At 49.7% G+C, this 144,179-nt stretch overlaps 1 protein-coding gene across 1 annotated transcript; it reads left to right on the top strand.

Annotated features, from left to right (window-relative positions):
• Window positions 1-40,137: 40,137 nt before the first annotated feature.
• Window positions 40,138-143,064, top strand: CCDC60 (coiled-coil domain containing 60; the record flags this gene model as incomplete). Its single annotated transcript, XM_080649957.1, has 14 exons — window positions 40,138-40,227; window positions 87,035-87,114; window positions 104,400-104,570; window positions 112,563-112,670; window positions 118,643-118,750; window positions 126,945-127,035; window positions 129,794-130,025; window positions 130,538-130,622; window positions 133,808-133,879; window positions 136,914-136,976; window positions 137,623-137,745; window positions 139,653-139,784; window positions 141,395-141,584; window positions 142,963-143,064. 14 exons carry the CDS (start codon window positions 40,138-40,140, stop codon window positions 143,062-143,064), a joined length of 1,647 nt encoding a protein of 548 aa, XP_080506083.1.
• Window positions 143,065-144,179: the final 1,115 nt, after the last annotated feature.

The following is a 144,179-nucleotide window of genomic DNA, read 5'->3' as shown; positions in this document are numbered from 1 at the left end:
GAAGTGCTGCTCAGCCAGAAGCCCTGAGCCAGGCTCACAGCTGGCAAGCTCCGTGGCGGTGGCGGGAGCCTCTCCCACCTCCACGGCAGTCGGACATCCCCCGAGGGCTCCCGGACTGTGAGAGGGCGCAGGCTGGGCTGAGGGACCCCCGAGTGCACGAATGTCATGCACCAGGCCTCTAGTTTATCATGAAATTTCAGCAGTCCCTCTACTTCCTCCAAGAACACCACTCCTCAGTCCTGTTCCACCAAGGTAACTACATTCAATACTTGGGGCTGTCTTTTCTGGTCTTTAGCTCCATATCCTTTATAATAAAAGGCCAGCAACTGTAACGGCATAACGACCAGAACGACCGATCGACCAGTCACTATGAGGTGCATTGACCACTTCTCAGTCCCGCAGGCTCCGATCATGACGAATGGGAAATCGTGAAGAAGTGGGGTGGGTGGCAGTGGGGCGGGACTGGGGACTGGCAAGCAGGCAGAAGGCAGACCTCTTGGTCCCTCCCACCAGCCCGCAGGCTCCGATCATGGCGAACGGGAAACCATGGAATCTTAGGAATTCCAGCTTAGACTTTCCAACCCGCTAACAGCTTCTAATCCAAGTACTTCTCAAATTATCGTGCAAAACCAATTCTTCCCCTTCCCATCCTTCATAAGCCAATATTTGTGATCTATACTCTGGTCAACAAGATGAGTCTCCTTACCACACACTTGGATGCTGTAGAAATGTTAATCACTCTATAAGTTTGCAAATGCCTACCTTGATTCCTATGCTTATCTCATCAGGGCAAACAACAAACATCTGTTGTTTCCTCCCCTAACTACTTCCCAACAACAGCTTTTTTTCATTTTAAATTGACGTCAGAGAGAGGAAGGGAGGGAGGGAGAGGGGGAGGAGAAGAGAGAGATAGAAACTTCAATGATAAGACTGCCTCCTGCAAGACCCTCACTAGAAATTGAGCCCACAACCCGGGCATGTGTGCCCTGACGGGGAATCAAACTATGATTTCCTGGTTCATGGGTCAACTCTTAACCACTGAGCCACACGGGCTGGCACCAACAGCTCTTAATTCCCACCTGGGGACCCACATTGCTCTGGGGAAGAGGACACCAGCCCTGGCTGCAGGCATGGAGCACGTGACCTCGGAGCAGCCAATGAGTGCATTCATTCCTCAAACTTCAGTGGTTGATTGGAGGAGGGATTGGCATGTGACTCAAAGTGGTCCAATTGGCCAATTGGAGTGAATCTCAAAACGTTTCCTTGAACTGTGGGGGAAAGCGACTCTCTTCCCCTGGATTGGTGGTGTGTGTGTGTGGGCCTGGTTCTGTAGCAGTGAATTTTGCCACCAGGAGGCAGATGGCAGATCTGAGAAAATGGTAGTGGAATGAAATCATAACCCAGTCCACATCATGAACCTCTGAACCAAAACATGCCACAACCACCTTATTTCTTCCTCCTCCACCTCCACCTCCTCCTCCTCCTCCTCCTCCTTGTTTTTGTTTTTGTTAATCCTCACCTGAAGATATTTTTCCCATTAATTTTTTAGTGAAAATGGAAGGGAGGAAGGGGGAGGAGAGGAAAATTAGGGTGCAAGAAATGTTTTTGGAAACAATCCCAGGAGGTATGGTGAGGGAATGGGGATCAGAGACAGGAAAGGGGAGACAGCAAAGCAGGAGACCCTAAGGAGCTGAGTACCTGGGCTCCTGGGGTTCAGCCCCATTGGTGACTTCCAGGGGACACCACAGAACATGCTTCAGAATTATCCCACTGAGCCCTGGCCGGGTAGCTCAGTTAATCAGAGCGTCATCCCAACACACCAAGGTTGTGGGTTCGGGTTCGGTCCCCAGTCAGGGGACATACAAGAATCAACCAATAAATGCATAAATAAGTGGCACAATAAATCAATGTTTCTCTCTCTCTCTCTCTCTCTCTCTCTCTCTCTCTCTCTCACACACACACACACACACACACACACACACACACACATTCCTGCCCCCTTCCTCTCTCTCTCTAAAATCAAAAAATAAAAATTGCAGCGGGGGCATTTAGCCACCTATTCTTGCCCCTCACTGGTTAAAGGACACCCTGAGGCTGAGAGATACGGGAAGTGGTCAGAGCGCACAGGAAGCCACCGGAGCCACACCAACAGCCTGCGGACAATCTAAGGGGTGGCCGAGGCCAGGGGACAGGGGGTCCCAACAGCGTCTGCCCAGAGGAAGCTCAGAGGCTGCGAAAGCCTGGAGGAGCTCCCTGCACCGGCACCGGCACCGCGCCGGCCCGCCCGGCCTCCGGGATTGCTGTAACGACCTCCTCGTCCTCCTGCATCCGTTTGTCCCCTGGCCACCTGGTAGCCAGAGTCTTCATAAAACACACATCCAGCGACTTCACTCGCTCCTCCTAAAACTCGGCTGGGCCTTTAAGATGGAGCCCACACCTTTCAAGAATCCAATATCACTTACATCTGTGGGTTTATTCTCAGCACTCCCACACCTTCCTCATGGAGCTCCTGGAAGTCCTCACACAGAGCCCCCACTCATGCCCAGCTAAGTGCCGCGGATGGAGAAGCCTGGGAGATGGTCTCCGTGGTCTGTGGCACCGTCTCCCCGAGTGGAGGGAGGACCAGGGGGACCAGATGAAAACAGGAAGGTCACCCACAAACACAGATGCGCTATTTTAGGAAGAACCCTTTCTCCTCTGAGCTACCTAACAGCAAATCGGGGGGGGGGGGGAGGGGGACACAGGGCTGTCCCTTTGGAAAGAGAGTCTCTCCTGATGGGAGAGGGGGGAGGGGGGTGGGGGAGGAGGTAGCACCTGAGAAATGGGATGTAGCAGGGAAACAGGGGGGGCAGCGTCTTCTCCTCTCCCAGCAGCCCCCAGGGCCCCGGATGACAGCCTCCCCGGTGTCTGCCACCCCAGTTCAGTCTCTTGGGATCTTCTAAGCTCCGCAGGCACCTAGACCTTCGGCCGGTTACCACTGGGCTCCCCTGGGGGAGAGGAAACGCGGGGAATGGAGGGTGGGCGGGTCTACTTATATGCAGAAGACATCTTCTGTTTACATCAAAACATCTCGAGTAATCAGCAGTGATGAGCGAGAGGAGGGAAGAGCCTGCCTGAGAGGCTGAGCAGTTATGATCAATTAAAGACCATCCTTCCAAGCGTTCGCAGAGGGGAATTTTAAGGTGAAATTGACTTTAATTTGGCAAAGGAAAGATGAAGTGCTTTTCCTCAGGGTGCCAATACACATGTAAACCTGCCCAGCCGTGTCACCAGCTTCACGCGGGGCGTCTAGTCCCTGCGTATTATCGCCTCTATATTTTTAGAATGAATAAAAAAAAGTCTCCAAACGATGAGGGCCTACTCTGTGCCAGGCATTTTGCAAATATTACTTGCAACCTGGTAAAACCCATGAGGATGGGCATCTCTAACTCCACTGCACAGGTAAGCAAACGAAGGTTTGAGAGGCACCGCGTGGAGAGTCTGTTTTCACGCTGCGCACGGACCTATTGTTAGGTTTGACGGAGCAGTTGAGTTGATACCCTTCCCCCAGGAACTGGCTTTTCAGGTCATTTCACTATGGACATTCCCTTTGCTGCAGACCACTTTTCACTTGCAGTGACCACATTCCATCCTCTCCCCTCCAGGTATGCATAAAGAGGTCTCCGCCCAGAAAAATCCCGCCAGAAGTCCTTTAAGCCACTGACTCCCCTCACTGGTGTGTGATGATCAAATAAATCGTAATCCCTCACCACTCTGGCCTCGTGCGTTCCTTCGGCGACCTAACACGCAGTAGTGCCAAGTCTCAGGGCCAAAGTCAGAGACGGGGCTGGGGAGCTGCCAGCCCACCCTCCCCAGAGGACAGAGCTGGCTGAGGACAGGCGCCTACGGCCCAGCCTTTCTCCCCTCCAGTCTCACGGGAAGGCCAGGCCGAGGCCTTGTGCGGAGAAGCAGATATTCTGAGCAAGAGGACAAGGTGGAAATATGTGGCGCCAGACAAACTCCACTTACAAGCTGGGTGGCCCGGAGCAACTCATTCAGCCTCTCTGAGCTCCCATTTTCACATATTGGAGCTGGAGGCGGGTTTACGCGGCACCACGGGGCAAGGGTCAGTGTGAGGCTGTGTATTAGGTGCCCGGCACACAGCGGGTACTTTTCAAGGTGAGGCGCCTCCCTGCCCCTTTCCTATTCTTCCCAGGCCAGCCCTGCCCGGGGCCCCGCCCCCTTCATGCAGTACTAGTGGCCTCATGGGGCCATGCTGCGTTCAAAATGGGTCAGGTCTGTGAGCTTAGCACAGCCACACACAGGTCTCATAGTAAAACACAATGAGAATTACCATCATCTCATAAGCACCTATAAGAATTACTCTAATTATTATTGCCTGAAAATATGTGCCTCTCCTCCAAAGATAACACCTTTCTCACATGTGTCCTTACAGACACATGGAGTAACAGACAGAGGTCATGTTCCGCATGTCCAACTCGCTGCATCGTCCGCCTGATTTCCACGTGTGAACCTCGTCCTGGGCCCATAAACATCCTTCCGTTTCGTTTTTTTAAAAAACCACAGTTCTTGTGCATTTGCACACCAGGCCTTTGGTGTTGGGCAGTTCAGGTTACAATTTTTTTGCCTTTTAAAGCAGGCTGCAGTGAAAACCACTGTGGCTAAGCCGCCGGGCCCCTTCTGACTTTGCTCACCAAACACGCCGTTGTAAAGCCCAGGAGACAGGCATGCCGTCATGTGCATATCCACTCGCCTCTAAACCAATGTCCACTCCTGGATATTTCAGTTCACATGACTCTTTTGGCTCCTACAGAGAATGTTGATATGAACGTCTAAATGTCATACCTTCATATCTTATCTGCGTATTTCCCTGCGGTAAATTCGTAACAAGGGAAATAAATGGAAATTTGTATTTTTTTAAATATTCGCCCGAGGATATGTTTTTATTGATTTTAGAGAGAGGGGAAGGTAGAGAGAGAGAAACATCGATCGGTTGCCTCCTGTATGCACCCTGACTGAAACCGAACCCACAGCCTTTTGGTGTACAGGACGATGCTTCAACCCACTGAGCCACCCAGGCCAGGACAGAAATTTGTATTTTTAAGGCTTTTGACACACTCAGCAAACTTGTTCCTGGAAAGGGTTATGGGAGTTGCTTCACCCGCCATCTTACTCCGTCACTTGCATTCACTCAGCAAACATTTCCTTTGTGAGAAAAGACTCCTAAACTACCCTTTCCTTCTCAGCACGACAGTGCAGCAATGCCCCGGGACTCGGCCAGCTGTGCGCTGGAGACCAGCCCTGGTAGGCTGGGTGACTGGGCGAACCGCGTCCCTCCCCTGATCCTCCGGGTCCATCATCTCACCCACCTCCAGGTTCACTGGGACAACCACAGGAGAAATGAGATTCGAAAAAGCTTTGAGGGCCCAACAAATAGATGGGACTTAGCGCCAACACGAAGGGGACGTCTCAGGCAGCATCCTCATTATTTTGTTTTTTGGCAAACACTTGAAGTTTGCCTTGAGACTCCTAATTAGGTTTGCTTTACTCTCCCCTGCTGAGTTACCAAGACACAGATCGGATGTAATTCCTCAGGGAGGAAACAGGCCCTGAGACTCCGTGGCTGTCTCTGGACCCTATCAGTCTCGGGACGGCTACCGAACTCATCCTCAGCCTGCTCTCTGAGCCGTATTTCCGTGCTGAGATTAGCAGCATAAAAATGGCTGTTACCCCCAAAAGATGCACTTGTATTCATAGTGAATCTGATGGTGCCAGCAATTCAAACCGTGAAGGCAATTTACCATTTCGTGCTTTGTAGCCAAATAATATGCAGTGATCATTTCTTTTGCTTTTCAGAATGTTTGGACTTCTGAGAGGTGAGGGGCGGAGAAGTGAGTGAGACTGCAGGTGCCTTGAGCATCGAGAGGGTACGTGTTTCCGTATTCACCACGACACCCAGCACAGCTCTGGGCTTGCATCAGAGGCTGCTATTGTGCCGAGGATGAAGCCTTAGTCTCAAAGCCTAAACCTATAGCCCAATGGCTCCCTAGCTGATCAATCAACATCTACCTCTCAGTTACCGACAAGATGTCAGGCACTGCACTAAGTGCTGGGCCACTTTGAGCGAGTTAGTTCACCTCCCTGAATCTTCGTTCCCTCTTGTACATCATTGTTAGAAGCTGCCCACTGTCCTCACCAGCAGAGAGGTGTGGACAAGGAACCCGGAAGGCTGGTCAGCCTTGAAGCTCTGAGAGGTCAGAGCCAACCACCCACTGTTTAGTTGAGACAATGGTAGCTAAAGCAACTTCCACCTTTTAGTTTTAGGAAAATCCTTGCTGATTGGCTATTATTGGAATTGCCTGCCTAAAGGCTGTGGGTGTATCCCATAGTCTTAATAAAAGGGATGGCAAGGCCAGAGCGGGGTGGAGTCCTTCCTCCTGAGCTGGGCTCCCGCCTGGCCCCCAATATTTCCAAATTAATATTTTCTAGTCTCTTTCACTTGCGTGCGGCCTCCTCCAGAGCCCGAACCCTGAACCTGAACCCTGAACCATGCGGGACGTGGGGGGGACACTCACACATAATGAAAATAATTCCTACTCAATGAGAGGATGAAGGGAAACGATGTAAAGAAAGGTTTGGTCACATGGTGGAGGTTCAATGACAAATCTGCATGTGGGTAAGACACATAAAATGATCATTCAAATGACACAGCAACATCTCTTAGTGCCGATATGTAATTGGGCATGCTCTGTGGAGGCACCCATGAGGTGCACCCCAAAACTTGGACAAAGGGAGCGTGACTACTTGCTTAGAGTACCACTTCAAAGCATGTAAACAATACAGGGCCAGTGACACGCCATGCATGCCTATATGAGCTTCCTTAGCCCACGGCAGACACTGCTAACCAAACACAGTGATCTTTGCCGAAATCCTTTTCGATCTAGATTTCCAGCCACAGCCCTGGCCAGAGAGCTCGGTTGGAGTACTGTCCTGCTACGCCAAGGTTGCAGGTTGGATCCCCGGTCAGGGCACATACTGGTACAAAAATCAACCAATGAATGCATCAATAAGTAGAACAATAGTAGAATCTCTCTCTCTCCCTCTCTCTCTCTCTCTCTCTCTCTCTCTCTCTCTCTCTCTCTCCCTCTCTCTCTCTCTCAAAATATTTTTAAATAAAAAACGTTTCCAGCCACAACCAACCAACAGAACAGGGTTCATGAGTGTGATGAACCCTCACCAGCAGCAGATTTAACTGATAAGAGCACAGTTATCTTAAATAATCCTGTGTGAACCATGCCAGAGACCCTGACAGTCAAGGCCTTGTTGTTAGTACACCGGAATGGCCAAGGCCACTCTGAACATAGGAATCTTAATCAGCATGTTCAAAACTAAGATACCATAGCAGGTGCAAGGCCGCAGCGATCTCACAGTATACTCACACGTGCCCTTCTATAACCCAAATGACTGATGCCATTGTTGGCTAGAGGCCTCTTTTGTCGAATGGTATAATACCTGGTGCTGATCAGCTGAGTGTGCTGGAGAAGCTGAGGCAGGCACAGGCGATGTAGCTACTATGAGAGGCTGGAGAAGCTGCCGAGGCAGAGAGCTCAGGTGCCACTACTATGTGAGATGGCGAGTCCAGGAGCCTCGTGCGGCTCTCAGATAACATCTGTACAGAGGCCCATGCTGCTTTGCGGAAAAGATGTATTTTGTTCACCAGCTGGTGTGCGGCTACCTGTATGGCACTTTGCAGTAAAGAACTGTGTTGTCTGATGGCTATATGGCCACTGGTTTCTGCAATAAAGACTCTTATACACCCACAACTTCTATGGCTTCTCCGTCTACCACCCGGCATCCAAGAAGGCCCAGCTCTGGCAGAGGGGTTCGGCCCCAACCGTGAGTGCAACGGCAGGGTTGGAAAAGAAGACTGCGCTGACAGGCGGCGAAGTCGCTGGCAGAATTCAGATGAAGGTGTGAGCTCAGAGCAGCAGCGCTGTGCGGTGCTGTTTCTGACAACCTCCTTGGAGGACTTCCTTCCCGCCGCTGCTGAAACACAATGCCCTTTAAAACAGCGCTGAAGCCGGCCATCTCCTCTGCATTGAAGATCATAAAAGCTGCCTTTCAAGAGGGACCTGTCAACCAACGGGCTGCAAGGGGAGCTCCCTGCAAGTGCCAGGGAGCGCCAGAAAGTCCTCCCGCCTGAAGCCACCCAGCCCAGGCTGCGAAAGACCGGGTGTGGTCCCGGCTCAAAGTGGCCCTCTGTGCTGCCTTCCTCCAGAGAATGTGTCAGTCCAAAGAGACTAGCCTTTCTAATAGACATCTGATCTTGGACAAGGTGCTTAACCTCTCTGTCCCTCAGTTTCCTGAGCTGTAAAATGGGACAGTAACAGTATCCACTCTCAGACTATTAAATGAGATATTGCATCAAAAGCCCTGGAACATGGGACTTGCTCAGCAAGCTTTACCTATCACCAGCTATTATTATTAAGTGCTACCACGTGCTAGGCATCGCGGAGCTCTTATCATCATTGTCTTAAATTCAATCATGAGGCGGGTTTCGTGCTGTTAAATTTGTTACTCGTTGTTGTTGATTTGCACATGCATATGGCGTTTGTGGCTACAGACATTTCACTGGGAGTCTCTCTGGTTCCCGTGCGCACGCTTTGCTGGCAGCCTCGCCCAGTGCCACAGGAACTGGGGAAGACACAACGACCTGGGATTCACGTGGCTTTGAACAAGTGGGACAGCGAGTCTGTGGTGGAGTCATAACTGGACCCACGGAGTTTTGGTTCTGTGGTACCAGGAGGCTGCCTCTGCGCCTCCACCATCCCCCCTCTTCACAAACACCAGCGGAAAGCAAAGACACAAACAAAAACGAAAACAAAAGCAACGAGGAAACCTAGCATTGGTGTTTACGTACCAAGTCATTTCCTAGGTGCTTGTTCTCTCGGCTTACGTACCTGTCACAGCAGCCCCACGTGGAAGCTACTAACTAGTAGGAACCCCGTTTCCCAGGAATGCCAGAGACGGCGGAGCACGAAAGGAGGCCATGGCCCCTCGAAGTAGCGCTTCTGGCTCAGCCCCGTCCCCGCTCACTAGTTGTGGGAACTGTGGTCAGTTAAGGCTCCTCCATTTCTTGGTCTTAAAGACGGGAATAGCAACCTCTACCCCACAGGACTGTCACTCGGTCATACGTTCACTACACGCTGATTGAACATCGAACAGTAGGAACTGTGCTACGTGCTTGATATACACTGGAAAACAAATGAGCTTAAATGAGATTACTTATATAAAACTCTTAGCACAAAGCCTGGCAAATAAAACATGCTTAGTAATAGTTAATGTCATTATGATTACTATTATCATGGCTCAGTCAGGGTTGGAATAAAAGTCTTTTTAAAAAAATATGTTTTTATTGATTTTGAGAGAGAGAGGAAAGGAGAGGGATAGAGACCTAGAAACATCAGTTGGCTGCCTCCTGCTTGCCCCCTACTGGGAAGCAAGCCTGCAGCCCAGGCATATGCCCTGACCAGGAATCGAACCAGCAACCTTTGGTGCATGGGACAACGCCCAATTAACTGCGCCACACTGGCCAGGGCAAGGTCTCTTTGACTCTCAAATCCTCTCCATAAAGATGAGGGTTTGTGGGGGACCAGCATGAGATAAGAAGAGAAGGGAACTTGGGGTTGTCCAGAGAAGATGTCAAATGCTAGATTTTTATTATGTGCCATAGCAAGCTGTGTGATTCATTTTACTTCCAAAGCATTAGGTCTTCTCATTCCCTGTCATCACCCCTGTCTGATGTACACATGTCTTTCAATTTCCATAAACATCCGCCTCTCTGTGGGAATAAATGCATGTCCCCTTGAAAGTGAACCCCGTGTGTTTGATTCTCCAGAAAGGTGTAGAAACCACCCAGACACGGTGCTAATGGGATGTGACAGAACTCACAGCTTCTCCGGGCCTGGAAGGAAAAATGTTGACAAAAGGGAAGCTTAATGAGCTTCCACCCACATTTCAATTATCCTAACAAGCTGCCAAAGGAAGCCCTGTTTGCGGGGCGTAATCTGGAAAGTTTTGACAAGCCTGGGAGGAATCTCTCTGGTGGCAGCTGAGATGCTTACGGAGGGAAAACAGCCTTCCTCCAGGAGAGACGTATACAATGACAAGGCCACGCCGCAGCCAGCTCTGTCACCTGGAACTGGAGGGCCCTCTGCTCAAAGCACCTCCCTCCTCAGCGGCCCATTCAATGGTATCAGCTATCACCTGCCACCATAATGCTGTGTAACAAGCACAAACCTCCGTGGCATACAGTAATTATTTGTAATCTCAAGCCAATGGCCTCTCATATCATACAGGGACTGTTGATCCCAGGCTCAGAAAATGTATATTACTTCTGCTGCATTCTATTGGTCACGAAGGTAAGGTAAGCTGAAATCCAAGGTCTGGGAAATAGACTCCATCCTTTGATGGGAGGGACTACAGAGTCACATGGCAAAGAGCATGGAGACAGGAAGACCACTGACTGAGCCCATCAGTATAGTCAATCTCTCACAACAATCCTATATAATAAAGAGGTAATATGCAAATTGACCTCACACCCTCGCATCACAAGATGGCCAGCAGGGGAGGGCAGTTGGGGGTGACCAGACCTGCAGGGCAGGGCAGTTTGGGGGACCAGGCCGGCAGGGCAGTTGGGGGTGATTGGGCCAGCAGGGGAGCAGTTAGGCGTCAATCAGACCGGCAGGGGAGCGGTTAGCGGGCTATCAGGCTAGCAGGCAGAAGTGGTTAGGGACAATCAGGCAGGCAGGCAGGCAGGCGAGTTGTTAGGAGCCAGCAGTCCTGGATTGTGAGAGGGATGTCCAACTGCGGGATCGGGCCTAAACCAGCAGTCAGACATCCCCCGAGGGGTCCCAGATTGGAGAGGGTGCAGGTGGGCTGAGGGACAACCCCCACCCCCCGGTGTATGAATTTCGTGCACCGGGCCTCTAGTATAAACATAACACCCACCATTACTGAACAGCAATGACATGCCTATGCTATGTCACAGTGAGAGGCTCTGAGTCTTGGCTTCAGCTGAGACATTCAAACCCTTGATGTTCCTAACCAAGAAGCCGGCCTTGCAGAGGCTCCAGGAGAAAATAGTTCTGTGCCCTTCGGTCCAACACCCACACCCAGGATGTGAGAAGGCTGAAGTGGGAAACTGGGGGGAGAAACTTTTTTGGAGGAAGGAGTCCACCATGAAATGAGCCTCAGTCCCTCTTGGGGAGGAGGACAATGACTCCTGGCCACAGCCTTGTATGAGGAGCTTCAAGGAGACACCTATAGTTTGCTGTGTGTTCTCTGGGACCTGACTCAGACCTGACAAATATATAGACTAACTGACTGTGGCTGGAGGCTGTCAAGACCAGAGGATGAGGATGGAGGTTAGAAGTGGAAGAAGATGCCATGTACATCTTGGGGTACCAAGGAAGCCCGAGTTTCCCATGAGTTGAGGAGATGTGCAGAACCTGGGAAGGAGACATCTTAAAAAATATCCCACCTGAAATAAATAGAAAAGGGCACTGACCTCTACTCCCTGGCCCCCCCATGTCCCACCATGTCCAGGGACTGAGCCCTGTGGAAGCCACTAGAAGGGGCCCCAAAGAACACAAAGCACACCTCAAAAAAAAAAAAAAAGTCTCAGCTTGGAACACCTGCCAACCCCAGAGGAACGTTAAATACCTGCCAAGCAGAGAGTGCCAGGACCATTCCTGCCCTCGTCATTCTCCCTCTGTTCCCTCAGGCCTTTGGGGACATAGGGAAGCCAACCACAACCCCTGTCCCAAAGCTTGAGCGAAGACAGGGGCAAAGCAGGCTACCATTATCCACACAAATACTCACCTTTGTTGGAACATGAAAAAGGTGCCCCCCTGCAAGAAACTTTACTTCCATCTGTTTGATGTTTGTCCTAATACTAGTATACTGTATGAGTTATCTATTGCTACATAACAAATTTCCCCAAAACTTAGTCGTTTAAAACAACAGCATTGATTACCTCCCAGTTTCTATGGGTTGGGAATCTAGGCACAGCTTAACTTGCCCTCTGGCTCAGGGCTTCTTACCAAGTTACAATCAAGATAACAGTTGGATTATGGTCTCAATGGAAGGCTTGACTGGGGAAGGATCCACTTTTAAGCTCATTCACATGGTTGTTGGAAAGCTATTGGTCTGAGGCCACATTCTTTGTTCCTGGCCTTATGGGCTTCTCCAGAGAGTAATTCAATCTGGCAGCTTGCTTCATCAGAACAAGCACAAAAGAAGAGTAGAGAGGAGAGTACCAGCCAGATGGAAGACAGTCTTTTACCATCTCATCTCAGAAGTGACATTAATCTCAGAAGTGACATTAATCTCAGAAGTAACATTCCATCGCTTTTAATGTTTTCTATTAGTTAGAAGCAAGTCACTAGGTCTAGCCCTAAAGGCTAGGGATCACACAGGGCATAAAACCAGGAGGAGGAGATAATTGGATGGCTCATTGTAGAAGCTTGCCTACTTCATATACTGATTCTATTAGAGCAACACATCACTTCTATCGGCCAAAGATTTGCTATACTAACTACACAGATCTGTCCTGCCTATGACGTGAACAATGCCCTCTAGTCTTATGTGCTGTACAACCTGCCAGTCCCATGTGGCTGCCTGGAGGAGCTGCTTTAACATCCTTTTCAAATGTTTCGCTGTAGAAGTTTCCAAGCATTTATAAAAGCAGGGGAAATAATAAAAGAAACATGGCTATTCTTGTTTCCCTTACGCCCAACCTTTCTCTGCAAGCCACCAGTTACTGGAAAGCAAATCTCAGACATCGGTTATCTCATCGCTAGCTCCCCATCCCTATTAACCATCACACAAGGAGCAAGAATGCCTTCATTTCACCTCCTCTCCAGCCAGGGCTCCCATTTCTCAGACCAGTTCAGAAAGGTCTCTTTCACAGCTGGTTTGTTTGAAAGAACCTTTAGCTTAACTGAAGCCCCGAGTTTTAATCAGTCCTTCAGAGTCGGCATTTTAATTGCTGAGATGGAACTATTCTGTGAGTAGAAATGACCGTAGGATGTTTTATTATCCAGCAAGGACCAGCAAAGTGACGGAAGTGGCTCGGGACTTTACCCAGGGGCAGAGCCTCAGCTCCCCGCAGCTGTGCCCATGGGCAGTGGAGAAATGAATGAGCTGCCTTCTTGCCGGCTCCTCAGGATGGCGACTCACAGGCTCTCTCTAATCCTCCTCCCGCCCTTCGAGGTCGGGTGCTATAATCCTCATTTTCACCGATGAGAAAATGTAGATGTGGGAGAATTTTGTCTAACGTCACAGCAATTGCTTGATACAGCCGATATCCAACTCACGTCTGTTTCACCTTCCCAAGGGACTCCGGGGGCAAGCTAAAAACTGACACTCCTAGGACATGACAATACTCTGAATGCCTTTTTTAGTTGTTTTTTAAGATTTGTCATTGCTTTTTAGAAAGAGAGAAAGGTAGAAGTGGGGAGAGAGAAACATGGGTTGGCTGCCTCCTGCACGGCCCCTATGGGGGATCGAGCCTGCCACCTGGGCATGTGCCCTGACGGGGAATGGAACTGGCAGCCTGTTGGGGCTCGGGACGACGCCCAACCAACTTCCTCATCTCTCCTTGTGAAAGCCTTTTACTTGACAGCGGCAAAACCTGAACCATATCTGCTATTGACTCTGGCTTCCTAGTGCTCGGCACAGAACAGGGTACACAGCAGGTGCCTAATAAATGCCGCCTATGAAAAGCCTGGCTGGCCAGCACTAGCCCTGAAGTTGCCGTCACACAGAACCCCGTACAAAGAAACCCCAGTTCTAACAGCCAGACAACCCGTCTGAAGAGCAGTTTTACTCCACAACCCAGCCACCCTCCCCTTTACCTCAGCGCTCACCCCCTGGACCACGGTGGTGGCAGCAGAGGGCGCAGTGGAGGAGGTGAGCCAGGCCGATCCACGCCCACGCTTTCCAATTCTGAGAACCCTCGATTTTACTTGCTTTCTGGAAACTAGGTCTCAGGAAGAGTCTGGGGGAGGAGGTCCCAGAATTATTTCTTTTAATGGGGCAGCTATGGCCCAGGGAACTACATTCTTCCATTCCATGAAGCTTCTCCAAAGCCGTCTGAAAGCTGCCCTGCACCCCACCCCTTCGCTTTGCCAAGGACTCCTAATCCTCTGGGACTCAGCATAACTCTCATCTGCTCAGTGACGCCTTCTCTCTCCCCGTGAACTTCCATTCCTCTACATCCCCATCACCTGCTCCATCTGGCTTTCCCTCAGAACCGTCAGCCCAAAGAGGCGAAGCGGGCATCTGTCTTGCACTGGAACAGAGCAGGCACTCAATAAACACTCATTCCTGACTGATTCTTTTTAAAAAATAAAGCCATATTAAAACTGCCTTTTCTGAAGTCTCTTAAAAATACAGAGCCCAGAGGCATTCCATTCACAAAATAGAACAAAACTTGAAATTCATCTTTTTCTCCCCATTACTGGTCCCACGCCCACACCAACCAAATTCCTTTCCTCTATTTTGTAAACTCGCTGCATCTCCAAACCTAACTATGCCAGCTGTTTTGTGCTCTCTCTCCTCCTATAATCTCTCTTATAATCCTTTCTGTCTACTTTGGATTGTCACATCCATCCATTACAGATTCCAGAAAGCAAGGAAGGGCTAGGCTAGACACAACTCAATAATCCTTGGAACGTGGGGCAGGACTGTAACCCTCTGCAGGCTGTGCTGTTTGCCCATTTTATTCCCTTCTGTGTTCTCAGTTCTTAGGATAGCACCTGGCACCTGGTTGGTAATCAGTCAACATTTATTGGTTGCGCCCTAGCCGGTGTTGCTCAGTGGATAGAGCGTCGGCCTGCAGACTGAAGGGTACTGGGTTCGATTCCGGACAAGGGCACATACCTTGGTTGCAGGCTCTTCCCTGGCCCTGGTCCTGGACGGGGCATGTGCAGAAGGCAACCAATCGATGTGTTTCTCTCACATCGATGTTTCTCTCTGTCTTTCCCTCTTGCTTCCACTCTCTCTAAAAATCAATGGAAAAATATCCTCAGGTAAAGGATATAAAAAAGATTTATTGGTTGAATAATATATATTCTTTAAAATTTGTCACATATTTTTGTAGTTGTTAAATGAACGGATGGACAAGTAACAGAGGTGTTTCGGGAGAAAAAAGAAGGAAACGATGAACAAAGCCATATTAAAACTGCCTTTTCTGAAGTCTCTTAAAACAGTCACAGAGATGGGGAGTCTGGCTGCAGAAGCAGAGGTTCATACCAAGCGAGCACAGCCTGGTCGTCCTCAGACTAGAGGTTGCTGTCGGCTGCTGACTCAGCACTGGGGACCGGGCGAGGGGCGGCTGGCAGAGTGGCAGCAGTTTGGCTGACAATTTCCTCCTATGCTTCAGCATAATTGAATTAGCATCCATGGAGACCTTCTCCCAGACATCCGCAAATGCAATGCTGAGAGGCAGGCGCCGCAATTCATCTGGCATTACGAGGCGCTGAATTGCCATCCAGTCCCGCGCCTCGCCTCGCTGCCGTGTGCGAGCTCGTTAGAGGAAATGAGGTGGATGCGACGAGCCTGGGAACAATTAAAATCTCCCTCTTAGCCGATTCCCACAGCAGCACCCACGTCCTCCGATAAGCACTCTGGTTTGCTCGTGTACACCATGTTCGGGGGGGTGGGGGTGGGGGTTCAAATTCTGAGCAGTGGCTACCAATTCATCTTGCTGCATCCAAGGATATTAGGATGGTGGTCAGGGGAGAGGGAAAGGGGACAGCCGTGATATGAACCCACCTGAACAACATCCATGACAGACAGTGCCACGGGAAAGAGTATTTCTCAAGATGCGTCTCAGCAGCACGGCTGGATGGCGGGCCAAGGTCAAGAGCCAGGAAGACAGGACCCAGCCTTAAGTCCAGAGGGTGCATTAAGATGAGGATTGGGAGGATTTTGAGCAGGAGGAAGTGGGGGCAGAACATGGCACTGGGCAGATGATTCAGAGCATGAGAGTGCTAGACTGGACTTGCTTGGAGGCTGGGGTGGCCACTTCAAGGGCTGTTTTGCTGGCTGCAGGGAATGGCCTACGGCTGCTGGGCTGCAAGGTCATATGGGAGGAAAGCAGGCTCTGGGCGAGGTGTGGATCTGAGATTGAATCCCAGTCCTACCATGCTCGATGGTTAACCACTTCAACCCTTGGACCTCTGCCTCCTCGATGGAGGAAAGAAGACACCAGACACCAATAGGAGAGGATCCCGGTTGTGGGAAGGACCAGAGGCCTTGCATGTGCAACAGGACTTTGTCTTGGTTTGGGCTCCCCCAGAAAGGGACGTGAGATAAGGGTTTGCGTGCAAGTAGTTTATTCGGGAGATGATGGGGGGGAGGGGGGAAATGGGCAGAGAAGAGAATGAAGACAATGAAGGGGTTATCACACCAAAGACCACTCTGGGCACTGGAAATCAACCCCTGGGGAACTCTGGGAAACCACGCAGAACCCGTAACTCAGTTTTCCCAATATGTGGGGGGTGGGGGGTCTAGGAACTGATACAGAGCGGACCAGGTGCCACTGTCATTGGCTGGGGCTGCCCCTGGGGGCTGGCCCCTCCCTGGCACGTCTGGTCTGCCTTGGAAGTGGGCAGGCAGGTCTTCCTCGTCCTCAGAGCGCACCGCAGGCACCGGGTGCCGATATGGCAGGTGACAGCTGCACTTAGGCTCTGACGTGGTGCCTTCTGAGGGGCACTGACAACTCCTGACAGGGACACACTGTCCCACCGAACTGGGTCCCCTAAGCAGGCCAAGAACAAAACCTCTTTCCATGTTCCAAAGGGGCGCAAGGCCCCACAGGACTGGCCATGGAGGCTGTCAGGACCGGTTCTGTGACCCTGAGCCTCTCCCTTAACACGTTAAGCGCCATGTCACTCACTGGTGATGGACACTGTACTTTCCGTCGTGTGGTTGGGCGCTTAACGTGTTAATTCAAGGTCCAAGAGAGTTCAAGTTGAAGTGTGGGGAAGCAGAGGGGACCGACCAGAAGGAGGGTTTCTGTAGAGAGAGCTGGGGGAGTGCTGTGACATTTTTTTCTCCCCAAACCCCTGGAGGAGAAAGGCTGGGCTCTCCTCCTCTGGAGCCCAGTGGGCGGAGCTTGGAGAAGAACGCGGGAGAGCATGATCTGTGTCCCCTGAAGATCGGAGGGCCCCGTGGACTAGGGAAACCTAAGGGAGAGACCTAAGGGCTGGAGTCTGGCAAGCAACCATACTCCCACCAAAGGCCAGTGTTTTCCTTGGGGGAGGGAAGGGCGAAGAAGAGGGAGAAAGAGAGGGAGAAGGGAGAGATGGTGGGGTGGGGGAGGGAGAGCAGCTAGCTGACCTGCAGGTAAATGAAAGATGCTTTGCCCAAGAAGGCCTCCAGGAGGGATGCTGAGACCACAGTCTGGGGTGGCGGACCACCGAGAACCAAGGTCGGAGGGAACATCCGTCCTGGACAATTGGAGAGTGCATCTCGAGTGCCCGCGAACTGCAGGTGCGGGGTGCCACCGAGTCGCTGCAGACAGGTGTGCACTCCATGCGCTGAACAAAGGCGCTGCCTCAGGAGGGTGTGGGCTGCACAGTCAGCCCCTGCTGCTCTCAGGTGTGCACACTCACACCCCCGGGGTCGGGGGGCGGGGGGGGCTGACACTGGGGTTACCTCTAGGTTTGTTGTCCGGGGGGGCGAGGGACTCCACCTTGGGCCTGTTTCTTTTTCTTAACCATCATCATCATTTTCCTTTGACATCTTCTCATTTCCTCCCAGTTATGTTCAGGCAGTTGTGGTTCTCGCACAGAATTTAGTACAGAAATGGCCAGATCATTTATTGACTGAAGACACTTCGCGTTGAGGGTACAAATCCTCAGGATAGCCACACAGTCTGTAGATATTGCCGGGGCCGGAAATAACCTGTTCATGACCAGATCTGTCCCTTTGGCAGTCTCCTCAGGCTCTCGTTCTCCTCCCAGCAGGTCCTGGGGAAAGGAACCTGGCAGGAGACCTCAGCTTTCAAGCCAAAATTACGTTTAGCATTCCAGTTCCCAGTGTGGGAAACCTGACGTTTTCAGACATTTCCAAAATGCCAAAGGGAAGAGCTGCATCTTTTGTTTCAAGCCAGTGTCTTCCAAGTCAGTTTTCTACTGAGTGATTTGTCTGAGTCTTGATTGTTCCATCTGTAAAATGGAGCCAATGATAACCATCCTCTCTCACAGGGTTGCTCTGAGGATGGATGAGTGACCGGAGAACTTGAGTTATTCCCACTGTTGCTTCCATCCTCCCCTACGAGTCAGGGGAGGAAATCAGTGGGTCTGGTCCACGACAGCTGGTGGCCAACATTGCATCCAGGCTGAATTGATCAAATTCGCTGTATTGAGCAAAACGGACTGACTGCGACCCTTTGAGTGAGTTCTGATCAAGTAGCACCCACTGGTACGACGGCCAGGTTCTGTTTTGTTTCGGCTGTTCAACCCTTTCCGAGCTCTGAGAGCTACAGAAAGAAGAGGAGCTCTGAGAGCTACAGAAAGAGGAAAGGGAGCTGTGCTGTAGGGGAGAGGAGGGGCCAGGCCAGGGTTTGTGGGAGAGAGTGGTCACGGACAAAGCTAAAAGGCAGCAGGACGGGCCCTGAAGGTGAAGAGTGGCTGCCCGGCGGAGGGGTCCAGCTATTCTCCCCTGAGCATCAGGGACTGGGGAGAGAAATCAGACCAGAAAGGGGTGCCTTTCCTCTGAGGGACTCAACGCAGGGACCACACGAGGAAAAGGGCGCATCTCTGCTATGAAAAGTCCCTAAAGAAAGAAAAAGGGGAGGTGAGAAAACTTCACCTGCTGGAGCCTTAGTGTCCCCATCTGTAGAATGGGAACTAGACCACAGAGTGCTGGTGAGGACCTCACACAGGGCCTCATACACAGGTGCACGCTGCTCCCACTCCTCCCCTCTGGGGGTCTCCACCCCATCCTCACTGCTCTGTGGAAAAGCAAAGCCCCAGCAGGCCCTGGAAGGAAAGGCTGTAGCTCCTGCGGCCGCAGCGCTGTGGGACCCAGAGGCAGAGCTGGGTCTCATTCACCTCTTTTCCCCACAGGCTGCTCCCAGGACAGCAGCCAACCAATGGTTCTTCTTAAAACACACACGCACACACGCCACGAGGAAAGGAAGGAAATACACCGCACGTTCCCGTTCTCTCAGTTGTGGCTCTCTCTCTCCTTTTCGCTTATCTGCGTTTTCTGGCTTTCCTAGGACGCACATGTGTTTTTCGTGGCATCATCCCTGATATTGAAAAACACCCCCCCCCCCCCACTGGTACTAGAGGTTACCTCTGGGAAATGGGACGGGAAAAGTAGTTAATTAAGGTAGGTTTTGTTTGCTTTGTTTCACATTATGTCCATCCTTACTTTTGTAATATTTTAAAAAGAAAAACATAGGCCCTGTGCACAGGTAGCATCAGAGTTGGCATGTGAAAGACTTGATTCCAAATCCTGGTTCGTCCACATAGTAATCTCTCTAGACCTCAGTTTCTTCATCTGTAAAATGGGGGCAAAAACGCTCCATCTTACTACGGTGGAAACACATTAAAAACTTAAGGTGCGTTTGAAAGAAATGCCAGCCACCAGACTTCTCCAAGGTGGGCAAAAATACCGGGGGTGTTTTTTGTTTTGGTCACATTCATCTATTTCCATTTCTATCCCACTACAAAGCTTCCTCTGGCAAATTCATCAAGACCCTCTCCCCCATCCCCAGGAAGTGAGTTTTATCCCGGATACGATGGCAGCGCTGAGCTGATCTTCTCTATTGTCTGTGGGAATTGGCTTGCCTGTGCACCTAGGTGCCCCACACATGCTCACTAAAGCCTTCTGCCAAACTCCATGAGCCGTTTAGGCTTCTGTGATGCTGTTCCGAGTCTCTTATTTTCTGGCAGTAATTTAAAGCAACGTTTTTTCACCTCTGTCGGCAGGCCTCCATGGGTTGCAGGCTTACAAAAAGAACTGCAACAGATTTTGTCACAAATTGCCCAAAATAAAAATGTTTGGTTTCATTTCCTGTTTCATTTCCAAATGATTAAGCCGTAGCTGCCTGTCACACCTGTTAGGAAGGACTCTAAGACCATTCCCAGGCTAAACAAAAACAAAATAAACCAAACAGCAACCCAAGAACACCACAGCCTTGTTAATTCGTGTTTTCCACTAATGAGTGACTGACGTCTGCCCGGGGCTGGTGACACAGCTAACATCCCAAATCTAATAAAAGCGTTTTCTCTTTCACTGCAGAGAAGAGAACTGGTGGGTGTTTCAGGTGCTACAATATGGCAGTAACAACAGCTACTGTTTATGCGGTGCCCTCAGAGTTAGGGGTTCCCATAATAATGCTGCACATTAACCCCTTTATCAGGATAGTTTTGGTTACAAGTGTCAGACAATCAATTCACACTAACTTAAGCAAAAAGGGAACCAATTGGGCTCATGTAACTAAGAGAACTGAGTTAGTGCTTAAAATCACAGGAAGGGTTTCAGAAACCAACCTCTGTGACTAGCTACAGAAACTTCCTCTGCCCATCTCTCATTTTTAATTCTCTCTCTTGCCTTTGCCTGTCCCTCACCTGGCCTGCTATAAACAAGCCCATTCCTTCTGAAGAGGAATATGGCTACCATTCTCCCAACGGGTAGAAAGTGCTGCCTTCTCCCAACATGTGTATATCAGTCCCAGGATAAAATGCTGATTGGGTCACATGTCCATTCCTTGCACCAATCGCAGTTTGTTGACAGATGATTGGTCAGAACTGGGTTATAGTCTCATCCTTTTGGCCAAGGGCTCTGTGTGTTCCTAGGAGAGGGTTTAAAAGCTAATAGGCAGGTAAAAACAAGGTCACCGTGAATAGGAGTGCGGGTTGCATGCTGCCCAAGGTGCCAGCGGAGGGGCTCACCAGGGAAAATCCTGCCTCTGATCTGCGCAGCAGCCATGCACCCTGGCCCAGACACATCTGCTGGAAGGGATGCCATCTTCCAGTTCATACCACGATGTCGTCTAGGCCAGCAGCGGCCCTGAGCAAAAGCAACAGCAACTTCGGGCCACCACAGTCTCCAGGAAGCCAGTAATGATTATCCCATTTTCAAGATGAGAAACCAGAGGTCCACAGAGGCCAAGTGACTCGTCCGAGGCTATACAGCAGGAAGCAGGAGAGCCAGGACTGGACCCATATCCACCTGGCTCCAAAGCCCGTGTTCCTCCCATCATAACCCACTCAGCCACCCCTGGGGAGTAAGAAAAGTGGATTATGTGAGTCTCTCTCCCTGAAAACCCAACTCACCGCGTGCGGACAATCTAACCAAGAAGGCCAACCCCAAGACAAGACGCTTCACAAGCCTGTGTTTGCAAGCAGCTTGCAGGTCCCGGCGTTTCCCTTAAAAAGGGACTCTCTTGCTTGGAACAGTAAGAAATGAGATGCAATCTGTTCTGATTTCTTCCCAATTTAGGACACGCTGTAGTGCCCCATCTGAAGGCATGCCAGCACCCTTCTGTCTGGAGGATATGTTCGCTTGGTTTATGTCTGCGCTCATCAAGGGCACCTAAATCATCCCACAGGAGAAGAGCCCGGCACTGACACAGCAGGCGTGGAGACAGGCTGCGCTGCCTCTTCCTGGGTAATAACAATAACAATAACAATAATTACCGTTCACTGGGCGTTTACACCCATCACCACGCTGCTCTATTAGACAGTTTGGGCAGGGAATGGATCGGGGATTTGGGCTATTCAGCATTTGAACCCTCTTCCTGTTGGAAAACCCTTTATTGGGAGAGTCTTTTAAAAAATATTTTATTTTATTGATTTGAGAGAGAGGAAGGGAGATGGATAGAGAGAAACATCAATGAGAAACATCCATCCGCTGCCTCCTGCACGCCCCCTACTGGGGATCGAGCCTGTAACCTGGGCATGTGCCCTGACCAGGAATTGAACCAGGTACGAGAGGCACAATGCAGTCAACGCAGGCACCGCCGTGTAGTCAGGTTGACTTGGCGGATGTCAGCGTCACCAATGCCACAGGACCTCCCAGCGAGTGAGTTAGCCTCTCTGAGCGACTCCATGTCTTCATCCAAAAAGCATGCAACTGACTGTCAGCAGCATGGGATTCTTGAGAGCATGAAAAGAAATCACGTATGTATTGCTCACAACACAGTGTCTAGGACACATAAGGCACTTGACACGTGTTAGCTATCGTATCTGTTATTGCTGTTGCAGGGTGGGGCAGAGTAGGTGTCCGGTGTGAGTATGAGAACCGCAGTGGATCCCTGTATTGTTATCTTCCATATGAACAACTCTGACCTGCTTCTGCCCCACCCTGCACGTGTCCGTTAATCCCTTTCTATCGCGTCCTGTTAGAAGTGGGTTATCCGGCGGTCTGGAGGGGTTGTCCGATTTATTTCCGTCATCCCGCCCCCCTCCTGGAGACAGGGATGAAGGAAAGCAGAGGCGAGGCAGGCTTCCACTGGGGGTAATAGTCCATGTCGGACACGAGGGATTCTGAGGCCAGATGGCACTCTGGCTCTCTTGGGGCCTCAGGAGGACCCGGCAGAGAGGTTGGGCCCGAGCTCATCAATCACACTAATGACGATGGATGGCCAGCCCTTTGCCTCCATCACCAGCTGCCCAGGGTTTGATCACCATTTCCCAGGGCAAAGCAGGCCACCCCCAACTCCTGCCCAAGAGGGTTGTTTTTTTTCTTACTCCCTGTCACCCAGAACAGTGGGCGGCAAACTGCGGCTCTAGAGCCGCAGTTTGCCGCTCTGTTGACTAATGAGTTTGCCGACCACTGACCCAGAACAGAGCCAATTAAAGTGCTCATTCATTTCTCCCCGCTCCGCCCTTTTAATTGCAAACAGTGCTGAGGGTTGAATAACACAGAACAAAGGGCAGATTTATTTACCCCAGGATTAAACACGATTATCAGAAACAAGCATGCAGAGCCCTTCGATCCTGGGAGAATTTTAATTTGCTGACCCCTGCCTTACAGAAATCGCAGGTCTTTTCCAGTGATTATAAAACCCCAAGAGTTTCGTCGGCTTGCGCTATTGGTTGGCACACTGGCATCACCCTGGCCCCTGTTCTCATGGGCCAACGCTGAGCCTCTGCACTGGGGCTTTGCACCAAACTCTCTGAACAATGCGGGAAGCCTGAAAGGAACTGTCTTCCCCACCGACTTTCTCCTACCACAGCCACCTGGAACGACCGAGGCAGAATTACACTGGTGAGCTGGCATGCTTTGGTTACAAATCATTTAACCTCCCAGCAAAAGGACATTAAGCCAAAAAGGGACACTTTATCAGCTCCTGTGACTGAAAAGTTGACCATTAATGCCACCTTCAGGAATGATCAGCTCAGGCTCTAAGCAGGTCACTGGGCTCAGTCTCCCCCCCGCCCCGCCCCCCCCCCCCCCCCACGCTGGCTCCTCTCACATGGGGCATGGGGCTATGGCTACCTCACTGGACAGCCTACGTCTAGAACAAGCATGTCAAACGCACGGCCAGTGAATGCAGCCCACTGGCCATGAGTCTAGAACAGCCTTGGGCAAACTACGGCCCGCGGGCCGGATCCGGCTGTTCTATCCGGTTCTCTTGCTCTCCCCTCCGCTCCTTTACTTTGAATTTATATTAGTTCACACAAACACTCCATCCATGCTTTTGTTCCGGCCCTCCGGTCCAGTTTAAGAACCCATTGTGGCCCTCGAGTCAAAATGTTTGCCCACCCCTGGTCTAGAAGATCTTCCAGATCTAGCCATCCCACCAGAGGAGGAAAATGGACCTTGAGAAAACTCCTGTCCAGATTGTCTGGTATGAGCACAGTCCTGAAGGTGCACGTGGGCCTGCGTGTGGGAATGCCACCCGACCCCTGTCTCATGTCTAGGAAAAAGGTACAATAACATACAAGCTTCCAGATCCTGATCTCCTGTAGTTTAACCATTTCCCCACCATGTCCTTTTCCTATATCATTGCCATTCCTCTCCTCAACTCAATGACGTGTTATCATTATCCCCATTTTGCAGATGTGAAAACCGAGGCTGTGCAGGACTTCCTAATAGCAAATAACCAGCTGTTATTGTTCTGTTTCTCTGAATAATACAGAGGGCCAAGGGTGACATCGTCTCCCTGAGGACAGGGCCAGATTTTCCCTGAAGGGAGTGGACAGACACCCTGAAATGAGGTCAGACAATGGAGACACAGTCAGGCTGGGCAGGAGGCGGGGCCAGCGCCCAGGCAGGCCATGCCCCCAGCACTGCGGGCGGGCGCTGCCAGGATGGGGGCAGCTCTGTCAGTGTTGGGTCCCTGGGCTCCCAGCACACTACCTGCCATCGCAGGCAGAAGCCACACTGTACGTCTGCTTCCCTCTGACCGTCCTGGAACATTCAGATAAGTCAGTGTAAAGCTGCAGCCTGCTCTCTGATGCCGGCTGGGCAGCGAGGTCTGTCCTGCGCTGGAGGGGAGGTGCGCAGGGCAGGGCGGCAGCTGGAGCGGGAGGGAGGGAGGGAGGGAAGCAGAGAGGCACCCCAAGGCGGGGAGGGGCTCCAGAGACCCTCGCTGGCTGAAGTGACAAGCAAGATGGATCTGTGAAACATGCACAGGTTCCCGGTGGGGGAAACCTGGCATCATGAAGGAAAATAAAAAGAAAAGGAGGGGAAAAACAGAAACAGAGAAAGAAAGGGGGAGGGAGAGAAGCTTCTAGAAACTGAATGGGATGGAGCTTGAACATCACAATTAAGCCTTTAAAGGGAAAGCAGCACCACAGACTGGTAAAGTCTGAGGCCTACTGGTGAGTGAATGAATGAATGAAAAAATCCATGTGCCCAGCTGCTGGGCTGAGCCCTTTCCATGGCCCATTTAATTTACTCCTCACAACAGCACTGAACCATCCCATTCGGTATGGATGAGGATACCGAGGCTCAGAGAAGTTAAAGAAATGAATCAAGCCCTGGCCGGTTTGGTTCAGTGGATAGAGTGTCAGCCTGCTGACTGAAGGGGCCAGTTCAATTCTGGTCAAGGGCACATGCCCAGGTTGCGGCTCAATCCCCAATGGGGGCTTGCAGGAAGCAGCCTATCAATGATTCTCTCTCATCTATACTAATAAAAGGGTAATATGCTAATTAGACTGAACATCTTCTGGACAAAGCCATATTGGCAGGGCCAAGGCAAAGGAGGTTAGAGGCGATCAGGCAGGCAGGGGAGAGCAGTTAGGGGGATCAGGCCAGCAGGGGAGAGCAGTTAGGGGGATCAGGCCAGCAGGCAAGTAAGCGGTTAGGAGTCAGAGGTCCTGAGGGGTCCCAGATTGGAGAGAGTGCAGGCCAAGCTGAGGGGACCCCCTTCCTATGCACAAATTTCGTGCACTGGGCCTCTAGTAATTAATGTCTCTCTCTCTCTCTCCCTCTCTCTCCCTCCCCCCCTTCCCCCCCCTCCCTCCCTCTCCAAAATCAATAAAATATATAAATTAAAAAAAAGAAGTGAATCAACGACACACAGCTAGGAACTAGAACTAGTATAGTTAAGAATTGAATGTGACTCTGCCTGACTCCAAATCAGAGGCTCTTAACCGCTACACTCGGGCTTCTTACTAGTAAGAACACCATACCCAGAAGGTCTCTGTTTAAGCAGGAGGGGGGGGGGGGGGGACCAAACACAATTAGAAAATATTGCCACCCACTGGGAAGGTCGCAGCACACAGCAGCACGCTGTGAGAGGTGTTTCCCTTGGTCTGTGTAACAAACCAGCCCGCGATGGTTCCCTGTATGTGCCCACTTGGCTAGTCCATGGTACCCAGATATTTGGTCGAACATTAGTCTACATGTGACTGGGAAGGTGTTTTTAGATGAGGTGAACAGGTCAGTAGACCTTTAGTAAAGGAAATGCCCCTCTGCAGTGCAGGTGGGCCTCATCCAATCAGCTGAAGGCCTTAAGAGAAAAAAGGCTGATGTCCCCTGGGAAAGAGGGCGTTCTGCCTGCACACAGCTTCAGACTTGAGTGACAGCGCCCCCTCTCCCCTGGCTCTCCCCTGCAGACTCTGAACTTGCTTGCCAGCCTCCACAACCACAGGATCCAATTCCTATGTGTCTTACTGGTTCTGTTTCTCCGGGGACCCAGTCGAATACGCAGGCTAAACCTATGATGCCCCTGAAGCTCAGGATCCAGACAGGGCACAGCGCTATGGCTGGGATTGCAACTGGAACCCTCTAACAGCTGGGACTGAACAGTGGGGGCGGGAGGGTGCATCCCAGGTGGCCTTCCCCACCTGTCGGGCTCTTTGGCAGGATGATGGGCGGGCTGGGCTCAGCTGGGACTGCTGGCCAGAGGGTATATACACCATGCCTCTCCGAGGGCGGCCACCTGGTGCTCCAACTTCGGACATGGTGACCCAACATTCCAGCCTCGGAGTCACGTAGTCATTCCCACGATCTATCTGTCTCAGATTCCAGGGAGGGGACAGAGGCCCCACCTCTAATGGGAGGGGTGTGAGAGATTTCACAGCAAGGTTATGCTAGTAAAACCACCATGCTGGCCTGAGGTAAACCCATGTGTCTCATTTTGCTTAGCCCAGCTTTTCTCCATCTTCTAATCGCGTCTTCCCAGAGTCCGAAGTTGAAGTCTTAACCCCCAGGACCTCAGCATGTGACCTTAGTTGGAAATAGGGTTGCAGCAGGTGCAATCAGTTAAGATGAGGTCGTGCTGGAGTCGGGCGCGCCCCTCATCCAGCGATTGAGTCCTTTTTATAAACGGGGGGAATTTGGACACAGACACACACAGGCAGAATGGCGTGGGAAGATGACGGCCACTAGAAAGGTTTTGCATTTATAAACCAAGGAACATCAAAGATTGCCCGCAAACCTTCGGGTGCTGGGAGAGAGAGGCATGGGACAGATTCTCCCAGCCCTCAGAAGGAGCCAACGTGCCAACACCTTGATCTTGGACTTCGAGCCTCCAGAACCACGAAACCAATTTCCATTGTTGAAGCCACCCAGTTCATGATACTTTGTTACTGTAGCCCTAGGAAACGAATACATGTTCATTCACTCACTCACTCACTCACTCCGCTGAATCCCAGGCCCTTCACAGCCGGGCCCCTAATGACCGCCACTCCCTTCTCTTCATTTTCTGTTTTCTAAAAATGATATACTCAAAAGACCTGGTAAACAGGATGCACAAAAACTCACCGGCCCCCTTCTTCAGCTGTTTGTCCTGCCTCGGTCACTCCTGCTTGTTCCGCTGACCCTCTTCTGGGTTTGCTCCGCCTCCCGGGCCTCCTCCAGACACACCTGAGCTTCCAGGTTCCTGCAGAGGCTGGAGACTGGCTCCTCCCTCCCAAGCCAGCTCCTCCTTCTTGCTCTAAGCCGAGCCCCCAGGCCGCCCCAAGGACTGGGCAGGGGCTCACAACAAGCTGTGGGAAGGCTGGGGGAGGGGAGCGGTGGCTGAACAAGCTTTTGGGACTTTTCTGGGTCTGGTGGAAGCAGCAAAAAAGAGGGAATGCTGCAGGAGCCAAGGGGGGCGGGGGGGGGGGGCACCGCGGAGCCCTGGTAGGCGATGGTGCCCAATCCAGTCCCCAGTAAAAATTAGCTGTGTGGCTTCGGCAGGTCTCTGGACCTCTCTGGGCCTCAATTTCCCCATTTATGGAAGCCAATATCCGCGGGATCCTCTTTCCTTTAAAGTCCAGACGAGATCGATACAGGTACCTTTGGTACAAATTGTAGAAAATCTGGTGCCCTCCCACGTTTTCTGTGAATTCCTGGGGTGGGGTGGGGGGGCTTTCCTTGTGTTGTTAGTTCTATTTGGGATCATCACTAATGGGGTCCCTTTCAACTGTGGGGCAGGCAGGTGAGGAATTCAGCTCCTTCCTCAACCTCCACCAAGCTAACCACTCACATGAGGTTTCACGTGAATAAACAGGTCTATTGTGTTTGCTGCCCACCACCGTCTCCAATGTGAACCCCATATTCCAGAAAAACCTCTCCTCTCCTCCGTCTCAAACCATGTCAGTGTGAATGTGATGCCACCTCTGGGTCCAAGGGTGAGCACGTGACCCAGTCCTGGCCAATCAGAGCATTCCATCCCTCCAGCCACAGTGATTGGTTCAAAGAAGTCATATGATCCCAGTCAATCAAATGAGAATTCATCCTGAGTCTTTTTTTGGAAAAACTATTGAGAATCAATACATAAGAATGAACCAAAAAAAAGAAAAGGTATAAAGTGTTAATGACATCATTTAAGGCCCTGGGACCCAGTCATGCCTGGTGTATTTAATTTCATAAGCAAATAAACACTCCTAACTTATTTTTTCTTAATCCAATTTGAGTTTTATTTCTATCACTTGCTCTTGAAAGAGACCTAATAATAAACCTTGAGAGGCTAGATGAATTTACAGCATAGCAACACAAACAATATAAATTCAACATTAGATATGCTTGTTTCTAGAAGTTCTGTTTCATTAACTCAGGTCCTGCCTCCTCTGCCACGTGGCTCATGTGCTCCGTTCCAAATTCCTATTTATTCCTTGGGCAGAGTGGTTCAGCTACACCCACTGCAGCACCCAAACCCCACAGCAGTTATGAAGATACTAGAGGCCCAGTGCACGAAATTCTTGCATGGGGGGTGTCCCTCAGTCCAGCCAACACCTTCTCCAATCTGGGACCCCTTGAGGGATGGCAAATCCCAGTGGGATCGGGCCTAAACGGGAGGTCGGACATCCCTCTCATAATCCAACTGCCCTCCCCTGCAGGCCTGGTCCCCCCCAACTGCCCTCCATTGCAGGCCTGGGTTCCCCCAAACTGCCCTCCTCTGCCGACCACAGTCACCCCTAACTGCCCTCCCTGCTTGCCTGATTGCCCACAACTGCCCTCCCCTGCAGGCCTGGTCCCCCCCAACTGCCCTCCACTGCAGGCCTGGGTCCCCCCAAACTGCCCTTCCCTGCAGGCCTGGTCCCCCCCAACTACACTCCCCTGCAGGCCTGGGTCCCCCCAAACTGCCCTTCCCTGCAGGCCTTGGTCCCCCCCCAACTGCCCTTCCCTGCAGGCCTGGTCCCCCCCAACTGCCCTCCACTGCAGGCCTGGGTCCCCCCAAACTGCCCTTCCCTGCAGGCCTGGTCCCCCCAAACTGCCCTTCCCTTGCTGGCCTGGTCTCCCCCAAATGCCCTCCTCTGCTGGTCTGATCACCCCTAACTGCCCACAACTGCCCTCCCCTGCTGGCCATCTTGTGGTGGCCATCTTGTGTCCACATGGGGGCAGCCATCTTTGACCACATGGGGGCGGCCATCTTGTGTCTTGGTATGACGGTCAATTTGCATATTACTCTTTTATTAGATAGGATTTTCGCAGCCCTGACTGGTTTGGCTCAGTGGATAGAGCGTTGGCCTGCGGACTGAAGGGTCCCAGGTTCGATTCCGGTCAAGGGCATGTACCTTGGTTGCGGGCACATCCCCAGTGGGAGGTGTGCAGGAGGCAGCTGATCGATGTTTCTCTCTAGCCCTCTCCCTTCCTCTCTGTAAAAAAAAAATCAATAAAATATATTTAAAATATATATATATTTTCCCAAAGGAAATCCCCTTCCTTCCCGAGGGGAGTTCTTGTACCAGCTATTGACAAAACACAATCTTCTCTCCTCTGCATATGAAACGGAGAGGCTGGGCTATGGTTCTGCCGCCTTAAAGCTCTGGAGTTCAAAATACAATAAAGCCATTAAAATCGTGGCCTAGGAGACTGTTTTTCAAAATGCAAGTCACAACCCATTAGTGGGCCTGGAAATCAATTTATGTAGTCATAACCAGCGTTTTTAAAAAATGAAAGCGAACAAAACAGAAAATAACAGAGTACATCATTCATAATAGAGGTGAGTAGTGGCTCATGAAACTTTCATTTCAATTATAAATAGAGAAGTACTGCACGTACGCTGTACTGGATCAGAGTTTAAAATATATTTTTCACTGTGGGATCAAAAATGTGAACGCTCAGGTGAAAATCAGCACTCGCTAACAGGGAGAGATGTCAATAAGTTAAAAATTAGTATATTTTTTTGTGATCTAATTTTTGTCAAATCACAGAAAGGATAAGCTATTGTTGTATCTGGAAAAATTATGAAATTGTGTATACCAAAAGGCTAAATTATTATCCCTGGGTGGAGAGATTGTGATGTTTTTTATTTTCATGTGTCTACATTTTGTGTTATCTAATTTTTAAAAACAGATGTGTCACTTCTACAAAGATTTCTTCCAGCTTATTTTTATTTGGAAAGGTAAGTATACTCCTAAAAACCCTCTAAAAATATCTTTAAAAAATATACCCAAATATAGGAATATATGCTGTTTCGGCTGGTTTTAATTTCCTGATTCTGCAGTGGGAGAAAGAAGTTTGCAAACAAAACTTGGAAAATCAGAAATCATAGTGAGGGGGTGGGGCTGTGGGGGCGCGGGTTGGCAGGATATGCTAATTCTCTGAGTGGATTTTCCACGTCAGTGAGCTGCTTCCTTCTCTTAGCCGCTGCCTTAGGCAGGTATCTGCCAGAATGTGGCTGTTATATATTCCACATGTCATGTACCGCAACACCTGTTTGAAAGAGTGTCTGTGATGGAGAAAGAAGTGTCACTGGAGCTAAAGGAAGGAAAGACAGTTTCTAGCAAAGTGCAGGAGGCGGGTAACTGTAGGCAGGATCCATGTGCTTCCTGAGGCTGTCCTTGAACAGGATGCAGAGGACAAAACCAAGGAGAGGAGGCCGTGAGTCTCTTCAAGGGAGATATTGTCAGAAAATGGAAAAACTGGGCCACCCCATCCAGACCGTCTGAACAATGATGCCTGAGAGAAGGCAACTGTGGGAAGACTGCCTCCCAAATGGTTAGCTGAATGGTGGTTGAAAATGGTAAGTTACACAAAGAAATTACAGGGGGGACGGGTGGGGGTGGTAGGAGAGAAAGGAGGGAGAGAAAGAGGAGACAATAGTGGTGAACTAAATTCTCAGCTGTCACTTTTCAGAAGAGCAGGGAGACACGCAGGCTGGGGAAGATATGCTTTTGGGGTCAGATAAACACAAATAAATGCACATTTCAACCTTGTCTCGGCAATGATCTAGTAGCCCCATGGAGAACGCTCAAGCTTTGTTCTTTTCAGAGGAAAACACTTTTCTCTTTGCTTCTATGTGCAAAATGGGGAAAGAACTGACATTGACTTCTGTTTGTGTATTCTTAAAGTAATACATGCACATGAGTTAGAAAAAAATTCACACAGTACAAAAGGCTATCCAGGGAAAAGTAAGTTACACCTGATGCTAGAGATCTGCTTGCCACCTCCTCCTATCCACTTTCCACCTCTATGGCACCAACAGGCCCCATGGCTCTGGCCTGGAGGTGGGTTGAGCCAATGGGAGGCGTTGGCAGAGCAAAGAACCAGGTGTGTTTGGGGCATCCTTCCTGCCAGGTTGCCTCAGACAGGCTGCATCTCTCAACTACAAATCCCTGGTCCTCTCACGGACATCATCTTTGTCCTTAAGGGGTGGCGCCCGCTCCCTCCCCTCAGTCCATAGACATGGTCACAGCCCTTGGTTACCGCGCATTCTCCTCTGTCCCACCCTACCCACACCTGTGTAACGGCCCCTTTGTAAATAAGCCCTCCTCCTATCACCGTGATCTGAGCCTGCCACCTGTGTCCTGCTGGGCCCTGGCTCATATACTCTCCTGTGCTAATTCCCCACTGCTACTGGTCCCCCACTGCAAGGTGGCCGCTGGCACCATTTCCTTCGCGGCTCTCTCTCTCTCTCTCTCTCTCTCTCTCTCTCTCTCTCTCTCTCTTTCTCTTCCTTCCCCGCTCTCTTTCCCTTTAATAAACAGCACATGATGTACCTTGTTTTCATCTCTGCTGTGTTTTAACTTCATCTATGTTGAAGATGTGCTGGGTGCTCTCTATTTGCACAACCTCTGTCCAATCCATTCCCCACCCCTTTCCACATGCTCCGTGCTCCTAGGGTGGCCTGTGTGGGCTGCACCCTCGGGCTCCCTGGCCCCGGGGCCTCGAGTGGGGCCTTGCCCAAGGGCCGGGAGGCACTGGCAATGGGAAGGCAGGCGAGGAAGTGGGACCTACCCCTCCCGCCCTCCAGGTTGGCTGCTTCCCTGTTCGGGAGGGTACCGCTCTGTTGTAGGGCGGCCCTTTGTACAGGCTCTTCTCATTCTGCTAGCTGCACCCCCTTTGCCCCTCCAGGTCTAGAGCTGGCACCAGCTCCCACTCTTGCCTGCCTCACTGTGTCTCACACCCCGTGGGTTCCATGGATTTGCCTCCACCTGTAACTAAACTCTCCTCAGTGACCCCCTGGGACGTCTCCTTGTTCTTCCCGTGGTGACATCCCAGCACAGTGCTTATGAACCACCTCATTCTTTTTTTTCTTTTTAACGACAGACACAGTAACATCGTTTATTTCACCAACTCCCGGTTAATTGATTTAAAAAATATCTTTATTGGTTTCAGAGAGGAAGGGAGAGGGAGAGAGCTAGAAACATCAATGGTGAGAGAGAATCATTGATTGCTGCCTCCTGCATGCCCCTTGCTTGGGATCCAACCCACAACCCGGGCATGTGCCCTGACCAGGAATCAAACTGTGACCTCCTGGTTCACAGGTCAACGCTCAACCACTGAGCCACGCCAGCCAGGCCCGATTAATCACTATCTGATTTGAAGGTAAGACTTATTTACAACCTATTTCTGCCCCTATTCCCCACTGCCTCTCAGCTGAATTCACCCCCAAGTCCAAGTCTCATGATCCTGCTGTCAAGAATGGCCCCCCTCTTGTGTGAGGGAATATTTTGGGAGACTGGGACAGGAAATAATCCTTCCGGTAGAAAAGAATGAAACTAGTCACTCTTTTCAATGCAGGTGACAAAATATGAACTCAAATCAACTTCCAACAGTAACAACGACCACAGCCACAGCAACACACTGTTACTCGCGGGCTCACCTAAATGGATTTTGGATGGTGCTAGCCTCAAGCCCACCTGGGTCCAGGCACACAAGCACATTCCATCAGACCCCAATCTCTCCCTTATTCTGCTTCTCTGCGTGACCTCATTTTCTTCTCTTACAGGAAGACTTTTCCTTCTGGCACAAAATAGTGTCCCAGGACAGAGCCCGATTCGCACTCTTCTGGCGCCAGGACCTGAAAGGAGGACCCCTTTCCTTGAAACCATTCTGATTGGCTTAATTTGGCTGACATCCTTACCTCTGGGCCAGTCGCTGAGACCAGGTGGAATGGGGTTCTCTCTTGGCCGGGCACGGTGATAAGCTCACCCCTGTGATCCGAGCTGGTTAGGACTCCTTCCCCAATGGAAGTGCAGATTCCGGACAGCCAATGTCCTCAGGGTCCACTCATGAGGCCTTGGCTGTGTGTCCTGACACCAGGTGGAGAGGTGGGTAATCAGCTAATTTGATTTCAGGTCTTTGCAACCAACAAAACATCCTCCCACCCAAATGAAACCACCGATTGCAGACCCAGGATTAGGCTACACAGGTTTCTGTTCAAAACAAAGTTATTGGTTGGACCAACTACTGGAGAGCCATGAAACTGGGACTTCTTTTTAGCGAGCACTCATTTAAAAACCATGTTTAAACATATGCATCTATAGAAGCGGAAGGATGTTTATAGCTCATTATGTGAAAACGCCCCTTACAAGCAGGTGTGTGGCAGGGGTCCCTACCTGTGTTAGAGTCACCTGGGAACTTGACTTTTACTTAACTGAAAATTCACTGATGCCTGATGTTTAGTTTTAAGCTGCCGACCCTGCAGAGGTGTGCTGCCTTAGGATCCCAGTTGTGTGAAGAGGGAAATGGAGCTGGAGCAAGATGGGTGGGGTGTTTGTTTCCTGGGGCTCCTGTAACAAATTACCACCGACTGAGGGCGGGGAGGGGGAGGGAAGGATGAAAACAACAGACATCTATTTCCTTATAGTTCTGGAGCTAGAAGGCCAACATTGTCAAGACCCTGCTCGCTTGGAAGGCCCTGGGGGCGGACCCTTCCTTGCCTCTCTCCTGCTTCCGGTTGTTGCTGGCAATCCCTGGCATTCCTTGGCATGTAGCTGCATCACGCCAATCCCTTCCTCTGTTGTCACACAGCGTTCTCTTTGTGTGTTCTGTCTCTGTTTCCAAATGTCAATCATCTTGTAAGGACAGCAGTCATGGGACGAGGGCCCGCCCTAATCCAGGATGACTTCACCCTAACTTGAGTATAGCTGCAAAAACTCTGCCCAGATGAGGTCACATTCACAGGCACCAGAGTTTAGGACTTGAACGTATCTTTTGAGGAGACATGATTCTACCTGGTGGGAAGCAGGCTAGAGCGTGTGCTGAGTAGGAAATGATGAGCAAGTTGGAAATCCATGGGAATACCTGGCAGGGACGTGTTTTCCTACCTGTGATGGGGATTGAGATGGTTTAGGTGGATGTTCAAGCAAGTGCTCCCCCACCCCACCCCTCCAACGGCTGGAGAAGTCCACATCTCCCAGGTAGCTTGGAAATCCCAATGGTCTCAGCAGGGTTTGCAGAGATAACCCCAGGTCGTTCTGCTTAACTGAGCGCACACACACACCTTTAAGTGAAAGACCGTCAGGACAGCGTGACAGAGCTGAAATAAATCGCTCCCTTTGGACAGTGTGACAGAGTGCTGAGATAAATCGCTCACTTTGGAATCATAAAGCCTGGGTTCGCGGACAAGCTCCACCACTAACAAAGCACTAAACCCAAGAGCTCCAATTTCCACCTTTGTAAAATGGGATGAACAATTCCACATCCCAGTCCGTCCCGCCGCTCAGCATGCTGTGACATTAAGCACGTGACAACGGAAAGCACCATCGATGAAAATTGCTTGGGCCACATTCTAGGTTTCCAGTGGGGGGAATTCACTAAGAACATTCCTGGAAGCCCCATTCCTTCCTGGACCCCAGTCAAGAGGGAGAGAGGAGGAGCAGGAGGTTAACATTACGTGTTCCTTTGTTTACAGAAATCCAAACGCACCTCCCGCTCTGGGGTGTGGTTTGGAGGATGGGGTAGGAATGTGAGATGGAACCACAGAGCCCCCAAGAGGCAAGGAAGCACGCAGTAAGCCTCCTTTCAGTGGAGGAGGTACAGGTGCCGTGCAGGTGGTGCCAACACACACTGCCCAGCGTCACTTTATCTGGGCAGCAGTTCCTCAGCGGACTGCCAGCTACCAGGGGCCAGGGAGCCCCGAGCTTTACTCTTGCCCCGGGCTCCGTAATTTCTAAACCCAATGCTGACATCTCAGTAAAAATACCCAGAAGGCGTGCTCTGGGGGCTAGATGCCACACAGAAAAGTACTTTAAAGATATTTTTTAAAATGATGACTTTTCCAATAGGTTTTTAATGCCAAACATATGTATTATTGACTGAAACTCGAGTGCTGAGCAGATTTTGATATTTCACTTCAGCTACCACATTCCAAACATGTTCTTCTACTCGACACATCTCTTCCTCACGCCTTGCCTTTTGGCGAACTGGGAGGAGAGGATGCCTGTCACTTCATGTCGCTCAGTCTATATTTTGCATAAATCAGCCGGGAATTAAGAATTAAACAATCACGTCATCTCTTAGTTGTCAAATATTTCGCTGCGGGGATGTGTTTGCACAGCGGAAGACGTGCTGTGCTTTCAGTGCGGAGGGACGTGGAGAGTACCAGGCACCTCCTCCAGACAGCCCTGAGAGCAACGGCAACGGGGGCTCGGTCACCAAGGAGGTGGCAAGTTCATGCAGCAGCTGAGGGAAGGGGAAACTTCAGGGCCTGCCTCAGGCCTGGCCGCCCTAGTTATCCCACGCAGCACTGGTCTCGGGGTCTCCCCAGAAGCAGACCCAGGAACCAGATTTTGGACGTAAGTGGTTTCTTTGGGAGCCCAGTGGGGAGGTGAAACAGGAAAAGGGAAGAAGCCAAAGCTGGGTCATTGGTGAGCAGGCACTAGGGCTGCCCCTAAGTCAGTCCTGAAGGGGATGGAGAACAGATCACGCTCCAGAAATGTGCTACCTGACAGGTGAGGAGGTGAGAAATCTATAGGCACCCCACCCCGCCCCAATTCGTCTCTACCTCATGTCTACTCCTGGGGGTTTTAACTTCTTGCACATCCAGGCGGCTCAGCTCAAAGACAGAAAACATTCTTATAGCCCCGTGGTTCCCAAACTCTGCATCAGGGTACCCCATAATGCCACAGAAAATTCACAGAAGATTGGGGACGTCTGAAATCTCTGAGGGACACGTAGCAACATCTATCCAACACTGTGTGTCATTAGCTCAGTGTTATGGGTTGGTCTGTGTCCCTCCCAAATTCATAGGTTGAGGTCCTAACTCCCCAGAGGTCAGAATGTGACCTCATTTGGTGGAATACCTCTAGGCTGGGGAGCTCATTTTCTCCCTATGGAACAGGTCCCTTCGTGAACAGAGATGGGAAACAGCATGCCTTGAGCCCTCACTGGTTGCTGTGCTGTATACACTCATCATTTCACCTAGTCCTCCCAACTCTGTAAGGCAGGCATAACCATCACTACTTATCTATCTAATAAAGAGGGAATATGCTAATTGACCAGCACTCCATCACAAAGATGCTTCACCCACAGCTGAGGCCAAGTTCCCATAAGGAGCCTTAACGAGCAATCAGCAGGGACCTGAGGCTATGGCCTCCCCCACCCCCATGGGGCTTGACAGGGGACCTCAGGCTGCGCACCCCACCCTGGCATCAGGCTGGGGGACCTCAGGCCGCACCCCCCGCCTGCTGGGGCTTGATGGGGGACCTCAAGGTGCACCCCCAGTGCTGGGTCGGGGGAACTCAGGCCGCACCCCTACCCAGCAGGGCTTGATGGGGGACCTGAGGCTGTGACCCCTTCTGGTGCTGGGCTGGGGTACCTGAGGCTGTGGTCTCCCCCCCCCCCGCCTGGTGGGGCTTGACAGGGGACCTCAGGCCATGCCCCCCACCCTGGTCTGAGCTGGGGGACCTCAGGCCACGCCCCCCATCCTGGCGCCAGGCCAGGGGACCTGAGGCTATGCCCCCTGCCTGGCAGGGCTTGACAAGGGTGGGACTGGCCAGGTCTGGATCTAGCCCAATGGGGGGGGGCAGCCAGGTCTGGGTCTCACGTGATTTTGAGGTGCATGTGGGTGGGCGGGGACTTGACTCTGGGTCCCGTGGTGTGCCCCAGACTCTGACAGGAGGAAGGTTTTCATATACATTTTACTAATTTTCTTTCATCTCTGACACTTCTATTATAGAGAAAGGGCAAATAGCAATATTAAATTATTTCCTCTCATTAATCCCCTTTTAATGTGCATGAACTTCATGCACCGGGTCACTAGTCTATATATATAAAAGCCTAAGCGACCATTACGTTGGAATGGCTGGTATGACTGGTTGCTATGATGTGCACTGACCACCAGGGGGCAGATGCTCAACCCAGGAGTTGCCCGCATTGCTGATGGGGCCTGCTGGCCAACCCCCTGGTCCCTCCCCCCGGCCGGCAGGTCCCAATTGCCCGATTGGGGCTGGGCTTCCGGGCTGGAATGGGGAACTGGGGGTGAGTGGCAGTGGATGGGGCCCCTTTCCCAGGGGGGCCAAGGGCCGGCTCCCTCCTCAGGGCTGGCGGCCAACCTCCCACATCCCTCCCTCCCTCCTTCCCCCTGAATAGGGAACTGGGGGTGGGTGGGGAAGGAAGGAGTAGGCAGGGAACCTGATTGGCCCTGATCACCGGCCAGGCCTAGGAACCCCACCTGTGCACGAATTTCGTGCACCGGGCCTCTAGTATTCATGATAACATTGAGGCTTGGAGAGGTGACGTGACTTGGCCAAGATCTCATTACCAATAAGTGGCAGAGCCAGGATTTGAACACAGGTCTTTTTTATTCCAGAGCCCTTTCTACTTCCAGTTCTCACCTGGCTCCGACAGGTGGGTATTAATAACAAAAAAATAAGTTACATTTATTGTGGGCTTCCTTTTTGTTAGGCATGACTGGATTATCCATTTTAGTCCTCTGAGATTATCACTGAGACTGCTCCGTGGCCAAGTCAGTCTGACTCCAGAGCTCATGCCTTTGAAAACAGAGCTCTGCTGTGGATTTCCTCATCTTGAGCTAAAACCCTCTTCCTATTCTTGGGGCTCCTGTGGAACTAGATGAGTCTTTCTTCCCCAAGCCTGTCCCTTAAAGCCATGTGAATACAGCCCTTTGTCCGTTCTGCTGGGGCTAAACAGGTCTCATTCTTTCTTGTTTTTCTTATCCTTTCTCGCCCCAGCCCCGTCTTCTGAACATGATCCAGTTTACCTGCACCCTTCTGAAAGCACCTGCTGGTTGCTAACGCTGCCCAAGAAGGAAGCAGGAAGGAGCAAAACTTCCCGGGAAAAGAGGGTCAGACTCAGTCTTCAGACAAAGGCAAGAAAACAATGACTTCCAAGCGTTCGCCTCTGGAGCTGTGTGGATCAGTGTTTTGTATTCCGTGGAGGGTCATCTCGCAGTAGACGGCCTTCTAACGGGAAGGTGAAGTCACTGTGTAGCCATGATGACATCATAATTTTTCAGCAGTTCAAGGCTGAGAGATAAAATACGGGTCAGATTGATCCAGTGTGAAATAATGTCAAGGATAAAGCATGCAAATCAGAGCACATGCAATAAATCTCCTGCAAGCTGGCAACATACCCCACAGGGTTATTGGAAGGATTAAATAAATTAATGTACGTAAAGCGCTTAGTAGAGCGCCTGGCACAGAGTGAGTGATCAATAAATATTAGTATTAATATCTGCTGTGAAATGAACACTGCACTGTAAAAATGACGGATTCTTCCTGGGGAGGGGTGTCAGAAGATAATGATAGCTGCCACTTAACTAGGACTCCCCGTGTGATCAGCCTCTGCATACATTATCTGTTTTAATCCTCGCCAGCCTGGGGTAAAGTCATTTTCCCTATTTAAAGCTATGGAAGCCAAGCCTCGGTAAAATTAGGCATCTTATCTGGAGTCCTGCAGTTAGGCAGTTAAGAGCTTGGGTTTTAGAAATCAAACAGTCTGGCTTTGAATCCCAGCTCAGGCACTTTGTTTGAGACCCTCAGCACATCATTCAATCTCCCTGTGCCTCAGTTTCCTCGTCTATACAACAGAATCATACATCACCTTCCTTAAAGACGTTTTGTGAGGATGAGTTAATATATGTAAAACAGAGCAGTGTCTAGTACATTCTAAGCACTCAATAAATGCCATGCACCCATACTGTGTGTATGTGTGTGTGTGTAGGCTTTGAAAGATGAGTAGGAGTTTGTCGGGTGAATAAAGAAGAGAAATAGGCCCCTCCGGTTAAGGTAATTGCGAGGCTAAAGGCACACACTGAGCTACCCAACCCAAGACACAAGGAATCACTAATGGGTTAGTGGCAGGTGAGAACAGCGTTGGAAAGGAATAAGTCCTTGTAGTTAGAGAGAAAGGGTCGAGGTCCTCAGGCCTAAAAGGAGAAACCAGAGTTTGGAAAATGTGGCTCCCTGGTCAGGCACCCGCTCCCAGCCATCATCCCAGCAGCCAGAGTGCAAAACCACGCCCCCACCAATCCCAGCCAATGAGGAAGCCCTTAAACGGCGTCTCGTTGCTAGGCAACCGAGAGGCCCAGCCCGGCGGTTTTCAGCCGTTTTCTCTCCCTGTAACGGGAACCTGAGCCGCACATGGAGCCGCCTTAAAATAGGGCCCCTCCATGGGCCCCACTCAGACTTATCAGTGGAGTTTTATTTTTTTAGTTCATGTTTTATTTTTGTTTATAAGAGAAAGATACCCCTTTTCAAGGAGGGTGGAAAGCTCCGAAAAGTTTGTAACTTTCTAAAAAGTGAATAATTCCAGACTTTCCTTATCTGCTCCATCTGGACTTCCTTATCCTGTTGGTGGGAAACCCACATGACTTGCTTTGCATTAGTCATGGGTCCGAAACCTCTTTGGAGCCTCTAATTGGCACTTGGGAGTCAGAGTGAAATTGCTGGAGCTTCTCACACTGGTGGCTGCTGAGGTAGAAGATTCTGGAAAATCTCTCCCCTTGGGGACACAGGCTAAGCCTGAAGGATTTCCAAGATGACCAAGACACCAGCCCCCAAGAAGATGCAGAGTTCCCCCAACTCAGGGGCCCTCCGGGCCTTTAATGCCTCAGATCCCCCATCACAGGTAAGTCTCCGCTCTCTACCAAAACCAACATGTTTTCAATACCAAGTGAGATAGGAATTAGCCTTCAACCAACAAGGGACAGGGAAGAGAGGAGACTCCTGGTGTGACTGAAGGGTCGAGACACATCCCTGTTGCTATCATTGGTTGGTTTCTCATACAGAATGAAAATGGCAGCCAGAATGGTGAGCTAGGCCATCCCATTAGCCAGTAATTCCAAAATGACGGGAGAAATCTGCAGTGACACTGTAGAACGTAAGAAAACAGTAAGACGAATTGTAGGTCTGCCGTTGCTGAAAGTATTCTCAGCGCTGCTGGCTCCAGGTCATGGAACATCCTCTCTTACGGGCTGAGCGCGGAATGCCCGTTTTGAAGCCTGACTTTGCTCTTCACCTGTCATTGACATTAGACAACTTGGTTAGCATCCCTGAGCCGTTGTTTCTGTGTTTGTGAAGTGAGTACAGGAGCATCAACGCGGCAGAAACAGTGTGAGGATTAAGTGAAGATATGGGAAGGTTTAGCATGATACTGTCACTTGATAATGTGTATAAGTGACATGAAATGCTGGTGTTGACTTAATGCCCAGAGTCAATTGTTTCTGTTTTTAAATGATCCTAACCAGATAGACCAGTTATGTATTCATTAAGTGTGTTTTGTTATTGTATCCACAAACCCTGGTATCACCATTGATTGGCCAAGGAAGGTGAACAGTAGGGGAGAGGGTCAAAGGCCACTCTGGCCCACGGTGGTTCACCCACAGTCCTGGGGGGGAGTCAGAGCACAAAAGAACGCTTGAAATTCAGCCAGGCTTACAGGGGCGGCCCAGGTGTTCCCGGGCCTCTGGTTCCTAAGGATTGATAGCGAGCTCTCTCTGCAGGATGTGGTCTTCCTGTGTCTCCTCTCACCCTAAAGTGCTGCACAGGAGTGGGTTTCATCCAGAGCAGCCCCCGCTGGGACTGAATTCCCCGCTCAGCGGTGGGGAGAGGGGAACAAGGAGAGGCTGGGGGCAGGGTGAGTGTGAGAGCATGGGCAGTCGGCCCAGAGAGCCTGGCTTTGAAGCCTGGACCTGCTTCTTAGCAGCCCTGTGGCCTCGGGCAAGTTGCAGCTCTTCTCTGCTTGCGTGTTGCCATCTGTACAATGGGGATATCCTGGTGCTTCCTCACGGGATTGCTGTGAGCATGAACTGACGCGCCCAAGCTCCTAGAACAGCTCCCTGAGCATAGCAAGCACGCCCTAGATGTCAGTCACATCGCTCTTTCATTCATTTAGCCAACATTTATGAACCCTTGCTACGTGCTCTTGTAACAAATGAGATCTGCCTTTTAAAATTTCATAATCTATAGTGTGCATGTTTGGGATGGGGAGTAAAAGAGGTAATAAAGCAGGTAATTATAATGTCGGCTGATTAATGATGTGCTGGGGATGTATCATTGGGTGCTGTGGGAACTCAGAGGACAGCTAACTCAGACTCGTGTGTGTGTGCGTGTGTGTGCGCGTGTGTGTGTGTGTGTGCGTGTGTGTGCGTGTGTGTGTGTGTGTGTGTGTGTGTATGTGTGCTCGCGCCCGAGTGAGATAGAGAGAGAGATATGAGAAAGGAAGAAGCCATGTATTCAGGTAAGTGCAATAGTTGTCCGTCTGAGAAGAAGAAAGTAGAGTGTGTTTTGTTATTGTATCCACAAATACAATAGAGGTCGGAATGATATCTTTCTCTTGGGATGAGGGCTGGTGGGACGAGGGGGGAGGTCAGGGCGGGGAGAAGGCTCCGAAGGAACTGTTGGATAAACTAGGACCTCAGACACAAATGACTCATTGAAATCCTGCTGCCTCCGCACCACGTTCTAGGGACCTGTGAAGACCTCCAGGTGTCCCCGTGCACATCTGAAGGCTCGTGCCCTTAAAATTTTCAACTTTTTGAGCTACTATAAAGCACTGGTTAACCAAAACCAGGCTAACTAGGAACTGACAAGCCACGGGAAAATATGTAAGAGATTAGGATCGACTTCTGGTGCAAATCAAACCAGGAATTGTAGTGGTGGTGATAACGAGGATGACAGGTGGTGTGTACTGAGTGTTCACCACGTGCCAGGCTCTGAGCAAAAGTCTTCACGTATGATATTTCAGAACCATCTACAATGCTTAACCTGTGAACTGTCACCTCCGAATGAGAGCAATGGCAACACCGGGTTCAGGGGGACAGGTCCCTGACCCAAGCTCACCCTGCCGGCAAGGGGCAGGGCAGGGACTTGAGCTTCATTCTGTCTGGCTCCAGAACTCAAACCCTCCCTGCCTCACCGTGCTACTCCGTGACAGTGAGCATGCGCCACGGGGGATACAGAAAGAAGGCGTGAGGCACAATCACTGCTTCACGTGGTTTTTATGTTTGTGGGGGAGGGGGTAACAAATAAAAGGTGAATAACACATGCCAGGCAGCCAGGTAACTGTCCAGTGAGGATTGTTTGGGGACGATCTGGCTTCTCGGGGAGGAATGTCACTTACTATGAGTCCGCCACGCATGAGCATAACGGGTGCCACTTGGGAAACGCCGGAATGGGTCCTGACGCCCTCTGAAGCCAGCCACTCCCTTCCTCCAGAGGTGGAAGTCGTGACATCGTAACTACTGTAAACAATGGCACCCTGCCTTGGACAACATCTATCTGTAGTTTTTTCAATGAAAGGGATATGGATGCAAATGCTCTGCTCGAATGCCTTCTCCTGCTGGGACCGTCTGTGGGGCTCCGGCTCCCCAACCGGATACCGGGCTCCCTCTCCCTTTGTTTCCCAGGGGGCATCAGAGACGCCTAATGGGGTTGCCGTGGGGAGGGAGGGTACAGGGCCCACATTTTCCTTCTTGGAGGAGCACTTAGAACACCCCATCCTAGCATGGAAATGCAGAAACGAGATTTGGCAAAAACTGTAGAAAGGTGTGGAATCCTTTATACAAGCACCGTCTCTTGGTACCTGAAGTTTCTATCTCGCTGTCATTAAAAACCCAACAGAAAGGAGCTGCCTGTCCTGGACGGGGGCTGGCCATCGTCCCATGCACCAAAGGGTCATGGGTTCGGTTCCCGGTCAGGGCACATACCCAGGTTTCGGGTTCGATCCCTGGTCAGGGCATGTGCGAGAGGCAGCCAATCAATGAAGAGTAAAAGCTATGTTTGTCCCTTTTGCAAAGCAAACAGAGGCATCAGAGGAACCTTTGCAGCACATTTCCTATGATGTCTCATTTGCCAGAATAGTGCCATCTCCCTCTTCCAACGGCAAGAATGGCGGGACAGTGGGTACGTGACATGACTGTGGACAGCCGTGGCAAGGGGAGGTGTGGAGAGCGGCTACCGTGTTGGGACAGGTTCAAGCCCGGGACTAACGAGAGGACACGATCCTCTTGTGGCAAAGCCACGTGCAAGTCCAGCACAGTTACAGCCAAGGCTATGGTTGTAAGCTTGACCTTATGGTCCGAACCTGTGGTCCCACGTGGCTGAGTGATATGGGCTGCGGGAGGGGCAGCAAGGAAACAAAGCTTATCAGGTGCCTGTAAGTGAGTAGATTCGAATCCCACAAGAACGTTGTGAACATCTTGACTATGCCCTTACTGTGCCTTGTGGAATCTGGCTATAAAATAAAGAGTAAGCGCTGTTTGTATACACACAACTGTAAACCTTTTGCCACACCCTGAATTTATTGAGCTCCGGGAACATGCCAAGCATGACTTTAGGTATTAGGGATACTGCAGTGAAAAGAGACAACCCCACAGAACCCACTTCTGCAAGCTATGAAACATATATACTTACAGGAAATAACATGAAGAAAGAGCTGAGACCGTGGGAGGGGCCCCCCTTTGTCCTATGACCTCCATCTGTTTGCACTGCTGGAGGGGGGCGGCGCTTGAAGAAATTCGGGACAGACAAGCTTCTGCACAACTATAGGAAGAGACCTATACTTGACCCGCGCTCAGCATTTCCACAGCCCGCAAAGACTCAGCTGTCAGCTGTTATATTCAAAAGCTGCAGAATCCATGTGGGGTTCAGTGGCAAGTAGCACTTTCATAAAACCTGACAGAAGCCAATTAAACCCTTCTTAGACGGAATAAGCCAGCGTATTTCTCTCAGAGATCTTTCCGACAGCTAAATTCACAGCCATCATCGCTGGTAATGGGATACCTTCGATCATGACGTGGTGGCATTTTCCCTTCTCAATTCCTGTTTTCAGACTGCTGAGAAAATTTCTTATGGGGCTCAATTTTGATCTACTGCATTTCTGCCTGAATTGGAATGTATGCAATCGGTAGTCTGTTCTAATAACTTGAAGATTAGCCACGCCCAGGGATCTGCAAGGCTGGAAGGGCCTTGGGGTTTCTGGGTTTCACAGAGTGGGAAGGTAACACAGCTACGGTGGTCTCTGGAATGCGGATTCACAGGGTCCACGGTGGGCTGTAGCTCAGTGGCAGAAATCACAGAAAATAATGCCCATGGTAGCCTGGTACATGGTCAGGGTCACTTCTGAGGTCCATATTGAACAGCTACCATGATGGATGTCTGGGGTCTCCTCCCAAGGAACCCACAATTCCATTGGAGAGAAAATTCATAAATAACCACGGATTAAAATAGCAAATAGGAAGCACCAAAAAGAAAGGCGAAAAATATACAGGAGTTACATATGTTCCATCCTTCCTATATAATAAAAGGGTAATATGCAAATTGTCCCCTCAGCCAGGAGTTCGAAAAGTTCAACCAGCGAGCGGGGCTGGCCTGCCAACCGCCCACAGCCCCTCCCCCCGGCCGCCTGGCCTGATGGCCCCGATGGGGCGGGCCGGCTGGACCCCACCCGTGCACAAATTTGTGCACCAGGCCTCTAGTTGTATATAATAGGTGACACTATTCTGTCAAATGAGACATAACAGGAAATATATGTTATATAATTTCTACCCTGGGAAGAAATGTTGCATCGGGGATAGGTGTATATTACCATTCTCCCACAAGAAACTTCTTTCTTGGTACCATGTCTGACAAAACACTCCCCCACAGAGCTCCAGGTCAACCTTTTAATACTTTCTCTCCATACACAAAGTTGCCAAACTTTACCTATTCTGTGGGGTTGTCAAATGAGGGAGGCCTTTCCTCCATGAATTCCCACTAAAGTGTTCAATAACCAGTAAGGTCTAATGTGTTACTTCTCTCAAAGGCACTGCATTTTGCATTTCTTTCTTTCTTCCTGTCTTTCTTCGTCTTCCTTCCTTCCTTCCTTCCTTCCTTCCTTCCTTCCTTCCTTCCTTTTTTTTTTGTTAATCCTCACCCGAGGATATTTTTCCAAGGACTTTTAGGGAGAGTGGAAGAGAAAGGAAAAGACAGAGAGAAACATTGATGTGAGAGAAACACATCGATTGGTTGCCTCCTGCAGGAGCCCCGACCAGGGCCCCGGCCTGGGAGGAGCCTGCAACCAGGGTACATGCCCCCAACCAGAATCAAACCCTGGACCCTTCGGTCCGCAGGCCAACGCTCTATCCACTGAGCCACACTGGCGAAGGCAAAGTTTCGCCTTTCCGCAGAGCAGGGGTTCTGAGCCTTGGCACAGCTGACATTTGGGGCCAAAAGGCTGTCCTGTCCATTGTAGGTGTCAAGCAGCATGCCAGGCCTATGTCCACTAGATGTCAGTAGCATCTCCAGCAGTGACTGGACACAAGGAACCCACAATTTTTCACTGCAATGTCCAGATATTGCCAAATGTCCCCTGCGGGCAAAAGCATCCCCGTGGAGAACCACAGCAGTAGATGATGACTAACACCCTGAATCCCTTCCCCTCGTGGAATGCTGACTGGATGGTGAGACGGTCCCCATATCTATGTATATAAAAGCCTAAGCGACCATTACAACCGAATGACCAGAACGACCAGAACGACCGAATGACTGGTCGCTATGACGGCACTGACCACCAGGGGGCAGACACTCAATGCAGGAGCTGCCCCCTGGTGATTAGTGAGCTCCCACAGCCAACCTCCCCCGGCTGGCCAACCTCCCTTGGTCCCTCCCCCTGGCTGGCAGGTCCTGATCCCCTGTTGGGATGGGGAACTCGGGGGGGGGGGGTGGCAGCAGACGTGGCCCCTTTCCCAGGGGGGCCGAGAGCCAGCTCCCTCCTCGGGGCCAGCAGCCGACCTCCCTCCCTCTGGCCGGCAGGCCCCCATTGGCCCGCCACCCACCTGCCACAATGGCGGCACAGCGGCGAGGGAAATAAGAGAGGGAGAGGCAGGGAACCATGCAGTGGCAGGGTGCCGACGATGGCGCCGTTGGCATCCAGCATTCATTCCTTCCACACCCGGCCGAGTGACCATTGCCTCCTCTCCCAACCCCGCCGAGGCCTTCGGGCCCCCATCGGCCCGGCCCCGATCAGCCTGGCCCTGATCAGCCCTGATCATCGGCCAGGCCTAGGGACCCGACCTGTGCAGGAATTTCGTGCACTGGGCCTCTAGTAAATAAATAATGCAATTGTGCACCCAGATGTTCAGAAACCTGAGCTTCCTCTTGACCACTTCTCCATCACCCCTCAGGGTAGCTGTTGGATGGACAGGGCCCTCGCCAGCCTAACCCCAGTCCTCTCGCTAACTAGCTGTGTGACTGTGGACAAGTCACTTAACTTCCTCCTTCCCCAAGTTCAACTACCTGGTCCCAGGCACATCGTCTCTAGCCTGGACTATTCCACCTGCCCCCTCACTGCCCTATTTACCTTCATTCTGACCTTCTTCCAACCCATTGTCTTTCAATGCAAGCTTGATATTGTCTTTCCCCTGCTTTGCATATATTATTAAAATCAACTCCCTGATCCTGTGGGGCAGGTGTTATCATTGCCCCTATTTATAGAGAGAAGGAAACTGAGTCTTAGAGAGGTTGTGGTGTTTTTTTTTTAACTTGCCCTGAGAAACCCAAACAAGTAGGTTGTGGAGATAGGATTTGAATCCAGGGCCAACTAACTAGACAGAGCCTCGGTGCTCTTGAGTTCAGCCTGGCTTGCTGCAGTAAGAAGGGGCAATAGACAAGTCTCTCTCTCGAGGGGCACCCCTGGGTGATATTTTGAAGTGTACATCTGAGAGTCTCTGGCGGAAAGAAGAAAGTGGCAATTTTAGCTGTAGGCGATGCAAACAAGGAAGTGACTGTGTCCATGACCACAGACAAGGACATCTGGATTTTCCTGAGCTCTTGGTAAAATATGCTTGCGGGCTTTTTCTGAAAGAAAAACACAGCTAAGGATGGGGTGGGGGTGGGGGTGGGGGAAACTCTATACACGGCTTAGACTCATCTTTCTAAATTATGCTCATTTCAGTGAAGATTTATAAGCCATTTCTAATCAAAGTCACATTTCTAAGAAAAGCATATTTTGATCACGGGTCAGTACACTGCCAAGACCTGCTGGATGAAACAGAGAGGAAGACAGGCCAGCTAATGAGGAATGAGTTTCTGGCTGAGATGCGGATCGCCGAAAACAGCTTAATTGGGTTGAGTAATTTGGGCAAATATCTAGTTAAATGGATTCAGTCGGAACCCAAGTTCTAAACAGATTTTCTAAACACACACACACACACACACACACACACACACACACACACATATTACCCTGCATCGTAGTCACCTACTTCTTTATCTGACCCCACCTCTACACTTGGAGCTCCTTGAGGGAGAGGACCATCATGCCTTGCTCATGATTCTATCCCCAGAGCCTAGCACAGTGCCTGGCACCAGGTAGAAGCTCAATGTTCTCGAGGACATCTCTACATATAGAGTGAGGCAACAACGCCTCCCTTAGTTAACTGTAAATTCCATTTGGACAAGAGCCACAAATGTTTTAATCCCAGGTATACCCCCCAAACATCTGGGTGCTCCATAACGATGGATACCATCCCAATACTTGCTATGTCTGTGACCTCGGGCAAGTGGCTCTCCGTGCCTCAGCTTCCTTATCTTCTATATGGAAATAATGAGTTCCTGTTCCAAAGGGTTGTTGGGAGGATCATTGATTAATGTCAAGTACAGCCCCTGGCACATAGTACGTGCTCATTAAATGTTATCTCTCCACAGTTCCACTAGGGAGGGAAGCCATTGGCTCCTAAATATCAAGATTGCAACATTTAAATACTGACATTTCCAGAGATGATGACTCTCATGCGGATCATTTTTTATGCATTCAGGAAAAGGCAGCCAAAAGGGTAGCATGACTAAAACATTACATTTCCAAGAGCCCTTGAAGAAAATGCCCCAATGGCAATTAGCACATGACTGTCGCCTCTGTTGCCATCGCTTATGCGCTGATTTTATCCTCTGCTAATCAGACTGCTTCTCTGATATTTTTAGACCTTTCAAATGAGGCCTTTCAGAACACAGGAAGCAATGCTTATTGACAGGTAGCAAGGAATCTGAGAGAACGAGAACCTGCCATCCTCAGAGGGGAAAGAAAAATGACAGGACGGGGGAGCATGCTGCAAGGTCCATGGAACCAGGGTCTGAAGCCCGGACCATTCTGTAACCCCAAATAACCTCTTCACCTTTTCCCTTCTTCCCCAAACCAATAAATAGCCCATTTTCTTGCAGCTCCAGGGTGTGAGATTGAAACTGTCTCAGTAAAAGATAATTCTTGAGTTTCCCTGGCTGACCAGACAGACTCACGCCAGGACTGACTGGCAGCGCCTGGGCTGTGGCTCGTTCGGGGCCCTGTTGCTGCCTGCCTGCTCGGTGACCTCCGTGTCTCTGCTTCACTTTGCTGATGCTTAGTTTTCTCACTGTAATTGAATCTTGTGAAGATTCAAGATAATATCCGGAAAGACTGGATTCAGAATAATAACTAAGGTGGATTTATGATTGTTACTCCACCTCTTAGTGTTTTATGGACATCCTCACAGCACCCTCCCCCCACATTCTGTCATGTGTAATGCCAACATTCACGGGGGGGGGGGGGTTAATATATATATATTAGAGGCCCAGTGGGGTCCCTTGGTCTGGCCTGCAGGGATTGGGCCAAAACCAGCTCTCCGACATCCCCTGAGGGGTCCCAGATTGTGAAAGGCACAGGCCAAGCTGAGGGACCCCACCGGTGGACCCCACCAGCACACAATCGGGACTGGGGAGAGACTGTGGGAGGGCTCCAGGGCATGTCCACCCAGTCCCAATCAGCCAGACCCCAGCAGCAAGTTAACCTACCAGTTGACCATCTGGCCCCTGGTGGTCAGTGCGTGTCATAGCAAATGGTTGAACAGTCGGAGAGACAATTAGGCTTTTATATATAGACTAGAGGCCCAGTGCATGAAAATTTATGCACTGGAGGGGAGGTCCCTCAGCCTGGCCTGCCCCCTCTCACAGTCTGGGAGCCTTCAGGGGCCAGAGGTGACCCGGCAATCAGGGGAAGGCGACGCCCCATCACCTCTGCTGCTGCCACTGCCGGCAGCGCAAGCCTTGGCTGTCACTGGTTACCATTCAAGGCTTGCCTGCACCTCAGGCCGGCCCTGGGCAGCTGGGCAGCCACCATGCGAGGCTTGCCTGTGCCTCGGGCCAGCCCTGGGCGGTTGGGCAGCCCACATCTGAGGCTTGCCTGTGCCTCGGGCCAGCCCTGGGCAGTTGGGCAGCCCACATCTGAGGCTTGCCTGCGCCTCGGGCGTTGACTGGGCAGCCACCATCCAAGGCTTGCCTGAGCTTTGGGCCGACCCTGGGTGGCTGGAGGGGCTGAGGGGACTGGGGTACTCCGGAAGCAGGTGCACAGAGTGGCTGGGCCCGCCCACACCTGCCACCCAGCAGGGCTGAGGGGACTGGGCACCGCCATCTTGTGGCTGTGGGCACCGCCATCTTTGAGGGCGTGGCAGTCAATTAGCATATCCCCTCCTTATTGGCTGTGGGTGCTGCCATATTTGATGGTGTGGCAGTCAATTAGCATATTCCCTCCTTATTGGCTGTGGGTGCTGCCATATTTGATGGCGTGACAGTCAATTAGCATATTCCCTCCTTATTGGCTGTGGGCACTGCCATCTTTGCGATAGTGTGAGGGTCAATTAGCATATTCCCTCTTTATTAGATAGGATTCAGGGATAGGCAAAAGTAGGTTTACAGTTTATTCTTGTATTATGTATTTATTAATTATTGTATTATTTATATTATTTGTCCTTTTCCATATGAATAATTGTAGATTCTTAAAGTGGTAAGAGTTGGGGGGAGGGGGCATTCTTGTAGAGCTACCTGGAGTTCAATGCCTGCAGAATCTTGGCTGCTTGGTCTAGGACAGTGGTCAGCAAACTCATGAGTCAACAGAGCCAAATATCAACAGCACAATGATTGAAATTTCTTTTGAGAGCCGAAAACTGACTTCTGCGCATGGGCCACAAAGTTTCAATCACACTGTACATGCACGCCTGCACGTGGTATTTTGTGGAAGAGCCACACTCAAGGGGCCAAAGAGCCGCATGTGGCTTGCGAGCCGCCGTTTGCCGACCACTGGTCTATGCTATCCTACCTGTCTTGTCACCCTACCACTAACTGAGGCTCAGTGCCCCAGGTGACTTACAAACACCACCCTGAGGCCTACGACAACCCTGTGAAGAAGGGAGACCTCCATTTTGCAGAGAAGAAAACTGAGGCTCAGAGACCAAAATGACGTGTGTGATGGAGAAGCCAAGCCCCAAAGACCTATTTTCTGCCTCCCCTCCCCCCATGATACCCAGAGTGGCAATATTTGCCAGGATGGAGGCCTGGCTTCCCTCCCAAGCATCCAAATTCCGTTGTAGACGATGCTCCCACGGCCGGACCTGCTCAGCGCCCACGCCTTCTGAGCTCACCAGCAGCTAGGCGCACTGTGGGAGGACACCACACCGTCCACAGACGTCGCATCAAATCAGCCCTCTCGTGGCTACTCACCAAGCAAAGTGTCCCTTTCCTCCTCTGTGATACTAGAGCACAGGCCTACTGCAGATTGACTTGAAAGGATGCCAAACCCCAATGCCCCTTGTCCGCCCGTGATGGAAGACAGCCACTTCTGGCCCGGAAAAGACCTGTGTTTAATCCATGGTAGGGGCCTTAATGAGAGGGGGTGGGGGCGTGGGTCAGAGGTCAGACACCCTCTAGGCAGCCAGCCCTGATTCAGGAAAAATAAAAAACTCTCTCTCTCTAAATTCCTATCTCTCTCTTCTTACTCTCCCTTCTCCCTCCGCCTCCTCCCTGTCTCTCGCCACCCCTTCCCCTTTGTATAAATGTACTTGATATTTGTTAGCTCTTTCTATACTTCCTTTCGGTTTCTCTAATTATTGTAAAAATTCCATCTGTTTCAAAAGAGAAAGCAAACACCCCAGAGACAGCCTGGCCACTTGGACACCAAGGAGGCAGCCTTTCAGGCCAACTGCTCGGCCATCCCATCCCGAAGACTCAGAATCATCACTGTTCTCTCGTCCGTCCTGGATGGAAACAGAGCCTGCTCTGTAATTTCGGACTTTAGGTAAATAGATGGTTAGACAAGATTGATAATGGAGTGGCCCGGGGAATGTTTTAAACAAAAGCAGGTGAGAGTGAGGGTGTTTCCAGCTGTAAATGGCAGGACTGACCACAATTCCCGCAGTTTCTGGTCAGGGGGTGCGGGGTTTTTCAGCATAAATTGCCATTTTTCTGAAGACTGGCATTTCAGCTTTAACAAAGAAAAGGGAGGCTTTCTTTCAAGCTAGACACAGAGCTTAGGGTTTCAGGCAAAGGGGGGTTTGTTTTGATAATGAACTTGATATCGGGTTATAATTGGTTAATATAGACCAGGCCATGGCGTTGCAGCTAATTCCTTCATTTTACAAAGCCTGGTTCTCAACAAAGCGTAGTATTGGCTTCAAATGGATAAAAAAGGAAAAGAGGGGATGCCACAAAGGCCCGGGGGTGCAAGGCAGCAGTGGCACAGCTGTGTGGAAAGCGTGAATGAGCAGCGTGCTGTTGCTGCTGATTCAACCTGCATCACAAACACCCAGGCACCAGCTGTTTGCACGTGGAGGTGGGTTTCAGGCTAATGGAGCCCCAGCCCAAGAATCCTCTGTAGGGCTCAGGAGGCAGAGCAATGCAGACCAACAGAGCCTCCGGTTCTGAGGAGGAGGACGCGTCACCCAGAGTCACAGGGAAGCCTGTAAACGGAATCAGACGGGCCCGCTCTCCTGTCTCTGCTTCTTCCACTCCACGTGTCTTTGAGACTCATCGTGTTGTGGATAGCCAGCCATTTGTTCCCTTTCATGTGGAATTGTGTCCCATCGTCTGAACACATCGAAGTTTACCCATGCAGCTGCTGATGGGCATTGGGGTTGGTTCCAGGTTTTCTTCCTTTTAATATCTGAACTGCTCTGCGACTTTGCTGGTGCGTCTTGTACTTGACACATCCTGGTTGTCAGAGCACAGCCCCGCCCTTGCGTGAGCCCTGGAGGGGGAGTCGTGTCCGACAAGCAATCTCAAGCAGGAGGAGGGTTGCAGAAAGGCAGGCACAGGCTGTCACGGGAGGGGCGGCAGGTGCATCTGGTTTAGTCGGGGGCTTCGGGAAAAGCTCCCTGGAGAGGAATTCGAGTGAGAGTCAGGGAGGACCGGGTGTGAGCAAAGTGAAGACAGGCCGGCTCTGGGGGACAACGGAACACTCGGCGGACATGGAAGGCAGACAAAGCTAGGACCCCGCGGAACCTCTCCACAGTGAGAGAGGCACTGTGATGGACACTCAGAAACAATATTTCCCATGATCCTCGGGACAACCGTGACAAGCATACTGAGCCCCATTTAACCAACGGGGAGCCTGAGACTCAGGGGTGCGGTAACTGTCCTGGGCGACACCATTACTGATAAACTGAGATCTGACCCAGCATTTCTGTCTGGGGCCAAGGCTCATGCTCCTTCCTGGCCCCAGGCCACCCCTGGTTAGGCGACTTCAGGGGGGTGGAGAGGAAGCAACAGATGAGAGAAGGGTCCACATGTCCCTGGCACGAATGGGCATTTGAAAAGATATTCCTATTTATTAAACGGATAAATGTCTGAGAAAAGGAAACACTAGCAATTGTTTGTATTTCCTCACTTGTATTTACTTAATCGCTTATAAATGCAAGTAAAGAGATATCATTTCCAAACGGATCAAATCCCACCCATTTTGCCCTCACTATGTCACATGATACAAAGGTAGACTGTGTGTGTGTGTGTGTGTGTGGTTTGTGGTCAGAGGCAAGCACTAGCAAAAAGTGGGATCACAGAAATGCCGAAAGATGTTTGCAAATTAAAGGGCAGAGGGGATCTACAGGTTAACCCAAGTAAGATAAACAGCTCTGCCAATTAACTTCCTGTTCTCAGAAGCGGCGAGCAGAGAACGCTGCCTGAACATTGAAAGCGTGCGGGGAGCTTTCATAGTGGATGCTGTCTGCGTGTCATTTGTTCCCCTTCACACAGAAATACGAGGTTCTAACTGGGGGATGTGATTAGGATGCTGGCAGAGGCTCACTTTGATGGGCAACACACAGGCAGGCGCCCAACAGCCATGGAGATCAGAGCCGGTCTCCCTCCAGTAATCACACAAATTGCAGGCCCCCTAGTCCTCCTGCTCAGGGAAGGGCACTGGGGCTGCGATCACAACGTTTAAAAGACCCAGGCCTCCCGCTGCGTGTCCGGGCCTCACAGGAACTGTAACAGCGAAGACGCACCCACCGAGCTTAGAGGCTCACTGCTGTTCGTGAACTTGCTCATTTTATCCTCCAACCTATTATCCCCCTTACAGGATAAGAAAACTGGGTGAAGAGGTTCCATGGCTTGATCCAGGAAGCCCTTGGCTTTAACCTTGCTCTATCCTGCACCCACACCTCGTAGGGCAGTGAAGGGTGGGGCACAGGGTGACAAACCCCCGTTCGCCCCCAACAGAGGTCCTGAGACAGGGAAACTGTGCTGAGGATGGGGGTGTGGGGGGAGCCCTCCATGAAGAAATGTAAGCAGTCAGAGAGAATCCTAACATCCCCATAAAAGGGAACAAATGACATGCAGACAGCACCCAGTACGGAGGCTCCCAGTGACGCCTTCATCGCTCAGCAGCGTCTCTGCTCCCTGCCCTGGAGAACCTGAAGTCCCCTAGCGGGGAATGAGTCCGTTCGCCTAATTTTATCTACAGGAACACGGAGGTCCACAGCGAGGACCGTGAGGCAGTGAGGGGGTACCTGTGGGACCAAGGTTAGCCACCCCGGGAGACGTCCCCGGTGATGACGGAAGTGGCAGCAGACACTCCCACTGCACTCACAGTGAGCCAGGCACTAGCCAACCAGGAGTGCAAAAGTGAACTCATTCAGCCTCCAAACAACCCTGCGTGTGAGCGCTGTTGTCATCTCCCTGTTACGGAAGAGGAAACGCACAGAGAGGCTCACGGTCCCACCCTCTGCAGTCAGCCCACCCCCCACCTTTCGCACAAGAGCCTTCCACCTCAAGTCTCTCCTCTCCCAGGTCCCTCCACGCTGGCTCCCGCTTTCCTTTCCTGCGCGGTGATCCCACATCCCACACCCCCAGGGACCCCACACTCTGAGTTTGCCGTGCAAGAGTGTCACATCTTTTCTCAGCAATATGGAACCAGAGATCCATCTCAGTGTCTTGCGCATGAGCTGAGGAAACAGACCTGGGTCTGAGTCCCGAGTTTGCCCTTGACTGTGACCTTCAGTAAGCTTATCCTCTGAGGAGGTCAACCTGTGGGCTCTGTCCATCAGCTGACAAATGGATAAACAAGATGTGACACATCCATGTGGTGGAATATTACTTGACTGTGAAAAAGAACGGAGTCCTGACACCTGCTACAACATGGATGAACTTTGAAAACAGTCTGCTCGGCGAAGGAAACCAGACACGACAGGACACACATTGTGTTGTGTTTATATGAAATGCCCAGCATAGGAACATCTATAGAGACAGAAAGACTGGGAGAGTCCAGGGGCTGGGGGACTGTAGGATAATGGGTTGATATCTGAAGAGGGTTTTGGTTTTGTGTGTTTTTTTTTTTTTTGAGCAAGAGAACATGTTTTCAAATGGACTGTGGTGATGGTGGCACATATCTGTGAATATACTAAACACCACTGACCTGTACATCTTAAATGGATGAGTCATATGGTGTGTGAATCGCATGGTACTTCACAATGAAGATGCTGAAGAAGGAGAAAGGGGAGGAGGAGGAGGAGAAGGAGGAGGAGGAGGAGGAGGAGGAGGAGGAGGAGGAGGAGGAGGAGGAGAAGGGAGGGGAAAGACGGGGGAGAGGAGGGAGCTCTAGAGCAAGACTGCCTGGGTTCCAACCCCAGATCTGCCACTTCCTAGCCTGGAGCATTTCCCTGAGCCTCCCCGTTCCCATCTAGTAACAGCTGAGGATGAGGAAAGGATATTCAAATATCTGGCAACCACTGTGGTGGGGACTCTGGCCATCTGTTAACCCTTTTGCGGCTGGGTCCTGTGGCGGTCCAGGGGGACTGAGAGGACAGGCCAGGTGGCCGGGGAAGAGGCACAGGGCATACCTCTTGCCAACCACTAAAGAATTACACCTTCAGACTCCTGAGCTTAGACGTTTGCAGCCAGACAGGAGCCACCTGAAGTTCGGTGTGTCAGCAGCAGTGACCGGAGCACCGTTTCCCAGGGCGGAGATTTCTGTGTAATTAACACGAGTTCATAAATGGACCCAACTTGGGTTTCCATGGAGACGCCCTGCGCTTAGTTAACGAGGCTGGGGCTGCACCTGTTCTCCGCCCGGCTAACGCACCCACTCGCCATCTTATTTTTCCTACCCCGTGTTACCCCGATCGCCCTGCCGTTCTTTTGTTCTTTTTCCTCTTCTTTTTTCATGTTTCCTCATGAACATCCTGAGAGGAGAAAGAAGAGAGGGAGGGAGAAAAAGACAAAACCTGCTCTTTTCGGAGACAGAGGAAGAAGCGGGGAGAGGTGAAGTGCCAGCCTCCCAGCACGTATGACTTATCAGCCGGAAGAACTCGCCTCGGCTGCAGAATTCAGGCGCGTCTGACAAGGAGATGAAAACCACAGGACCGTGGCCTTATATGGGGCCTTTCTTGCCTCGGCTGGAGGAACAGACACTAAATCCAGGCCTGAGAAGTCGCCATATTTGGGAAGACACTGGGAAGGTGCTAAAGAGATTTACAATGCGCAGCCGAACAGTCAGTCTCCCTTTCAGTCCAGCAAGGGGTAAAAATTACAGTCCGGGCTGACAAGTGGCATCCCTCAGTGGGCGGGAGGCGCTGTCCAGTCTCGCTGGAGTAAGAAACACTTGCATCTCACTGTGTTTCTCGAACCTGCGGAGCAGCTGAGGTTCAGAGGCAGGAAGAGTGTAAAGCCAGCGCGTCCTTGAAAGCTGACGTGAGCGCCCCCAGGAGTCGGTCTTGCCAGAGGAAAGTGACGTGTGGTGGTTAAGAACACGGACGCCCCAGCTGCGCACCCACAGGCAGGTTACTTTGCCTCTGAGCCTCCGAGTCCCCCTCCATAAGAAGGGGGACAGCACCAGTATTTACTTAGGGGATCGTAATGAGGATAAGTGGGTCAGTGTTGAAGCAAGTAGTAACCATCACCGAGTGTTAATTACTATTGTCCTCTCCCTCCCCAGCACCCAGCACCAGGGCGTAGAGTAGATGCTAGTAAATGGTTATCGAGTGAGTGAATGAATGAATGAATGAATGGCATCCAGAGGTCAGCCAAGGGCATGCATAAGTGCTGCTGCTGTTGTGCAAATGTTTGTCTCTTGATCCACTTCCTGAAAGCAAGGATTTCAAATTTACATGCCTTCTAGGTCCAGGCAGGAAGTACAAATGAGTCGAGTCGGCTTGGGGACTCCTACACTTTACCCACCCCTCTCTATCGAACACCAGGCAAGTCCAGGCCAGACCCAGCCTTGAGACCCCATCAGAAAGCCTGGTCACTCCACCTGTGCGAACCTGCCCGAACCTGCGGAAATCTGCCCAACCTCTCCCTGGTCCCACGCCCACCCCTGCACTTAGTTCCAAACAACATAATCCATTTTTGAAGTTCAGTTTCTCTCTAACCCACAGTGTCCATAAGGAACTGAGGAAAGCATATAAAATACGAGCATTGCTGCGAAGCTCTTGGCGAAGCTGGCCTGTGGCACCCTCCTCGTCTGGGACCACGGTTTAAGTTGTCATGATAATGAACTGCCAAGGTCACTTAGGTTTGGGGATGGATCCAGGATGTCGCCGTGGGTTGTGAAAAGAAGTCCGCCGCAAAGGTGACACCTTGTACCTCATTTACAAGACAGCAATCCCGACACGAATCACAGTGGGATGGGTCACAGAAGGTTCCTTTCAGCACGGCTCTTTAAAAATGGTACTTGAGGGTTCTGAAATCTACTTAAAGGGGCCTCGTGGGTGGAGCATTCTGTCCTCCCTGCCCATCTCAGCAACGTCTGTGACATCCCGCCATCAGCCTGGACTGGAAAGCTGACATGCAGATGTGGGGGTGGGGGGACGGGGCGCGCAAACACTGGCATTCCACCTGTTTGGTTTCAAGCGCGTGGGCAGCTCTGTAATCAGCCAGAGCCTAACAGCCTGAGGCTGGGCGCCTTGGCCTCCCTACCTGACTCCATTTCTTGAAACATCCTCATATTTCTTCATTAAGCAGCTGTCACTAGAGAATTGATTCCTTCTCTAGGAGAACAAGATTGTGAGGTTGTGTCTATAAATCAGCAAAATAGGTACTTGAGATAATTAACAAAAAATGCAAGACTCCCCCACCCCCCCGCCCAGGGATGTCTGTAGTCAGTGGGGCTTAAATCAAGAAAATTGCAGGGATTTATCTACAGAGCCCAAAACGCAAATACCACAATAGATTTTGATGGTTGTATGTGAACTTGGGAAAATTTGGAATCAGGCAGAGAGGCAAATGTCAGGTTTAAGTTGCAGAGTGGGTGCTGGTGTCTTTACAAAATACTGAAATGCGAGCAAGGTGACCGACCTTGACCCAACCCCAGAGCAACCTTTACTCCCCAATGCTAAATGGGGAGCTCAGACTACGCCTCCGGTCTGTTCCAGTCATGAAATGCCTGGCACAGCCCTGGCCGAGTGGCTCAGTTGGTTGGAGTGTCATCCCGTCCACCAAAAGGCTGCGATTCAGTTCCCGGTCAGGGCACATATCTAGGTTGTGGGTTTGACCCCCCCAAGTCAAAGCACATATGGGAGGCAACCAATCCAGTGTTTCACTCTCACATCGATGTTTCTCTCTCTCCCTAAAAGAAAAAAATTAAAATTACAAAACATAGCCTCAGGTGAGGATTTTTTTTTTTTAATGCCTAGCACATAATCTGCAAACAATTGTGGTTCTTCTCCTGGTGCTTAAGAGGAGGAGGTGGTTGTGGCCAACTGACCTAACGCAAAGCTGGGTTCCAATCCCCTTCAACTCCACCAGCTGTTTTGTGATCCTGAGCAAGTTTCTTAACCTCCTGAGCCTCCGTTCCCTCGTCAGCAGATGAGGGTTTTCATCAGACCAGCCCTGCTTATCAGAGTCATGAGAAGCGTGCTCCCAAACCACTCAAACATGCTTACTCATGTGGGACCATGTGCCTCGCACCATATTAAGCCATTTCTGCGTAAGTCAAAGCAGTGTGTTGTGAAAAGAAGCTTGAAACCACACTCATAAGAGTTTACTGTCAACCAATGGTTGTTGGTGCCAATTGCACACCAACAAGACTCCCCAGTTTGGGGTGCAGTGAAGAAGGAAACTCGATTCAGCTCAATGGTGACTGAGCGTGGCTGTGAACACAGCCTGGTTGTAGAACAGCTCTGGGGCCTGGCAGCCTGGGAGGACGCCCCCCTGGCTAGGCGGCTCTGCTCTGCTGGGTCTGCTTTGTGCTCTGTCCTTGGTGTTTCCGCTCAGATGGCGAGATGCAGTTTTCATTCTTTGGTGGAAAGGAAGAGTGCTCCTGGAGCCAGAGCGAAGCTAGGCTATATGGGCACAAGTCCCCGCCCCTGGTCCCTGATTGGTCCATTCTCATGCAAATGAAGACTCTGAATCCCCACAGTGTGAATGATCCAAAGGCACTGTTCTGATTGGTCAGTATAGAGCCACTCTGATTGGTTGGAGATGCCCAGCTCTAACTGGATGGGGAAAGTCTCAATCCTATTGGTCCAGGAACTCCTTTATCAGGGCTGGGTCAGGTGGTAGAAACCCAGACAGGCAGCAGTTTGGCACAGAAGCAGGCAGTTTAGTGTAGAAGCGTCTCTATGAAGTGCCAGTTAGCGCGAGCGGCCCCTGTGCAGAAATGGCTGTAGGCTCTGCTTTTTTATTTGAGCCCCGTTAGCGACTAGGAGCCCTTCTTAGTAGGTGTCTTTTTTTTAAATCTTTTTTTCTCAATGTCCACAAGACCGCAGCTCTGCAACCCAAAATCCATATAACCTTAGACAAAGTTGCAGGGCGGGGGGAGTCTCGGTTTGCTCATCTGTAAAATGGAGGGGGTCCCCCTTCCTTTCCATAAATTCTCATTAAGAAAAGCTTGGCTTGGCCCCTTTTCAGATGTTTCTAAAACAGACCCGTTATGACATCGCAGAGACCAAATGTGGGTGATGGGGTACATTTTCCTTCCACATTGCATTTGTCACCTAGACAGGTGTCAAGGGCGTGGATAATGAACTCGGAATTCCAAATGAACTTAAACCAGTTCCTTTCTTGCTCTCTCTTTGAGGCAAGAAACGTTTCTTCGAAGGAAATGAAGAAAACTTCATCTTTGTCTGCTCCTGGCACAATACCTGCGCTTGCCCAGGGCTGAGCAGTGGGAAGCTGACTTGCCAGAGGGAGAAGACGGATGCTGCAGAGGGAGTTAGACACAGGCCCTGGAGTCCCAAAAAGCCCTGAGTTCAAGTCCTGCCTCTGCCACTTTCTGGCCGTGACACTCTCATCCAGTCACTTAAAATCTTGGGGGCTCCCCTTCATCATGTGGATCACAATACCTATGTCCCTGGGTTACTGTAGACGAGTTATATTAAGACATTAAACACAATATATTTCACCACTCCTCCATGGCAACCACGAAGCAACTACCCTGTAAGATTTGAGGCTCTTCTTGTCCCCATTTTATAGATGAGAAAACTGAGGCACGGAGAGATTAACCCATTTGCCCAACTTCAGAAGCAGTACGTGGCGGTGCTAGGAAAGGAGACATTGCAGAAATAATAAATACAGGGTGAGGCAAAAGTAGGTTTACAGTTATTGGTATGGAAAACAATACAATAATTAATAAATAGTAATATAAGAATAAACTATGTTTCACATACAACTGTAAACCTACTTTTGCCCACCCTGCACATAGATGATTACAATTTTGGAAGGAAAGGGTGTGATGAGAAATGCTATTAAGGGATGGCAGGGCTTATGAATACCGTAATGTGTCTCAGGAACGGGTTTATACAGACAGAAATCTTTCCCCCAAAACCTGAGTTTGTAGTGCTTGCCAATTTCTGTGGTACAAATACTCCCACTGTGACTATTTCCACGCCCAGTGTGACCTCACCGAGCACAGGGCGGGAAGGAGAGGGCACCGTCAGCTCGCACCGTCTCTGTCTCTCTCCCAAGCTCACACACCATGATTCTGTCCCCACCTGACTCCCACGGGCTCCCCTGAAAGAACCCTTGGCCTTCTTTCCTGGGCCACGCCCACCTCAGCAGCTGCAAACAGACGTGTCCACGAGGCTCTGAGTGAGCGCTCTGGGCAGCTCACTGAGGGCTGGGTTTGACTTAATCAGTCAGAATCATGGGGTGTGGGCTCAGAGGCGGGACAGTGTCCTCCCTGACCCGAACAGCTCCCTGCGCACGACAAAGACAATTTTCAGTAGAGTGGACAGCAGTGGAGCTGTGCAGGGAAGTAGCTCTGATGTCATTTGAACCTCATGTGCTCCTGATGCACGCAGAGTGTGGGGTGTCGGGGGGGAGGGGCTGCCCAAAAGGCCAGGGGCCAGTTTTCAAAATGAATCAAGTCCCCAGCTCCTTGCTGCACTGGCCACCCCCGCCCTCAGAGCTCTTCATGTAAGGTCTGGCGAAGGGAGAGCGGCCTAATTACCTTGCCTATTGTCTCCTAAAAATACCTCTCTCCTGGCTTTCCTTCGGCAAAAAGAGCAAAGCGGTGATCAGGCAGGAAGATCACATTGAACCAAGAAATGTGACTGTGTCGGAAGAGGACCCGACACCGCCTCCCCTGCCAGATCCACGCGTTGGACACACGTCCTCTCTGTATTTCATGACCACCTCCTCCACAGACGCCCATGTGCTGATTCCCCGGTGAAGCGGAGGCAAGGGATCCCTCTCAAGCTGAAGACTAGGATTTCCCAAGCTGCCTTACTGCACAGAGGCTCTTCCTCAACCACTTTGCTTCCTCCTGGCCCGCCTTTCCGGAATACCTGCAGGCATCCAGCACAGCAGAATGAAGGCACTGGCTCACTGTGGCCGGAGGAACGGGTCGCCATGTCCACTGGGGTCCTTTGGGAACGTTGAGACCGTTGTACAAGGGCAAGAGATCTGCTGGTTACTGCGCATGATAGGTTAAAGGGGGAGGGTATTGAGCAGGGCAAGCCTTGAGACCATGCGTGATGAGGTCGGACACCTGGGAAAGGGGAGGAAGGGGACTGAGTGTCCGGCTGCAGTGCAGCTCTGAGAAGGTCTCGGCCAGCCCGATGGAGAGCTCCCGAGCAAAGGCTGCCCCTGGCGGAGTCCCACGTTGGGCAGAAACGGCCAGGCCCCGGAGCCTCACCCAGCTCTGTCACCGGCTGGGCTGTCCAGGCAGTGAGTGTCCTCAGCTCCAAGGCTCTGCCCTCAAATAACTCAGGGGACTGGCCTAAGCCCGAGGCAGACGTCAGCGCAGGATGCTGGCTTTGCTGGGCCCGTTCTCAATCCTCCTTTGGTTCCTATCCTTCAAGCAACTTACCCTGTGTACTCCCCAAAGGGGCCACTCTGTAGGCAGTGGGGTTCCCCTGGCGGGGGCTAGGGGTGCCCTCCCCATTTCAGAATAGGGGGGTGTTCTGTAGCTTCAAGGACTTGGGGCGAGAGAAAGACTTTACTGTGCTCTGGTCCCAAGAGTATCTGCAGGCTGCCACCAGATTAGCTGGAGGGAGACCGTCCCCTCAATATTCCACCCAAGTCACAAGAGACAGAGACGGAGAAGCAGCATGATTTCCCAAATATCATAAAGCCTCGTCTGTGTGGCCCACGAAAATCTGGGAAACTCAAGTAACCAGTTCCGTTTCCTTTTTATTCTCAGTGTCTTACATGCACAAATTATAACATAAACACACACACCTTGTAAACAGTCACAATATTACAAATAAGATTAGAATATCTTTGAACACCACCCCAGACCAGTTCTTACCCCAGAAGTAGGAGTCATTAGCTATTTAGTGTGATTCCTTCCGAAGTCCCGCCTTTATATGCACAGCTAGTAAATGGGAAAACTCGGAATCAAACCCAGGCAATGTGGTTCCAAAGTCTTTCCATTCTACCTCTACACATTTCTCCTCCGTCAACGGTAACGAACTGTGAACACAGGCTCTCAAATGCTTTGCCAAGGAGCATAAAGAAGTGCTTACTGTCTGCCAGCCACTGTGCTGAGTATCTCGATTAATCTTTATAACAGGTTAAATAACTGGCCATGGAGCTAATAAGTGTCAGAGATGGGATTTGAACCCAGGTCTGTCCCCGCTCATAACAAATACTGCACCTGCCTCCCAGGACATGGCTGAAATGTTCTCTCCCTCCAACCTGTGACACTGCATTGCTGAAATTGATTTCTTCCGCCAAACTCCCAAGGCACAGGCCTGGACAACATCACAGGCAAAGCCCTATGCACGGTTAAGCCTGACACGGGCTTGTCAAGCAGCAGGCGGTGGGCTCGCTGGACAGCACAGAGAGCCGGGCCCAGGGATGACATCCTGCCTCTGCACTCAATGACAAGCCACTAACCTAAGATGTCGGTGACAGTTAATGCTCAGCCCAGAGCCAACACGTCCTGGTGGCCCAGGACCACAGGGGCACAGCCATCCGTCGACGGGCTTTATCCAGCCGTTCTCCATTCATTCTGGAAACCCCCAGCTTGGCCTGGCGAGGTCATACCAGATAGTGGCCAATCAGGCAATGAAGGGGAGGAAAATAAAACCTAACAGGAGCCGGTCCAAACCTTTGCTAGGAAACTAAAAATAGCTGTGCCTGCGGAGGCCACAGATCATGAAGCGCATATGCCAACCTAACAGGCCGGTGTAAAAGCACCCCGTGCGGGGCGTCCTCCAGGCCTCTTGCAATTAAGCTTAAGTGGTGATATATAGGGCATCATTTTCCAGGTGGAGCACGCCCAAATGCTTCGTGGCCCGGTACCCAGGGAGGCAGTGGGAGGCCTGGGCTTGACTGAGGAATGGCGAGGGCTTGCATCTGGAGCCACTGGCAGCCCCGCTGCCATCAGTGAGCGTTGCCTGAGGGCCCACAGGACCCATAGCACTGCTCCTGGCTTTGCTGATGACAGTATTAAAGAGAATGCACAGGACAGCGTGGGAGGGGTGAGTCAGCATCTTATTTCATCCCCACCGCAAGTCTGAGACCAGACACACTAATAACCACATAATGTCTGGCACATAGTGGGCCCTCAACAAAATGTGATGTAGACCAGGTCTCCCTTGAAAGTAGTATTTACAGTGAAGTGTGTGAACGATCAGAGGAAGATTTAATTGCCATAGTAATGCACAGTGACTCACCTGCGTCCAGATGCAGATGGCGATTGACGTGCGGGAGAGGCTAGGGACCTTGGAAGGGGAGGCCTGGTGTGAACTGACCCAGGGAGCTACTGGAGGGGGTAATGACTTAAAAGTTAAGCAGGCAGGAGTCTGAATGCCTAGCATGACTACAAAGCACAGCTGCAGTTGCGAATGTACAGGAGATGAAGTGCAGGTGTGAATTACATACAGATGTGCAAAAAGCGGACGAAGAGAAAGTCACACCCACTCTGGTGGCTGCTCGGACGTGTGTACGGGGAGGCAGGCAGGCAGGCAGGCACCTCAGAAACAGGCCTGAGTGCACTCGGATTGTGGAGTGGGGCAACAGGAAGTCTCCTAGTTTCTCTCTCTCACATACACGTGCTCTAGGAGGTGGCCAAGTATCTCACAGGCATTTTGCAAACTTCCGAGTATTGGATCTAAATCTCTTGGACGCTTACCACGGTGAAGGTGGTGACAGAGGAAGAGGGCGGAGTTCTCGGGGAGCACCTACCTGGTGAAGGGTGGCGGGAAAGGTATTCCTGCAGGGGACTAGTGTCTGTGAGCTCAAAGAGGTCCAGGGTGGCCCCTACTCCAGGGATGGCCCACAGGTGGCATCCAGTAGGTGTGAGTGAATGAATGAATGAATGGGCAGAGAGTATAAGAGAGAGCAGAAGATGAGGATAGAGATGTATACTTGGGCTAACCATGAGGTCTTTGAAGTCTGCTACCAAGAATTTTGACCTTGATCATGACTTCAAGGAGAAGCCATGGAAACATCCTAAACAACAGTGATGTGACTATATCTGTGCTTCTCCAGAAATACTGGGCCACTGAGCTGTGACGCTTCACCACCCTCCTATCCTGACACCCTCCAATGTCAATAAGAAGCTCTATTTCTCCCCTGTGCCACGAGGAGCTAAAAATGCCCCAGACCCTTGGCATTTGTCTCTCCTTCCCTACCAGCCTTCTGGGAAACCACCGCAGAATGGCAAGCTGGAGGGTTCATCCTCCACTGGCTGGGGTTGCTGTGGAGGTGTTAGCTCCATCTCACCTGCGTGCTGTGCCTGCTCTGGGGGCCTGCTGGGCCCATAGGCAGGAGCAGGTGCAGGTGCTGGAGGTTGGGTACTGCCACAGTGCATGGGCACTGTCCCCACCGCAGCAGCTGAAGTTGGAAGTTGGCCAGAGGATGGAGTTGTATGCCATTTACTGGGCATTTACCATGTGCCAGACACCTTCACCCACATTTAGACATGCGTCAACCCATTCAACCAACCCTGAAACACCACCTCCTTGTGCCCAATGAAGACACCAAGGCTTAGAGAAATGAACTAATTTATGCAAGGGCACAGATATGGAAGGGGTTGGGTGGAGAGGGGTTGAAGTCCAGATCTGCTTTTGCCACCAAAGCATCCCTTTCTGGAAGTTCTCAAGGTGTCATTCTGGACCCAGCCACACATTCCCAGTTTCTGAGCTGGGAAACTCTACAGCCAGAGTCCCACCCTCCAAGTCACACGATTGGACAGAGGAAAGCACCCAATCCAGGCTGCACCAATCAGAGTCTCTTATCTAGGAATTTGGACTCCGGGCACTGATCCAGATAGCCACCGAGTATCTGATGATCCCCACGGTTGGGAGCACCATGTCGGCACAGCTTTTTTAGGCTCTGTCAGGGAACAGAAGGAGCCAGGATGCAGAGCGGGAGAATAAAGAACCAGAAATGAAGGAACAGCAGCTCTGAGCACCCATGTCTTTCTGAAGAGCCCTGAGACAGGGCAGGCAGCTGAGCTTCCCTGCCATTAGATTCCTTCCTTTCTTTTTCACTGGAGCTGGATGACTACATTTCTATTTCTGCTGACCTCGGATCCCTTAATAAACACAACCTAAAAACGCCAAGAGCCGTACGAGAGGGCCCGTGCATGAGATGGGTGACTGTTTTGTAGGCAGATGAGAGATCTGGGGTGTCTGGGTTTCTCTGTCATCTCTCTGCCTGGCTGCTTTAAAGAGACATCTTTAAAGAGATGACACGCAGACGAGGGAGAGGGAGAGAAAGGTGTCGCATGCCTGGCTGCAAAATGAAAGATACTTCATTAGGGGTTCGGCATCTGCTTCATAAAAAAATAAAGAAAGAACAGGGGCACAGCCCGGCCTCATCTCTCACCACAGCGCTGCGCTAAGAAGCAGCCAGGAGATGGGTTTCTGTATCCAGTGGTTCCCACTCCATTTGTTGCCCCTCTGCGGGCTGTAACGTAAGCCAGCTCGGAAATTAACACTCGGGGAGTCACAGACAGCCAATCAAGGCTGAAGACACATTGCTCATTACAGTTCAGGGAGCCGGAGCCAGGAGAAGACAGCGTGCCCTCCCGGCCAACACCAGCGACTTAACTTCATCCAGGACCCGCCCTGGCTTCTGCTGCCTGTGGGGTGGGAGGGGGGCTCCAGAGGGGCTGGTTCTGGGCTACAGCCAGTTTGGACCTACTCAGGGCCCGTGTAGGCCTGTTTGTATCATGTCGTTGGTGTAGCCGAGCCTAAAGGTTTGGAAAAGCAGCGTGTGTGGGTCCCCTGTCACCTGCTCATCCGTGGTCATCTCTGCCACTGGTTGCCCAGCTTGGGATACTTGGCTTCATTCCCTGTGGTATCCCCAAACAACCCCCTGTATTTGTTGGGTGAGTGGGTTCTGACCCCCAAGGTAGGGACAAGCCCTCGGTTCCTTGGTGCTTTGCCGAAGGCGGACCGGCATCCTCTGTGCAGCCACAGCCTGGCGGCTGGACACTGGTCACGGGGACCAGCGCTCCCACCTCACCTTTGTGTGGCCGCAGCCCCCGAATCGCCCTGCTCGAAGCCATTTACTTCAGGTGACGGTTAGGCCCCATCTGGGCAGGTTCTGCTGCTCTCCTGCGGGAGAGTAAACAGAACAGGCGATACTCTTAGAGAAGCATCCTTTCTGGTTGTCAGGAAACGGTTTCCTCTTCTCTACCATTCTCCTTTCCTTCCCCCGTTCTCCAGACCCCTTCTCCTAACGCGTGCCGGCGGGGCTACCTCCGCGGGACGAGCTCGCTCTGAGGAAGGGGGCCACACAGCGCAGGGCGCTTGGTCTGGGAGACACCACAGTGCAGCTGCTTAAGGCGTGCGTCTTCCCGGCAGCCACTGAGGGCTGTTGGGCACAAGGACCGGGTGACGACATTCCAGTCCCGGAGACTGTGCCTTGTCTCCCGCCAGGTCTGGCAGAAATGGCAGGATAAGAGAAAACATGACTTACTGGCCGCACGCACGACAGGAGCCTTGAGGTGAATGGTACCCAACCCAGGAATGAGACCGGCAAATGCCGGCAACAACAGGAAGGCCATCACAACGCAGCCCGTGCCCCCCTCTCTGCCATGGCTGTCCGTCCAGCATTCAGACACCTCTCCCTCCGGAGGGTCCAATCTGTATGCTGCCAGATAGTTTGGGGTGGAGTTGGGGGGAGAGAAAGCTGGTGTTGGGAGACACAGGGAAGATCTTTCTATACAGAATTCTCCAGAATCACCCCATCCACCTGCTCGCTCTTGTGTTCTCTCTCCTCTCTCTCTCTCTCTCTCTCTCTCTCTCTCTCTCTCTCTCTCTCTCTTTCTCTCTCTCTCTCTCTCTCATTCAAATGATACAGCCCTTTCACTTTGCACAGCCACTTCCCACAAAGCTTTGTGTAGGCAGGTTAGGGAAAACGACATTGTCTACCAGACAAGCAGCTTTTGATGAAAAACACTGAACTCTGCCGCCGTAATTGCGCCACACACAAGGCAGGCGTTTGAGGACCCGGGAGAAGCTTCCCGTTATTTCCAGGAACCCTGAAAGAGCGGCTAAAAATAAACAGAAGACCTCTGGCTCGCATAGTTTGAAACTTACAATCGAGCACTTGCTAGATTTTTCTATAATGAGCATGTGGGATGTTTACTGTCCATTATTTTTAATGACTAAAGTTGTCAGCGAAATCTGTTTGACAAAAGGGCAACTGCTATACATGCATTAAAGAAAGCAGGGTCCTCTTTGACTGTCACTTCCCGCCCATCTCCCATCTCTACAGGTAATCTTCTTATGTGGCTCCTGCCATACCCTTTCTCTATGGGGATGAATGCATATATATGAGTCTTTACACATACTTTATTTTGAGGATAATTTTGTTTGGCATAAATGGGGTTCTACCACAGGTAGAACTTTTTTAAACTTAAGAATACGCCATGGAGGTCTTTGCCTGGTGGGATCAGTGCATAAAACTTGATGTATTATTTATAATGGCTGCCCAGTATTCAGTAGTGTTACCGAACCATGGTTCATGTCACTGGGTCCCTACCGACGCATGTTCAGGTGACTCCTCACGTCTCGTTATTACATGCGATGCTGTGATGAAATATGTGTATGTTATTTACTTTGGCAGTGATAGTGTCTTAAATGCACCCAGCACGTTCCCCCCTCCAGACATTTGCACAAGCTGCTCCCGCTTCCAAAAGACTAAAGGCATGGATGTCATTATCCGGGTCCCCGTTTAGAAATCACTTCTCTAAAGAAACCCCCCTAACCCTCCCTCCAAGTGCCATCAGCAGGCCAGGTCCCTCGGTAACACTGCACTTCCTAGACTTTTCCACTGTGCTACTTGCCATAATAACAAAACGCATGTTTGTTTAATATCTTCCTCTCCCACAAGACATGAGCCTGGGAGCTTCTTTGGGGTATGTACCAGAGGTGGTCCTGCAGGATCACCTGGTCATCCTAGTTCCAATTTTTTTAAGGAGCCATCATGCCGTTTCCACAGCCGCTGTGTCATTTTCACATCCTGCGCCTCTTCTCTTAAATGCCGTCACCATCGGGGTGCCTTCAGGATTTACAGGTATTCTGAGCTATTGGCCGAGGCCTTGGTTACTAGCCATCAGTGACTGGAAGAATGGACTGTGGCTCAATGGTTCAGGCACGGGAATCAATGTTAGAGCTTGGACCTAGCCTCAGCCTGACCTGGACAGGAATGCCAACTCCCACGCTTCGCAGCTGGGTGTCTCAGCCATTCTGAGCCTCAGCTTCTGCTTCTGCGCAATGACAGCGATGATGAAGGGCTGCTCCGCCGCCATTGCTCACTTCACAGCTCCTGCTGCCATTCCCTGTCTTGCGAGTGATTCCTTGTCCTGCTCTCACTATCCCTACGTCGTGTTCATGTTGTCTGAGTCCCCACCGACACCGCAGGTTCGGAAATGCACCTCCTGGGGCTGTGTACCTGCAGAAATGGGAATATGTCTATGTTTTTCAAATGTGCTGCAGTAAGCGGCTTTTGGAATGTGCCCGGAACACAGGACCAACGTGATAGATCAGCTCGGCCATGGAGGGCACGTTCCAGGGAAGTTCTGCAAGTGGCACCTTCTCCCAGGGGTTTAGAAGAGAGCCTCGGATGTGGGACTGTGTCCACACCTAGGCAGGGGTCCGGAGGAGAGAGATGCCAGTCTGTGGCTTCCTGCTCCTGTGTGACACGTTCAGCGAAGGCATCCAGCAAGGAAGACGGGACTCATGTCGTGGAACTGCCCTCGGAGGGAGGTGTGGGCAGGTAAGGAAAGGTCAGCGGTCTCTTCTGGTCCAGCCGGAGTACACGCAGCCGTCAGGCACTAATGAGCAGCTTAGGAAGAGAGCACCTGCACACACCTTCTCTGTCTCACAAACAGTGTTCAATGGCCCTAAGCACCTTGGGCTTAAACATTTTTGAGCCCCAAGACCTCAGCACAATGGCACATCCCTCATAGGCCCGCAGAAGATATGTGTTGAATTATAATATTCCCATTACACACACACACACACACACACACACACACACACACACACACACCATTTACTGACAGCTTGCTATGTGCCAGGTACTTTACATACAGCGTCTAATGGTCACAACCACACTGCAAGGCAGGTGCTAAGAGCATCCTCACCTTTTGACAGGTGAGAACAAAGAGGCTCAGAGAGGATGACGGGCTCATCCAAGGCGACTCCGCCAGGAAGCAGGAGACTGAGGATTTGAGACCCATGTCTGTGTGACACTCAAGTCCATACTCTCTCCTCGTGTCCCCTCCATACCTCCCTTTAGCTTCTTCCATGCATTCCCTCTGTTTCTTTCTTCCTGTCATGAAGGAAGCATGGACAGCGGCCATTGTATTGAGGGCTCACCCCAACCTCCTCTTAACTCATTGCATGTGCAAAGGCCCTATTTCCAAAAGGTCCCATTCAGAGGCTCATGAATTTTGAGGGGGACATGAATTTTGGGGAGGACACTATGCAGCCTGTTCTAGATTGTGAAGTGACAACTGTGAGTGGGAATCCAGCCAGGAAGCTGGTCCCACCGAGGGAATGAGGCCTGATGTTGCCATAAAAGGAGGACCCATCGCCACAGCAATGACTTGTCTGTGTCGGTCTCTTCTCAAGGGGGAGGGGAGGTAATGACACAGGGACTCCTGTCGGAAGGGACCTTAAAGATCAAACCATCCCCCTTTCCTCTGTTTACAGAGGGCGTGGTGGGACCAGGGTCTTACGGCCGCGTCCTCTGTCGTGAGGGTCCCTTCCTGTGTGAAACTGCTCTGCTGCACGCTGCCTCCCAGCAGGTTCCATGCAGGCGGGGCCTCCAGGGGCTGAGGAGCTCATTGGCAGAGCTCAGAACTGTCTCTGTCGCCAACGTGCATTAGGCACGCACCGGCGCCAGGTGCTGTGGGAGAGGCCTCGAGTTCCTCGGCTGTGGTCCCCACGGCGTCTGTGACGCAGGAAAGCCCATTGGGAACGGCTCGTTTTACAGGGAGGCACTCGGTGCTCAGTGCGGCTGCAACCTGCCCAGGTCTCACGGCGGAAGCTGCACTGGGACCCAGGGCCAGGTGATGCCAAAGGCAGTTTTAAAATGATGGTGATGACGATGACATTAATAAAGATATATAGGGGGACGGGTTATGAACATTTGATCATTTCAAGTGGCCCTAATTTGTCTTGATCCCAAAGAGGACGTCTCCATGTCCCCAGTTTGGGATTAAGAACCAGCCCCGGAGCGTGGAGGACTCACTACTCTCACCCGCCCCCCTCTTGTCTGTGGGTGACTCCAAAGGAGAGGCACAGGGGCCCAGAAGGTCACCCTCCCGTCTCATCAGGGGCCAGGGCCCCAACTTAATTAACCCCCGTCTCCCTGCCAACATCTCCCTCGCTCTCCCAACTGTGCAAAAGAAGCCTTTTCCTTCTCCGGGATTAAGGGACCTTTTCAGGTCTCACTTGTTCAGAATCACGTTCCTTCAAACGAGTGGCCAAGTTCTCTTTTTTCCTTTGAGCCCAATGTGCCGAGCCAGCTGCTGGATCGGGAAACCGCTGCCTGTCATGCCCAGAGCTCAGGTGGTGTCTGCTTGAGTGGTTTTTTTCTCCCTTTTAGTTATTATTTTTCTTCAAAGGGTTCTGGACTGGCAAATCCTAAGATCAAAGCCCCAAGAGGCGCCATGTACCTCCCTAATGGCCCCAGCAAGGCTGAAGACACGGGGTGGGCGGGGCAGAGGGTGACCCCATCAGCCCTAGTGACTCAGCCCTGCCTCGTCCCACAGCTGCCTCTGCCCATGACACTGCCTCTGGCCATCCTGCTCAGTCTACCCGTGCCCTCGGTGCCTCGGTGCGGCCAGAGGAGGAGGTTACCTGTGGGGTGGGATTTGAGGATAGAGCCAGCGTGGCCTCACCCTAAAACACTCCCCAACACACAAACCCCGGGCGTACCTGAAACTGCACCGTTCACCAAGCATCCCATTTAGCCTTGCCTACTGCCTGCACGCCCATGTCCAGGGTGGAAATGGCCTGAGTGACAGCCCATGTCACTCCCACCTTAGTATAAATTAGTCTACAGGTGGTTTCCAGAGGTCAGAGCAGCATAAGGATATTTGGCACCTTGAGGTGGGCGGTGGGGGCGGGGGGGGAGAACAATGTGGAAAAGTAAATATTTAGACATCACTAGAGACGGAAAGAAAAGAAGGAAGCCAAAAGTTGTTACGCACCTACTGCGTGCCAGCCCTTGACATCTATATTAGTTCTATTTTCATAACCACCCTCCAAGGTTGGCATTCTCACCACATTTTGGAGTTGACTCAGCAAAGTCCATCCCAGCTAAGTCATCTAACCCAGTGGCTTCTGGACTTGAGCGGGCACAGGAACCACCTGGGAGCCTGGCAGAGATTCCTGGCCCCACCCCCCGAGGTCCCGGTCTTGTATGGGACCCAGGAATTCGTAGGTATAATAAACTCCTAAGTCAGTGGTCAGCAAACTGCGGCTCGCGAGCCACATGCGGCTCTTTGGCCCCTTAAGTGTGGCTCTTCCACAAAATACCACGGCCTGGGCGAGTCTATTTTGAAGAAGTGGCGTTAGAAGAAGTTTAAGTTTAAAAAATTTGGCTCTCAAAAGAAATTTCAATCGTTGTACTGTTGAGTTGGCTCTGTTGACTAATGCGTTTGCCGACCACTGTCCTAAGTGATGCTGATGGTGTTGGTCCAGGGGCCATAATTTGAGAAGCACGTGTCTAGTCATGGCAATCTTACTCACCTGGCTAATTACGGTTCAGAGGACGGGCTATTTGGGCCCGTGCGACATGAAAGGAGACTTGCCAGGGGCCTCGGAGAAGGAAGCCTGGACCCTGAGAGCTGCCACAGCTATTTACAGACATGAGAGGAGGACGTCCGAGCGCAAAGCTGACCTGTGGAGACCTGACTGCGGGCAGGTCCGTGACACGGCGCAACCTCTAAGCCAATCCTACTCTGGACTCCCTCTGACACGAAGCAATAAACCTCCTTGGAGTTTAAGCAGCAGTGGCTGAAGTTTCCTGTTACTTTCAGCTCAAAGCAGCCAGACATAAATATCATTTTCAAATGAAGAAAGTTTCAGTCCAAGCCCAAGGTCACACAGCTGGTAGCCCAAGTCTGCCCAATGCCAAGTGTGTTTCCAATTTGCCACCCTGCCTAAGTGGCTTTTTCTCCAATACCTGAGGTGACTCCCCATCTACTGTGGCTCAAGTACTTGGGGTCTTAACCATCTAATCTCCTATCACCAAGAGGTTAACAATTCCATCCATCCATCCATCTGTCCATCCATCCATTCATCCACCTGTCCATCCATCAATCCATCCACCCATCCATCCATCCTTCACCCATCATCCACCCACCCATCCAGCCATCGTCCACCCATCCTTCCCTTCATCAAGCATTTATCCTGTGCTTGCTCTGTGTCAAGCATTGTGCTCCTTGCTGGTGGTGACTGGAGTTAAGCCCTGAAGCACCTCCTCTACATTCCCAAGGCTTTGGCATTGCATTCAGCCCACTGACACCCTGACGCCCAGTCCTGTTGAGGTGGCAGACAATAAAAGCCCAATCTTCTTTTATTCAACTCAGGTTTATACACCTTTGGAAAGTTGGAATTTTTAATGTCAGTAAAGCAATTCAAGATCTTCAGTAATAGGGATTATATAAATATTCAACCATCACATTTCCATGTTTATAGAGCATCAAAGTGCACTGCACATTATAAAACTTCTAATTAATCCTTGTAATGCTCTAGTGTCACGATTAAAGGGCGGATAATAACCCTGTTTTACTGACGGGACCACGGCCATGGTAATTCAGCGACTGGCCCGTGGTTGTGTGGCAGATCACCTGCATTTTACACCTTCATTAACAGCACAGCTCGTTAATTATAACAATTACATCAACCACTAGTATTTACCGAGAACCCCATAAACCAGCTCCATCCTGAGACCCGACCCTCGTTAGCATGTCGAATCTCCATCACAACCCCAGGAAGTAGGGTCTGTGCCTGAGGACGCTGAAGCTCAAAGAGGTGTTGTATTTGCCAAAGACCCTGGCCAGTGAACGCAGGTCTGTGTGGCTCCAAATCCCACCCCGGCCTTTGCTTTGCTGTACCTGCTGTGGCAGGCTGGGGAGTGAGGACCTGTGTGTGTGTGTCCTGACCCTCCCGCTGCTTTACTCTGTGACCTTAGGAACACCCACAGCCTCCCTGGTGTCTGAGTTGCTCATCTGTCTGTGGAGCAGGGAGGGCACGGACTTTGAAGCCGAACTGTCCCTCCACCTCTGCCCCCTGCTTACTATGCAACTGGGGGAATGCAACTGGCGCCCGGTAACCCCACTTCCTCTCCATGACCTGCAGTCAGTAACGGTGCTGCCTGCCAGATGTGCCGCAAGAGTGAGTGAAACGGGTTCACACGTGTAAAACGCCTGCAGCAGCACCCGGCGCCCGGAGGCCCTCCGTGAACAGGACCGTTTTCGTGTTCCTATCCTGGGATGGAGGGTTGTGCTGGGCAATCGCCCAACTCTGATGCTCTCTGGTGACTCTGACATTAATGACCTGCCCTGGATTTCCGTCCAGCCACAAGGGAATGGCAGAACTCCCCTGGGGTATAGTTTGGGGTCCTCTAGACAAAACACTTGCAATGCACTAACAACATCACCATCGAGACCCTTTTCGCTGCCAATGATAGAAAACCCCAATCCGGCGTGGCCTAACCTCCGCAGAAGAGAAACGGCCTCGGGTAGACAAGCATCCAGAGGCCCATCTACCAGCAGCTTCAGCCCATGGCACCTGCCTGCCTTCCTCTCCACTGCCCCACCCTGCCCCTCTGTATGCTCCCCTGGGACTGAGCCATTCTCAGTCACAAGTTCACGACACCTCCAGGCCTTTGCATGTGCCCTTACTTCTGCCTGCAACACCATCCTCTTTCCTCAGCTTTTAGACCAGGGTTGCCTAAGACCATCGGAAAACACAGATATTTACATTACGATTCATAACAGTAGCAAAATTACAGTTATGAAGTAGCAACGAAAATCATTTTATGGTTGGGGGTCACCACAACATGAGGAACTGTATTAAAGGGCTGCGGCATTAGAAAGGTTGAGAACCACTGTTTTAGACCCTCCTAGTCCTTCCAGACTCTGCGTGGTCAGAGACCTCACTTCCTTCGTCCCTGAGCCCCTCTGCCCTGGCTTGGTTACAAGTGTCCCCAGCCCCCAAGCCCACTCCCACCACAGCCTCTGGAACATGTCTGGTAATTTGCTTAATTGTCTGACTGCCCCATGAGACTCTGAGAGGGAGCGTTGGAAGGGGTGGGTATCCGGGCGCTGGGCTGGCACCCTCAGGGGGCTCAGGAAGCCTTTCTTGAATGAAAGAACACCCGATATGCCCTGGACAGCGGGGAGGGGTCGCTGACAAGTCCAAGGGCAGGAGAACCAGGAGCAAGGCACAGAGTGGGAGAGGGAAGTGAGAAGACCCCAACACTGGTGGAGTCGGGCAGGTCGGTCTGCACAAGGCTAGGCAGATGGGGCACACCTGAATCCCAGCTCTAGATAGGATCTTAACCTATCCCAAGTACCGGGTCTCAGAAAGATCTAGAAGGTGTGCCCAGCAAGGACCCTTTGGGACAAGGATCCTCCCCACCTAAGGCACATCCAAGGTGGTTTTACAGAAACCTTGCAGTTCCTGCACAGAGTCCTGTGCTCCGCAAACACAAACGCTCGCTCCCCTGCCTCTGCGGTGTTCGGCTCCCTCCCTCCTCTCTGCTGGCTCTCCCACGCTTGGCCCCAGGACAACATGAACATGAGCATTTGACACCATCCAGGGCATGGACCCCTGCTTTCCTGGAAGAAGGGCTCTCTGTTCAGGCTGGCTGTCACATTAAACAATAATAAGCAGTTTTAGCTTATTATTTCCCCCACCCCACGCTGCCAGCCAGCCTTCTCCCGTCTCTCCTCACCCTGGGAACCATGTTTACCAACTATGAGAAGGAAGGCGGGTGGCTTTTTCCAAACAAGGCTGAACCCCAATTAGTTTCTCAGCAACCTGATACTCATTGGTGGCGACCGCGGTTTCTCCTCTAGCGTCGTTATTGATTTGGTCAGAAGTAATTAAAGAGATAATTCTTACTCAATTACATTTCCCTGAATTTCCTGAGGTTGCTCGCTCTGCTCCCTGGCTGTATTTTCTTTTCCAAATTAATTTTGTCTTGACTCCGAAATGAGAATGGATATTTATGCTTGTTAATTTTCATGGGAAGAAAGTGGGGCTCTGTATTTTAATTCCAACTGGAGCGCTCACATTCCTATAATTTCTTTTTTTTAAAAAATTCATGTAAAATATACACAAGTGAAAAAGAAAAAAAATAGCCAGGGAAGTCTTCTACCAATGAGGAGTCCCTCTTCCTTGCTCACTTCTTACTCTCAATGCCACCCCCAGGCAGCCACTTTCAACACTTCCCCTTATTTCTCCCAGGGACCCAAACGATTTAAGTTTTACCTCAATTTCTCCATTTATACAGTTAAGATTTAGTGACCATCTGTTCTGAAAGATGAGAGGGTCTGGTTTCTTTGTATCCTTACACATCCCCACCCCAAGTCCCATCCCCACCCAAATATAAGTTCCTCCACTGGCTAATTATGTAACTTTTCAAAATATGTTATGAGGGCAGTTGGCGTATCATGACGGACACATGTCGGTATACATTTGTCCAAACCCACAGAATGTGCACGGAGAGGGAGCCCGGCTGTAAACCATGGACTCTGTATGGCAGTGTGTCAGTGTGTCAGTGTGACAGTGTGTCAGTGTGACAGTATGACAGTGTGCATCCATTGGAACAAATGGACCCCTCAGGTGGGGGATGTTGATAATGGGGGAGGCTGGTCATGTGTGAAGGTGGGGGCATATTGGAACTCTCTGTATTTCCTACTCAATTTTGCTGTGAACTTAAAACTGCACTACAAACAAAAACATCTTAAAAATAAACAATAAAAAACAGCTATGTTACACTTGCGTTTCTTGCCCCGCTCGCCATAGAGGTATCTTTGGCCCCTACTTTGCAGACCTCATCCATCTCTGCGTGTCTCCTCTACTACTTCGGCATCGTCGGGGTTGAGAACACCCACATTCTGCTCCAGACCCGCAATTCAGCTTTCCAGGCTTTGTCTATGAGTTGCGTCTAAAAGTTAAAAATCAACGAATGCTACAGCTTTGTTTCCACCCCGTCATCCACTCGCTCAACAAATAACTGCCAAGAAACCGCTCCGGAGGTGCTGGTACTGTGCCAGAGACCAAAGCTACAGCGTGACAAGGTCACACTCCCCGAGCGCATCGCAAGGCTGGGGTTTAGAGAAGAGAGAAAACACAATTTACAACGTGCACGTAATAGCTGCTTAAATCAGTGGTTTTGAACTTTATGTTAAAAATAGACTATGAGGGAAAAATACGACTGTGAGACATCATAAAGAGGGAAGCTGAACACAGCAACAGAAACACGCTTAACGGGCGCTGCTTGGTCCTCTTTTAACCGTGTGAATACCAGCAGAGCCTTGTGCTCAGAGCCCTGCCCCTGTGCCCTCTCCAGTGACCCTCAGGCAGCAGCCAGGCCACCAGAGGGGTCCACACACTGGGAACTTGTCCTTCCTCCAGGGACAGAGAAATGGTGACACATCACAGTGACAGTTCCACGCTCACAGCGATGGCTCTCCTCCCTCTCCTTCCTCTCGCTGTAAAAATGAATAAAAACACCTTTTTTAAAAACTGCATACCCTTTTGTATGTTTTTAAACCATATGAAAATGCTACCTGTTCAAAAAAAATGAAATGAAACTGAAGGCTTCATCTCTGGTCCTTAGCTCGGGCCCTCATCTCTAAGTTTATTTCGCTGAGTGGCTTCTGATGGCTTTTCAGCAGCATGACCAGCCTTAGGACGCTGCTTCCTGTGTCCGGACGCCATCGCCACCCCTGCCTACGTCCTCTCCGCTGCAGGTCCTCCCCGCCCTCTGTTGGAAACACTTCTCCCTCCACCTCTGTTCCGCTCAGCGAGCCACGCTGGGTTTGATGCCTGCACATGCGGCTGAATTACGTTTCCTACCGTCTCCTCCAGTCGCCGGGGAGCTCCTGGTGGGCAGGAATGGGGCCTTTTCCCCTGTCATAGTCCAGCCAGTTCCTAACTCATGGTGGGTAATTAACAAAGAGTCGAGCCCTGGCCGGTTTGGCTCAGTGGATAGAGCGTCAGCCTGTGGACTGAGGGGTCCCGGGTTCGATTCCAGTTAAGGGCACATGCCAGGTTGCAGCTCGATTTCCAGTAGGGGGCGTGCAGGAGGCAGCCGATAATGATTCTCTCTCTCATCATGAATGTTTCTATCTCTCGCTCCCTTCCTCTCTGAAATCAATCTATATATATAAAAGCCCAGCAACCGAACAGTGGAACGACCAGAACAACTGGTCGACCAGTCACTATGATGCACACTTACCACCAGGGGGCAGACACTCAACGCAGGAGCTGCCCCCTGGTGGAGAGTGCAGTCCCACGGGGGGGTGCACCACTCCACTGACTGGGATCAGCAGTGCTCCCACAGCGGGAGCAGCCTCACAGAGGGTGGGTCCACAGCCGCTCAGAGGGCAGGTCCATAGACGCTCAGAGGGCGGGTCCACAGCCGCACAGAGGGCGGGTCCACAGACGCTCAGAGGGCGGGTCCACAGCCGCACAGAGGGCGGGTCCACAGCCGCACAGAGGGTGGGTCCACAGCCGCACAGAGGGCGGGTCCACAGACGCTCAGAGGGTGGGTCCATAGACGCTCAGAGGGCGGGTCCACAGCCGCTCAGGGCAGGTCCACAGTCGCTCAGCTGACCAGGATGAGTGGTGCTCCCAGAGCGGGCCGATCCCTGCAGGCCATGCCCCCCATCAGTGCATGAATCTGTGCACCAGGCCTCTAGTAAAAATATATTTTAAAAAAAGAAAGAGTCGAGCTGGTCTTGCCCATCCCAGGCTCAGGGTATGGTCCATGTCGCTGGACACCAAATGGCATCCTGCAGGCAGCATCATGGAATTAGTATCACAGCAGCCTCGGGGTCACATGGAGGCTCATTCCAAGGGGAACTCAAGCCCCCAGCAGATTTTCTGCTTCTCGGCTCTTCCGCCTGCACCGCCGGCTTAGCCGGGCTCTGCTCCTGCTCCTCAGGTGGTAATGGAGTGGACAGTTATTAACCCGTGGGAGGCTGGGTTTCTTCGGACCTTCAGAGGGTTCACGTGAATTCTGCAAAGAAGTAGACTTTACTAGTATCTTCTTCCCGGGAGAGGGATGCTGAAGCCACTTGGGCTCTAACCCCTGACCCGACACTACAGAAGGAGACTGGCTTTCTTGGGTTCCGACTTGTTTCGTTTCTCTAGGATGAATCGCCAAGGAGCTTGTCTCCCTTTCAAGAAAGGGGGTAACTTGTGTGAAAGGTAATACAGGGAGCCCTACAGTGAACTGGACTGGCTGACCTCAGGCAAGTTACTTAACTAATAAGGGTCTCAGGTTCCTGAATCAGAAAACATTTTTAAAAACGGGAAGAAGAATAACTACAACACTGACCTTTGGGGTGGTCATGAGGATTCAATGAGAAAAGGCAGGTAAAGTGCTCAGCCCAGGGGTATGTCATGAACTGCTTTTCCTTCCTGGGGCCATGGCAGACATTGCGAATCAACCAAAGAGCTCTTTTCCGAGGAGACTGGACTGCAGGGAGCTCCAGACAGCCAATGCTACTGATGGGTAGATTGAAGCAGGCACTGGAGTTGGAGTCCCTTTGCCATCTCTAGTCTAGTGCATTTCTAGACACATGGGAGGTGCTGAAGAGTCAGGCACTGTTGTGGTTATTAAACAGAAGCTCTGCTGGCAAGGTGGTGGCCACAGCCTGGGGCTGGCGTCCTGAAACTCCTGCAGGACTTTGAGCAGCAGCCCTTGTGGATTCCCACTGCCTACTGGTGCCCAACAGCTGGACTGCCCGCCTCGCATATCAGTCTTTCAAAAGAGCTTATGAGGTTAATGCATTTGATCCAAGTTTCTCTATGTCTCTTTTTTTCTTGTTTTAAACTGGGTGGATAGCACATTGGCTGTTGGTCAATCCCAGAGCTAATGGGGGCTCCTTGAGGCTGGTAGCTAATTTTCATTTCCATGAGAGGTGGGAAATCCAGACTTGATTGAAAGCTATGGCATCTAGCGCCACCTACTGTTATATTGCTGCATCACTACCATTGCTGTCTATCTTGGGGTTCTTGATAGCCTTAATTAATCTGCCCTTAATTAGTTTATTTGGAAATATTTTTGTAATTTCTCTCATGCTACGTTTTTCATTTGTAATTTGTTATTCCGTTTTGTAAAAACCCCAGAGACTCCTGGTATAGTGACAAGGACAGGGACACACTGCCGTGGCATGTTAGGTTCACAAAACCTGTGCACCAAGCATGCCTCTTAGTTCCCTCACAGACGTTAGGTGAGACTGGGCAGGTGCCAGGTGGGAGCCCTGAGGTACAGAGAACACGTTTGACCTGATGTCACACAGGGGCCTGGACTCCGAATCCACATCCTATTCTCCCCCATGGAAGAGTCTGTCCCTCCACCCCTGGCTCACACCTTGTCAGGGCCCTCACAGCACAATTCCCATTCCCAAAGCCCCAGTGTGTGATGTAGATTTCACTACAAGTTTCTGGGAAGTGATAGAGGGGAGGGTCACACTGCCCCCCATGGAAGAAAAACCAATAAAACAGTCCTTTAAACTTTTTTACACGCCCTCCCCCATGTCAGCTCCTCCCTCCCCAGCCCAAGGCTCCCTGCACACCCTGCATAATACACAAGTCTCCTTTACTAACTGGGACCATTCATCCTCTCTCTGTGCTTCTCCAGTGCCCGTCCTTCACACTCATCTTCCCTCTCCACAAACCAATCACCACCTTAGAAAACAGGGAGGATTTAAGAAAAAACACACAATAGAATAGTGCCTTTCCCTCTGACACGAAGGACTGGTGGGAAAGACTGTATTTTCTGGGAGGCTTAATAGTTGAGGACCCAAGTTCTAAATACAAAGGGACTGGATGTATTAGTCAGAGTCCTTCAGAGAAACAGAACCAGTGGGGTGCATATAGACATAGACATAAAGAGATATATTATAAAGAATTGGTTCATGTGATTCCGAAGGCTCACAAGTCCCAAGATCTGCTGTTGTCAAACTGGAGAGCGGGAGAGCGGGTGGTGTAAGTTCCGGTCTGAAGGCTGGCGGGCTCAAGACCCAGGAAGAGTCAATGTTTCAGTCAAGTCTGAAGGCAGGGGAAAACTGATGCCCTAGTGCAAAGGCCGTCGGGCAAGAGAGCTTCCCTCTTATTGGGAGCAGCCTTTTGCTCTAACAGCCCTTCAACTGTTGGGATGAGACCCACCCACATCAGCAAGGACAATCTGCTCTACTCAGTCTATCGATTTAAATGTTAAACTCCTCCAAAAACACGATCAGAGAAATACCCATTCGACAAAATACATGACTGCTCTGTGTCCCAGTCAAGTTGAAACTCAAAATTAACCATCACAACAGGATTCTAGTCTTGGCTCTGGCAGCTGACCAGCTATGGGACCTAGGATAACATCCTCTGTGCTTCCTCCATTTCTCCTTCTGTAAAATGAGTCTATTAATCACTGTCTGAAAGAAGCAAATGAGGCTGGTGGCACAAAATGCTTAGCACAGTGTTGATGTGTAGCAATTCCACAACAACTTGTCAAGTTATGAGACTTGGGCATTCCCTCGTTCCACAGCCCACCCCACTCACAAAGAAGCCGGCGCACTCCACATTTTCTGAAACTTTTTAGGTTGCACAGCTAGAAAGCTGGGTGTGTATGTGAAAGATCATGATTTCTAAAGTGGAAATGAATTGTCAATAATTATAAATACTGCATAGATTGAACAGGTCATGGAGGCCACCAGAATGACATCTGTCTCTAGTCCACTCCCCTCATTTATAGATGGGAAACTGAATCTCCTGGGTTTACAACAGTAAATGAATGGGAGTGAACATATTCCAGTAAAACCCCACTTTACAAAAACCAGCAACAGGCCATAGTTTGCTGGCCCCTGGGTTAGATAAGGGTGGAGGAGGGTGTTGAGGAACGCAAGCTAATGAGCTCCACCTCTTACTACCTGTGTGACCTTGAATAAGTGGCTTAACCTCTCAGATCCTGGATTTCCTTTTCAATAAAATAGGAATGAGGATAACTCATCAAGGTTGGCATGAGGATTAAGTAAAACAATGGAAACAAAGCTCCCTCCCCCAGTCTCCCACCCCATCCAAGGCAAGCTGCTCTCAGCTGCTCTCATGGTGGGGCATTCTCTGCCAGAGTGGATGTTGCTGGTGACAGATATGGGAAGTGTTTTGTAAGAGTTAAAGGTCCCTTTGATGGTGGGATACACCACACTGACACTTGGATAGATGATAGGATCTCAGGTTCAATCCCAGTCAACCCCTGGTAAGGGCAACTAACAGGAGGCAACTAATCAATGTTTCTCTCTATCTCCCCCCCCCCCCCACCCTTCCCTTCCTCTCTCTCTCAAATCAATAAAACCATATCCTCAGGTGAGGATTAAAATTTTTAAAAAATAATTCAATAGCATACCTCATTATATTTCAGCTTGGAGGGTCTGCGTGTGAATAGGTAGGTACCTGCCTTACATCTTTATGACAAAGAAACTTCACTCTCTCTGAAGGGAAGTGCCCATCACTACCATGACACCAACAAAAGCTTAAGGATCGGTGTGCAAGCCAAGTTCCCTGGGCTCGTGTGTCGTTCTCGCCATGGAGTCTACCCACTCTCTACCTCGTTCTTTACCGCCTCTCCATAATGCGTCTGAAATGTGTTCATCCTACTGCCTGCTCGTTCCCCCTCACCACTCGACAGAACCTCCCAGCTGTTCCCCTGATGTCTGTATCAGCCCAAGTACATTTAGCAGGAATTCATTTCCATCTCAATCTGATTCTAGGAAGTAGATCATATTATAAGAAATAACAAAGTGGGGTTGGGAACATTTTTTCATAAAAGAAAAGAGAACCACAGATATTTAAAAGATTGGCTTTCCGGCCATGACCTTCGGCAAATCATCTTGATTTTCTGTCGTATAAAAATGTTTGTGACTAAAATTCAGTGGGCATGCTTTGGAGGTAATATTTGTAAATTCATAACTGGCAACTGCTCTCCCTTATATCGCCCCCACTATGCAAGACGCGGCGGGGGCAGAATGAGGTAGAATCACGAACACGTGCTTTGCTGTCACTTGAATTTGAGTTCAAATCCAGACTCAGCTTACTAATAGCATGGTGTTTTCACCGTTTGAAGCCTCAGGTTGCTCCTCTATGAAATGGGAAGAATAATATGGCAAGGTCTAACTGGACTTGTGCACTTGGGATCCTGTATGGCACATGGATGAACAATAATGTTACTGGTAGGACAGCCTTAGCACCATTTCACAGATGGGGAAACAGACTCAGGGAGGTATGTATGTAACTTGCCTGCGATGATTCAACACCTAAGTGACAGAGCCAGGATGCCAACCTGAGTCTTTCAGACAACAAAGCAAGCTCTTTCCCTGTATTCCCATCACCTCCCACTTCTCCAGCTGTCACGTTCCAAGTTGCTTCCAGATGCTACTATTTAAACAGTTCCAGCACATGAGTTTCTTGTTGTTGTTGTTGTTAATCCTCACCCGAGGTTATTTTTTACAATGATTTTTAGAGAGAGTGGGAGAGAGGGTGGAAGAGAGAGAGAGAGAGGGAGAGAAACATCGATGTGAAAGAGACACACCAATTGGTTGCCTCCTGCATATGCCCTAAGGCTGGGGATCAAACATGCAACCCAGGTACATGCCCTTGACTGGGAGTTGAACCCATGACCCTGGGTGCTCGGCCTGACACTTTAACTACTGAGCCACATTAGGGCCCAGCACAGGAATATTAAATGTGAATACATCTGCCCCCCAAAATCATCCCCACCTAAGTCTTCACTATGAGTCTGTCTGAGCTCTCTCCTCCCTCCCCCCGCCACCCCCCTCCCACACACACACACACATATATCAGTGTTTACCCTGACTCCTGACTGAACACCTGGTATTTCTCACAGTCCTGCTCCCAAGACCCATTGACAGATGGGTCAGAGAAAGGCCATCTGCTGTAGAAAAAAGGTAGACAGGCCAGAGATTCAACTCTGTTTTCCAGGAAATAAAAAATGGAGGCATCCCCCACGCTTTGCAAAGCATTGGAAAAACAGAAAGCTCTTAGGGCCAATGGCACTCCCAGGGGAAGCAAGGCCAGAACATTCAAGTCAGCTGCATTACCACGGCTCCTATGAAATCCAGCTGGCCAGGAGCAGTCACAGAGAGCAAGATCAAGGACATCAAAGAGATGGTGATGGGGTTTACTCGGCTTTTATTTTCTCCTAAATTTTTATCTTTTCCTGATTTTTCTACCATGTTCATTAGCTAGTTTCATAACCAAAATACAATCTTAAATGTAGAGTTGAATTGCAAATGTGTTACCTGGGTCGGGAGACACATTCATCAGTGTCAGGGAGGAAATATTTAGCACCAGGTTGTTTATCAGCGATGAGGACCTGAAGGGTGTGAGGCCCAGAACACGCAAGTTCTGATGCAAGAGGAGGTGGTCCACACAGATGTGCAGTGCCCAGCTCTTCTTGGGAAAGAAGCAGGCAGGAGTAGGAGGGTCCTGGATTCCCTAGACACGGGGGTTTCGTTAATGATTTTGAGGGGACGGAGTGGGGAGGAAGAATTCTGGATATGCAGCTAAGCCATGGAAAATTCTGGGGGTCTCGGGCTTAGAATCAAAAGATAAGGAATACACAGAGTTACCGTCTGCAAAGGGAGAACCAGCTTGATAGTCCCAAAGCAGCTGGTCAGCACCTGAAGCCAAGTATTTGCATAAACTATCACCACAGTCACTTGTTTTTGACCTTCATTTCCATTTCCTGCTCCCCACAGGGGGCTGGTCCCTATAACCTGCATTTCCCAGCCCCTTTCCAGCTGACTTCCCGGGAGGGGGTGGAACCGTCCTTCTTTGCTAATCTCGAGCTTACCGTGCCATCACTAACTTGGCTTTTCAGCTCTTGCAACTCCTGCTCCCCTCAGTTAAATTCCCTGTATTGAACTACCCCCATGAGCTCTGACTTCCTGCCTAGACCCTGCAGTGTGCTTAATACAGTGCATTAAAATAAACTATTAACTTTCATCATTTCAGACATTTAGATTACTCAACTTAAAATAGCATTGAAAAATCACATTTTGCTTATATTGGTAGAATTAGTCAGAATTGCTTTATAAACATGATAAACACTATTGTTTTACTACAGAAGTCATATATGTAAATTAGTTTAAAATTAGGGAAAAAAGATAACCCCAAGTTAAAAATTATTATTTATGTATAATTCAAATGCCCTGCGATAATATTGCTATTGACAGTTTGTTTTATTTCCTTCCAGCTTGTTTTATAATTAAGCATAAACTTTGCCATCTATCGATGTTTTAAAACGTAATTTATGTCAGGTTATACAAAGTTTTAGAAATTTGTAACGATTTTTATAAATATAAGTCTTAAAACTCTCTATGATCTAAGTACTTTATATTTTGTAACATGCACGTCAATAGCCACAATAAATACTAGCACCAAATTCAAATGCATCACATACCGCTGTCTGGAGAGACTGCGATTTATCTCCCCCCACCCCCCACCCCCGCACCCCGTGCCTACTGCTCACATGGAGATGTTGCTCACTATCGTTCACCGCCCTGCTATAGACATCCTCACAGATGCCTTTTCATCCCTATGCATCATTTCCTTGGCTAGAACTGGAGCTGCTGGGTCAAAGGAAATGTATTTCTAAGCTTGTCATCCATATGGTGATACTGCCATCAGAAGGGATTCTTGGAGGCTCTGTAAATTCTGACTTGTGTCCATATCGAATGGTGTTTGTAAATGCCCTGACAAGCAGACTGCCCTCACTCAAAGCCAATTATTACTGCCAGCTTATCACCACTGCAATTAAACGGTGGTCATAATGAAGACGGTTTCCTGAGAATCCAGCGAAATGCAGACATAATTGGGGGCGTGTGGGGAGGCTCCTGTCCTGCTAAAGTGTTGTGTCAAGTTGAGGGCACAATTCGGCTTTGCTGCTCTAGATTGTTCGGCACCCATTGGTCAATCCAAATTCACTCCGTTCCAATAGCGTGAATTCCTGGTGCACAGGCAGCTAAAATGAGGTGGGAATTGGGGGGGGGGTGCCTGAAATGTGGACAGCGTTGTCATTTCTTCCTGAGGAGGGTGAAATAAGACTTTTATGAGAGTGATGGGCACATGGCTATGACATCAAGCAGGGTTTTGATCACATATTTTCAAATTACCTGGTGAAGAAATTTGAGCGTGTGTGTGTGTGTGTGTGTGTGTGTGTGTGTGTGTGGTTTTTTTGTTGTTGTTGTTGTTGTTGTTCACAAGTATGTTTCATTCACAATATATTTTAAGAAAGTCACTCTGGTCCTAAAGGAAAGAGTGAGTGGGGTGCTTAAAAGAAGAGAAGGATGAGGAAGGGAGGCAACCTGATTTACCTGCTCAAGCTCAACATGGCCAATCCCCCTGCCTTCACTACAAAATGCACCAGGACAGGGGGCATCTGATTTTGATGTCTCCAGAAGGGAGTGAGAGGAGGTAAGAGGACTAGACTGCCTTGGCACGCCGGGGAGTGTATTTTAAAGAGGAATTTTATGGTTGCAGGAAACAGAAAAGCCAACTGAAACTGGTTTAAATAATAAAGGAAACGTTACAAGAAGTCCCGGTCCTAGTGAAGCTTGACCAGTTCAACAAGGCACTGGAGATCACTTTTTCTTTGAAGATAGTACTAATAATAGAAGCCTCATTTTTTTAAATGCTTGCTATGAGTCTGGAATTTGGCAATTAATTTCATTGTCACAACACGGTAGGAATTAGTCCCCCATTCTGCTGATGAAACTGAGGACCAGAGAGGTTGAGTAATTTGTCCAAGGTCACACAGCCAGTCACCGGACAGAACCAGGATCAGAGCTCAGGTCTGCCTGTCTCCAAAGCCCTGGCTATTCCACTGTCCCACATGGCCCCTCGTTGGTGTAGAAAGGACGCTGGGCTGCCCAGACGCCCTCCAGCCTGATCAGAGACCTCAGATGAACACGCGAGCCCCCTGCAGCCTGGTTCCACTATTTACAGTTGTACTAACATGTTTTTCTTTCACTTCTTGGCTCCCATCAGGTCCCAGAGAAGCCAGTGAAGAGCATCAAGTATATGGAGAAGGAAATAATAAACCTCAAAAAAGACCTGATGCGAAGCCGGTGGGTGAGCCCCCGCATGGAATAACCCACACACAGCCTGACGGGGATGATCAGGCTACGGGGTGGCGCCCACAAGTCGTTGCCAAGTCCCAGCGCCCTGCCCCAACCCTGACTTACAGGAGGGTAACCCTGTAAGGATGCATTTCCTGGTTGGACTTTTCAAAGAGTTCCTGTACCAGACTTCTGTCCCCACTCCTGTGCGTGCCAGTCCCCTGCCTAGAATCCCCTCTGCTTTCCTGCCTGGACCCGAATCCAATTCAAGAGAGTCCCTGTATTCTCCAAAAGTCTTTTCTTTTCACTCCGGGTCTACAGCATGGTAGCTGAGAGTCTGGTAGGCTCGGTCTCAGTACTGGCCCTGCAACCTGCCCGCTGGTGACACTGGAGGACTCATTTAACCTCCCTGAGTCTCTGGGTCCTCACCTGTGAAATGAATATAAAGGGAGGCTGTTAGAAGCACCGGGTGAAATGCCCCTGTGTGGCCTTAATACAGTGCCCTTCCCCGGCCCACCAATCCCTTCCCTCCATGATAGTGTGAGCAAACTCAGATCTGGGCCATATTCGATTCATCCCCAGGTGGTGAGAGGGGATTAGTTTTCCTCTCCCCTTAACTCCTCCCTGGGAGCTGGAAGGATCCAAGGTGGGATCATTTACAGGGCCCTGGGCCAAGCCACTCAAGGCAGAGTAAGATGTGGAGGCTCTCTTAGCAAAAAACGCACAAGGCTGTACCCAGGAGGGTAATGCAGGCAGCGTGGAAGGTCTGTTTGTCTGAGCGTCTCTCACTCAGAGCCAGACCACAGTGCAAATCACAGCGAGACATTTCCTTTCTTCACCTCCACCATCTGGAAGCTCCTCCTCCACCACTGCCCAGCTGCACCCCCACCCTTGACCTGTCCCACAGCACAACTTGATGGAACTGGAGAACTGAGTCCCACAGGAGGCGGGAAGGCGAGGGCAAAGAAGGTGGGGAGAAGAAAAGGGTGAAAGGGACTGAGGGCACGGTCAAGACAGGACCCCAGAGAATGATATCTCGCCATTGACCGCGGGAAGAATAGCCGTGTCAGCTGGAGGGTCTCCAGGCACCCACTGTCTGGCAGAAACATAATGCAAGCCATGGGTAGCCGCACTGAAAAAAAAAAAAGTGAGTCTGGTGAAAGTAATTCTAATAACATATTTTACTTAAGCCACTATACCCAAGGTATTATCATTCAATATGTAATCGGTAAGAAAAAAGGTATTGAGACACTTTACATTCTGCTCTGAACACATGGTGAAAAGTGATGAGAAATTTTGATGAAAAACCCAAGTGTATTTACCCTTAGAGCACGTATCAGTTTGGGCCAAACATATTCCAAGTACTCAATAGTTGTTATGAATGGAATTGTGTCCCTTTTAAAATTCTTATCTTAAAGACCTAACCCTCCAATGTGACTGTATTTGAAGACAAGACTATTAAAGAGGTAATTAAGGTAAAATGAGGCCATAATGTTAGGGCTAGCCAATAGGACTGGTGTCCTTATAAGAAGAAGAGACACCAGGAAAATAAATTCACAGAGAAAACGCCATGCCAGGACACAGCGAGAAGGTGCCCTCTGCAGGTTGAGGAGAGAGAAGCCTCTGGAGACCAACCCTACTGACACTTTGATCTTGGGCTTCCAGCCTCTGGAACTGGGGGAGAAATGCCTGTTGTTTAAGCCAGTCAGTCTGAGGTATTCTCTGACAGCCTGGCCACACGAATATAATAGCCAAGGTCGAGATAATGCTGCAGAGAACGTTCCAGGCTCAAGGGGGCTGATGGGCCTCAGTATCAGCGTCTCACAAGAAGCCAAACTCAAGGGCGGCATGTGAACGATGTGGCTGTGAGAATTGAGAGCTAGGACCCGCAAGGACTCTTCTGTTAGTTGTGGACACATTGGCCTCCACAGTGTTTGAAAACAGGCTGGAGGGCTTTGGAGGCTGATGCCTTGGGAAGCTTAACGCTCCAGGGACAGGGAAGACATAGGGTCAGGAAGCCAGGAGTTATCTGAGTGGGGACAGCATCATGGCTGAAGATGGGCCTCCCAACGGGATTTGTGCTTGGCTCCATGGTTGCGCTTAGAGGATATTCCAGGCGTCAGAAGGAACGGTGCAGAGGGAACCTGGATCAGAGGGGAGGTACAAAATACAGAACCATGTGCATGCCGTGGCATCAATCACTCAGAACAGACCCTGGCCATACACAGCCATGAAGACCATGTGAGTTCTTAACAGCTGAATATTATCAGCCTTGAGGTGGATGATTCTAAACCAGATCCCCGGCTACAAGTACAGACCAGAATCTCTAGAGCCTGAGAACTGAGAATTTCCACAATCATCTCTAGAGTAGACAAGAGCCGAGCGGAGAAGTACCAGGAGATGCTTGGAGCTGTGTTAAGTCCCAGGTACCAAGCCTCACCCAACCCAGCCCACGGAGGGCAACAAGCAGTGGTGAGCCCGCTTGTAACCAGAACCAATTGCTAAATTTTCAGGAAATTTGCAAGCCAATTATCAAACACAGCTATTATTAAAATTTAAATTGTATAAACTTACAATTAAATACATGATATTAAAACAAAGGCAATAGAAACTCAAAACTCATCATTTCCTCAGGATTTCATACATTTTCCTGTTGTTATCTATGCGCTTGAGGTTATTTCTGTCTGATGGGAAGAGTGTAAGTGGGGCTACCGCAAATTTCTTCCCAGCTCTGCATTCACTCACATCACACTGGTAGCTCAAAGTCAGCCACGAAGGGAATATTTATGTCACAGAAACCAGCAAACGCTACAAATCAGGGCTTGCTTGTCTCCTCCGAGTTAAACACCCCTGGGAACATGCCCCCCAAAATAACCAGGGTTGAACTTCCCACTCACCCAGTGTAACAGAGGGGCTTGACTAAAGGGTGATTTGGACGGTGGCTTTTCTGCCATCCTTGAGTTGGCAAGCTGAGTGAGTCTCTCTCTGCTGCGGGGCGCATTGACCGTGGCTCTGAAACCAGCTCGAATTTAACATCCTCGTGGAACAGGCTAGCTGTCCAAGGTCTGGACGTGAAGGAGAATGTGGGAAAAGCCAGACAGAAAAGCCACAAGCGAGAAAACAAGAATCAACAATAAAACGTCCCAACTGGCCGCTCTCCTGGATCCCACTGACATTTAAGGAAGCGGCGATTCCCCTTCCAAAGGAAACACCCTGTTTTCGCAAGGAGATGCAAACCCCACGGCCCCGTCTCCCAGGGCGAATTATTAGCAAAGCGGATGTTGTCTTTTCCACGTAATGTTTTCCAAGTCTGCTTCGCCTATTAGAATCCAGCCAAACACCTTGACTATCTGCTAGACTGTTATTTAATACTTCAGCCCTCTTGTGATTCAATCGCACCATCCCTGCTTTCATGGCCAATTGAACATGATGCTAAGAAGAATAAAAACCTAACTGCTCTCCTCTTCGCCGGCTCCGCCAGATGTTCGGCGGCGGAGCAGCCGCTATGCCCTCACTTGCCGCGGTTCTCCTCGCGCAAGTCAACACGGGGGCCTCTGCGCATGCCCAGTTCTTTGACCCGGTTGACCGTGGAAGCCAACCACGTCCCTTCCCTCGATGCTACGGGTGCTTTGCATTGGGAGCGTTTTAAGGAAAAGAAACACTTCGGCAACTCGAACAACTGAAAAGTTGAACCTGAAGCCATGATTTCCCCATGGTAAAGTTGCGTTAGGTACAGGCAGTAGCAAATAAACAGTGAGGAGCGAAGTCCCCGCCCCGGCGGACCCCGGCGGGCACGCATTATGCACGTGTTCATGGAGTCTGAGACTTGCTTTCTAGCTACCTTTGATGGACAGTTGAAGCCAGGCAATTAAAAAGAACAAGGGTGGGTTTTGGCAAAGGAAGAAGCTATTTTCTTTGTATGAGGTTAGGCATAGTTCCTCCTTTGTTTTTTGTGCACATTCATTTTCTTCAACAAATATTTATTGAGTACCAGGTATCGCCAGGTGTACACGGGCATCCTTGTATAAACTGGAGACAGGGCAATGAACAAAACAGACACGATTCCTGTGAATGGGAGACAATGATGTGTGTTATAATGGGGTATAAGCGACCAGCAGGAGAAACTAACCTCACCCAAATCCCTTTATGAATGAGGCTGATTTTAATTAGTGAATTTAAATAGTTGGAAAACATGTCGTTGACCTAAGATGTTTATTACTGTTCTCAGTAGCTTCTACATCTCATCATTCAACACCCAGGGCCTCCACATCCGTAGCCTGTAAACCGGAATGTCCTCATTTAGAAGTTTGAGCCTGATTCTTCCCACAGCCCCCTCCCCTGGATTTGAGACTTGCCTCAAAGCCCCAGAACATTTAAGATCATGGATTTATATCCTGCTCAATACCCTGGATGCAGGCATAGTGAAGGCTTCTGAATTGCACTTTATAAATCATTCAAAGAAGACCTTAGTGCGCCCCCGCCCCCATCACATCAACCTCATACCCTGCAGCCAGCAGGCAGACATTAATAAAGGCAAATGCTTGGCCCCATGTCCTTAGCCCAGAACTGATAAACAGCCACACACCCAAAGGGTATGTCACTGCTGAGGGCCGGAGGAACCTGGCTCAAGTTAATTGCATTTTTATCATCTTGAATGTGACCTGGGTTTCCTGCCCATTTTTCCTGTTTCTGGTGTCTTCCTATGTCTTTGATGCCTCTAGTCAGCCATAGTTCTAGGGCCAGTTTTCCTCTCTGCTTTTCTTGCACCGCTCTCCACTACAGGCAAATGTCTTTATTTCCTTTCCTTGTGGCCAGGGCTGCCCCTGCGGACTCCACAGCATAAAGAATTTAACTAGAAGATCAAAGTTGAGCATCAAAATATCTTGAAACCTTGAGCCTTTTGCCACAAAAGGGTCTACTCAAAACGTTTTCTGAAATTCTTCCCCAGATAACAGGTAGTGTGCTCCGCCTTAGAGCTGGCCTTGGAGGGCTCACATAGCACAGGAGAAAATTCACTGGCTTTGGAGTCAGCTGTGGGTTCAAGTTCCAGCTCTACCAGTTATTAGCTGGGTGGCCATGGAGCAAATGCATTCACTTCTGTAGACCTCAGTTTCTTCTTCTATGATATGGGATACAACAGAGTGGGTGATTAAGAAATACCTGTTGAATGAATGAACGCAGGCATGCTTCAGAATTCCCCTGGCATTTCCTAGGCATCGGGCTCAGGGGAACGGAGGGAGGAAGGTGAGTGACTAGATGCATCCTTAAAAAGATCATGTGGCGAGGCTGGGCCAGGAAGGAACCTACTTTAGGGCAGCAAGCACAGGCCCGGCTTCTGTCCCATGAGCCCACACAGGCTTTGAGCCAGACTTCTTGGGTTCAAATCCCAGGTCCTTCACTTACAAGCCACGTAGTGATGAACGACCTGCCCAGTTTCTCTGATCCCCAAAATGGAGAATTATAAAAAGTTTCTCCCCCTTGCAGGGCCGCTGTGCAGATTAAATGAATTAGTACACATAAAGCACTCAGCAGAGTGCCTGGCCGTGGTCAGTGCTCATTAAGGGGTAGCTGTGTGTATTACATCATTCACGTTCCCGAGTGACTATTTTACATGGATGTCTCCCTGTCCCCAGTCAGGGGGCTTCAGCCAGCATGTCACACCGGATCCCAGATTCTGAACCTGGGAAGACTACGTTTTTGGCACAGCTGGAGCCAACAGGATGGGGGGAGGAGAGGCAAAGTCAAGTTCATAAGTGGAGGCTGTGCAAATGCAGCTGTGAGTGCTGGATTTCCATATTAATTTTAAATCTCTTCCTATTGGGATTGTTCAACAAGCCATTACTCTAATGGATGCAACCACAGGCTGAACAATAAAGCACTAATCCACCACTTAGCGTAGATGCTGCATGCATTAAGCCCTGTAATTTTTTTAACTTTCTATTGAAATATAACATAATACAGGAAAGCACACAAATCATTCAGCCTCAACAGATATTCACAAAGTGAACACACCCAACATCAAGAAAGGCAACATGACCAGTGTACCCCCAAAAACCTCCTCAAGTCCCCTCCCAGTCACTACCCCACCCCGAAGAAAATCACTGTCCTGATTTCTAAACTTAGGTTACTTTGTCCTGTTTTGAACTTAAAATAAGTGAAATTATACAGTTGGCTTTTCCCCCACTCAATATTGTGTTTCTGAGAGTTATCACACTGCCGTTCTCCCTCAGTTTTTTAAGAGTTCACACTGTGTGAAGATAGCACAACGTGTCCATTCTAGTATTGATGGACACTTGGGCCATTTCCACATTGGGGCTATTATGAATAGAGCTGCTATGAGCATTCTTGCACATATGTTTGTGTGTGCACGCGAGCACGTGTGTGTGTGTTGTTGTTGTTTTTGCTGAACATATGTATGCACTTCTGGTGCAAATATACCTAAAAGTGGAATTGTTGGCTCACAGAGTTTGCATATGCTCAGTTTCCAAACTAGCAAACAAACCCTATATTTTAAAGAACTTTAAAAAAATACACAAATAAACTAATCTTGAAAAACTAGAAAATATAGATAAGTCTATATAAATCAGTAATGAAGAACCACCTGCAATTACATCACCCAGGAATAGCTCTTATTCACATTTTGGCATAACAACTTTCAGTATTTTTCTATATAGACCCGTGTATATTTTTTTAACCATAAAAACCCCATTCTGTATGTACCATTTGGTAACCTGATTTTTATTTAGCAATAGATTATGAACGTCTTCCATGTCAACAACTTCACTTTTAAAACCTTTTAGTATGAAAATGTTCAAATATCTATAAAGGCAGACAGGGCTTGATCAGATGACTCCCCGACATTCAGGCTATCTGTGCCTGGGCAGTTACCTTCGGGGCTCCAGAACGCCCTATTCATGCTCAGTCTGAGGGAACTGGGGTCTAACCAAAGTGGTCTTCCGGCCCTTTCTTACCGAGAAACTTGTAGGGAGAGCACACTTGGTTTTTGTTTTGTTTTGTTTTGTTTTGTAGAAACTCAGACATATGCCATCGATCATTTCACTAGACTGACAATGACAGGGAGTGGAATGTTTCCCCAAAGTCAAACCTCACCACAGCCTCGCCTTGCCATACCCCACTGGACTAGAGGGACCCCCTACAAAACTGCTTGGGCTTCATCCTCCCAAAATTTCCCACACTAATGAGAACAAAGTCAGCAAGAATGCTCACAGCACTTTCCTGCCCGCAGCTCAAAGATGCAAACGGCCTAACCAGACAGCCTGAGAAGCGTCGCAAATGATGCTTCAGCGAGTTGCCTGAAGTGACATCTGAGGGAGACAGAGTTGGGGTGAGGAAATTCTGAAGGTCTTGGTGCTGCTGTGCGAGGCCTGTGGTCCCCACTTAAAGAAAAGGCATGGCCTGGCCCTTCAGCGCATCTGACGGGGGGTTAGCTTTAGGGGTTGTCCCGATAAGAGTCGGATAAGCGCCCAACAAGAGCTTCCCGGCAGAAGGTGGGTGCAGAGTTCAAGAAACCAGCTAGCATCGTCTTTGCAAGATGCTCTTTAAACCAGAAGAGCTTATGCAGGGATCCGTTCAATAGAGCCAGATCCAAACAGCCAGTTACAGCGGGAATCTGATCTCCATCTCTGCCCTGAGACGGCCCCAAAGTGCCTATCAGCTGCCCCTGAGGCCCATGAACTGCTCCTGAAGCGCTTCTACCATGACCCACGCGCAGGGCTCGGGTGGGGTGTTCTATGTTCAGAGCAGGGCTGCCCCTCTGCTCTATTCCGGGGCCACGCTTCACAATGGACACTCCAGGGTGAATGGTAACCCCAAAATCCAACTTGGACAATACAATGTTAACAAGCAGCCCTTTAGTGGTAGTCACACTCACATAAAAGTAAGATCTTACAGCCCTCTGGGAGGAGGCAGCGGGGGAGAGAGAAAAATCACAGGCAAGTTACTAGTAAGAGTGTCTATAGTGGTTCGCAAACTAGACACAGCCTTAACAGGCGTGTGTTCAGGCTCATTTACCTTTTACCAGCTACACCCCTCGACACCTCTACGTTTGTGCCTATCTGGTGTAGAAGAGCGAACAGGAAAGGACCAAAGGAGAGGCATATAGGGAGTCGGGAGGTGTCCCAGGCAGAGAAAACAATCTGCACATGAGGACCACAGTCAGAGGGGACCTGGAAGGTAGGTGACTATAGACACCTTTTACCAAGTTCCTGCTCTCTGTCAGGCACTGGGCTAGGAAATGACGTAAGGATGCTCAAATGGGAGAGGAAGATGAGAGAAGGTTGCCTCATTTGGGGGACCAGACAGTTAAGAGACTAGTTTCCAACTGATACAGCTTAGCAGACCCTGTGGGGAGGGGAGGGGGCTGGCCTGCCGTCCTGGGCTGAGGTTTTGCATCTTCTAGGATCTGTCTGAATGGGCCCTGACAAGGACCCACAGTAGCTGATGATCATCCCACCCCATGTTCAAGGGGCCACCAGAAGCATCTTCTCACGATGACAGGCAAGACCAAGTTGGGAATTCAGGAAGGAAGCCTTTGACCGCACACCCCCTCCAATGGCTCTGCATCTCAGACCCCTGGGATGTCCCTGGTGCTGGCAGTTAGTGGAAACGCCATTGCACACTCCTGGGCGAACTCCTGAGGCGTCCGGGCCTCCCGCAAGTCCTCCCGGCCTTCAACCCAGCAGAAGAACAGGGGTGGAAAGATGGCGGCCGGTGGTCTTGTGCCTTATCCGCTGCCTGTTGTCTGCCTCCAATTATAAGGCAGGAGTGCTCTGCAAACCGCCCGTGCACTCCAGCAACAGCCTCTCTTTCCGCTAATGCATGTGTCTGTCCACACGGGCAGGTCCGTGAAGAAGGACCCTCCCTTCCATGCCATTTAGCCATTAAGCTCAGTAGGTAATGATGGGTATTGCAGGGTGGTGGGGTTTGCATTCTTTAAAAAAAGAAAAAAAGGTCAGTTTATCTCAGAACTGAAAACTGACGCTGAACTGCCTCTGAATGCTCTGCTGCGCCTCCGTCCTCCCAGGCGGCACCTGTCTGTGAGCTGACAGGTGGCAATGGTTAAGACAGCGGTTCCTGGATTCAGACAGACCAGGGTCCAAACGCCACCAGCCTTCCCACCATCTTCTTTGGTGACTTTAGGCGAGTGGCTGCAATTGTGTGAGCCTCAGTTTCCCCATCTTTGAAACTGTAATACCCTCTGTGAGTCTACTGTAGGGATTAAATGAAATGATGCTTGTGGGGCATCAGGGCCCTGACAACAGGGATCAAGTGCTCTGTAAGGAGAGACTATCATTAGGATGAATTTGTAAGCCCGAGTCCTCCCCAAGGCTTTCGCCTTAGGATATCTGGCTGCTTCTGCATCCCCCCAAGCATAATTTGCTGCAAAGTAAGATGGGGTAAATAGACCAGAGCGGGGGGGAGGAGGGGAGCATTAGACTCCTTTGCAAGGCAGACCTGCCAACATTCCCTTTCCAAGGAGGTTCAGAGCTCCTGAGAGCAGTTGCCTAGGAACCGGAGCTGTGGTGGGCTGCTGCTGCCTCCCAGAAGTCCCCCTAACTGGGATGCATGCAGAACTGTTTGTTGACACTTGGCAGGTTTTTCTTCTTCTTCCGGCAGAGATGCGGTCCCCTCCTATGAATGCTGACTCACATTAATGAAGGCGTAGCCATGGGCCACGGCACCCAGAAGCCAGTGCGGATGGCAGCCTTGTCAGCACCCTCTGACCAAATGGCCACATTAGGTCACGCTCGCTATGTTTGCACTTCAGTGTGTTTACCAGGTTTGCGGGGGCAGGACGGGGCGTGAATGAGCGTGAGTGTGTGTGAACAGTGCGGTCACATAAACTTGCCACGTCCAGGAGGTTGTACCATCAATCAAAGCATGAGACGTGCCTACTGTGTCACCTGATATCAACGCTGGATCTCCGCTGCCTTCAGGGGTTTAGACACCACTTGTAGCCATTTGGCATGAGGCAGGTCAGAGACCCCATTATGAGCTAAAGAAATAACTTTGCTGAGAGGCCCGTGGGGAGCCTGTTTCATTTGATCACTTCTTCCAGAACACAGCTATAGTCTCGCTCCCAGCTGAAAAAACGCCTGTTTCAAAGGCAGCTGCTCATCTCCAGCCTGTTTGGATGATTCAGCGTCTGCGCAGACGGTTCTATACATCTACTCCACCCAAAGACAACATCCAAGTTGGGTGGTGGTGTCATTGTTACACGCTCCAAAGTCGCATGCATTTAATTGGGGCTTGAAATGCAAGGGTTTCTAATGCTTTAGTTATTTGTGCAATAAGTATTTTCTGAGGACTCCCTGTGTGCCAGTTCTGGGGACGCAGAAAAGATTTAGAAATTGTTCTGATGCTCAGGGAGCTCAGATTGGGGTGGAGGTGGGAGGATGGAGTTCATGGACAGGCAAGTCCACCAGTAGCTCAGGATCGCACAGACCGGGGTGCCGAACCCAGCCTGGGAAAAGCGGAGGTGACTTCCAGTACAGGGCGGGGTTCATGCCGGAACCTCTCTGTACTTCCATTGCCTCGCTGTGAAAGGGGCTAATAGGACGACTCATAGCTGCCTTGGAGGATTATCTTAAGAAGTTAGAGAGATCAGTAGCATAAAGCTTTTTCACAGTCACTGCCACATGTGTTATTCATCTTCTAGCTGTGATGGTGGTGGTGTGGTGGTGACAGTTATTCCTACTTACTGGAACAGAGAGGTTAATTATTCTGCCTACATCACACAGCCAGGTGTTGGTGGAGTTGGAGTTAGAACCTGGTGGTCTAACTGACATTAATGTACATCCCACTTTTGCCTACACCCATATCATTTCCCAGTGTCGCCCTGTGAAACATCACCAGGCTGTGATGTGGTTCCTTCCATTCTTCTTCCCCTCTTTTCCTCCCTCTCTTTTTCCTCCTCCTCCTTTTCCTCTTTCTTCATTTTCTTTAGTGAAAATCTGAGCTAGAGATTAAGTGAAGGAAGAACCCAGGAAAGAAAACCACTTATAATTAGACATTTTCTGCATGTAATTTCTTAGTCAGCAGAGCAGAGGTTAATTCCCTGGCCCTTTAGTTTAATAAATTTCATTACGTACATGATAACCAAGCATTTCTCCTACCCACCATGACAGAGATTCACAAACCTTCATGAATCACCGAGTAAGGCAATTGACCAAATCCCCACATATCCGCGGTCTAACTGACTGTTTTGGCCGCCACGCTTAGAGAAGAGAGCCTCCTAAGCTCACCACCTGAACCGAGTGCCACTTCCCAGAAGCCTGCGGGGCTCAGAGCCAAAACACTGTCCTGGCTGTGGCCATAGCCAGAGAGTTGCAGCCACAGTCATTCACGGCTTTGATGGTGGTGGGGTGATGATGCCCGTGACACTAATTGCTGCCATTTCCTAAATACCTCCGACGTGCCAGGCACCATGCTAAATGCCTCTCCTATGTGATTTCCACCGTATCCTGAGCTGGGCATTAATTTCCCAACTTTACAGAGGAGGAAAGTGCATCTCAAACAGGTGGACATTCACCCAAAGTCACGGACATTGAGAGACAAGGAAACAATGGCCAGTTAAAGCTGAGCAGACCTTTCCCACGCCCATGCATTTCCTCATGCAGCACTCTGGGACTGGACACCTGGGTTCAGATGCCAGCTCCACAGCTATGAACCCTATGGTCAGTCAACCGGACCTCTCTGAGCCTTAGTTTGCTCATCAGCCAAATAGGAAGGAGGCAAATAGGAAGGGGGCAAATAGGAGGGGGGCAAATAGGAAGGGGCAAATAGGAAGGGGGTAAAGGGAACAAAAGTAACGTCTCTATTTTACAGGCAAAACAAATCACTTTGGCCACCCTAGAGTTGACATCCTCAGCTGAAGCCACTCTCTAGGTTGCGCCTTCTTCCAATTCAAATAGCATCTGCTGGGTGCACGTTTGCCCAGAACTCAGAAATGCCATGCAAGTTTTGCAAAGGAACCAGAAAAAATACGAGTGAAGCAGCTAAAGTGACTTTTCCACTGAGAGTCAAGTCTCCTAAGCCTTTATCACAGTCCCATAGCATCTTCCTTCCACCTGATTTATGACCCAAAGGAATCCGTGAACAGGCCCTTTGCTGTTTGGGCTGAGCCATTCAGAAAGGAGAGAAATCCATCTTGAGCTCTTGATCCGACTCCGCAAAGCTCCCATTGTTGGGCATTATTACAATTAGCAAATGACCTAGGGATAGTAAAGAGATGTTCCAATGTGACTTAATAAGAACGTGGCTGCACTAAGCACTCAGAATATGTTTGCAATCAATTTGCTGTACGCACAATATGCTACCAGAGCAATCTTTTGTGTTTTCAGTTGACCTTTATCTCCGGCAATCTTGTCCTATAAAGAAGAGTGAAATCTCCACTGCAAATCATTAGCAGTCGGGAAATGTCTAATTTGGATGCTGACAAAGATATTAACTTGGGGGGGGGGGGGGGTGGTGTGAACAATACAACGCATCCTTTTGTCAGAAAGGCAGTTCAAAATCGGTGTTATGACTACAGTTGACTGAAGTTCAATTACTGTAATAAATGTATTCCAAATTTCATCTCAATTGCATTTGCATTTTAATGAATGATTCTCACCTTCTTGTCAATTTGGCAGCCGGGCTAGATTTATTAAGTTATTGTATAAACAGGGCATTCTAATACGGGAATTTAAATGCAAAAATATTTGCTCAGTGTGCATTTGAACTGGGGCTGCCTTATTAATTTGCCTGTTGTATGAGTTGCCTGGAAATTCAAGAATTTAAGAAGAGCATTTTAGATCCCTTCTGTCCATCCTCCTTGCCCTCTCTCTTCTGAAATCAATATATCCGGGTGGGCTGACAAAGCAAGGTGGGGGAGCCAGCTAGATGAAGTAGGCTCTCCAAGCCACCAGCCTTCACAAACTGGAGAGAAACTGAATTATTGGCTATGATTTGAAAACAGTAAAATGTGTTCAGTGAAAGTTTCCTATGTAGGCAATCCCCTTCTGTAAGAGCAGGACATCCCTGAAATCGAGTTGCTAGAAGTGTTTGTTCAAGTGTAAATGTCATTCCTTCTCCGAGGAAGCACTTCTGGCTTTATAGCCCCATATTTCTTGCAGGCAGAGATGGAAAATGTGAGTGAAAAACAGCTGGATGCAAAGCTATAACGGCATTAAAAGGTGTGTGTGTGTGTGTGTGTGTGTGTGTGTGTGTGTGTGTGTGTGACATTTGGGCTGTTGGTTTTTTGACAAAGTGATTTGCAGTGGTTAATCCCATGCCCCCATAATAGAAAGGTTGAACTTAAGTTCCATTCATGGCCTCCAAATTGTCCAGCACTCCACAGCTTCTTGCATGGCCCCCAGTGAAGACAACTGGGACTGTGTTTAGAAGACCTAGTGTCCTATAGGGCCCTGAGGATGGAAGCTGACTCGGGACAGTTATTGCAAGCAGAGTGCCCTCGAGGGTGACGGTCTCCTGCAGACACACTGAAAGAACTGTCTGAGATGAGCTGGCTGCTAGCATGTGCTCAAAGTTTCATTTCAAACTTGTAGCAAGGGAATTGGCCTTCTGATAAAGCCCATTTGAAGCTTTCTTTCTGGAGTTGTTGTTTTGTTAATAGAGGGAAAAGGGTGGCTGGACCAGTACAACTCAATTTTCAAGGTGCATAGGAATTACTTGGGGGTCCTGTTAAAATGCAGATTCTGACTCAGGAGGCCTTTGTGGGGCCCAAGATTCTGTGCTTCTAACAAGCTCTCAAGCAATGAGGATGCTGCTGGTCAAGGGACCACACGTTGAGTAGCAAGGAGCCACATAGCATCACTCAATGGAGAAATGGATAGTTAAAGGTCAATAGCTTTGTTACAAGTCTGAAGGGCCACCTGTGTGGTTAAATCTAATACCCCAGAAAGAACTCTTAATCTCATTAGACTCTAATGATTAGAGTATATCAGAAAATTGCCCAAATATTTCACCAGATATGCTAGATGCTTCTCAGAAGGGCATGTTAATTACTCTATGATCCAAGTTCTGTTCCAGACCATCTTTTCTTGGGCCTGAGGCAATTTCTTCCTTAATACCATATTTTATCATATTTAAGAGGCACTTTTAACTTCTATGAACTGGAGATGCAATGTACAATCATGACTTAATGTAACTGGCATGGGTGTTTTCTTCTTCGTGGTTCATAAAATAATGATATGTCTTACAAGTGATGATGGTCAGCTCTTTTCACCATAATATGCTGTGTAACAAGATGTCCCCCAAACTCTGTGACTTTAGTATTTCTTCCTTGCTCATTTGTCTGTAGGTTACCTGGGGTTTTACTGATCTAGACTAACATTAGCTTGGTTCAGGTCTATTCCACACCTTTCTCATTCTTCTGGATTTAGTGAAATAGTGAGGTTTCTTTCCTTGTCACGGACCTACATGAGCAAGCTTATGTCAAGCTTCTGTTCAAGTCACATCTACTAACATCCCATTGGCCGAGGAAGTCACATTGGCAAAGCCTAAAGAAAGCGGGAGAGGGGATGCAAGTACTTGCTGACCAGTGGCCTCATGTGCCACAGGCAGTGTCTTGGACTCGGTAGAGCAAGGTCCAGAGGGGAAAGGCAAGCCGCCCGGTTTCCTTCTACAAGCCTAGAGGTGAACTCTGCACAGCGGCCCAGCGACGCAAAACGCTGCGCTTTAAAGCTTCCTCCGAACGTGCTTGCCGCGCGCAGGTGGAGAGATAAGTTGTGAAATCGGCCCATGGGCTTCCAATCCCTGCTGTGCTCCTTTCCGCTGTGTGACCCTCGTCATCTACCTAACCTTTCCCTGTTTTCTCATCTGTAAATCACACCAGCCTCTCAGGACTCTTGGGTAAACCGACAATAATAATAGCTCCCAATCACTGAATCCTATGTACCAGGCACCATCCTGAGCTCTTGATGTCACAATCCATTTCGTTTAATCCTCCCAACAGCCCTCTGAGGCAAGAACTAATATTTTCCCCGTTTGAAGGCGAAGAGGTTGACAACCTGCCTAAGGGAGTGGCGGAGTAGAGCTCTCATCCCGGGGCTGTTGCCCAAGCCTTACCTCTGCAGACACCTGCCTTCAGGTCTGAAGGTGCTGGGGGTGAAGCCTGGGCTGCCCACTCCTGCCCTCTGTCCGTCTCAGCTAATCCCTGCTGAGTGTGTCCCGAATGGCCACAGGAACATTCCTCATTCATCAGCTCACACAGACTCCCGCGCAGAGAACATATGTCCCTTAAAAATAAAAGCCCACCCTCGTGCACTGGTTAAGAGGAAGTTGCACTGGGTAGAGGAAACTTTTCATTTTCTAATCCGCTTCTTCCCTCCACTGCCTGACGCAGTTAATTATTTCACTCCCCATTGTTCCTCCTGCGATGTTAGCCAGGGGAGTTTTCCATTGTGAAAAGCAGTGAGCAAGAGGCCCGAGTGAGTGGGTTGAAAGGCGAAAACTGCTCTTCCCTGCAAATAGCTCCCTTCACACAAATAGCCTGGTAATCAGCAATAATGATGAAGAAAATGTAGGGAATTAAATGGGAATTTGCTAAAATATTAAGCATCTTAAATGGGCCTCCGCGTGCCAGGGGAGCATTTCAAGCTCGCTAGGTGGACATCCTGCAGACCCAAGTTCCCAGAATAGACTGGTGTGTCTGACATGGGGGTCCAGACCCTCCCCCCAAATCTGTTCATCTCTCACACACGTCTTTCCAGAGGCCTGGCAGGTGGGAGTCTGGCTGCCTGGGTTGAAGAGGGGCTGCAATGCCACCAGAAAACTTGCTTGCTAGAGTTCCTCCAACGGGCCAGCACCAACTCCCCTATCTCTTTCTGTGAGTTATTGACAAGACAGGCATTCGTCACTGCATTTCAGGGTGTGTTGCAGACTTGCTTTTCACAGTGTCCTCCCTGTACAGGTCCTTGAGAGAAATCTCTTCCTAGTTTCAGGACAAGGAATAGCTAGGCAACACCTGAACCGCTTTTTAAAAATCTTCTGGGCATTAGAAATCACGTGAGGGATTGTGTTTCCCTCTTTGAATTGGCCACTAGGATGCTCAGGGCCAAATCTGTGCCTATCAAAATACTTGTCTCACCTGATTTAATTTTCTTGTTTTTCCTGCCTTTTTATTTTTCTTTTCTGCCTCTAATACTTTTTGGAATAAGGGCACAAATAAGTCAAGTACATAAATCTATTACCAACCTCCTAATTATGACCCCCCAAAAACAGATAACTAAGATGCGAATTCTTGGAGGATATGGTCACCTTTGCAATGCCAGTGCCTTAAACAGAACTTGAAACCAAATAAGTGCCCAGCCCAGAATCTGACACATAACAGGTGCCCAGCCCAGGGCCTGGAACATAATATTCAAGCCCTTTGATTCACTGCACCATGGACCATCCGCCTATCACTTGTTATAAAATTAATTAATTAGGGTGTTACTAACATCAGAGAAAATGGAAAGAGTTAGGCTGTTCCATGAGTGAAGGGCTAGACGTTGGCTCATACTGCGTTCTTGTCCCATGGCAGCCCTAACAACGTACTGCCAGTCGGGTGGCTTAAGCGCCAGAAATGCATTGTCTCACATGTTTGGATGCTGGAAGTCCAAGATGAAGGTGTCAGGAGGCTGGTTTCCCCTGAGGACTCTGAGAATTTGCTCCACAACTCTCGCCTGGCTCCTGGTAGCTTGTTGGTGATCTTTGGCATCCGTGGGCCTATGGAAGCATCACCTCATCTCTGCCTTCATCTTCACGGCATTCTTTTTGCGTGTGTGTCTTTGTCCAAATGTCTCCCCTTTATAAGGACACCTGTCATATTGAATGAGGGGTCAAACCTACTCCAACATCACCTCACCCTAACTAATTACATCTGCAATGACCCTATTTCCAAATAAGGTCCCATTCAGACGTACCGGGGGTTAAGACTTCCAACTATGAATTTGGGGGGAACACAATTCCATCTATGACACATACATTTCAAGATCTAATTGGCTACAAGTTCTGCAGGGGAAGGTGGAGGCTTTTGTCTAGTTACACACTGAAATCAGAGCCCACAGCTCACCGAGCTGGCTGGGTCTGCCAGCGTCCCTAGGGCCCTCCCACCGCCACGCACGATGGCCACACAGGATGGGTGGCCCCACACTCTGCCTCCTGCATGTCCCCTACAGGGACTTGAACCAACAACCTTCCAGGGCCCAGGATGACACCCAACCGAGCCACACCAGCCAGGGCAAGACAGTGTCTTTCTCTATAGTCAACTCGTGTCTCCATCTCTCTAGGTTCCTGATTCGGTCTGTGAAGATAGGTCGCGGGTACTTTGCCATGCTGAGGGAGGAGAGTGCACTGAAAAAGAGGCAACAGCAACTTCAGAAACTAAGAGAGGAAGAGGAACATAAATTCCAACCAGCCAAAAAGATCTCAGAAATCCATTCCAGGGATACTGTTTTGGTGTAAGTAGACAGAGTAGCTGTGGCACGAGTGGTCTTAGGAAGGACCTTGGACAGCGAACGCTGCCTGGCTGGGTTGAGGGATGGCAGCTATCAGCGTGGGGACCCCTTCTCCAGCTAGTGTCTAATGACTGGTTTTGTCTGGTCCAGCCTACCTTGCCACCCTCACCTTCTGGAATTCAGTGGAATATTCTCTGCTCCATGTGTCTGTCCTCATCCAACACCAAGAGCTATACAGGAAACCTTGCTGGTCCCCAAACGTGCCTCTTTCCCTCTCCTCCCAGCTTGTCCCTGCCTCTAGGCCTTTTCCCATGCTGTTCCTTGGGCCTTCCATTGCTCTTCCCTCCATCCTTGTCCAACTAAGGTTCTAATTGTCTTTAAAGCCCAGCTTAAATGCTTTCCTCTCCTGTTTTCTTGGATTTCAACCCAAATACCCCCCACACCCATTTGGGCTCTGGGTTCCCATAATGTGTTTGTATGCTAGTTCACTTTAATCCACACGGATACTCTAGGCCTTCACCTGAAACCCTAGATCCTAGCTCAGTGTCCAGCAGGTGGACAAAAAAATCTCTATTGGTTTATTTAATAAAGTAGTTGCCCCCTTTGGGGGGTAAAGGTCTTTCCTCTAGTCAAGAGAGGACCACATTCAGACTAACCCATTATGAAATGTTCATCATATAACAGCAGCAATTAATAACAATAACAACCACAGCAATAATTATAGTGGGTCTACTATATGCTTTATGCACATCTTTTTGTCTAAATTTTAAAACAGTCCTATGAACTAGGTGTTATTATTAGCCCCGTTTTAGAGATTAGGAATAAGTCTTAGAGATGCTCACATAATTCCTCTTAGGACTGAGGTCATCAGTTAAAAACATCCTAAGTCCCCAACTGAATGACACCCGAATCTGTAGACGGTGCCACTCAGCATGAACAATATCCTGGGATCCTTAGCTTATGCAGACGGAATGGGACGCAAATCAGGGATAGAAATGAGGTGTTAAGGCAGAGAGAGAGAGAGAGAGAGAGAGAGAGAGAGAGAGAGAGAGAGAGAGAGAGAGAGAGGAGAGAGAGAGAGGAGAGAGAGAGAGAGAGAGAGAGAGAGAGAGAGAGAGAGAGAGAGAGAGAGACGCACTGATGTGAGAATCACCAATTGGTTGCCCTTTGCAGGCACCCTGACTGGAGACTGAACCTGCAACCTTTTTGGTGCACAGGATGCTGCTCGGACCAACTGAGCTACCCGCTGGGGCAGTTCCAAGTTTCTAATCATGGCTTTTGGAAGCCATCCAGGAACCCACCAAGAGTTGCCTTATTAGAACAACAGACAATCCTTTCACTGAGGAAATTCCAAAGAATTTAGGAATTGTGTGTCAGAAACCAGGGTCTAAGACCAAATATTAAAACAAAAGATGGTCCTAGTGCTAGGACATTACAAGGGTTTTGCAAGCTCTGTGCCAAACACAAGAGGAAGAGACCGATACATATATTTTTCTATTATTTCACAATGCCCATTCCTCAAGTTTAGGGAATCTGGCAAGAATCCCAGAGGCAGGACTTTTGAGCAGGATCTTTAATGCCAAGTGGGAGTTCATTGGATGACAAAAAAGAAGCACTGTTAGACATATGCATATCAGCCCACAAGAAATTCTTACAGCCAGTATTTCTGGTTGGGCAGGCCAGGACTGAAAGGGAGGCTGTGATGGTGTTTTTTGCCTAAAATCAGAAACATTAAACAAAAACCAAAAAAGCAGGCACATCATGACCTGAGCTTCCTCCATCCAGCCACTCCAGGGGCCACCATGAAGTGCCCTCATGGAACCTTGAAGGGGCATGTGATGCAGAGAAGGGCACTCGATGATTGGGGGTGAGGGCCGAGTGGGGTACCCTCTCCATGAGGGTCTCAGGAGCTCAGAGCAAACTCTGCCTCCCCTGAGCCGATGGTGCCCATGGTCTGCTGCTCCCAGGGCCACCGGCCAGCTGGCTGCCTTTCCTGGAATAAAAAGAAGGAATAAACCCGGCTCTTTTGTGCAGGAGCTGTGCTCAGGTGAACAGGCAAGTGAATGGGCGCTGGGAGGGGTGGCGTCTGTTAAAGATCCTTGGGTGACTGTTAAATTGTTCAGTTGTAACGTTCCCCTTGTTTGGATGGGGTTTTTAATCCACGGTCATAAAACACCATTCTCCCCTCTCAGATCCATGTTTCCGGGTGAGAGACGTGGTTTACTTAAAGTTTAATAGGTTTAAGTATGCATGAGGTCGCTCCTCTTGTAGACACTGGTCTGGTTATGTCTTACCTGGTGAATTCTATGAGCTGTACAAGGCCAATTATTAAAATACTAGAGGCTCGGTGCATGACATTCCTGCACTGGGGGTGGGGGGGTCCCCTCAGCCCGGTCTGTGCCCTCTCTCAGTCCAGGACCCCTTGGGGGATATCTGCCTGCCAGCTTAGGGGGGATTGGGCCTAAGCCGGCAATCAGACATCACTCTCACAGTCCAGGGCTCTTGCAGTCCGGGACCCCTCGCTCCTTACCACCCACCTGCAGCGGAGGCGGGAGAGGCCCCTGCCATCGCTGTTGTGCTTGCCAGCCATGAGCCCGGCTTCTGGCTGAGCAGCGATCCCCCTGTGGGAGCACACTGACCATCAGGGGGCAGCTTCTGCATTGAGCATCTGCCTCCTGGTGGTCAGTGCGCGTTATAGTGACCGGTGGTTCCACCATTTGGTTGATTTGCATATTAGGGTTTTATTATATAGGACAGTGGTTGGCAAACTGTGGCTTGCAAGCCACATGCGGCTCTTTGGCCCCTTGAGTGTGGCTCTTTCACAAAATACCATGGCCTGGGCGAGTCTATTTTGAAGAAGTGGCGTTAGAAGAAGTTTAAGTTTAAAAAATTTGGCTCTCAAAAGAAATTTCAATTGTTGTACTGTTGGTATTTGGCTCTGTTGACTAATGAGTTTGCCGACCACTGATATAGGATAACCAGAAGCTATACTGCCATTGAATGTAGCCATCAGGAGGCAAGGGTTATAGAAGAGCATTGATAGGACATCATCCTGACCAGTACAGAGTAGTGGTTAAGAGCACAGGACTGGGTTCAAATTCTGCCTTGCCCCATATAACTGTTTAACATTGGGCAAGTCACTGTGTCTCTCTGAACCTCCTTTCTCTTCATCCATACGAATGATACCAAACTCCCACATTTATTCTGAGGATTAAGTGAAATAATGTTTAGCACAGAGTCTGACATAGGAAAAGTTCCCAGTGATTGTTGGCCCCTATTATTCAATAAAAAAAAAAAAATGATCTCTTTGGGCCTCAATTACCTAAAATCCTCAGATTTATGGCTAAAACTATTTTTTTTCTTTTTATTTATTTATTTATTTATTTATTTATTTATTTATTTATTATTTATTTATTTTATTAAATAAATCTTTATTCAGATTATTACAATTGTTTCTCCTTTCCCCCCCCCCCATAGCTCCCCTCCACCCAGTTCCCACCCCACCTTCTGCCCTTACCTCCCCACCACTGTCCTCATCCATGGGTGTATGATTTTTGTCCAGTCTCTTCCTGAACCCCCCCATACCCCTTTCCCCCTGAGAATTATCAGTCCACTCCCTTTCTATGGCCCTGATTCTATTATATTCACCAGATTATTCTCTTCCTCAGGTTTTTAATTCACTTGATTTTTAGGTTCACTTGTTGATAGATATGTATTTGTTGTTCATAATTTTTATCTTTACTTTTTTCTTCTTCCTCTTCTTTAAGAATACCTTTCAGCATTTCATATAATACTGGTTTGGTGGTGATGAACTCCTTTAGCTTTTTCTTATCTGTGAAGCTCTTTATCTGACCTTCAATTCTGAATGATAGCTTTGCTGGGTAGAGTAATCTTGGTTGTAGGTTCTTGCTATTCGTCACTTTGAAAATTTCTTGCCACTCCCATCTGGCCTGCATAGTTTCTGTTGAGAAATCAGCTGACAATCGTATGGGTACTCTCTTGTAGGTAATTAACTGTTTTTCTCTTGCTGCTTTTAATATTCTCTCTTTGTCTTTTTCTCTTGGCATTTTAATTATGATGTGTCTTGGTGTTGTCCTCTTTGGATTCCTTTTGTTTGGGGTTCTGTGCGCTTCTTGGACTTGTAAGTCTATTTCTTTCACCAGGTGGGGGAAGTTTTCTGTCATTATTTCTTCAAATAGGTTTTCAGTATCTTGCTCTCTCTCTTCTTCTGGCACCCCCATAATTCTGATGTTGGTACACTTGAAGTTGTCCCAGAGGCTTCTTACACTATCTTCAACTTTTTGGATTTTTTTTTCTTTTTGCTTTTTCGGTTGAGTGTTTTTTGTTTCTTTGTATTTCAATTCTTTGACTTGATTCTTGTGTTCCTTTAGTCTGTTGTTGGGTCTCTGTATAATATATTTTATTTCAGTCAATGTATGTTTAATTTCTAGTTGGTCCTTTTTCATATCTTTGAGGGTCTTGTTATATTTATCGGCCTTTTCTAGGATATTCTTGAAAAGCCTTATAACTGTGGTTTTGAATTCTATATCCAGTCGTTTGTTTTCCTCCATTTCTTTCATTTGTGATCTGTTTCTTTGACGCCGCATTTTCACTGCTTCCCTGAGTTGGTAGGGTAGATTTGTGTGCTAGGTTTCCTATATGGCCCAGTGGGTCAGCCTCCCCAGTTAACCTGAGGTGGACACTCTTGGTGCACCCCTTTGTGGACTGTGTGTACAGCCTTGTTGTAGTTAAGTCTTGATTGTTGTTGGTATCACTGGGAGGAATTGACCTCCAGGCCAGTTGGCTGTAAGGATCAGCTGTGTCTACGCTGGGAGAAGTTCGGTGTTGGAGACAGCCTTATAGGATTAGACTTGCCAAACTGCAATAGCTTCTGTGCTCAGCTTGGATGGGGTGGAGTCTCAGGGTGGAGCAGACAGTCTTGGCTTCCAGTCAGCCTTGCCCTTGTGCGCATGTGCGCCTGCAGACCTCTGCCTTCCCTGGCTTCTGACTCCCTTCCACTAGGGAAAGCCTGTGGCAACCTCCGCAGCCTTGCACTGGCATGCGCGCCTGCAGACCTTTGCCTTCCCCAGCTCCTGAGTCTCCGCCCGAGAATCCAGATTCCCCCCACAAGAGCGTGGGTCCCCAGGGGCTCGCCTGGAACTGGGGTTCAGTGCAGTCAGAATTGGGGTTCAGTGCAGTCAGGAGCTTCGAACTCCCTTCTGCTAGGGAAAGCCTGTGGCAACCTCCGCAGCCTTTGTGCACACTGGCACGCACGCCTCCGGAACCCTGCCTGCCGGGGCTCTCCCGGGTCTCCCCCGGGTCTCCGAGTCTCTGGGTGCCTTTCTCTCTACCTGACAGTCCAGACTCCCCCTGTATGAGCCTGGGTCCACGGGGTTTCGCCCGGGACTGGGGTTCAGTGCAGTCAGAACTGGGGTTCAGTGTGGTCGGGGGCTTCCTTCCCCCTTCTGCCAGAGAAAGTCAGCCAGGCTCTCAGCCGCCCTTCCCTCTACGCGCACAAAGACCCTTTGCCGTACCTCCAATTCTCTGTGAGCTTTTCTCTTTCCTTCTAGTTGTAGAATTTTCACTCAGCCAGGTTTCCTGTGGTTCTGGATGGTGTCCGTTCTGTCTTTTAGTTGTAGTTTTGAAATTGTTGTGCGAGGCAGCAGTTTAGGTGCTTACCTATGCCGCCATCTTGGTTTCTCCGCTAAAACTATTTTTGATGTTTTTCTTGATTTGAGAGAGAGAGAGAGGAAGGGAGATGGGGAGAGAGAGAAACATTGATTGGCTGCCTCCTGCACTCGCCGCCTACTAAGGATCAAGCCTGCAACCCAGGTATGTGCCCTGACCAGGAATCAAACCAGAGACCTCTCAATGCATAGGACAATGCTCAACCAATTGAGCCACACCAGCCAGGGCCATGGCTAAAAATCTTAATTTCCAGGCACACTTGAAAGTATCTCACATCTAAGAACTATGCTTCTATAATTCTAGTCACAGAAGTATCAGAAATACAAGTGTTCCTTTTTAAACAAGGTATTTGATCTTGTGTATTATAAAAGCAAAGGGGATTCTTTTTCTCCCTTCTGGATCTAAGACCACAGGATAAGTTCTTTCAGATAAATTTTTAAGTCTGATAAACTATGCAGGGAAAAAAGAAAATCAAGCATGTCCCCAAAGATTTCTGCCTGCCCACAGTCTTTCCCACTGTGCTCAAGCTCATTTTCAGATGAAAAGGTTGGGGGGAAACAAGAGGTAAAATTTATCTTATTATCGTGGTTGAGAGAAGACTTAAAACCAGCGGTTAAGGAGTGTAAAAGATGGGTTAATTTCTGCATTTTCTAAACCACTGGGGGTAAGAGTTGAGCCAGTAAGACAGGGCACTGCCATAAAAATGGTGATAGAAGGACACTTGACTTGGGGTGGTGAATATATAATACAATATACAGATGACATAGCATAGAATTGTATGCCTGAAACCTATATAATTTTATTAACCAATGTCACCCCAATCAATTCAACAAAAAAAGTGTAAAACCTGTCCACTGAAAACTACAAAACAACATTGAAAGAAATCAACAAAGACCTGAATAAATGTGAAGACATCCAAAAAAAAAAAGACTAGGCACGCTCTGGCGTTGAATCAAAAGCCCATGGAAATGGAAATCAGGAGACCAAGTTTCTGGTCCCATTTTTCAGTTCACTCTGTGACCCCAGGATTGACCTCAAATTCCTAATATGTGCCCACCCACCCCCCCACCGCCGCTCCCTTAGCCTCCTCTGCCCCCACCATAGGCAATTCTCAAAACAGCAGCCAAAGGGATCTTTCTCAGATGCAGGTCAGAGCATATATTCTCTCAGCTCAAAATCCTTTACACTCATTCAGAGAAAAGGCCAAAGTCCTTGCAATGGTCCCCAAGGCCTGTTCTCTCTCCACCCGCCTCTCCCTTCTCTCTATTGCTCACTCCGCTCCAGCCACACTGGCCTCCTTGCTGTCTCTACCACCCAGGTGCACCTCAGGACATTTGCACGTGTCGTTCCCTCTCTCCAGAACGCCGTGCCCCGACATCTCAATGGCTCACTCCTCTACGCTCTGCAGATTTTTATCAAATGTCACCTTCTCCGTGACACCTCCCAATCATCCTACTTAAAATGGCAACTCCCAGTGCTCTCAGCCCTTACAAACTCCTGGTCTGCTTTTTGCTCCCCATAGCATTTATCACTATCTAGAATAGGGTGGGGAGGCCAAGCTGGCCAAATCCAGCCCCCACGGCTGATTTTGTAAATAAAGTTTTATTGGAACACTGCCGTTACATGTTGTTTACATACTGTCATTGGCTGCTTTCATGCCAAAAGTAGTTGTGGCATATACCCTATGTCCTACAAAGTCTGAAAGACTTGTCTGGCCCTTTAAGAAAATATATCCAACTGTATACTAGTACACCACACAATTTACCTATTCATCCTGCTTATTGTCTTTGCTCCTCCATTAGACTATGCGCTCCACGAGAGCAAAGATTTTGGTGTGTTTTTTTGTAAATCCTCATGCAAGGATATTTTTCCCATTGATTTTTAAAGAGTGAAAGGGAGGGAAGGAGGAAGAAAGAAGAGAGAGAGAGAGAGAGAGAGAGAGAGAGAGAGAGAGAGAGAAACATCTTTGTGAGAGAGACATATTGATTGGTTGCCTGCCTCTCTCACGTGCCCCAACAGGGGCTGGGGATCAAACCTACAATCCAGATAGGTGCCCTTGACTGGGAATCAAACCATGACCCCTTGGTGTGTGGGCCGGCACTCTAACCGCTGAGCCACACGAGCTGGGCGGCAGCAGAGGTTTTCCTATGCTGTGTTCACTGACTGCATCTAGAACCCTCATCTCTCAAGCCATACTTATTGCCCAGCATAAAGTTGGTGCCCAGTCGTATTTGCCAAATAACCCCTGGCAAGAGGTGTTTAAAACTGCTCACTGTCGGCTCTGTTTCCCTTTCTGCCTGTTCTCAGCACCTATGACGATGAGAAGATGAAGAAGGCAGAGGCTGGACTCATACCCCGCCCATTCACCCCCAAGTACAACTGCCTCATTTCACCCTTGCTACCTGAGTCCCACGTGTAAGTACAGTCTCACCTCTGTCTCGTCTGCCTCGCTAGCTTCTCAAGCGAAACCAAGGTGAAATGACTCACCCGGCTGTCCCTTTGTCCTCCTGAAAGGGACATGGAGGCTAGAGTCGACAACACCATTGGCGTATAAAAATAACAGAAAGCAGACACGGGGGTTTAGAGCTAAGTGGCAAATCAGCGGGGACTGAGTCACTCCGTTCCTTACCGAGCCAGACGCTCTAAATGTCAAATAGCTTGCAAAGCCTGATAGAATCTGTCTACAGCCCTCACGGAGCGTGTGCGGTCACATCTCAGCCAGGCTCAGGGGACAGGTTTCCCCAAGACTCGCAGAGCTGTTTCCCAGAGAAGCCCTGCATCTGCTGACCCCAGCCGTGAACTCATCATTGCATGGTGTTCCGGGCTAATCAACCCCCTGAAGGACACTCTGGCTTTCCAAAACCTTGACATCTTGTTCCCCTTGGGTCTACGCCAAAGAATTTCAACTTTTTCTCTTTTGCTAGTTAGCACTTTTCAATGGGAAGATTTCAGGCACAGAGATAGAAGCTTTTGACTTTAGGGCAGACAGGGTTTCTCAACCTTGGCACTGCTGACATTTTGGGATGAGTAATTCCTTGTTGTGATGGACTGTCCTGTGTATTTTAGGGTGTTTGGCAACATTTATGGCATCTACCCATTAGGGGCCAGTAGCACCCAACCCCCAGTTATGACCACCGAAACTGTCTCCAGATATTGACAAATGTCCCCTGGATGCAAAATCATACCCAGGGGCAAAAGAACATGATGCAATGAATTCTAGACTTCCCTGTCCACCGTCCACTCATTTGTCAAATATCATTAGGCCCCTATGGTATGCACAGTAATAACAGCGCACTGCCTCTCTGCAGGCATTGTCTCATCCAGTCCTCTCGTGTAGGTATATTGTTGTCCCCTCTCTGCAGGGAGAAAGCATAAGCCCAAGGTCACGGAGCTCAGTGTGTTGCTGTGCTGAGGTTTGAAGGCAGGTCTGCCTGGCTTCAGAGCCTAAGCTCTCACCACCACACACTGCACAGAAAGCACATCCCAACACCTTTGAAGAGTTCACGATATGTATATTTGAAGAGTAAAATAATGCAAAAGTGAAATCAGAGGATGAAATGGCAGACAAAAGAAGATCATTAATAAGAGCACTTAGTTCATGTGTGGAAGATACCACCATCATCATCATCACCAGCATCATCACCATCACTATCATCATCATCATCATCATCACCATCACCACCACTACCATCATCACCATCATCATCACCATCACTATGATCACCATCACCATCACCACCATTACCACCATCATCATCACCATCACTATCATCATCACCACCACTACCATCATCACCATCATCATCACCATCACTATCATCACTATCACCATCACCACCACTACCACCATCATCATCACCATCACTATCATTATCATCACCATCACCACCACTACCATGTATTTGGACACATCCTTACCTTTCCCTAATATTCCAGCTTTTGACACCTCACTCCCCACTTTCCTCCTATGTACTTCCCTCTAGTAGATATTATGATTGGCTTCTAGATAGACTTATTTGTTCAGGGACTTTCCAACTGGCAGCTGAAGGCTGATGTTCTTAAAACATCGACAGGCCTTGCAATTTCTCCTAATGTCTCTTGGAAGTCCTTGTACTTCTGCCTCTCTCTGCTATGGATGAGCCTCTGAAACCAAATGGTGAAGATCAGTGTGCCTTGCTTTCACCTGCACCCCAATCATCTGGGGATGGGAGGTGGGGAATAAGGGGTGGGGGTGGAAAGCCTGGAAGAAATGTATGCCCCACCCTCCATTCATTTGGTCTGAGCAAATTGAGGCTCAAATCAACTGTGGAACTAACTGGAAAGTTTCTTTTTTTTTTTTTTTTAAATATACTTTATTGATTTTTTACAGAGAGGAAGGGAGAGGGATAGAGAGTCAGAAATATCGATGAGAGAGAAACATCGATCAGCTGCCTCCTGCACACTCCCCACTGGGGATGTGCCCGCAACCAAGGTACATGCCCTTGACCAGAATCGAACCTGGGACCTTTCAGTCCGCAAGCCGACGCTCTATCCACTGAGCCAAACCAGTCAGGGCTGGAAAGTTTCTTGTTCATCTTCCGTCAATGCTAGATGGGGAAACTGAAGCTCAGAGAGGGGGGGAAACCTGCCCAAGTTCTCCCAACAGGAATCCTGATCTCCTAGCTCCTAAGTCAGATCTTCGTATCAGGTTTGTTAGGTGGGCTACTACTATTATCTCCTTCTCCTTCTCCTTCTCCTTCTCCTTCTCCTTCTTCTCCTTCTCCTTCTCCTTCTCCTCCTTCTTCTCCTTCTCCTTCTCCTTCATCATCTGTTATGCCCCAGACCAGGGATCAGAAAACTTTTTCTTAAAGGGACAGACAGTAAATAATTCAGCCTTTGCAGAGCAGATGGTCTCTCTTTAAACTATTTAGCTTTGCCATGCAGTATGAAAGCTACAATAAATGGATGTGGCCATGTTCCAAAAAAGTTTTATTTGCCAACACAGGCAGTAGGCCCACTGGCAGCAGTCTGCCAACTCCTGCCTGGACTGAAGGCTGCACTTTCTTCTCCTTGGCTGCTAAAAGGCTCTGCTGCATTTGATGACTTTATCAGTAACCTATTGCTGTGTTATAGACTCACCTCAGAATGGGTGGTTTAAGACAGCAAACACTTGTTACTGCTCATAAGTCTACAGGTTAGCTGGGTGGCTCTTCTGGTCCAAGCCAGCTTGGCTGATCCTGGCTAGGCTAGTGTATGTATGTGCACCCTGCGGATGGGCGAGCTGGAGGTCGGCCCATCTAGGATGGCCTCATTCTCAGGTTGTTGGTGATGGGTTGTTGGCTAGGGTAACAGAAGTGACTGAGCCCCGCGTCTCTCATCATCCCAGCTCGGGCTTGTTCACATGATGGGCATGAAGGTGCCAAGAACAAGAGCCAAAGCATCTAGTCTTTTGAGGCTTAAGCTCAGAATAAACACAGTGATCCTTCCACCACCTTCACTGGCCACAGCAAGGCATCAGTCCAGCCCAGATACAAGGAATAGGGGGAAATACTCCATCTCTCGCTGGGGGAGATGCAAAGTCACATTGCACAGTGTGCAGATGCAGGGAGGGGTGGTGCATCCAGACACTCTGTGATCAGTCTACCGAAGGCAGGGCATGCCGGTCAATTCTCACATGCTCAGTCAGCATGTCAACCAGTGTGGGCTGAGCTGCTCGGTCCCTTCAATCCCATTGCAGTTGACCCCCAAACCAGCTCAAAATTCTCAGCTAACTTCGTGGGGATCAATTCAATCACGTCAATGGAGACTTGACTTTGGTCTTTATTTTTTTAATATATTTTTATTGATTTCAGAGAGGAAGGGAGAGGGAGAGAGAGAGAGAAACATCAATGATGAGAGAGAATCATTGATTGGCTGCCTCCAGCATGCCCCCTACTGGGGATCAAGCCTGCAACCCAGGCATGTACCCTGACCGAGAATCAAACTGTGACCTCCTGGTTCATAGGTTGACGCTCCACACTGAGCCATGCTGGCCAGGCTGGAGTTTGATCTTTGAAGGGGTGAGAGAGAATAGTCTCCAGGAATGAGAAACAGCTCTGAGATGACTGGCCTGTCCCTCACAGCCTTTCATGGAAGCGACTGTGCAGGGAGGGCAGTGCCCGTGACCTGTGTCCAGGTTAGCCCTTGGCAGTCAGCACGGTGACCTGGAAGGTCTTGGTAGGCATCTTCCGATCTCTCTTACTAAATGGGGAAAACATTGTTTTCTGTCCAGGGATGCTTACACCCACAGTTATTCGGGCTGGCACGGCAGTTTCAACAAAGTGGGCTCTCCAGGCCTGCTGACCACAGGGTGCTCTCCCGGAGCTCTGTGCACAGGGGTTTCGGAAGCACGCGTGTGCGATCTGGTCGGCATTCTCATCTATTACTCCCTGCATTGCACAGGGAGGGACGGGGTCGGGTGTGCACCTGTGCTTATTACCTGCAGAAATGAATCTGATGCTCACATACCCACATCCCCCTGCGACCAAGCAGACCCCACATCCCCAATGGCCTCCGTTTACTCATCCCCCCGCCCCGTTCCCCGTACCCACCTCACCCAACCCAAAGCCCAGGCCTGCAGGGGCTCTAAGTTGTAAACAGAAGAGGGGGGGTCTCCAGGGCCTTTCACAACCTCCTGGGGACACTGTGAGGGTGACGTGTGGTGTTAGGCACAGGGCCAGGCACACAACACAGCTCGCTGCTTGCTGCTCTTGGTGAAGTGCTGGGCATGGCCCAGCGCCCAGAGCTGCCAAAATGTGGTGGGGGCCAAGGTGGCGGCAAGGGGGAAGAGAGACCAAATGGCAAGGGCTGTGGGCTGACGGGTCCTTTAAATTAAAAGAGAAGCAATGGTAGGTGCTCAGTAAATAATTTGTGGAAGGAAGGAAAGGAGGCAGGAGGGGGCTCCAGAGGAGAAAAAGAGCTGCTGACTCTGGTTTCCTCCTCAGGCCTGGTGGACACGGCCACCCCAGTCCCTGGGATGGGGTTGGGATGCGTGGAGTGCATGGGGGCAGTGCCCCTTCAAGCTGAGTGAAACCATCGCCTCCAAAAGGGATTTCCAGGATGACCCTGGGTCAGCTCGGGACTTGAGCCCAGGCGCGGGCTTGCGCTTCTGCGGGGGGACTCCTTCCTGCCCCTTGAGCAGCAGGTGCAGGGGCCCTGGGTGTATCGATGAAGGCTGGGCACGGTTTCAGAGAAGAGCGATCACACAGGTTAATAATGGAGGCAGCGTGCCCATTAGCTTAAGAGGTGAAACCGTGAGGGCGGGGGTGCTGGTGAGGACTCCACCTCTTCCCAGGAAAGGTGCAGCAGGTTAACTCTCCGCTGACCTCACCCTCAGGTGGCCACTGCGTTGGGTTTGTCAGGGCCTCGAATAATCTGAGCTCAGGCCCAGGGAAGCACAGTTTCTGGGGTTAAACAGACTTGGGTTCAAATCCTCCTAATCCTCGAGGTCAAATCCGAGTGTGACCTCGGGCAACTCGCTTTACCTCTCTCAGCCTCAAGGCCCTGGTCCACAAGGAGAACACAATCGCAGTACCCTCCCTATAGGTGTTGGGAACGGGAAGTGAGGTAGCCACATCCCATCTCTGTCACCAACAAGAGGTGTGACCAGAGCAAGTTGACTGTGCCTCTCGGAGCTGTTTCCTCTTCTCTACCGCGTGGATGAGAGTCACAGCCCCGCAGACTGCTGGGAGAATTACTAACACATGTAAAGGGCCTTAGTCAACGCCTGGCTCGTTGTAACACAAGAAGCCCCCCCAAATCAGCAAATACAGGTTAGACATATTTTAAACAGGATTTAGTTGGATTTTCAAATAATAGTTCAATATATTTTTCTTCAGTATTCAAAGGATTTACACATTTAAAGCAATGGGTCCAACTGTTAATCTGGGGCTGGGGGAGAAGTATAGTAAATACATAGTTTCCCTGGGTCTCCAGACTTCTTCAACACTCTTAGTGTATTTATTGTACTTTCATCAGGTGAACAGTTGGATACCTGTAGGATATTAATTTCCTTCAATTCCCTCGTTTGCCAAGTCAAGAGCGCCAGCTGTGGGACCCCTTCATCATCTCTCCTTTTCTCACACACAACTCCCCAGTCACTGGCACAGGTTATCTTATGTCAGATCATGGCTCTGCCACCTACTAGCTCAGTGACGTGGCACAAGTTCCCTAACTCCTCTGAGCCTCGGGTTCCTCATCTGTAAAACGGGGCCATTGCAAAGGCTTAATGAGCTGGCGCATGGGGAATACACACGCAGGAGCAGGACAACCTCGCTCACTGGGAGCCAGCACAACCTCCGTCCCCGCTGCCGCAGTTGTGAAGAATGTTATTCTGATGGGATCCCCCCGGGCTCCCTCTGTCTTTGCAGGGAACCCCTCTTCCGCCAGCTGTGCGCCCTCCACTGGCTTCTGGAGGCCCTGACTATCGACCACACCCACCACACCATGAAGCCCTTGATCACCTGCTGGAACACAAAGTAGGTCTCAGCCCTTCCACCTGCTGCAACCAGTATGGACTGGGCAGTGGGGGAGGAAACGCCTGTTTGCTCTTCCCCTGCATTTGCTGTTTTTCGGTGGGTGGGTTGCTATAGGCTTTTCTTTCCTGTGTGTTCTGGGAGATCCAAACAGGGTTAGGTTGGAACCCAGGGCATACAGCTGTGGGAGACAACTGTGTGCGTCTCCCCAGCTCCACGTTTGTGATGTCACACTGGGAGCTTCCAATCAATCAGGCTTGGTGGGAGGACTTACACCACGGCACTGGCCAGCCAGACAGGCACACCACCGGATGCACAGCCAGGCTCTGCTCTCCGCTTCTCTTCTTGGACCATGCCTCCCCAACGATATTTTTTTATTTGCTCTTCTTTGTTTTCCTCCTCTTCCCTACCTTTTACTCTTTCCTTTCCCTTTGCCTTTGTACTTCTCCCTTCTCTCAAGTCTCTCAATGTATATGTAAATGGGCACAGCTTCAGAGAAGGGTGATCACACAGGTTAATAATGGAGGCAGTGTGCCCACGTATTGTCTAGACCCGTGGCAGGAAGATTCCTGCAAGAATAGGGCTTCTTCGGGCCTATTCCTGCAAGAATAGGGTTTCCTGTGGCCTGAGCAAAGCAGAGAAGGGAGCGAAGCCCGCCAAGGCAGGCTTCCCTCCTGCCGCAGCCGCTCCCCCACCTGCGCTTTCCCTCCCACTGCCGCTGCCGCCGCCCTTGCCCTGCTTTCTGCTTTCCCTCCCTCTTCCTTGTACACTGTCTTCAGTCTTGCTCCACACCTGCATATGCAAATTAACCACCATTTTTGTTGGGTTAATTTGCATACTTGCTCTGATTGGCTGGTGGGCGTAGCGGAGTGATGGTTAATTTGCATGTTTCTCTTTTATTAGTGTAGATATCTACAAATTGACCATCACTCCGCTATACCCACCAGCCAATCAGGAGGGAATATGCGAATTGGAAGGCCAAAGATGGCGGCCGCCCAGCTGCTCCAGGCACAGAGTGGCCGGGTGGGGCAGGACACCTGCTATGAGAGGGAGGGTGGGGGGTGGAGGGGCGCGAGCCGAAGGGATCTACAGGAGTGGCATTCCAGCCGCAGCGAAGACAAAGGTGGCAGACTCTGGCCGGAGCCTGCAGCAAAGATGAAGAAGGCAGACTCTGGCTGGAGTCTGCCGGCCAGAGCAAAGGCTTGGGTCCCAGGTGCCGGAGGAAAACCAATGCTGGAAGCCAAGGGAAGGAAGGCCTATTGCACGAATCTCTTTGTGCAACAGGCCTCTAGTATATATTAAAAGGCTAATATGCAAATCGACTGAACAGTAGAACAACCGGTGGCTATGATGCACACTGACCACCAGGGGGCAGACGCTCAACACAGGAGCTGCCTCCTGGTGGTCAGTGCGCTCCCACAGGGGAAGCGCTGCTCAGCCAGAAGCTGGCAAGCGCAGCGGTGGGGGCAGGAGCCTCTCCCACCTCCACAGCAGTGCTAAGGATGTCCATCATTCAAACATCCTCTGAGGGCTCCTGGACTGCAAGAGGGCGCAGGCTGGCTGAAGAACCCCCACCCCAGTGCACAGTTTTTGTGCACTGGGCCTCTAGTGTGTGTGCGTGTGCGCGCGTGTGTGTGCACGGGTGTGTGCGTGTGTGTGTGTGTGTGTGTGTGTGTGCGCGCGTGTGTGTACATACATTTCTCCACTTAGACCCAAGGGATGGCTGTTCTGGCCCTGGTCCCTGGAGCAGCTGGGTTTGCTCAGGCACAAGCTCCAGCACATATTGTCTAGGCCAAGAAAAGTGTTGGGTGTGTCCCCACCAGCAGGGTGGGCTCATGCCAAAGCCAGAGGCCACTGCTGCAGGAACTGCCCTGCACACAGGCAGAACAAAGGACAGGCAGGCATGGAAAGCACTGGGCCTTTAAGGAGAGTCATGCTCCCTGCAAGAATGGAGCAAAAAAGGAATCCTGACTTGGGGAATTGGATGTGCTGTGTGAAATCCAAGGCTGAGTTAAATAAAACAATTCCCCCTGGTGCGGCCATGGGCAAACTACGGCCCGCGGGCCGGATCCGGCCCATTCGGCTGTTCTATCCGGCCCGCGGAGCCGAAAGAGTGGAGGGTTCTCTTGCCTCCCCTCCGCTCCTTTACTTTGAATTTATATTAGTTCACACAAACACTCCATCCATGCTGTTGTTCCGGCCCTCCGGTCCAGTTTAAGAACCCATTGTGGCCCTCGAGTCAAAAAGTTTGCCCACCCCTGCCCTGGTGGGAACTCCACACCCCTCCTGAATAAGTTTAAACCAATCAAAGGAGTAAAGACGGTCCTTTCTGTCTTCTTGGCCCCAATTCTGCATTGGCCCCAGTCTTTTTTTTTTTATTTAATATATTTTATTGATTTTTTCCAGAGAAGAAGGGAGAGGTATAGAGAGTCAGAAACATCGATGAGAGAGAAACATCGATCAGCTGCCTCCCACACACTCCCCACTGGGGATGTGCCTGCAATCAAGAATCAAACCCTGGACCCCCCAGTCAGCAGGCCAACGCTCCACCCACTGAGCCAAACCAGCTAGGGCTGGCCCCAGTCTTCTTGGCCCCAGTCTTCTCTTCCAAAGTTCTGAATGTCAATTAACCCCTTCCCCCTGAGGGTATTTACCACCCATCTCCCCACCCCATCCTCAGATCCCCACCCCACCCCACACCCCCTCATCTCTTGCACCAGAGCCCCGATAAACTAACCTCGGGTGCAACAAGAAATACAAACCATGCATCTATTGATAGACCAGTGACTCCAATGGATTCCCTGTTCTCGGTTGGGATAAATTTAAAACTGTCATTTCCTTTGATGTGGTGGTTTATACCACCCACCCCCCTTTTTTAAGCAGCAGAAATCCTTTTTTAAAAGAAATGGAAACCCCAAGAATGTAAAGCAAATTTTTCAAAATGGAGCTTCTAATGAAACGGATACTTGGGGGTCTGGGAGACCTGGGCCTCCTCCCACTCCCACCAAGGTACCCTAGTTATTTCCAAAATATCTTGTGGCTCATGGAATTTGTTTGAAAATCACAGCCTTGAAACAAGTCCCACAATATTTTCTTTAAACAAAACTGCTAAAGTAATAAATAAATATAATTTATTCCTATTAAACTTTTTCCAAAAATTCGGAAGTATATAAAATATGAAAGCCTTTATCCCTCCCTCCAATCCTCAATTCATTTTCCTCCTTAGAGGAAATTCCTCCTGAAGGTCTGAGGTGAGTCCTTCTAATGTCTTCCCCTGATAAACATATACAGAAATGCATTTTTCACAGAACTGGGATCATATTACACATTGCTTTCTACGTGACTCCCCCCGCCCCCACCTTTTACAACATCTTATGGACATCTTTCCATGATGGTATCTACAAAGTTTTCACATTTTTAAAATATATATTTTTTTATTGACTTCAGAGAGGAAGGCAGAGGGAGAGAGAGATAGAAACATCAGTGATGAGAGAGAATCATGGATGGGCTGCCTCCTGCACGCCCCCTACTGGGGATCGAGTCCACAACCTGGGCATGTGCCCTGACCTGGAATGGAACCGTGACCTCCTGGTTCATAGGTCAATGCTCAACCACTGAACCACACCAGCCGGGCCAAAGTTTTCACATTTTTAGAGACTTCCCACATTCCTTTAAGAGGATACTTGTATCTACGGTACAAATGGGCCATAATTTAGATACCCATTTCTCCATTGATGGCTCTCAAATTTTTGCATTTCAAATAGGGCTGCACGGAGCATCCTCATGCACACACTTTAAACCCTGTTGGCAGTATTTCTGTTGGCTAGATTCTGAGAAATCGAATTTCCAGGTCAAAGCAACATCTAATTTTTTTCACAGTTGACTGCTTAGATTCTAAGAAAAGGGCCCTTGGCCAATGGACTTCTAATAGCATTTCATCTCCCCAAGCAAGCTTCCAGCAGCAACATTTTGCCTCTGACAGCTGAGCGCCCGTTCTCCCAAATTGAGGTGAGAACACAATGCAGAATTGGGGCCAAGAAGACAGAAAGAACCGTCTTTCTCTGCTTTGATTGGCTTTAGGAATGTGCCCAGACTGTGACCAAAAGAACTGCTACCTGTGGTCACATTGAGAGGTTATGCAGGTTCTACTAAGACTTCTGTGGGCAGAACCTCAGCCACACCTGACTGCAGAGATTCCCAGAGGAGGCCAGAGTACTGGCTGGGGTTTGTGTTTTTAGTGATCTACTTGCTCCTGGCGGTGATTTCAGTTTGGGGTCAGTGTATGCAGGTAAAGGGTTAATTACCAGCTCTCCCAGCGGGAGAAGCCATGACTACAGTCAGGCCACGTCCTGGTGGAAATGGTCCTGCTACGTCTGCATCCAGGCTAAGCAGCATGATGTCACAGAACTCGCAGCTGGGAAGAGGTGCACGCTCAGAGCTTGTGAGCCCGTGTGGGCCAGTTCCAGCACGACGCTGCCTGAGATGGATTTTTTTTAATTTAGCAAATCAGTGGAGGGGGGTGGGGAAAGGGGCTAAGTTCCCTAGAAAGTGCCAGAAAGTATCTTTTTCGTTACAAGAAAGGCAGAGGGTATCTTTCTTCTCTTTAACACTTAATCCCTACTTGTGATGTTTCATCCTATGTCATAATGAGAATTTCCCCAAATCTTCAATTGCATGTTTTAAAGCCTAGATGGATTAGAGGGATAAAGTTCAGGACTTTGGCATCAGACAGGCCTGGATGAGCCCAGGCCCTGCCAGGTAGTGTGACCTTGGGCAAGTCCCTTAACATGTCTGGGCCTCTGTTTCTTCATCTACCAAACGGGTTCCTGACCTAGAAGAGTTGTCGTAAGGATTAAGAGAACGCACATAGAGCATTTAGTCCAATGTCTGGGAACACAATGAGTGCTCCCTGTAGGACAGCTACTCAAGATTAAAATCCCTGTTTAAGGAGCAGTTAGCTCCATTGAGACTTAAGGCTAGAAAAGAAATAAAACTTTAAGTGTTTTCCAGACTGTCGCTCTTACAAAAAGACAATGTAACAACACACACAATAGCAATTGTTACACTGAAGTGGTTTTCTGTTGTTAGGTGCCCCCGCCCCTGAAAAGCCTTGTTTCCCTCAAACCTGCTGTTTTCAGGCACCACTGGAAGAAGAGACAACATCTCTGCCCTCTGGATTCTGTTCGGGGGGGGGGGGGGGGGGGGGCACGGGTAAACATGTAATAATCAAGGTACTTGGGGATAGTCAGTGCCATGAGGAAACGGAGAGGGTGATGTGAAGTGACGACGGGGTGGGCGGGAAACACTCACTCAGGAGGTGACACTTGAGTGAACTCTGCATGGCTCTAATCGCATTCCTCCAGTCCTTTACCCAAGTGGCATCTCTACAGGAGTGGGGGGCACGGCAGGGTGATGAGCATGCACCCCTCACTCAGGAGGCAGGACAGGGCGGCCTGGGCGGTGATCCCAGAGCTTTGGCCTCTTCCTGGTGCAAAATCAGCCGTTACCTCCACTCTACATCTGGGTCATGGGCACACGACGCCTCCTAAACCAGACACAGCCTTCCCGCTCAGAGAAGAAGGTGAAACGTGGTTCAGAAAGAGAGTGAAGTATCAGAAAAATTACTCTGGTTGCCACTGTGGACAGACATCTTCAAGTGAACGTTAGGAACGAATGTGCTGGAAAGAGATGGGACAGTGCTCGGTGCCCTCACCCCTGGATTCCCAGCAAATAGGGTCTCCCAGAAAGTGTCAGCAGGTGGAAATTATGGTCCAGAAATCATAGCCACCTCTCCCCAGTGGATCTGCCTTGGTATCTCATTCCCCACCCCACAACCCCTCCTCCAAGCCACAGGAAGATCGCTGTTGAAAAGGGGATATTGCTCTTAATATTTAACTGTATTCAATTCTCTGTACAAGGAACTTCACCAAGTTCTTAGCAAGCATCTTCACCACATAGCTAATACCACCCCATTTTACAGATGAGGAAACTGAGGCTCAGAGAGGCTCAATAACTTATACAAACACACATCTAGGAAGCAGTGGGTGCAGCCAGTCCGCCCGATTCTTAAACCACCAAGATATACCACTTTCCTGGTTCTGACACTCGGAGAGACTTGCCTGAGGCCACAGACAGTAAATCAGGGACATCAATTAGGCATGCAGGGTTAAGCTGCCATAATGAACAACCCCAAAATCTCGGTGGCGTCACACAACACAAGTTTATTCCTTGCTCACCCTACATGTCATCAACATGGGGCTCTCTGCTCATTAGAGTTGCTCAAAGGCCCAGGCTGGTAGGAGCTCCATCTCAATACAAGTTTCCGCCATCCATACAGCAGAAAAGGGGCTTCCCCTCGAGGCCCAGCACCCTAAGTGCCACATGTCACTTTCATGCAAAGCAAGTCACGGTGCGACACCTGACTTCTAGGAGCCCGAAGACCTGGGACTATCTGGTGAACCCCATAATGATCAATCCACCAAGCTACCGGAAGGGACACCAATTGCTTTGCCCTTTTCCGGAAGGTGTGTAGTCAGCCCACTGTGGACGACAAAGCTCGGACGGTTCATTTCTTTTCCTCCCCCTATTGATCTTCCCTTTTGATTTATTTGCTTCTGAAAATGAAACAGAGAGACTGATTCTGTCTAACCAGGCCCTTTCTCCATCAGTGGCTTTGCGAGAGCAGGCACAGGGCTTTAAGCTCTCTGGGGAGCTAGCTGCAGGTTAGCTCATTTAACCCGCTGCCTGAAGTTGCAATAGATTTCGGGTCGTCTTGGAAGTCGGTGTTAACGGAAAACCTCCCATCTTCCCCAATCGGCCTGAATATTTAAAATTTTGAAAGCTTGGCTTGGACCAGATTTAATTTTAAAAGGTGAAGGGGTTGCTTTTGAACTTCAAGAAGGCTAGAGGCACAGCAGGGGCTGTGTTAGCAAAGGGAAAAGGCAAAAAGCTCTGTGGAAAGAAATGCTCCAAAGAGGAAGCTAACGCTTCTAGTTGGTGAGCCTTAAATCAGATTTCAGCAGTGCCAGGAGTTGGAATACTGTTTATAGGACTGAAGCACTGCTGCTCCTTTCTCTGGCTGGATTTTAAATATTCCCTAATTTGATTACTCGGGGGAGAGGCAGGCAAAACCACGTTAAATGAGCTTTACTGTTAATTATTCAGAGGGCTTTTTATTGTGTAATCAAACATAAAGTCTTAGAAAAAGCTGGAGGCACAGTCTCACCCCCTCCCCAGCTGACTTCCACCTTGGTGTCTGGGCACACTTCATGCATCGTAGCCATGAGCTGGCAGGTGCCCAGCCAAGTTCTGCCAGTGAGGAGTGCACGCGCCCCCCTTTGGGCTGGTGAAGGCCTTTGGTTCTCTCCCCATGCCATGAGAAGCCAGTCTTAAGTAAGGTTGGTCTTGATCACCTTTTGCCTCCTATATCTGAGCATCTCCCCCCACCACTGGCACTCTGCAGCCCCTGATAACTCTAGAACCCGTCAGTGCCTCTCCCCATCAAACTGGTCTGACCATCTCATTCCCTCAAGGCCCTCGTCTACGCCAGGCGACAGCCAGCCAAATGACTGAAAGGATCCCAGCCATCTAAAGTCCTTCCTGCAGAGAAAAGGGGAATAAAGAAAGAGATGGGTGGATGGATGGATGGATGGATGGATGGATGGACTGGATGAATGGAATGGATGGATTGGATAATTGGAATGGATTGGATGGATGAATGGATGGATTCGATGGATGGATTGGGTGAAATGGATTGGATGGACTGAATGGATGGATTGGAAGGAGGGAGGGAGGGAGAGAGAGAAGGAGGGAGGGAGGGATTGAATGGACAGGATGGAATGGATTAGATGGACTGATTGGAGGGAGGGATGGATGGATTGAATGGACTGGATGGAATGGACTAGATGAACTGGATGGATGGATTGGATGGATTAGATGAATGGGATGGATTGGATGGATTGGGTGGATGGATAGAGTAAGCAGTAGTCTCCCTAACCTTGATTTTCACTAGCAAGACCCAGTTATGGAGAACTGTCCCTCCCACTTCTTCACAAGTACAGGATGGGGGGGGGGGGGCGTTAATAACTAAGACCAGCCACCGTTCATCATCTGTTTATTGCATTTCTTAAAATGACTCATAATAAACTGAGACTCTGGAAGTGGAAAACTCACTGACCTGTTTCTGTTTCTCACTTAGGGACCCAGGTGGAAGCAAGAGCACAATAAAAAAAATCACTAAGGACAAGTCCATGGGACAGCGGTGGGAGCACTTCCTCTCGGCACCCAAGGTAACGCACAGCGCGTGCGACTCTGCCATCTGGGGACCAGCCCCAAGTTGTGCGGGATGCACTCTCTCCAGTCTCTCTCACTGGGCTTCCTTTTCGAGCTCGTTCTCTGCGTGAGGGAAAGTCAGAACCACATTCTCTTAGATAGCCATCTGGAGGTTATAGGAGAAATGACATTTGGCTGGACACCATATCACAGAGACGGGGAGGGGTGGCCACGGTGCTGCTCAATAGGATGTCACCAGAAGGAAATGGACTCACTCAATAATAGCCATCTCTCTCTCTCTCTCTCTCTCTCTCTCTCTCTCTCTCTCTCTCTCTCACACACACACAGAAAATAAGTGAATGATTCAACAGACAGGGCTTTCTATAAACTAGAACATGTGTTTATTAAGGAAATATCAAGAAGTCTATTCTTTTCACCAAAAACTATTCTTAAACCAAAAATCTTCCAAATTCATCCACTCAACAAAGCACCAAAATAATAATAATGACAGATGATATTAGGTATGTAAAGGTCGTGGAGAGAGCATACAACTAGAGTGTTTGCTGAACCTTTCCTTTTACCTGCGAAATGGGTATGATGCTCATCCCTGCCTCCTTCACGTTAGTAAAGGGTCCCAGGAAACAATACACACACTCACCTTGAAAATGTTCACGTGCTGCCCTGGCTGATATGGATAGAGCCTGGAGGGTCTCAGGTTCAATTCCGGTCAAAGGCTCATGCCAGGTTGTGGACTCGATCTTCAGTGGGGGGCATGCAGGAGGCAGCCAGTCAATGATTCTCTCTCATGATGGATGTTTCTATCTCTCTCTCCCTCTCCCTTCCTCTCTGAAATCAATAAAAAAAAATTTTTTTTAATGTTCAAGTGCTGAGCATTATTGTGGCTATGCAACTTTCAGAAGCTACTTTTTAACATCATTGCAATGGACCAGGTTCTGTGCTAAGGAAGCTGGTCTGTCCTCTTACTAATCCCATGAGGCACTATTCTGATTCCAGATGGAAGAGGAGAAAACAGGGGCTCAGAGAGGTTAAGTGACTTGCATGAGGTCACACAGCTGGGTAATGGCAGAGCCAAAAGTTAATCCTAGCCTGCTTATTAACCACTGTTTATGAAGCTCTGAGTCTCTGAACACATGTTCTCCACGGTATCATGATTATAATTGGCCCTCATAAAGAGTCTCGACATTTTCTTGCTCTTTCATCAGGGTGTTCATAGCTCTGAGAAGTCAGAATGCTGGTTTTTATCACAGAAAGTTGCTATGGAGATGGCGTGTGCATCTGTCTCCAGAGTTGCACAGAAAAAGCAGCAGGAGCCACAAACCTTTAAAAAATATCCTTCGGGAACATACACAAGGGAAATCAGAGGAGAGGATGAATCACCCCATGTGAACTCACACAAAATTGAATTCCCCGGGGCAAGTCTGTGGGTCAAGCTCTGGGCCACAACATGGTCCACTCTGGGGGTGGGGGCGGACAAAATTAGGAATCAGGAGACCTCGCTCCGCCACGGGGACTCAGTTCGCTGTGTGGCAGTGGACTCGTCCTTTCATCTCTCCTGACCCCGGTTTCTCCACCTGTATGCTGAGCACTGTGCAAGAGAGGCTCTAGGCAACTCCCTCAGCAAGACAGATTCTGCTATCTGTGTAGACTTAATGGTGCCAAGGCATGTGCGCAAGAGCCTGGCAAACTAAGTAAATAAAGCCCATCGGGCTGAGTAAGCCCTGGTGGGGTGGGGTCTGTGGCAAACAGGAGTCCTCTGGCCCAGCGTCAGGAAGAACCTCCGCTCCCCATTAGCTCATTTTGCCGTGTGAGGATGGGAGCCAAGGGCTTAACAATTTTGAGAGACCAATAGTCTCAGTTTCTATTTAAAAATCTCCCCAGTTTGTAAAATCTTGGGCAGCTAAACATGTCTCCCCATGAGCCATCAGTGTGGAACCCCTGCTTCTCAGGAAGTATAAGGAATCACTGGAGCCCCTACTGAGGTGTGACACAGCAGCTGGTTAACACAGCTCTTGAGTGAAATACAAAACAACAAAGAAGCACTGGGGTTAAAGTCAATTCAGAGAGAATCAGCGCGATGAGGGGCAAGGAAGATGCTGAGCCTGCCTGTCACATTCCCCCACTCTCAGTTAATCAGGAGTGTCAGCCCTTCACTTTGGATTTCCTGATTGGGATTATTAATTGAATTTTAATTAATGGCAACTTCAGAAGCACAAAATGAAATCCTACCCAAGGAAGATATGAAAAGCTCTTCTCAGAGCATCCCAGTCAGAGCATCCCAGTCCCTCCTCTTTGTTTTACAGATGAGGAAACTGAGGCAAGGCCAAGTGACTTGCTCAAGGTCCCCCTGAAGTCCCCTGGCTGAGTCCAGTGCTCACTGCACAACCCCAGGCTGCCCCAGGACACAATCTGTCTAGCCTTCAAAAATGACCTTGATCTAAAGCACCTGGTTTCTAGAGTCGGGAACTCACGTTGTGCCAGGGGAAACAGCAAGAGGCGTTATCCTTGAGCTTGAACATCCTCTCTCCCAGGGTGGCAGGGAGTAGAGGGGCTTTCTGTCAGGCTAGCAAGCTCTTGACCAATGTCAGGACAAAGAGGACACTGTATCAAGCTCCTAATTTATCCAAGGAGGGAACCTGCCCTGACCGGGAATCCAGCCATGACCTCCTGGTTCATGGGTCAACGCTCAACCACTGAGTCACACAGGCCAAGCCTGCCTTCTTTCTAAAATACCTCTTTCTTCTCTCTTTCCTTCAGACCAAGAAATTCAAAACTCCTACACAGCGCGCCACGAGTCGCAAACCAAGCCGGCGAGGCTCGGTACTCAGCCTGTCTCGGGCCAGTGCAGGGTCATCTCCCCTGAGCAGCATGATCTCCATGAACCCTGGCTCGGATGAGCCCCCGAGCGTGACTGTCCAGGCAGCAGGCAACAAGGACATCGAGGACACGGAATCATCTTCCACCAGGCCAGACGAGGATCTCCACATCAGTAAGTCCTGCCTGGGGTCTAACCAGGCTGCCCTGACGCTTTGCCTTGAAGCCAGATAGCAAGACCTCCTCCTGCTCCACTTCTGCCCCGACTCAATTAAGAGAGAAACAGGGGTTCCATAGGCCTGTTCGATCCCCTGGAATCCCTCTGCTTTACTCCAGTGGAGATCAGAAATATACCCTCTAACCTGGGCTACTCTGATCTATTTCTCCTTGAGAGACAGCCGATGGTCATCAATTTCTCTGTTTATAATGTTAACAATATATTTCATTTAGCCCAGTTTATACAAAACATTATTGTTTAAACCTGTAATCAGAAAGCCGTGTCTAAAGCACCACACATCACTTAGTTCCCAAACTCTGTGCGCCACCTCTTCTGCACCCGCTCCAATCCCTCTGCAGCTCCCCAACCCTGAGAAGCAGAGGCGAAATCAGGCTGCGGGCTGGGCCCTGTCCTGCACAGTCTGGTCTCAAGAGAGCCCTCCAGACAGTGAGCTCTCATGTTCCTGCCAGGTCTGCAGAAGCTCCTGGAGATGGTTCGGGAGGAAGCCCGGAGGACGATCATGATGGATAGCGAGGTGCAAAAAAAAGCACCCAGGTATGTTCTCGCGACCCCTGGGGCAAGTAAAGGGTATCAGGATAAGAACGGCAATATTCACAATAGCAGCTCCCAGTTACTGAGCCTTTTCTCTGCGCCAGCACTGAGCGGTGTGCTTTTCTCATGTGTATCATCTCCCCACGTTCTTACAAGCACCCTACAAGGCAGGTACTATTATCTTCATTTTACAAACAAGGAAATGCGGCTCAGAGAGGCGAAGGAACCTGCTGGAGGTCGCCCAGCGAATGAATGTAAGACCACGATGTGATTCCAGATCTTTCTGATTCCAGAAACCTTTCTCTATAAGGTTATCCGTTCATTCTGTTAGTGAATATTTAAGAAAGTGAATGGGCTATGTGCTAATTACAGAGGGAAGGGTTCCGGCAGGAAAGCTCCGACCTGTGAGAGTAAATAACATGGGTACCTGATCTCGTCTGGAATGGTGATCAGGGAAGGTCCCTCCAAGAAGAAACATTAAGCTGAGATTTTTGAATGGAGCATGAAAAGGAGCTAGCCAGGCAAAGTTGGGGAGGGGCAAGGGAGAACATTATAGGCAACACATATACATATGAGAACCTGGTCAAGGGACCATGGCACCTTCGAAGAACTGAGATGCAGCACAAATGGATGGGAAGAGGCATGAGTCTATCTGGGACCTTGGAGGCCACCTCACTGAGTCTCATGTCTATCCCAGGAGTCACAGGAATCCTTTGAAGTTTCAAGCCGGCGACTAATGGCATTGGCTCAGAGGGTCAGACTTGAACCTAACGTCTTCCTTCCCGTGGGAAGCATTGTCCACAGAGCTTCTGGCCTCTGAAAGCCTCGGAGATCACATGGGCTAGAGCTGGAGTTCCCTTCCCAAGTGTAGATCCTCCCAATAAGGAAATTACTTGCTGAAAGTAAATGAGGTACCAGGAGGGGTTCATCATCGCCTTCAGCCTACTGAGATGCCGGCTATGACTTATTGGTTATTGCTGTCACCGTAATTACAGTTCACCAAGCACTTTCACCTCCGCTTGCAATGATGAATTTCCCCGCTGCTGCCTCAGTTCGCATCAGGGCTTGGAGGTGTGGCCCTCACAGGCACTCAGAGACAGCATTGGCCCCCAAGGCCCTGCTTGCCTGCCTGATTCCTCAGCATTAAAGAGAGACAATCATGATGACAGTCGGCTCTACAAGGCCCCTCCCCGCTTTGTAAGAACTCCTGGTGTGAACACTGGCTTGGAGTCGACTGCATGGGTGCAAACCCTGAGGCTCTGGAACAAGTCCCTCAGCCTTTCTCCATTTCCTCGTCTAATAAAATGAGATCAGGCAGCACCAAAGCATTGGCCTTGGGACCAAACAGATGAAGGTTCATCTCCATCCTCATCATTTCACTGCCGTGTGATGTTGAGCACGTTGCTTCACCACTCTGAGCCTGATTCCCATTCTGCAAAATGAGGCTCACTGACAACCTATCCCAAAGGGCTGCAGTAAGAATTCAACGATCTCAGCCTGTTAAAGTATCACTATTACTGTTATGGACGTAACGTCTGCTCCAATGAGTCATTTTTATGCATTTCATGAGACATAATGCATTTCACATACTAGCATGTGCCTGGCATGCTGCAAGCATGCAACAAGTGGCAGTGATGGTCGTGGTGGTGGTGATGGCCATGACTTTTATTTCACACACATAGTGTCCCACAGTCCTCACTGCACCTTGACGAGACACACTTATTAAGCATAACCATCGCTCCGTCTCACAGACATAGAAGAATGGTGGTGAGTGACTTGCATAGGTCGCCAAAGACAAAAACCAGGCAAGAATCTGGTCCGCACAAAACTCACCACGCGGCCTCTGTGTCTGCTTTGATGACAAAATAGCCATGGCTGCAAAATGTCCCATCCTCCTCATTCCTCGGGGAGGAAAATCTCCCCATCTCTCCGGAGGCCGCAGGCAGTGAGGGCTTCTCCTCACTCTAGAATCAGGATTCCCTTCTCACTTTAGACACCAAATTGGCTCCCATCGAGGCGGACATGGAATCCTAGGGTTCCAACCTACCCAGGCCCCAGCCTCAAGGCCGGAGCGCCCTCTGTCGTCTGTCTTTAGTCCATTTGGGCCGCTATCACAGAATGCCATGCACTGGGTGGTTCATAAACAACAGACCTTTCTATCTCACAGTCTGGAGGCTGGAAAGCCAAGATCGAGGTGCGGGCAGATCTGGTGTCCGGTAAGGGCTCTCTGCCGCACAGACCGTGTCCTCTCACTGTGACCTCACATGGCAGTGGGACAAGCTAGCTCCCTAGGGTCTCTTATGAAGGACACTGTCCCATTCATGAGGGCTCCACCTCATGATCTAATCACTTCCCAAAGGCCCTGCCTCCTAACCATCACCTTGGGGGGCTAAGATTTCAATGTATGAATTGGGAGGGCAAGAAGACTCAAACATTCAGATCATAACATCGTCTAGGAAGACGGCCTTTTCTTAAATCCCTCTAGATGTATTTTCCAAAAGTCCCCAAAGATCCCCAAAGGTCCCCAAAGAATCAGCTGGGATGTTTGTGAAAAATGCAAATTTCTGGTCTTCACCCCAGACCCACTGGATCAGAATCTCCAGAAGAAAATGTATTTTTTAAATGTTTTTATTTATTTCAGGAAGAGGTAGAGAGAGACAGAAACATCAATGATGAGAGAGAATCATTAATCAGCTGCCTCCTGCATGCCCCCTACTGGGTATTGAGCCCACAATCCAGGCATGTGCCCTGACCAGGAATTGAACCATGACCTTCTGGTTCATAGGTCGACACTCAACCACTGAGCCATGCTGGCTGTGTGGAAACCATGTTTTTTAATAAGCATTTCTGGTGGGCATTACATCACAGTATGCTGAGAAACTCTCAGGTTTCAAAATGTGCTCCCTGTACATATGTATCAGAAGTGTGGGTACGTGTGTGCATGTGTGCATATGTGTTTTTAAATGCAGCTTCCGGGGTAGGGCCCCACTCCAGGCCTAATATATGCAAATCCCGGGAGCATGGCCCAGGAATCCGTATTCTCGGCAGTCTCTCCAGGTGATTCCTGTGCCCGGTAGTCTAAGGAGCCCTGCTCTAGAAAGAGAACCCTTTGTGCCCCCACAGACAATGACCGCCTCAGGAGCACCGTAGGTCTGGTACCTTACTAAGAGATTCTTCTTGCTCTGCAGTATCTCATCAATGTTGAAACAAACCAAGAGCGATTCTGCCTATAAAGACATGCAGATCACCCTCAAATCCAGGTAGGAAGGCTTGGGGCCCACAGCAGGTCGGTCAGGAGGCACCCCTCAGTTACAAGGGCCGTTGTACAGCGGATCCTCACCAGACCATGGAATGGGGAGTAGGGAGGGTCAGATTTTTTTTTTAACATATTTTTATTGATTTTTTACAGAGAGGAAGGGAGAGGGATAGAGAGCTAGAAACATCGATGAGAGAGAAACATCGATCAGCTGCCTCCTGCACACCTCCCACTGGGGATGTGCCCGCAACCAAGGTACATGCCCTTGACCGGAATCGAACCCGGGACCCTTTAGTCCGCAGGCCGACGCTCTATCCACTGAGCCAAACCGGTTTCGGCAGGAAGGGAAGGATTTTTTCTTCTTCACTAGAAATAAGCCCCTTAATTCCCGGGCCCGGGTGAGTACCCAGGCATTTCTCCCCACCAACCGCATACTAAGCAGCCACACGGTTCGCAGCCTCCGGTACAGAGGGATGCAGTAGGGAGGGTGTGTTACAGAGCTAGTCCTTCCCTCTTTATCAGGTGAGTTACAGTGGGGGAGGGGATATCTGCCCCCATCTCATCCATTCATCTCAAGAATATTCATTGAACCCACTCTGGGCCAGGAGCTGTGCTGGGTTTTGGGGGGATTCCGCAGCAAATAAGACAACTGCAGTCTGCCCTCATGAATCTCATGGTCTGGACTGTGGTCACCACTTTTCTGTGCTGTAAACAGTTGGAGGAAGCCTATGGATCCTTTCCCATGCAACGATAAATCACCGAGGTTTACGAAGCAATCTATAGTGAGACCGTAGGTGGACTATGATGTTACAGCTGCATCTGGGATGTAGTAAATCTGTGAGCTTCTGCAGCAAATGCACCATGTGACAAGGCTCAGCGGCCGCTCTAGGAATGACCGTAATTTTGGATTAGTGTTGAGGGTAAATGATTTTTCAAAACAGCTCCCACAATTGCCATATGACGTGCAAATGCCTGTGATTTCCATTCCTGTGCACGGCTAGGTAAAATAAAGATATGACTTTTTTTCCATTGCATTTATGGACTCCTTGAATCTTGTCCATGGTTATGAATCGCTGGTCCCATTTGATAAATGGGACAGTCATGCATTTATCAAATAACCCCCCCGAGTCAGCCCTGTAATCATGACTATGGCTGAATGTTGAGCACCAGGGTCTTAGCCAAGATGGACTTTGACATTTAAGTCAAGATCGGAACTATACAAGCATGTTAAACTTGCGGCTGGTAGACCACATGGCCTCATTTAAATGAGGCATGCGCCCGTCAGCCTGAGTTTGACATGCCTGAGTGGCTGGGAAAGGTGGGGATAGTGTTCCAAGCAGAGGAAATAGCATGTGCAAAGGGCCTGAGACAGGGAGCAACTTAAAGGCATTGAGCAAAGACCAGGATGGCTGAAACTCAATGAGAGACAAGGGAAAGGAGACGGAGGCAGGCAAAAGGATCTTCTGTTGCTTGTATTTCTTTTTTTTAAAATATATTTTATTGATTTTTTACATAGAGGAAGGGAGAGGGATAGAGAGTTAGAAACATCGATGAGAGAGAAACATCGATCAGCTGCCTCCTGCACACTCCCCACTGGGCATGTGCCCACAACCAAGGTACATGCCCTTGACCAGAATCAAACCCAGGACCCTTCAGTCCGCAGGCCAACACTCCATCCACTGAGCCAAACCGGTCAGGGCTGTTGCTTGTATTTCTGTGTGTATGTGTGTGTGTGTTTATCACAGCTAATAACACTCCTAGAAAAGAAGAAAGTCATCTACAAGAGGAAGGTCACAGCCAACACATTTCCCCAAATAATTTTCATCTGTAGGGTTGAGGCAGCTGGTGGCCCAATACAGGGCCTTCTGGGTATTATTACTGGGGCTCTGCCTTAGTTGAGCTGGAGCATTTGCTCCACCACCTGCCAGGCCTAAGACCTCTAGGTCCAGTCCCAGGAGCCTCTGGGAAAAGCAGAAAAGGCCAGGACCTTCCCTACAGAGAGGGGTCTGGGAGAACACCAGGCCTGCCTCCTTAAAGGAGTCCCGGAGGTCACAAGGCCAAAAGGAAAGGATTAGTCACATATCACAGGGATATGAAAAATTCTTACCCTCTACCACACAGATAGAGCAGGCAAGTCCATTTTTGAGGCATTTGGAATAAACAAAGGGAGACAGGGTGAGAGAGAAGGTGCTAGACCCTGGTGCTGAAGGCCTGGGTCACCAAAGGAGGACCTGGGAGAAGGCACAGAGGAGGGATGGGCTTGAGAAAGGGAGCTTCTCCCACTCCCCAGGAGCCCCAGCCAAGCAAAGTCACAGGAAGACACAGCCACTGAAGGAATTAAATCAGCCCCCATGTAAGAAAGGGACAAATGGTATGAGGAGCTGATTGGGTACAGATGAGGGAACTGGCATCCAGAGCGAGTTCCTGGCCCACAGACAAGCGCTGGGCTCTGGACCCAGTTCTGTCTGCCTCCAAAGTCAAGTGAAGAGGATATTCAGTTCAAGGGTCCAATTTAAAGACGAGAATCCTTAAATGAAGAGGCAGTCTGGGGTCAGGAACACCCAGGACGAGGAGGACTCAACCATCCCTTCACCAAGTCTGCCCTCGGCCCCAGGTTAAGAGCTCATGGGTATAGACAGGAGGACAGAAGGGTCCACAATGAACTTATCCTTCAGTTAGAGACCCATTTTATTCAAAAGAACCTGGGATCCAGAAAATATGTCATCCTGCCACTAGGCAGAGACAGAAGGTCAAGGTTGGACCAGGGGAGTCAGAGCAAGCAGAACCTGCTGTAGACCACGAAACACTGTAGGGGTTTAGTAGGGAGAGAAGAAACAAGGACGCTTCAGGCAGGGTATGGGATGAGCAAAGGCAAAGAGGTGAGGAAAACACACACTGAGTTCTATAACCTGTGTCTTGATTGGAACCACTCCCTGACCTGAATCCTGGAGGCCAGCAGGCGTCAAGGGGACCCCGAGACTTCCCTTTGTGTAAAAAGCAGGCTCCAGGCAACTTGAAAGCATCGCTCTGTATTTCAGTGACAGGTCCAGCAGTACAAGTGGAGAAACCCACAGCCAACCAATCCAGAAGAGGTCTAAAAGGTAAGCTAGGTGAGCAAGAGGGATTGTGGCGAACACACCCTCTATCTTCCCAGGGAAATAACCCAGTGTAGACCAGGCCCCCTGAAGCCATAGACACTGCTGAAGGACCAGGGGCTCCCAGGGCAAGGCGCTCAAGGTCAAGATGCTGAGCAATAACACAAGCAATTCGTCCTCTGTGCCAGGCCCTGGGAAAAGCATCCCATAATCACTATCTTGCTTATTCCTCAAAAGCAATCCTACGAGATGGCAACATTATCCCATACTACAGAGAAACAGACAGACACTCGGCCAATGAAATGTCCTGCCCAACCCACACAGCAGAGAAGCGTGGCACTGAGTTTGAACCTGGATCTCCCAGCTCCAAATTCCACCTTCATCTCAAGGCCTTTAACATTTGCTGGGCTCAGCTGGCCAGATGCCTCACTGTGGGCTCATTTCATAAGGCCGCACCACCAGCCCGATATGGTCGGGAAGATGTGTCCTTCCTACATCCACGGTGATGCTGGGGAGGCTCCAGGGGAGGGAGGAGAGCCCAGGTGGGTACCTGGAATCCCCACAGCAAAGCACTGTGGGGCCCAGAGAGGCCAGCCTCATGGGTCTGTCTTTTGGGCCTGATCCCCCAAACCCCTCTTGTCTGTGTCCACAGCCGCACCTACCATGACCTCATCCACTGCAAGACGAGTGTGTGTACCACCATGAGGGCCAAGTTCTACAGCGTGGCCCAGGAGGCCGGCTTCTGTCTGCAGGACAAGATGGAAATCCTCATGAAGTAAGAATACATGTAGATGCACTCACTCAAAGGACATTCATCCGACACCTACTATGTGCCCACACGATGCCGTGTGCTGGTACTGAGGCTACAGCTGGGTACAGGAAGGATGTGTTCTCTGCCCTCAGAGAGGTTATCATCTCCCCTGGGAAATATGGGCAGAAACAAACTAACTGAATTAATAAACATATAGGTACAAATTACAGTCATTGCTATACAGGAAAAGAACAAGTGCTTTGAGAGAAGGAGAAACCATGGGGACCTAATTTAAGTCAGGTAATCCAGGAAGGATAAGGAAGAGCTGGTGGGGTGGTGAGAGGGCAGATGGACATTCCAGGCAGCAGGAAGGTACATACAAAGTCCTAAGGCTGAAAGGGACATAGAAAGTGTGAAGAGGACAGAGAAGTGGCAGGTGACAGCTGCATCATGCACAGCCAGCCATAAATGTCATAATTAAAACCTGGAACTGATTTTAAAAGCACCAGGAGGCCACTGGAAACTTTTTTATTCTGACAACCCAATAAGTGCCTCCCATCCCAGCCTACTCCTTGACTGCCATGACCATATCCTCCAATGAACTTGTCCATTCAACCAAGGTCGCATGATGACCCTTTGCCCTCTCAGCCTGGATGGACTGGCTGCTATGAGCCACGGGATTAGAGGTGATTAGTCCCTGCCTTCTGGGAGCCCCCAGTCTAATGAGGGAGACAGAAAAGTAAACAGGCAATTACCACACAGAGTGATGAGGGCCAACAGGGAAGTGAGCGGGGCCTAAGGGAACACGGGAAGAGGGTGTCCTTCCCAACCTGCAACAGCAATGGGCAAGGTCGTCCTGTGGGAAACAATATTTTCATCTTAATAAAGTCAGGAAATATTTCCAGGGCACTTACTGTGTAGCAGTCATGGTGTAAGAGCCTTGTGTGTATTTATCACTGAGTCCTCACAACAATCCTATGGGGTGGGTACTATTATTAGACCCATTTTATAGATGAGAAAAGTGGGCTCAGAGATGTCTCTTGTCAAAGGTCACCCAGGTGTTAAGCAGTAAAGGTGGCATTCAAACCCAGAGAGACACACAGGAAAAGGAGGAAGGTAGGGAGTTCCAGGGAAAAGAACAGCAGTCCCAGAGGCCAGAAGGGCCCCAGAGGGTCGGGAACTACCAGTAGCCAGGTGGGGCTGGGACTTGGTTGTGGTTGCTTACAAGGTCATCAGAGAAAAACAGAGGCCAGATCATAAAAGGCCTTACCAGCCCAGCTGTGGAGGTTGAACTTTATCTCAGACTTTGATCATGAGCCAAAGCATAAAATTATGGGAGAGAAGAGATGGGAAGGATAGGGATAAAGCTGGAAAATGTTGTCGATTCAAGAGCCTCAGAGGTCAAGTTACTCAGAGGGCTTTATTCTGAGTAAAATGGGAAGCTATCGAAATGCATATAAGGTGAATGGCATGGTTATATTTATAAAGTCTCTTTGGAGAGAGAGGACATGTGCACAAAATGATAAGGGGAGCGGAGAAGAGAGGAAACCGCATGAGTTAAACGCCCACTGTGTGACTGGCAGGCACCAAGTTCAGCACTTTCCACACATTGTATTATGTAATCCTCACCTCTGAGAGCTAGGACCCATTATTATCCTTCATTTTACAGATGAGAAAGCTGTGCAAATACAATCAAAAGTAGGGAGAGAATGAAGGCTGATTTTTTAAAAAAAATTACTGACTGTAGCAAGAAAATAGCACTTCAGGACCTTGGAGAGAGGTGTATCCTCTTGTAGCCAAAGCCAGATAGTAAATTAAATAGTGGCTGGGAGGGTTAAGAAGAACCTCGTGCAGGAAAAAGGCAGCTAGGATGGTTAAAGGAGGCAGGGGTCTGACTCTTCTTCCTCTTTCTCACACAACCTGTGATGCAGGCGCCAGGAAGAGAGAGGTCTCCAGAAGTTCCATTCTTTTGTCCTCGTCTCGAATTTTCAAAAGGACGTAGCAAAAATGAGACATAAAGTCTCCATGGTAAAAGGAGACGCAGAAGAAATTGCAGACCACTGGTAAATACCCTGAGAGCCAGATAAGACGGTCCCTGAAGGGGGTAAAGGAAGGGCTGCTGTTACAAAATCACATTTGATCCCATTAGCTCTTGCAACGTGGAGAGGCATCACTCCAAAGCTGCCCTTGGCCAGCAACAGGGCCCCCCAAACAGGCTATCTCCAGAGCAGTCAGGCAAGAACCTTCAGTTTCTGAAGCACAGACCATTCAACCAGCTCTGCTCTCCACATTTATCTTCTATTTGCTTCAGACTTGCAAATAGGGACCAGCTCACCAGCCCCTGTGGGAGCAGCAGATGAGGCAAACCAACCTGAAAATGTCCACAGAGTCAGAGGTCTACGGGGTGATCACTGTATTCCTCAAATAACTTAACCCCTTCCCCAGACAGAGCCAGGCAGACATGTCCTAGGAACACTGTGCCCAGGGGTGATAATAAGTATAACAAAAAGCAACAGGAATTGAGTGATTATTGGATGGCAGACACCACCCTGAGCAATTTTCATATGTTATCTATTGTATTCCCCACAAAAACCCTGAAGGGTGCCTCTCAATCCGCACTTTACGAACAAGGAAGTGCTACCATTTAAACCCCTGCCTGACCCCAGTCTCTATGCTCATCTGCAACACAGCATTGGAGTCGGATGAACTGTAATTTTATGAACCTAATCCTGGCAGGGTGAGTAAATCAAGCTCTAAGAGTAAGATGAGAAAGTCTAAAAATGTACCCAGAATCCCTTCCATGATTTTAATAGTGTAGAACTGAAGCTTACAAAGAGACATAAATATATATAAATATATATCATAAAATATAAAACAGTACTTACGAGGAGCCCAAAATGTATGGAGATCAATTTCTTCTTCAAATTTTTCCACAATGGATACATATATATCAGGGCAGGGGACTTTTTAAAGAGATGCCACCGCCGCCTTCTTTTAAAAAGAGACCCTCTTAAACCCCATCACACCTGAACCCTCTCAGGGCTAGAATCCACCTTGTTCCCACCATGGATTAGCAAACTGCCCTCACACTCTGTAGTAGCATCAGAAAGGTTCACAAAACCCACTGAAATACATACAGCTGTGGCCCAAGCTTCCTCATACAGAGACATGGGAAATGCACACCCTTCCTTCCTCTTTACCCCCCTCCCCATCTTCCTCCCCCTCCCCTCCCTACCCCTCTCCATCCTCCTCCTCCTCCAGCTGGTGTGTGAGAGCCTCCTCCACTCTGGGGACTCCCCCCAAGAAGTGTCCATGTCCTCCCCAGCCTGATTAACTCTCAAAAATGACACTTCAGAACCTCAGTCACCTTTCCTTCCTTTCAAGCTTTTCGTGCTGCTTGCTAGAAAAATAATAAATGCATCTCTTTAAAGTATATCCCTAATTTGTTTTTCTAATGAGATGCAAATCGTGCTCCAGCTTTTACTGCCCTTAAAAATTAAAGACGTGCCTGATCTGCAGGCCGCTTGCATTGAGGGTGGAGGAAAGTCCCCCAGATAAAGACTGATGCTGCCCTGGAGGCATCGCATGAGAGGCAGAGAGAGATGGAGGACCTGAGGTGCCAGCCCCACCTCCCGGCAGCTTCCTAACTGGCCCTCTCTTCTTGAAACCCGAGGTACTTTGATCTTCTGTCCAAACTCCCTGAAGATCTGAAGAATTTCCGCCCCGCCAAAAAGATCCTGGCAAAACTGCAGAAGTTCGGGGAAAACCTGGACCTGAGAATCAGGCCCCACGTCCTCCTGAAAGTGCTACAGGATCTGAGGACCTGGGAACTGTGCTCCCCAGACGTCGCTGTGGCTGTCGAGGTAACTGCCACATCCTTTCCCCTCACCATGCCCCCGAGGCCCTCATCCCACCACCTCTCAACACCCAGGCACCTTGTAAGTGCTGGGAACATAACGTAAAAGACAAAGATCTCTGCCTTCTGGGAGCTTATCATCTAATAGAAGAGGGACTGTCACATGACCTTGGTTGTTCAACTCCAGGGAACATTATGTTCTTTGTAAATGGTGCCCTCCTCCCCTCCCCGAAACTGGAGGCCTTGGAGAGACAGAAATAAACGGACAAGGGCATAAAATAACTGGCGATCATAACAAGGAGTCCTTTAGATCTGTCTACTAAAACTGTGGTCCATGGACCAACAGCATGGACCTCGCCTGGGTGCTTCTTAGCAATGCAGAATCTTAGGCACCAAGCCACATCTGCCAACTCAGAGTCTGCATTTCAGTGAGTCCCCGGGTGATTTTTATGCACAATAGAGTTTGAGGAGCACTCGTTCAAGGTCAAGGTAGAGGGGACCTACCTTAGCCAGAGCAACTGGGTAAGGTGAGTTTTAAGCCAAGGCCTGAATGCTGGAAAGACAGCACTATGAAGAGAAGGGGGACAGCAGGTCAGGCAGAGGGAAGAGCAGCTGTGAAGGCCCCAGCGCAGAACTTGAACTATTGGAGGAACTTGCAGGCAGTCAGTGGGGGTGAAGGCAAGCAAGCAAGGAGCCCTTTCAGGAAAGGCTCTAGCTGGCTAGTCCAAAACGAACTCCAGGGCAACTGTCCAACGTCCACTTGCCAGTTAAGGTGTCTACCTTTAACCTGCCAGTTATGGGGCCAACTCTGAATGGGCAAGAGGAGGGGGGATATGGAGGCTCCCCCCATTCTCTGAGGTGAGTGCATGGCCCCAGCTAGTGATACTCAGCATGTTCCTCTCCCAGTGAGAACATCACAGAACTTCCAATAACCTGGATGTGGGTGTCTTAACCTAGAGTCTATTTGAAACTACAGTCTGTGTCTTAACCCTTTCCTAGCAGCAAGCCCACAGCTGTCATCAATTCTCAAAGGGGTTTATGAACCAAAGTAAGTTTAAGGACACATTACTTTTTAAAAAAGATATTAAGGAGTAGAAAAGAAAGAAAAGTGCAGACAGCTGAGTTTTCCTGATCTCCCTAAATTTCTCTGGTTCAATAGAAAAGGCTCAAAATGAGCCTGCTGACCCAGGACACTGGAGAGGGATCTTTTTCTAGAAGGAACCACCCCAGCGCGATGCTGCAGGCATTCTGAATGTCTGAATGGTTGGAGGCATTCTGGGAACACCACCCGCGATCACAAATATTTCAGGATCTTGTGGGGAGGGGAGGGCAAGGGATCTAGCTTGCAGACCAAATCTGAGGCTGCAACTGTATTTGCCCTGCAGTTTGTGCGAGAACACATTATCCATATGCCTCAAGAGGATTATATCAACTGGCTGCAGACCCGGATCAACGTCCCCATCCGGCCCCAGACTGCCCGGACGTAGTCTGGGCCAGGCCGGCCAGCTGTCCTCGTGGAGGGGGGCTAGTGGACACTGTGCTCCTGCTTCCTGCCTGTTCTCATGGATACTCGTGATATAGCAGGACCACCTGGAGACTGAGTTCTGGCAAAGTAGAAACTCCCCTTACCCTCACACCCCAGTCCAACCTTCCAGTCTCTGTTCATCACTGACTCAGCCTGACTCTACCACTCCCTTCCAGATCCCTGCACTGTATTCCAGATAATAAAATTGAGCTGAATGTTTGATGTCTGGCTGGGAAAGAGTTGGAGCTGTGGAATCTGGGTGTGGTATTCAGAGACTAACAATGACAACAGTTACCACTTACTGAGCTTTTGTTATTCAATGGGCTCAGTGCTGGGTGATATTATGGCCTCACAATATCATTTACAATCATGTTCAGCTGCCTCTGCATTCCCTCCCTACCCCTACGGACCCCCAGCCCTCAGTGTATGAGACAAGGAGTCACAAAAGCTATCTTGCTTTTGGAATCATTCCCAAGGGATAGCTCTAATGGCGGGCTTCCTGGCACCATATTAACTTCAATTTGCACAGCAATCCACAGTTGGCAAATTAGATAATACTCCAGCAGCATCATATGCAAGGCTCAGAACATCCCTCTAAGGTAGGCTTTGTTATCATCGCCATTTCACAAGTAAGGATACCAAAACTTACCATCATTTGCCAACAGTCACACAGCCAGTAAGTGGCAGAGCCAAGTCTAGAATGGGGGTCTGTCTAGCACAGGAGATATGCTGAAATCACAGGACTTACTCCACCCTCCTGCTTGCCACTTTCCAAGACTATTTCTCAGAGCTGCAGCACCACCTAGTGGTTTAAGTTAGTATTATGCTTCCATCATGCTTGCCTGCAAAATATAACCTTCTACTGAAAAGGAAGGCAGCAAGCATTACCAGCAGCAACAAGACCTACTTTGGTTGAGCAAGGAATATTTATTCAAACAAAGGCCCTTTTACTACTAAAGTAGATTAGGGACTAGGGGGAGGCACTACATCACCTCCCACCTCCCAGCCTCAAAGAAGAGCCGAAGAGAGAAATACTTATTTTAGAGGCTTTTGTCTTGGGACTCAAATTGGTCATCT

The sequence above is a fragment of the Plecotus auritus genome (genome assembly GCF_963455305.1).
Source record: "Plecotus auritus genome assembly, chromosome: 13".
In the NCBI taxonomy this organism is placed as follows: domain Eukaryota; kingdom Metazoa; phylum Chordata; class Mammalia; order Chiroptera; family Vespertilionidae; genus Plecotus; species Plecotus auritus.
This window is presented reverse-complemented; position numbering and strand designations above follow the sequence as displayed.